This window comes from Pyrgilauda ruficollis, unplaced genomic scaffold, assembly GCF_017590135.1.
Source record: "Pyrgilauda ruficollis isolate IOZ18807 unplaced genomic scaffold, ASM1759013v1 scaffold2, whole genome shotgun sequence".
In the NCBI taxonomy this organism is placed as follows: Eukaryota; Metazoa; Chordata; class Aves; order Passeriformes; family Passeridae; genus Pyrgilauda; species Pyrgilauda ruficollis.
The window spans coordinates 19,617,400-19,761,578 of NW_024519206.1; the positions used below are offsets into that span (position 1 = coordinate 19,617,400).

The 144,179-nt window shown below is 39.2% G+C and overlaps 1 protein-coding gene across 2 annotated transcripts; it reads right to left on the reverse strand.

The window, feature by feature from the left end:
- Window positions 1-7,245: 7,245 nt before the first annotated feature.
- On the reverse strand, window positions 7,246-90,976 carry GADL1 (glutamate decarboxylase like 1). 2 transcript variants are annotated; one of them, XM_041466648.1, is made up of 15 exons: window positions 90,489-90,973; window positions 79,130-79,299; window positions 78,199-78,325; window positions 76,464-76,554; window positions 75,755-75,861; window positions 74,159-74,274; window positions 67,430-67,509; window positions 67,260-67,314; window positions 63,860-63,976; window positions 57,258-57,322; window positions 56,940-57,021; window positions 49,816-50,015; window positions 45,567-45,618; window positions 42,329-42,418; window positions 7,246-9,974 (listed from the first exon to the last, which is right to left on the reverse strand). In XM_041466648.1, exons 1-15 carry the CDS (start codon window positions 90,493-90,495, stop codon window positions 9,801-9,803), a joined length of 1,533 nt encoding a protein of 510 aa, XP_041322582.1. In that variant the 5' UTR covers window positions 90,496-90,973; the 3' UTR covers window positions 7,246-9,800. The 2 variants fall into 2 exon arrangements, with proteins under 2 accessions (XP_041322582.1, XP_041322583.1); XM_041466649.1 differs by having other exon boundaries at window positions 9,841-9,974; window positions 42,329-42,414; window positions 90,489-90,976.
- Window positions 90,977-144,179: the final 53,203 nt, after the last annotated feature.

The window sequence follows — 144,179 nt, forward strand, 5'->3', positions numbered from 1 at the left end:
GCCCATGGGAAGCAGTGAATTAATTCCTTGTTTTGCTTTGTCTGTGGGTGCAGCTTTCACTTTCCCTATTAAACTGCCCTGGCTTGATGCTAGCTGGATGCCAGGCACCCCTCAGAGCTGCTCTATCACTCCCTTTGTCAGCCGGACAGGGGAGAGAAAATGCAGTGAAAGGTTCATGAGTTAAGAACCAGGAGAGACCATTCATCAATTATCATCACAGGCGCAGGGGACTTGAATTGGGGAAATTAACTTAATTTATTACTAATAAAAATCAGAGCATCATAATGACAAGTAAACCAAATCTTAAGACACCTTCTGCCTACTCCTCCCTTCTTCACAGGATTTACCTCAGGATTTACACAGTAGCACAGAGACAGGGAATGGGGCTTACAGTCAGTTCACCACAGGATGTTCCTGTCACTGCTCAGGCAGAGGAGTCCTTCCCCTGCTGCAACCTGAGTCCTTCCCATGGGCTGCAGTTCTTCACAAACTGCTCCAGCATGAGTCCCATCCATGGTGTGCAGAATTGCATTTTTAAATGACTGCTTTAATTGTCTTCCAGTGGTAATTAAAATGAAATCATAGGTATTGTGAGCTGCATGTTGTGCTTTCATTAAGACAGTAATTATGGGGAAAGAGCTCTTAATTGGGAAGGGGAATAGCTTTTCTTTTTTAATGTCATATCTCCTACCATATTGTCTCATCAGGTGCAACACTCCAGGTCCAGAGCAACACTTTTGTCCTCCATTTCTAAAGAAACCTAACAAACTAAATGCTGAGGTTATGCTTTATGAAGAAAAACATTAAAAAAAAAATCAAAAAACACACAGAAAATAAAACCCACCAGGAAGAACTGGAAAAGAGAAAAGTATCTGGAAAGGTCAAACTGTTTTGCACTTGTTTGACTATATTATTCTTCTCTCTAGCTACAATCAGACAAGAAAAGATTAATTTTCGAAATTAATTTCTAAAGAAGGTGAAGAATGCTTAGCGTGTCTTATTGCTTCAGCCTGACTGATCTGGGCGAAATGCATTCTGACAATCTCATACCTAGCCACGCTTCTCTTTGACTACTCTGACTTCCTGCATAAAATGAGAGTACATGTCTGGCTCCAAGTCCAGATGCACATCCCAACCATGGAGTCAGCAAGCAGGCACATGGCCTCATAGCCCTTCCTGCACCTACCAGCCTCAGCTCCATCCACATCCAGCCTGGGGTTCAACCACTTCAGGAACAAATTCTCCAAGCTGCAACATGCCCCCAGATGTGCAGCTGCACGTCTTGCTCCCATGTTGCCCAAGGGGCAGAGCTGGCATTTTTCATTTGAAAGGGTGCAAGAGGAGCTGGAGAACCCATTCAGTCCCTTGTATCTCAGATAATTACAAAGGGTGGGAAGAATCAAACTATTTATAGACAAGTGGAAACCAATGAGAAAAGGAGACAACATGGATTTAGGCAGCATTTGAATATGGTTCCACAGTGACTCTATTTCCTAACCATTATTTTAAATAATAGCCTAGGTGATGGACAAAAATATCAGCTTATTAAATCTGCAAACTGCATCATGCTGGGAGAGGTTGCAACTGTGCTGCAGGACAGACAGACTGACAATTCTAATGGTTCTTGGCAGATTAAACAAATATTTTGAAAAAACATCATTCTCTTTAGTGGAAACACTTACTAAGGACTAATTAAATGTACAGATATCTAATGGGGAAAAACCACTTAGAGCAGTTGGCCAAAGAAGATCTAATGCCCAGGGAGGATCACAAACCTGGCAAGAATCAATCATGTCTTGCTGTTACAAAAGAAAGTGAACATCACACTGTGATGGATAAACAGCAGTGGTCGCTGAGAGATGTACAGAGTGATTCTGCCACTCTTTTAAAACCTGGTAAGGTTCCAGGGGACTCCTCTGTCTTGTTTTGGACATAATAATCAGAAGATTTTAAAACATGGCCTCTGAGGAAACATGAGAGCAATTACTGCAATGCAGGACCAGACAAGAAGACAATTAAGGGTTAATGAGATTAGAATCTTTGATGATGTAGAAAACACAAAGGGGGAAAATACTTGTTGGCCCTAATCATGGTGGTTATCAAGGATGTAAGAAAAAATCGGAAGCAACAATTACAAAAACCTCATGGGAAGAATGTACATTTTCCAGAATTTTTGGTCATGAATTATAGACTAGGAAAAGGTTGGACACTAGTTCTCTGATATCACTGATCTTGTTTCAGGATGGAGGTCATATTTTCTCAATGAGATCTTGAGATCTTTTCCTGCTGCAGATGTTCCAGGGCTGTGTTCAATCAATGCCTCCAAATGTTTGAGTTCAGAGTGGCCAAGAAGCTGGAAATTTTGTTCTGTGGGAAATTGCAAAATGTTCTGGAGCATGGGGGCAGGACATCCTCTTTTGCAACTCCCTATAGAACATTGATATTTCTCACGGAAAGGAAAATATAAAAAAAACCCTGACAATTGGATTGCTTAAGAATAAAGGTCTTGCGCTCCTCTGTACTGGTGCAGACTCATCTGGAGTGCATCTGTGGGTGCAGTTTTGGTCACCACAATGTAGAGAAGACATTAATCTATTAGAGAGTGTCCAAAGGAGAGCCACAAGGATGGTGAAGGGTTTTTAGGGGAAGCCTGGTGAGGAGTGACTGAGGTCACTTGGTCTGTTCAGACTAGAGAAGAGAAGACTGAGCAGAGGACTCATTGTGGTCTTCAGCATCCTCAAGAGAAAAGGGGAGGGGCAGCTACAGATCTCTTCACTGTCATGACCTGTGATGGACCTCAAGGAAACGGCATGAAGCTGGCTCAGGAGAGGTTTAGGTCGGATATCAGGAAAAAGTTTCTCACCCAGAGGGTGGTTGAGCACTGGAGCAGGCTCCCCAGGGAAGTGGTCACAGCACCAAGCCTGACAGAGTGCAAGCAGTTGGACAATGCTCTCAGGCACATGGTGTGACACTTGGGGTGTCCTGTGAAGGTCTAGGAGTCGGACTTGATGATCCTGATGGGTCCCTTCCAACTCAGCTTATTCTCTGATTCTATTATAAAATCAAGCCTAGAAACTGAGCATTCTGAAGCCGTAAAAATTCAAAGTGGTTTATACACTCCTGAACTCCTTTTTTTTTTACCTTGGTAAAAAGCAAGGTTAAGGTATTACTGCTTGGCTGAGGGGCTGAGAATCAGGGAAGTGAATTTTTCATGTTGCCATGAGTTCTCCATTGTTCATCTTGGTTGCCTCAAATGCACCAGTGTCATAATGGGTTACAAGCATTCTGGTCACTACTTAGGCAGGATAAAAACAAGTAATCACAGGTCTGCATATTTTTCCCCTAAGTCCATCAATATCCAATGTTTTTAAAGGAGACTACCAAAATCAAAGCAGCATTTTGTGACAAATCATTTTTGCCAAAAAAATCCCAAGATATTTCACTTCCATTCCCTCCTCTGCTGCATGTGAGAGGCCCAGGAGTGCTCTTTGGAAAAGACCTACTGGATGTGGTACAAGTGGGTTACCAGAGGATACACCAGTAGATGGAGCACATGACTCTGCAGAGCTATGCTTTGGCTCTGTAGCACCAATCAATATTTTCACTATTCACTGCTCACAGCTTGATGTACAACAGAGCTGGACCAGCCACTGAGCCTGCTGCCCAGCTCGAGTTTCCTTGCTGCTGTTCTCCAGATGAGAGGCTAGGTCTGCTTTGATAGCCACTGAATTTCTTGGCTGGGTTACTTTATTTACATGTCATTTAGGCTTAACTCATACACTGCTTTTTATGCCATCATTATACTTATCTTCATAATTTCCTGATTTGCAGGTGTTCAGTTTGTCCTACCTTAAACAAAAAAATGCTTGCTGCTTTTGCAAGTCCCCAAAGATTTTGCACTTTTTTTTACTGTCTCCTCTGCCACACATACTTAGAAATCACCTAGTTCTCCATGCACATTGAAGTCTAAAATTTCCAAGAAAACTTCATCAGCAAATTTTGTGAACATATGTCTGATCTTTCTGGAAAGGTTAGTGATGACAGTATGAAGTTAGATTGGCTCAGAATCAATACCAAACTATCATCCTGTCCCCATTACTCATCTTTCACTAGTAGTCCTATTCACTTTACATTTTCAGTCCTGCTTCCCATCTTATGTAGATTGTCTCAAATGATGAAACAGCAAATACTTGAAGAGTCCAGTCCAGAAAATCAACTTTTTTATTCCCATAAAGCTCTCTGGCTAGTCTAGCAGCACTCCCTCTGCCAAGCCCATATCAGAGTATGTGCCGTTTTTCACTCACTGCTGTCTCCTGTTAGTGACTTCTTCCACAATTTTTCTAAAGCTACAGTACAAGTTTGCACAAAAATAGAAGTTTTAAGTTCCTTGTGTATCATTCATCTGTAAAAGAGGACAAGTAACTTTTCTCTCTGTCACTCTTTGTCTTACTCAGTTTCTCAAGGCTAAACTAGTCTCCCATGTGAAGTCTTGATTTTGGTGTTACCATAGTTCCAGCAGAAGCTGTGGCTGCTCATCATCTGAGTATCTGGACAAATCCATTACTGGAAAAAGTAAGGCAAAGCATCCCATCAGGATAACTTGAGAATTACATTTGCTTCAAATTTCAATCTTAGCCCTTATGCTACTCTGACATTTTTCCTATAGCTCTAAATACTAAAAAAAACCCTCTAAAAATAACTTTACAGGCATGAGAGAGAGTACAGAACCAGAGAAAGAATAAAAATCCATATCAACTGGCATGAAAAGAAAGGATGGATAAAGCTGCCAGTGTCAGTGCCTGACAGATTTAAGGAGTCACTTCCCAGAATGACAAGCTGGCTGAGAGTTTCTTAGAAGAACAGTGTTGTGCACAGTCCTAAAGAAAAATGTTACTTTCCATGGGTCTGTGCTGTTTCATGGCAAGTGCTTTCATCATACTTTCCATTTTTAAATAGCTCCGTACAAGTTATAAGAAATAAATTACTTCATGAAATCAGAACATCTGTGTTTGACAGAATTATTGAGTCCATGTCTTTCTACTATTTGCCTTCATCCTTGATAAAATTAAAGATTTTACAAGTTTTCTTTCATGAATTTTAGAAATGTGATTTATTGTTCTTTAGTTACACATGAGCCACCAAGGCTGAAAGTGGTCCTCTCTCTTGGACTTTAAAAAGATTACCCCTTCAGTGTCACTTCTCTTACTAAGACTACTTTAAAACAAACTTTACATTGATACATACAAAAATCATCAATGTACGACAAAGCGTCCAGACTTCTGGAAGGGCTTCTTTAGGATATTGGATGGGCCATGGCATGCTGGGGCAGATTGCTGCAGTTCCAGGGCATGTACAAGTTCTTTGATGACTCCATGACTGGCACAGCTTCCCTGCTCTGCTCCTGCAGCACAGGCACACAGCAATTCACTTAGCAGAGGTTAATCATTGACACAGCCATTCTCTGAGCTTGCCTTGAAACCTTTGACATTCTCTTTTTTGTTCCTCTTGCAGAACTAATTTCCTTGTTTTGTTTTATTACTCAAAGTAATTTTTTTTGTTGATTATTGTGCAGTTATAGAATTAGAGTAATAACATCTAATTGTATATCTGAAGAAAAAACATGTAATTGTGGGAGACTAGATTCAATTTAAAGAAAGAAAACCCCTCCACCAGAGTTTCTTGTGGTGTACACAGTGCATTTGCCAGGCAGGGCGGCTTTGATTGCATCTAACCAGCAATTAGCGTGAGCAATTAAGACAAAATTAACCTGTGCAATTGTATTATTTCAGGATTTAACAGTAGCAATATTTAGCAGTTACTGCACTAGATGCAGTGCTCATAAGCTCAAATAATTACTAGCGTTTACCACTTACACCACAGAAAGGAGGACAGGAATGAGTGGGCTGCACCTGTAACATCTGATTTCCAGCAATTGATTTTCCACATGTTAGTCACTGAAAAGCCCTGAAAGTAGCCAGTGGGGAAGAGAGGCTGGGCAGATTTGGCACTGCAGAAAATGTGGGACTCAAATGTCACTTTTAGCTCACTTTTGGCTTGTCACAGAACTCCTGTGTGACCTAACAGAAGAGATCAAACTCAACATTTAGTAATTCTGAATTGTTCTCCTCTGCCTCCAACATTTCATATCAGTTTTGTAAACCCTATCACAACAGTTGGAGATTTAAAAATAAAAATCACTTGAGCATGAATCAGTGCTGTGGGCTATGTGTATGAGGAAGCCACATGCACACAACAGGTTTTTACAAACTCTTACTTGGCATTCTGGGAATGCAACTCTACCAGTTCTATTAGGCTTTTCTTAAAGAATATTTCTTGTTCTTTAAGGACAGGTCAAATGATATTTGAAAAGTATCTTAACGCATCACTGAAGGATACAAATGAAAGTATGCTTCAATTCAGTCTCACAAAAATAAAGATAAACCTGAATTTCTAGGCATGAACATAGAGCAGATAAACTGAGGTGTTCAGAGTGCCAAACTGGTGTTGAAATGAGAGATCCCAGTGGTAAGACTTAGGGTCCAATCCAGCAAGGGTTTCCAGTTAAATCAGTGGGATTTAGAAGAACTAAAATCATATGCAACCAGACTGTGATGATTGGCACTCATTTATCACAGAAAATCTAACAGAAATCCTGGGACTACTGGCTCTAGGTACAAAGATTTATGTGGGTGATTTTGCATGTGGACCCATAACAAAATGCCCAAAGTTTTCACAAGATGCAGCCACACAACCAAGAGTAAAATCTACCTCTGTTTCCCTTCTAAATATTTCTTTCCTTTTCTATTGAAAAAATTATTAGAGGTAGACACATACAGGCAACAAATAGATCAGCTTCTATACTGATTTATGCATGTACCTTACTACTTCCAGAACTTTGTTTAGCATCCTGAGTGACGGAGCTTGCCAGTAACTATAAGAGGGAGCTCATGGGCCAATCCCAACTAGCTAGAATAGCAAAAAACTAATAAAAATTAAATGTCTTTTTGCACAGACAATTTACTTTCTGCATTTGAAAGCAGGAGTAAGATAAATTGTGACATTGTTTTCACCCAAAACCTTTATTAAAGATGATGTGGGCACAGCACACAGATAAACCACATCCTGAAGCAGGGTTAAACTAGGTTTCACATTTTAAAGCTGAAGTGCTATTTATCCGGAGTGCTTAGAGGTACCTTCTGTGTTTGTATGTGCAGTTTTAGATTGACAAATGACAAAGACAGCCTGTATTTATATGGGTGTCATTTACTTCACTTTTTATTAAAATCACCAGCTACAAAATAGACATTTTGTACATACTACTCCAACATAAGCAATTACAAGAAAATTACATTAGTCCTGAAATGAAACCATCATATTGTGCACCTGGGACATGGTAAGAGGTCAGAAACAAATATATGGAGATTGGATAAGGTACTGACATCACACTGGATAGTTAACCTATAGCTTCAAAGAAATCAGTGCACATGTTGATCAGAGACTTATTTTCTGCAACTATGAAAAAAGTTCCAGTTTACTTTCATTTAAAAATACTACAGCCACTACTGCTACAGAAAAGAACTGTGTTACTTCTGCCTGACATGTGCCATAAATGTCACCGTGTCTGGAGAACATGAAGAGAAACAAGACAGTAACACTTTTTTGATAGTGGTGGTGTAACAAAACACCACAGACCAAATCCTTAGCTGATGAAAGGTGTTATAACTTCTCCACAAATCAAAAAATCAGGTACTCACCAAGAATCTGGACCATAAAAAAAACATCCTGACACTGTATTCTGTCTTTCCCTTCAAGGTCAAAGAAAGAGAAGGAGAAGGGGTAATGGTCCTGTCTAATTCAAGATGAAAGAGCAAAGTTGTCTCCTTCATGCAGCATTCCTTGTGCACTCTGCACTCCACCCAGAGTGACTGGGAGCCAAAAAAAAAAGCCTTATGGGCCTGAATTTAGGCTTTCCAAGATCAGGATAACTGGTATAGCCAGAAGCACACTCCGTCAACAAATGATGGAGTGATTTGTGGGTAATGAAGAGCAAAACCCAGGGTCCACGTTGTGATATTCATTTTATTATCAACTTGAGTTTTGCTTAAAAGTCCAGTGGATCACTCTGACAGCACAAGTATATCCACTTCCAGGACACTGCTAAGGGCACCTGTCAAGGGCTGCAGGTGACCCTTGCTTTTAACTGCTGCTCTGACTGTGTGACCCCCTTGGTTATCACGACCTTGTTAAGCTCTGCACACCATCATCCTGGAGACTGGAAGTAGGAATTTCATGCAATGTTGGATCCTAGTACAATGTAGGAAATGAAAACAGGGAAGCTTTGTGTTTATAAACAGCTTTCAGAAGGACAGAAAACATTATAGCAGGAAGGTTCATAGTGGTCAGTGCTACTTCAAATACAGAATAAGGAACAAACAGCAAAACATTAACGCTGAGCAGATGTTGATTACAAGGTGAAAGACATGGCTATTTCCACTGGTTTGCTGCAACAACTTCATCACAAGAAATACATTTCTATCCTTATAAAATGTATTATTTTTACGGAATAAAAAACAGATGAAAAGTATATTCTAATTCTTAACACAAAGACAAAGCGCACAACTTAATTGTGTAATTTAAGATTGACCAAAAATGTTCAAACTGTTCATATCCTAAAATCACAGGAAGACCTTCCCTGATCACCACTACAGTAACAGCAGAGTAAAATTACAGATTATACACTGATAACATAAAATCGCATAATCTCAAATCTGTAGGAAAATACAAACAATGACAAATAAGCAATTTTTCTACATTATTAATATAAAGTAATCATGCATAAAAATATGTATCTTTCAGGTAAATATATCATTTTTCTCTGTTAAAATTTTAAAGTGCATCTAAAAGCTTCTAAATAAATCTTTACACTTTAAAAATAGATTAAGGTGAACAGCAGTTCAGAAATGATAGGTAACTCCTGTTGACAAAGAAGTAAGAAGTTCTAAATGTTATTCCAATATTTTCAGCTCTCCTAAAGTGGTGATATTTTGGATGGGCAACACTGGCAAACACTGACTGGACCAAATGACTGTGTTTCTTAGAATCACAAAATCCTATGGGTTGCAAGGGACCTTAAAAGGTCATCTGGTTCAGCCTGCTCCTAGCAGGGTCAATATTGGTTACTCAGGGCTTTGTGCAGGAGCTTCCTCCTGGTGTGATGACTGCACTGAGTCTCATTTTACTGACTGCCTGTGCTCACAGTGGAAAACCTGGGAAAGGCACCTAGTTAGGTGGCCCTGAGGAAATAATTTCATGTCAGTTCACAATTTCCAGTCTTATCATGTTAATTACCAAACTAAAATATTGACAGAGTAGATAAGAGAATTAACTAGCATATTAAGGCTCACTGACAAATCCACTCGTAATAGCAACTTCAGAGGAATTTTGCCTGCATGCATAAGTGACCAGTTTGAGCTACACTGTGCACAGGCACCCAGTAAATAGCTGCCTTTCCTGGGGCATAGACACCATTCTCAGAAAGCCCTCCCTTCTTGAGGAAACACTTCCCAGAATGGCAGCAATTGTGCTGGAAGCACCAGCCTGCCCCCCAGCCCCTGTCAGCAAATGCTTTTCTGTGAAGGGGTGTTCTACCTGCAGAGTTCTCAACACCAATCTGCAAAATGACAGTTTCCAAACTATAAGTCAAGCTTTTTACTACCTTTCAGAAAATAGCACCAGGGTGCTGCTGCCACTCTCTCCATAAATATCACATGTGAGCAGCACCTGATGCTGTGGAGCTACAGCTACAAGTCCTTAGCAAGAAGCTCGATTTCATCCAGCAGGAAGTCCATGTCCTCTCGGCTAACTTGTGGGCTGATAACCACCTGGCGGAAGAAGTTGACTTTGCCCCAGTGAGGCTGGTACCCAAGCATCATGCTACCCTTCTTCATCATTCTCTCCTTAATTATAGGAGCAACCTGAAAAAAAGAAAAGTTGATGTCGCACTCAGAAATACAGCATGTTTGGGCAGGAAGTGTATTTTGTGACTTTCAGAGTTTTCTGAACTGAGTTTTGCACTCCTTGCCTGACTTCCGTGCAGCCTGCCCCAAGGAAAGCCAAGCCCAGACCTGCAGGTTTAAAGCACTGAGACTCTTGTGTTCTGTAGTTCCTGAAAGAACTGGAGCAAGATCTAAACCCTGGTGCTTGAGGCATTCATCAGTGACCTGAGAAAGGCTGGGTTAAGGTCCCTAGTCTTCCTGTTTTAGATCAAAGGTTTGAACTCAGGAAGAACATCAGCTGCAGCTGGTTAAAGGCAGGGTTTTTCTCCTTGTGCTAACCAGGCTAAGCATGACTTCTTGCCCTTGATGACCCTTCTCCACCACATCTGCAAAGCAGCTGTCCCTAGAGGACTTTCTGCATTGAACTCCTGTGAAACTCAAGTTGCCAAAAAACTCAGTGTGATGCAATATTAAAGGACAAGGCCTGATCCCGGCACGTAAGATTTCATCTCGTAGATTTATGATGTGAGTAGCTTTTGGCTACGCCACTCTTGTGTTGCATGGGATGAAATCTTACTGCAGAAAAAACCCCATGAGTGAGACTGGCAGAGTCAGGTCCTTATGGCAAAGCATTTGATCTCATCCCAGCAGGGCTCATGACTTTGGCCAATCAATCTTGTGCATAGCTTAAAGCATGTGAGTAATTTTGCATTGTCACGCTTGAAATAGGCCGTAAGCTTAAATGCATTGCTGGACTATTCCTTGGAAGACAGAAGTAAGTATTTTGACAGGAGTATTTTTTAAAAGAGTTTGCATTTTAACATATTAGTAATAACACCAAGGTATTTCAGAAGAGTGAGTTCCTCTCCTTCTCTTTGTGATGATTTGACTTTGAACTAACAAAATAGGTGTGTGACCTAACCTTGCTTTCTGCAATGGTTTATTTCAGCTCTAAAACTTTGTGTCTGATTTGCGATGATGCCAAACTTATCTAATAGCCTTATTTTTACATGACATATTTCAGTAGTCTTTTTTGCTTAGATAGAAACAGATAAAGCTCTCAACACTAACAGCCTAGCTTTACTGTGTTTCTTTAGTGGCCAAGTCCCCTGGCAATGGGTCACAGCAGCAGAGGAGCAGCTGCCATTTCCTCAGAACAATGTCCCAACAGCACAGACGTGAACTGCAGCTAGTTACTTCTAAATGTATTCATCTAGTTTGCTTGTGGGAGTAGCATGCAAATTAATAACAAGTTTAATTTAATTTATTTCTTAAAAAACAAAGTAAAATCCTCTCCACTTCAGACCAAACACATTCCAAAATGCTCCTACACCAGTTGTGTCCTGATGTTACCTGGACTCTGTGACATTGTGCCCCTGAGGTGGTGTGCTGGGCACCATGTACACACAGAAAAGAAAAATTTCCTCCACCTCTGTCCTCGACAGAGCCCCCAGGTGACTTCTGCTCATGGAATAAAGACACTACAAGTGCAAGGGGAGAAGTGAATTCTTCTTAATACACTTTCTCAAGCTCTTCTTTAAGATTCAAATCCCTATGGCAGCTTTTAGCCTTTATTGATGTTCCATCACAGTTATTTCATCTTTTGTATCACACTATTGATTCTTTTCATCCCAACACCTGGTGCTCCATAATCCATCATCCCAAAATGTGCAGTAGTACAAACAGAGGCCATGAAAGCAAAAACATTTACAGCTTCAATAATTTGAGGACTGTAAATATACTGCATTTCTGTAGGTCTTCTCTCATGGTAAGGAAAGGTAGAAAAACCTCATTTACATTATCTCATTTATTACCTCATTCATCCTTCATATTAATGAATCTGTCTTCTTAATTTGAAATGTGTTCATCCCTTTTTGAAAGCAAAACAAACTCTTCCTACATCAATAAAACAAAAAAAAAAAAAACCCCACCCTGATTTCTAAGCTTTTGATGGGATTGGTTTTGGAAAGACTTTCCATCACCTATTTTGCATGTACTTTTTGCTAAAGTGGTGCAGTCAGTGTAACAAAACTGTCAAGGATCCTATCCACAGAAAACAATAAGGAACAGAATTTATGTTCAAATGTTTAAGCACATGTCTCACAGAAGAACCATTAAATGATACCTGCATGCTGAGGCTGGGACTTGAGTGGCACAGGGTATGACTGCTAACAGAAGGGAAGGGCAACTACCACTTTGCAGCAGAAAAAATAGACCTGTAAGAAACTAATTGCCTAGTGAGGAGTTCAATGAGTTTAATTCTCACTGAAGTCAATGAGAAATGAGGATGCCCAAATATCAGTAAGAGCTGCACAGCCCCATTCAGGATAGGCTCCTTGGAAAGCAATTTAGTGAAAGTGAGATTGCTTCACCAGTCCAATTATTTTCCTACGGAACTTTGTTCAAATTGTAAATCTAATTCTTTATGTGGCTCATCCGTGGAGCAGCCTCAGAATTTTAAGTGTAATATACACTAAACCTGAAGGTCTCTTTTCTCCTTTGCTCCCTTCACCTTTTCCTTCTCACTGCTTGTCTCCCCTGCTAATCTACCCTGGGGATTATTGTTTCAAACACTCACTACAGCAGAATAAAAGCTATCAGACAGGTTCTTCTTCCACCTCAGAATGTGGGGAGGAGGTGCCATGTATGCAAGGCCATTCTACACCAGCTTCCCACAGTGCACTGTGCAGCCAGAGCCCAGGGAGCTTTTCCTGAGGATTGATGGGTGCATCACAGTCTGCCTGTGCAGAGCTACACAGCTGCTGTAACAGCTCATACTTCCCTCACTCCTGATAGCAGAGCTTTTAAAACAGGACAAAGATTGCAGAGTAGTTTAGCTCCTTCTCTACCTACTTGAGTGACAGGGTAATCACTTTTCCCACTCTCAGCCAGCACTCAGCCACACTACCAACAATAAAAAGTTTTAGCCCTAAACTTTAAGCTGTTTCTATCAAGAGTGCAGACCACCGCTGATCCTCATACATATTTACATGGAAGATGCCAATGCTTCTTCCCAGCACATACATACACAGAGCAGTATGATAAGTAGCTGGGATCAGCTTAGACACTACAGCTGAAGTATCTAGTGCACCACAGGGACCAGAAGAGCAACAAATGTCCTTCTCCATATCTCGAGTATCCTTGAGAGAAGTGATTCTGCACAGTCACACCACAGTGCAACATTTTCTTTGCCTTTAAACCACTGTGTCCTACTAATTGATCCATCAATGAAATTTAATCCAAATTTCTCCAACGCTTTAAGAATCTCCATCAGGCTTAGGTTATAACAGCATAGCAAACTTCAGCAACCACCATTACAGTCTGACTCAACAAAAGGATTGAGCACATTCTCAGCAGGAGAATCCCATACCCAGTGTCTCCAAGAGTTAGTTCCCAAATTTGGACAATAAAAATTTATTCAGAGGACTTGATGAAAGTCCTATTTGAGAAAATTTCTTCTTCCAAATAGCAAGGCCTCCAAAACCATTCTCACCTTGGTCAAGCTATGCAAACCTTGTTCTTAGGCCAAGAACAGCCTTCTAGCACATGGGTTTGTTGTGCAAAGGGAAACAGGCAGAGCAGCTCTGTTAAACAGGTAATCTTCTCACTCTGTTAGTCATGGCACAGTATTATGCTTTGAAATTCATTGACCATTATCTGCCTTTTGGTGAACATTATGGACATTTGTAAGAACTGGTTTGTAGATTTTATTCTAAAATAAACAAAACAAAAAATAAACAAAAAAGAAAAATCACAGTAAGGTAAAAAAGTGCTTAATTTGTTCAAAGCACATAATCTCATTGACTTCTAAAATACATACCCCACTATCCCCAGTTTGTAGTTCAAGTTGCACACTTGGTCCAAAATAGCAGATATCTTCTGATGGGAAAGAACAGAACAGAGTGATCTGGCTCCTTTGTTCATATGAGGTAAATACACCGAGCCCCCAGCCCCAGCTGCACTGGTGCTGCTGGGTATGGATAGCTAAATAAGTTGGCCTAAAGAGAAGCAGGATGCCCCAGAATATGCTATCTTTGTTGGGGTTTTGGTTTTTTTTGTTGGTTTTTTGTTTTGTTTTGGTTTGTTTTTTTTTTTGGGGGGGGTTTTTTTGTTTTTTTTTTTTTTTTAGCAAAGAAATCAGCACCTACTGGTTTTAATTAACCCCCTGCTTTTCTGCGCTAATGTTTCCCCTGGCAATTGCAATTAAAAGATATGCTGAAAGTGCAAGAAAGCTCAGGCTGGACAACTGCAGACTGGCTTGATAATAATGGAAGACCATGTCAACCTTGATTATAAATTTCTTTTTCTAGTACCCTCCTTTAATCTGTAAGTAACCTCATTTTAGACCTAATTGAGTAATTTCAAACTGTCCCATCACAAATTATATTCCCTGGCCCTGACACATCTGTTACCTGAATGCCACCAGGTACTGCCCTCATTCTCACAGACTCCAGCTGGATTTCTCTAGTCATGCCTGATGTTACATATCACAACAGCTTTTCCAAACTGTAGGCTAGAGGCTATAAGCTTTAAAAACAACATTGTGTTGTTTTGTTTTTTTTTTTTTAATTTAAACACTAAGGCAAAAGGAGTGAGTTGCAAAATTCCTAACAATGCTGGGTAAAAGTATTCTGCTAAGCAATGATTTTATGAAAATATATTGCTTCAGGGGAGGAAAAAAAAAAGTGAGTTTGAAAAATAGCCTAAGATATAATCAGCCAGAAAAATAAAGAAACCAGAAAAGACTAAACTTTTTCTAAACTTTGGAAACAAACATATTTTGAGTATTTGTTTCAAAATACTGTTTTCAATTAAAACTTAAATTCAATTGAAAATTGACCCATTTTTATCAAAGCCCGTAGAAAAGGACAGACAAAATTTAAACTATGTGAATTGCTTCATTTAGCTTGCCTGAAAACAACTTTCTGATCAACTAAAACCAAGAATTTCTTGCAGTTTCTCAATCCAATGGCCAAGCAAAAAAGAAATTCATTATTTGTACAACCATAAATATGTGGGATCAAAAAGTGCTGACACTGCTTAAATAAAACATCTGCAGAATTGTCCCTCAGAAAAGAGAAGAAAGTATGAGAAAACTCATGGGACTGCTTATTCTGTTGGCCAGACCTGTCTGGACATCCCCTGTGAATAGTTTTGAGTAGTGTGGATGAGTCTAAATGTGCTAACCCAGCAAGGACTACAAAGACAGAATGCCTACAAAAACTAGTGTTGATATTGGCAACTGCTATCAGAAACATTTTTCCAAATCTTTTGAACAGTTCCCAGGTGGTTGAGCATCTCTGCAACATGAAGCTGAAGGGCTATTCCAGTTGCTGCCAGCAGTAACTCCCGGTCATGGGACCCCATTCTGCTTCCCCTGATATTAATTTCCAGAATGCCATGGACTTCAATGGAAGCAGAATGCAATTATATAAATTTCCTGCTTAAGCCTCTGCTTCAGGTGGCAGTTCGCAAACAGCTTTCAGCTTTTTTCTACAGAAAGCCACATTTGCAGTAAATCAATAACCTTTCTAGGGATCCATAAAAGCAGGCTAGACAGCTTTGGAAGAACAGGAGCATATCAGCAGCTCAAACTATTTCTCTTCCTCAAATACAGCCTTGATTAAATTTTCCAAGGTACAGAATACCACATGAGGAACTGGCTGAAGATTCATAGCTAAAAGACAAAAAAGCTGCCCTTTTGACAAAATGGAAAGATCACATTCTCACGATTTCAAAGATATGGGAAACACATTTTGTGTCCTTGTCTAAATTGTTCCTTGCAATGGAAGACAAGTTTATACAGAACAGTCCCTCTCATCTGACCACAAAAATCTATTTTGTCTCCCCCAGAAGGGGCAAATTTTCATTTGGAAGTTCATGATTTTTACTTTAAAGGCAACTATTGGCTATTCAAAGTCTGACAAATTATTCTTTCTGCTACAAATGACCAGTTTGAATTCATGCATATTAAGAACAAAACAACTATTGTACAGCAAATGTCACCAAAAAAAAAAAAAGTCAATAAAACCCTAATTTATGAAGTATTTTGACACAATCTTAAATTTTTACATAATGATCTATAGTTCCAGGGGTTTTTCACAATACAGTTTCTTATCTTGCTTAAATGATAGAACAACGGTTTGAAGTACTGGATACAGATTCCACAAATAGGACTGGTCCCAGACTCCGCCAGAGGCTGTTTGGACAAATTACTACATCTCTTTTGGGTAACACACTTCTTTTTTCCTATATAACCATTCTTCATTCCAGTGAAGCCTTTATGTGGTCATACATCGGTGAGGGTTGGTCTCTTCTCTCAAGTAACAAGCAATAAGACAAGAGAAAATTGCTTCAAGCTTTACCAGAGGAGGTTTAGATGGGATATATTGGAAATTTCTTCACTGAAAGGGTTGTCAGGCACTGGAGGAGTCTGCCCAGGGAAGTGATTGAATCACTATCCCTGGGTGTATTTAAAAGCCATGTAGATGGTTTAGTGATGGACTTGGCAGTGCTGGGTTAATGGCTGGACTCAGTGACCTAAAAGGTCTTTTCCAACCTAAATGATTCCATGATTCTGTGATTCTATCTATTGCAATTGGCCAACCCACTACACCCCGATACAAGTGGGCAGAGCATTCACAAGGTATGGTATATGTATTTTATAATTTCTGTGTTAAGTGGGTCTCACAAAGACCTGCCACAACATGCCTGCTGCATTTCCCAGCGTGGCTGCAGAAGATAAGCTTGATATCAATTACCAGTCAGTATCATGTAAGAACAGTAGCTGACATTTTAATGTCCATCACTGGATGCAATACAAGTGAACAAAACACTTTTCTTGGTTGGCTGTAATCACAAAACTAGCCGAATACTATAAATATTTGGAAATAATAGTGCTTTCATCATATTTTAACTCCGAGAAAGTATATTCCCCACTGTTAAATATATTTTCTTGCCTTTTGCTTCAACATCAGTTGCTGGCTTTAAAACAGGCTTTTCCCCTCCTGGTGATAATTAAAAACAAACTCAGACCATTTTTCAGCTGTCACAGCAACCAGGACAATCGAAATACCAAATATTTGCACACCCAATCACAGCTTTGTTCCTGTAGCCAAGGCTCTCTGTAAAACCCAAACATGTTTTTCTTTTGTCTAGAATTTGTTCTGGGCCCACATCCCTAAACCACTAATAAATTATTGCCTTGCACTATTGCGCCAGTGTTCCCTTGTGCCACACCATGCAACAAAAGCAGAAATAAGTGCATTTGTCAAAATAGCACTAACCACTTCCACGTTCTTTGGGCAACAACATACCAAAGAAGAAGAACAGATGCTGCTGCATTTTTGTCCCAGAACCAACATTCTCTGTGCACTTTTGACTCACACTCAGGGCTGCACAGTATGTCTGCACAGTATGTCCACACTATCATATATTGCACATCATCTTCCCATCCACTGCTTTTTGCCAGAGGACTTGTTATAAATCCCACAAGTCCCTGAAAACTACCTGAATAATAGGAGATGGTGGGCTGGCTTCAGATTTTGATTGTCTTCAATGACTTCTTTAGGCTGGTCATTTATAAAGAGATTTATACATAAAGAGCCAAGAGAAAATAGCCTTCAGACAAAGTATTGGCCTCTGAAAAGGAGGAGCCAGGACAAACAGCCCCCAGAACAGAATCAGCACTTGAACAAGTTTGTGTGTGTTTTTACTTGCAGCTAGAAAGTACATTGGTGAGCAACATGGTTTTCCAGGTGCACAGTCCCATGTCTGCTTCTGTTTGAGCACATGTGGTTTTTGAAGACAATTCATATGGAATTCTTATTATTTTTCTGTCATTTCCGTGTTGCTTTACCAAGATCTTATGAACAAGCCATATAGAAAGTGCAGGCATTAAGAAAACACCAGAAGCTAGCACACAACACTATGATTCCAGTGTTCTGATCTGTTCAAAAGAGTTGAGCACTACTGGTTTTATGAAAATAATTATTTTAAGAGCTTTTGAAGCTTACACAAGGCTCTTTGTGCACCATTTTATTAAGTTCCCATTTTAGTGACTAGGATTTCCAGTCTTTCAACTCTGCCAAAGCTCCCCTTCTCCATCCAGGATGAAAGGGTAGCATGTCGTCTTGAAAGCAAGAGTAACAAAAAATCCTATAATTTTGTTTTACACACACAGGGCTGAGATTCCCTTCCACTCCATTGAGGGAATAAAGAAATCATAGTGCAATGTGAATGTGTGGGGCTGGGAGAAACAGTTTACAACAGGAGATGGTTGCATTACGTGGTGACACAATTTCAGAAACTGAACATGCTTTTTTAGTGTAGAAAAAGGAATGTCACTTCAGAAACTTGGAATTATTCCCCACTGTTAAGATTTTATTTACTATTTGCACAACTCAGCTTCTGGTATAAGATATCAGTACCTTCTGTATTTGCAGTACAGTAAGAACTACAGAGCAGCAATGCATATTCTTTAACTAGATCTAAAGACCTAAAATTAGGTAACTTTCATACCTTCTTTTTTTCTCCCTAAAGTCATCATACTGACTCTCAGAGGCTGCATACAATTCCTTGGGGAGCATGAGGGGATGGTGTCTGCCATGACCCAAAATGCTAACATCAAAGCAAGGTAGTTGTCTAAATCAACAATTAGGTAGTCACCTAATTTAACATAGCAAATGATCCCATTTGCCCCTCCACACAGTGAAATACAAGACCAGTAATTGTCAGTTATCAAAATTGTTTTTCTACCTGAGGCTCCATTTTGTGAAGCCTGATATGGCTGTGAAATAAAAGCCACCGAGCCCTATCAAAGTCAACACAACATTTTTCCCATGTACATCTTCCCCCCAGACAATGTTCACTCCAGCTCAGCCTTGCTCCTCTCCTCGTTCCCAGTGAGCTGTTTTATCTTTTTTTTTTTTTTTTTTAATCCCCAACTGAAACCCAACATATGCTACAAACTTCTGTGATTAATGCATGGACAACCAGGAAACTGAAAGAACAAAGCAGGATCTCTAGGGTGTCAAAATGTGCAATTCTATTGCAGTCTGAAAGGGTGAAAAATGAAAGGAAAATAATGATTTGCACCTATGAGTATTTGCAAACTAAAGACTCAGAGTATAGGTAATGATGATTAATAACAGTCTGAGGTAAGTAGAACTAGACTGCAGTCAATCCCCAGATAATTTAAGGTCAGTTGAAGGGGGAACAGCAGACTGGGCACAAAATTTAGAATCCATTTTCCAAGGATTTGTTACCTCAAAGGAATACACAAAATAAAAGATGTGCTAACCTTGGGCCTAAACCCTTAGAGATACAGATATAGCTCAGTATTCAGAGGCACAGATGAAATTTCCTAGTCCTGTACACTAAATTGCTCTGAGGACCTTATTTTTTCACCAGTCTGACCAGGTATTCCCTACTTGCCATGGTAAATGACACAATTTCCCTTAGTGCCACATCTACCTATAAATCACACACAATCAGAAAGAAAATAAAAGCAGGGTAAAGTACTTGCATGTTTTTTGTCAGGGTTCTGCACAAGCATAGATAATCTTACAGAGAAGGAGAGAGAGCAAGAACAATGTTTTGAGCTTTGAAAGCAATTATGATCTGCTACACAAAGCTTATCCAATAAAGTCTGATAGATTCCACTTCCTTTATTGAAGAAGTTCCGCAGAACTCAATAAATACAAATAGTGTTCCTATAAAAATTTATAAATTTTCTGATTGGTCATTGTGTCTGGAAAAGTTTCTCTATATTAATCCACATTCACTTACAGAATTCTGCCATTGAAGTCACAGGGAGTTTTATAGCTAAACTCACCTGTGATAGACTTAGACTAACCTATGTTTCCTTATTAATATCAACTATTAAACTATCTATTAAATTTGAAAGCAAGGTCTAAATATCTGCTGAATGGATATCAGTCTCAAGGATTTTTAACTGGTTTAGAGGAATGATTCTCAGTTATAATTTTTTTAGACTTGTAGATATTTCTAACCATACTGACCCCTTTGGAGAATAACAAGAAATCCCTCCCTTGTAGGCATAAAAAAGAAATATATTCCATCTCTTTCCTCTTGAAACTCTTACAGCTACAAAGGAATCTGTGCTTTAATATCTGAAGGACAAAATGAAATCCGAAGTCCTAGAAACAACTTTGTATCTCAAAAGGACCAGGATTTGTATGAAGGAGCAGGATTTCCTCCCACTCAACCCCAAAAATATTTTTTGACAGCACTCACATCACACAAGTACAAAGACTGCTTAACCACGCAGATGATGCAAGCTGTACACCTTTTCTGTGGCATTAATAGTAATTGATTTTTTGTAAACATTTCTGAAATTTCTTATGAAGCAACAGCCAGCTGCGTGTATATCACATTTGGGTTTTTTTTTTGTGAGTGTGTGTGCAGGTGCACATGGGCACCACTTGGAATTTGTGTACTTACTGGACTTGAGGACAGGGAACCATAGTGGTCTCATACCTATTGGGCTGAAAAAGGAGGAATGTTTCTGGGCCCTAAGGCCAGCCACCATCTGATATTGTACTGAATTGTCTCTGCTCTGAAGTCTTTTCTGTGGCTGAGCAAGGAAGGACAGTTTTATGTGAAGAAAGGACAGTTTAGGGCCCAGACCTTTTTTCTTCTATCTGCAAATTCAATGTTTACCTTCAATTCCTGAAAGAAGTGTTTGATTCAGGAGACAAGTGCAGCTGCTCTCTCCTCGTAGTGAAGTTGGTGATAGGAAACAGAAGAGTGCTAACGTAATAAGTAGATACTAATTTAAGTGGACACAAGCTTAAGATTTATTGACCTGAGAGCAAGAGGTCAATATTTATTCAGAGAACAATAAATCTTTATACTTTGTTCTAACAGACGTTAATCCAATGTATTATTAAATCCATCCTATTAAAGTTAATTAGACTGTGTGTCCTCTTGGGCCTTGTTGCCAATAGTCATTAGTATTGCATGGGTCATTATTACTGTGCTTTGATAATTAAATCATATAATATTCAATAAAATTAAATATATGGGGATAGAAATATTTATTTTTCTGTATCATGACTATATTGTTGTGCATTTCATTAGGTTCTCCTTCATTCTGCTTTAGACTTTTCTTACATTCTTCTACCACAATCAGCACAGCTAAGGAATCAAAGGTTCTGTTTGAACTATGCCATATTTTAAACTTTTTCATTTGTCTTAAAAGCCTGATGCTCTTAAAGCCACAACCATCTACTTGTCATGCTCTAGGCAGGTAAGAAGGAGAGACACAAATCAGTAAGTGGCTACTGCTGGGGAAAAGAAAAAGAGAAAAGGAAAAGGAGCCATACTCCGAAGTATAAGTGAAAAATTCCTTCTATTTTGGAGTTTTACAGTGCTTTCCATCCTCACATTTCAATGCACTTCTTAGATAAGAAGAAATACTATTATCTCCACTTTAATCTCTGAAAGGAACTGAGTCACACAGAAAGGAAAAAATGACTGAGATCTTAATCACAACTCTATGCCAAAGCTAGACATCACTCAGGTACACTAGTGAGCAGGACAGGGTATTTTTAGTGCAAATTGGCCTTGCAAATACTCTTGCAGAGTGCACATAAACTCATCCAGTTTGGGTCAAAGAGGTTTCCTTCCTGGAGGAACCTCAGCAGCAGGATGCAATGAAGAGAGCCCCCCTTGCAGTGCAGATGCCAGCTCTGCCAGCGGGTAACACCCCACAGCTCACACCCAGGGCTGCTGACTGCTGTGAGCTTCACCTTCAGTGAAGGCTTAGTGAGGGATCACAGAAAATCAAATCCTGCTCACTCCGTCTTCTTTATACCACACACATCACTAACACAGACTACTATTTCCCAAGTTCCACTCTGTATGTTGACTTAGATTGATCTTTGACAGTATTTTTCCTTCAGGACCCACGCTGTTTACAGACTGTAGCTGGTTATTTTTGTAAGAGCCTCGCACATAGGGGAGCTTGAGAGGAAGTGTTAGGTACATTGAACTTTACAACATGTTACCCAGAGACAGCCTTCAGCACTGAGGATAAAATGTGGAAGTAGGATTCTATTCCCATCATTTTGGCAGTGTAAAGGTTAGACATCTAGCCTATGCTAGCCATCTAGGCTTTGCCTTTAGTTAAGGGTGAAAAAGAGGCACTGCTAGGGAGTGATTCATCTCATCCTAGAATAAGACAGGCCATAAGACAGACAGGCTCAGTTTGGAAAGTCTTCTCTCCTCCTACATGGGCTTCAGCAAAAGAACTCTGCCTAAGTTTTGCTAAAGCAAGGTGAGATGAAGTCCATGCAGACAGTTTATCTTGAATCAAAGCTATATAAAACCCATGTTCCTCTGCTGTTTCCAGTCTAAGGTGGACTGCCCCAAAAGCTGCACTGGATGAAACACAGAGGGAGGATATCCAAAGTACAAAAAGATTCAAGGGGAACCAAGTGTGAAAAATGCATTATGCAATGCTTAGGTGAAGAACCAAAGGTGTGAACAGAGAGAGGTCAGGAGGTCTTTTCCAACCTAAGTGATTTTGCGCATTAAAATACAGGGAAAATGAGATTAACAGGGCAGATACAAACAGACATATGGTCAGCACCCTTACTTATCTCAATCCTGCATTTAATCACTGCAGACTATCCGTTATTCTTATTAAATCAATTTTTTTCTTCTGTGTGGGTGTGTGAGCATTAATAAACTCCAAGACGGACAAACCAGATAGCAGGACAGGAGGTCTGAATACCTGCAACCAAGGTGTCAGCAACTCTACTCAATTTCCAAAATCAGCTACTAGAGAGATGGGAATATACATATATTTTGAGACTTCAGTCCTTACCAGCTGAAGAGAATATGACTGTTTGCAGTGCCCATGTCTGTATGACATGATTTTATATGTGTTCTTGGGGATGCCAGTAAAGACACTGCCTTCTGTGCTGATCTCTGCAGCCAGCTGTGTGTATATCACATTTGGGTTTTGTGTGTGTGTGTGCGCATGTGGGCACCACTTGGAATTTGTGTACTTACTGGACTTGAGGACAGGGTACCACAGTGGTCTCACACCTATTGGGCCGAAAAAGGAGGAATGTTGCTGGGCCTCAAGGCCAGCCACCTTCTGATATTGTACTGAATTGCCTCTGCTCTGAAGTCTCTTCTGTGGCTGATAACCCAACCCAAACCATTCTATGATTCTGTGGTTTTCACTGAAATTGTAGGGATCTGTGCTTTGAATAATTTTCTGTATATAAGAAACAATTTGCATTTTATCCCAGGGGCATCCCATTGGTACCACAAATGCAAACTGATCATTAGAAAACTCTGGGGTGGAGCTTCATTTGGCATGAACTTGAAATGGCACTTCAGACTAGGATTAAATCCACATACGTTTCTATCTCATTATTTTAGCATATGTTAAATTCTCTAAGATCAAAAACTTGAACTGCACAGAATGAGGCAATGTGAGGTTTGCATTTCTGATGCTGTTTGAGCAAGAGCCATCTTTAACCAAGAACAGTTGTGAGAATACGTGCAAACACCATCCTAAGGGTGTGCCTCAACTCTCTTGACGCTATTTCCCTTCTATGTTTAGAGCCAGTTTTTATAAATTTAGCACATACGAATTCCTTTGGTGCACTGCTGCCAAGCTGGCCATGTGTACATGCAAAGATCAATTTTTCCTGAAAGCACAGATTATTTGCATGCATATGTTACATATATGTATACATGCAGCTGTGTAGAACCAATTTAGAATGAAAGTCAGGGTTGCAGTGGACACCTCCAAAAAACACAAAAAACCAGCCAAAGGAAAAGCTCCATCTTGTACATGGAACAGCTCTCCAACAGGCTACAGAGCAAATGACTCTCACATCTAGCATGGCTATAGGCTACTGCCCTCCTACGAGCTTCAAACTGTGGTTATTTTACTCCACTCAGATGATTCTCATTATAACTGGGATGAGTGCTGAGTGAAAAAGTCAGCGTATGAATCATTTCATCAATTCAGATGTCTGGAATTTTGCTTTTCCATGCATTTCCTCATTGCTACACAGATCACCAGTGTAAAACATGTTGTAGCTGCATCAAATTTCCTTTTGCTCTTTTAACCCTACAATTGCCTGTGAGCAGATATGCATTTGCTGCTATCCAGCTTCCTAACCACTGATGATCTCACAGAAGTCACAAAGAGTTACAAATATTTACACTGAGGTTAAATCCAAGGGGGATCTCTTTATCAGCTTCTGGGCTAAAGACTCTGCACTGAGTGCCTGTGTTCTGCTCAGGAGATAAAAGAAAAAAAAAAAAAAAGGAAAAAAAAAAAAAAAAAGGACTACCCAGATGTTTAGTGTAAGCCTAATTTAAGCCATGCCATTGCTCTGTGCACCATCAGATCTCATCCATCTTTCCATACATGGAGGTGGCTCCAGAGCGCTGTATCTTTTGCCAAAGCCATCATCCATGGCACATCCTCTGACACTGGAGCAGAATTAGGGTTCTTTCCACCAGCTTTTAACCTTGCCAGAGGAAGGATGTATGCATGTGAGTGGCTCTGAGCTCTAGTCACAAGACAGGCTTCTGCTTCCTTACAGATTTACACAGAGAACAAAAAAGAACTTTTCAGTGCTATTAACATTTACTGTTCATGTGACAACCTCCCTCTTTTAGTTGTTTATTTGAACTACATTTTTTTGGCCCATAATAGCTATAGTACAGTCAAGTGTGTGTTGTACATCATCATCTTACAGTTCTGTGTTTTGTACATTTCCCCCTTGTTATCTAAACACTGCACCACTGGTATTTTCTACCTACAGTCACTCTGCACTGTACTGTACTAGATTTCCCCTTGTCCCAGATCTGTCTAGGTCCACCTATCAGCCTCCATTCCTGAATATTATACCTTGCCTTTTCCATTAAAAGAATATTTTTGATGGATTCTCTTCAGTGGAATGCATTTTTTTCCAGCTACAGAGTCCAAAACATGTCTTGCAATCTTCCCTTGAAGCCAGCAGTAATCTGAAAGTACAGGACTAGAGCAGGTTTTATAATTTCAGGGTGGGCAGTACAGAAATGGTTTTTACTTGGTTGGTTTTTAATCTTATAAAAGACTGTAATCATGTTTTCAGAGTAATGCCCTCCTGCTTTTTCATTACTACCTTGTCTTAGCCAATGGTAATCAATCTGTACATTCAGAGACTTAAGTTTCAGTCCATAGCAATTATTTCAAGACTAGTATATTTGAATTCCTTTATTATGGAAACAACACTAATCCCAGCTTGAAGTTATGGAATATTTGATGAATGTTTTACGATCTGGCAGAGAGGAGCACTTCCTACACTTTTATCCAACAACTGATTTAAAAAAAAATCACAGTTAGAACAGGACATATGAATTTAGCGGCACTTCTACCTTAATCTCTAAGATGATTCTACTAAATTAATTTATCATTACTGGACAGCAAGAAAAGTTCAAAAGCTTGGCAGGAAAAACTGTCAGTCTCGTGCTTTCATTTTCCAATGTCAGTTGTGATTTTGGGAAGAGAGAACACAACTTGGGCTGCTTTTGATCACCATCTAGTGCATGAATTAAAGAACTGCACAGTTTTAAGGACTGACTTACTGATTTAAAGTTAAGCAGCAGCAGGATTAACAATTATTTTCATCATTTCTAGAAGACCTCAAATAGGCTTAGTGAACTTGAAAAAGCAGGAATTTTTAGATGCCCCTAGCTGCCTGATGAAAGTCAGTTGTTTCATGAAAATACTGTTTTCTTGTAGTCTTGACTATGATGGTCTAGGGATATAAAGAAAGCAAGACCTGCATGGTGAAATAGTGTCTTTTTCAGTCCAACTTACTTAGTGAGAAGGAGCAACATGGTTTCAAGCAAGGAATCCCTTCACCAAGCCTCTTCTATATGTTTAAATGCTACATTCATTTCACTGTTTTCTGATTTTTTTGTCAAGTCAGAAACATTATTTGCAAAATTCTTCACTTACAGAAATTTACTGTGTGCATTGTTACAACTAAAGCCCAACATTTATCCATGCAATGGGGAGGATTTCAAGGCTAGTAAATCAGTAGGATAACTAGACAGGAGGATTATCAGTGCCACTGTGGATAAAAGCCCCTGACATCTTTAGGTGTTGACCATTGCAAGTAACTCAGGACAACTTGGACTACACTTTTCAACAGCACTGGCCAACCAAGGTCAATTCTTGGATAAAAAACTTGCTTTTCAGAAGTCATACTGTGACTCCACCCACAGAAATTCAATATCTTCACCCTCAGAAACTTACTTAAAAAGACTGAAACAAAACAAAAAATATATCTTTACTAAAACAAGCTTATACCTTCAATATTAAATGTTAATACTGTGAATTTCCATCAAAGATTAGCAGGAGTTTCAGGAGACACTGGGAAGCAGACTGCCTGTAGACAGCAGAACATTTTTAAGGGAAAAAATGCTTCCTTTCCCCCATTTTCTTATGAGGCCAGGTGAAGGAGCAGTCAAAGATGCTTCAACACCATGACTTACCAGTAGCCTACAGACACTGTTATACAATATCTACCCATGCTAATAACCTCATACAGCAACAAGCCAGAAATAATGTCTATAAGTATCCCTTTACATCTGAAATTCAGACCATCAGCTGAACTCTCAGGGAAAACGCAAAAAAGAAACCCAAAAAAACCCACAAAACAAAACAAAAAAAATAGCACTCAACTACTGTTAAAAATGTATACTAACTCCTCAAATATTACTGTGTTCAGACTCCATATAAGGCACTCAAATGCCTAGGAAGAACTGTAAAATCCTTACAAGTTTCATATTTTATTAGACACTGATCTCTCAATGACAATTATTCAATACATCTTATTCAAGGTAACTTTTTGGTCCAAACCTTGCAAATCAAGATATAACTTTAAACAACAGATTGAAAGGGAGGAAAAAAATATAAAAGAGAAAAAAGGAAAAGCTAGTGCTGCCGGGAAAGTAGGAGATAAATCATGCTTGCTAGTTTATTCTTTAACAGCTCATGCCTTCAAAATAGAGCTTGCAGTATTACTGAGGAAATTATGTTTATTTAAGAAGTGGAAGAAATTTCTTGCCCCCCTCAAACAGAGGGTTTTTTGCACGGCTGAGCCAGAGAGACATTATCAGCAGCCTGGGCGCTCCCGAGCAGCTCCGGCGCATTGCCGTCGTTCTGGTGCCCCCCGATGGCCACGGGCTCCACTGCTGCCTGCGGCTGGAAATCCTCTTGGAACAGCCACGCTCCAGAGGTGACCCCCAACTGCACGTGTAGCCCTGCAGCCGAGCCCTGACACAGCTACGGACACAGCAGAATTCCCATCCTTGCGATCCAGAGCGGGGCATCCAGGGCAGGTCCTCACCACCATCCCTAAGCACTTCCAGCAGAGCACCTTGGCAGCTTCAGCAGTGAGTCCTGCACTCAACACAACCAACTCATAGCTACTGCTGATTGTGAAAAACAGCCTGATTCACAAGCACACAAATGCTACACACAGTTTGAGTTGACCTTTCAAGGTCATCTAGTCTGACAACCCTGCAGCAAGCAGGGAAACCTTCAACTACATCAAGGTTGTTCAAAGCCCCATCCGGCCTGACCCTGAATCTTTCCAGGGATGGGATAGCTGTAGAAATCTACATTATATTAATCAAACTGAGGCATCATTCAAGCAGCCAAGACACATGGATACACCCAGCACTGGCCTTGTCTCACCTTCCTTCCCCAGCAGTCACCACATCCAGTTACCACACATGGACCCATCACATCCACAGACTCTAATTTGTCACATTTTTATTTTCTGAAAAATCCCTTTGCCCAGGATTTTTCTCCTGGGAAACTGAGAAGCCTCAGAGAAAAAAGAAAATAATTTTATCTCATTTGATTTTCTGTATTTTGTTCCTTTGGAATGTGGTTGGAGATTGTTTATCCAACAGGTTACTGTTTCGTTAGTTTCTGGTGTGAATTATTTTGACTTATTGGCCAATCAGGGTCAAGCTGTGTCGGGATTCTAGAGAGAGCCACAAGTTTTCATTATTATCTTTTTAACATTCTTTAAGTATCTTTTTTGTATTCTTTAGCATAGTTTAGTATAGTATTCTTTAGTATAATATAGTATTATAAAATAACAAATTAACCTTCTGAGAACATAGAGTCAGATTCATCATTCCTACCTTCATCGGGGCATCCTGCAAATACAATACTAATTCATACAACAATCAGTTTTGCACACCCTGTCCCAACTCATCAGCAGACCCAGTATGATATATCTTTATTTCCAACCATACTGTGGCCCAAAGAAATTACTCACTGGTCTATAAATCAGCACTTCCCCCTGTGAACTCGTCACAACTTAACCATACTCAGTGAAGCCTAAAGAAAAGGATGGTCACAACCACAAAGACTGCTTTAAAAGACTTAATTTCCAAAAAACTTCAGGTGGAAAAGATAGATGAAGGCTTAAAGCTCTTTAAGAAGAGATTAGATGGCCAAAAGCTGCAATCCTTCAATCAAGAAAGAAGACAGCTTTATCTAAAAGCCCATCCCGATTTATTGGCAAAGGGAAGATAGCAAAGCAATATTTAACAAGCTGAAAGAGGGAAGCAGATCAGATAGCAATCAATACAAATGTCACATGAAGAAAATTTATCAGAAGGAAAAGAAAACCTTGACTGACAGGACTAAGGAAAGAAGAAGTTTAGTACGTACATTAGGGATGGCTGAAGCCCTATGCATGCTTAAATAATTAAAAATACAGGCAAGGCAGAAACATTCAATAAACTTTCTGCTGGGAGGGATTCCTACCACAAATCTGATGAACTTTCCAAGCCATCAGCAGCCATCAGAAAGTTAAAGATCTACTGAAGAGAAATTTTTAGGTCTATAGGCCTGGATGGCTAAGATTAAAAACAGCTCATTGAAACTGTGGATAATTTTTGAAGACACTGTGGAAACCAGAAAACAAGCACTAGTATTAGAAGTGGTAAGGAAATAGACCTAGTGAAATAAGGTTGCTTAAGTCAATGTGAACCTGAAGTTAAAATGAAAAGCTCATGCTGGATTTAATTTATAATGAGTTAAAGGTAAGAATACATAGAAATTCTAAAATTTATAGAAATAGATTCAAAATGTAGTCTTTTGTGTTCAGTTATATTTATATCTTTGCCAAGCACAATTTTTTTTGGGCCAGCCCACCTTCATTATTTTGCTGATATTCCAAGTTTTCTTGATGATTTATTTGCACTTAGAGCATTAATAGGAAAGCCTTACACAAGCCATTTAAATGAAAAATAGCAGGAACAATTCACACAGGAACAGCACAAAAAAACCAGAACCACACAACAGGAATGCAGTAGAACCAAGAAAAATTTGAAAAACTACATATCTCCCCACACAGAAAAAACAAAATGTCAATCAAACATTACTGCTAGTGAGGTTCCACAGAAATCAGGATTAACCTTGATGCTGATCCTCACTGTTGGTTTTCTGAAAGTCAACAAATTACAGCTGATACCATTTGCAAATGAGAGACTCACAAAGGGAGAAAAACAAGGAAGACAAGCCATTGCACAGACCTGGACTGCTCAAACTCACTCAAAAGATAAGTTATGCATGCAAAGAAAAAAACAGAAACAGCTCAAAATGGATGACTACCCTAAAAACAGTGACTCTGCAAAGACTGTAGCAGTCAACAATAAAACAAAATTCATATGAGCTTCCAGGTCACACATCAGAAACCAAAAATCCTTCCTGGTAAAAAACTGACTTCTCTGCAATTGCTTTCACTCTACACCCAAGCCAAAATCGGCTTTTAAAAGTTCTGTCAAGAGGCAGACTACAAAGTTTCATAATTAGGTCATTTATGTGAGTGCTTTAAAACAGTCAAGACTGCTCTTAAACAAAGATTCACAGATCATAGAACCACTGGTTTATCTGGGATGTCAGCTTGCTTTCCATATGCCAATGGGAAAAATAACCCAAACCACCCAAGATGTCTTGACAATTTATTTTGTGCTCAAATTAGTAATTTATACACACAAGAAAACTTTTCATTTCAGCATTCATCATCTACACATATATATAAACATATATATATATATATATATATGTATTACAGAGCCTCCCAAAGAAATACAGTAGAAGAAAGAAAGTAATATGATCCACAAATTTATAAACAAGTGCACAGGCATCAGGGAGACAATTTTATCTCCACTTACAGTAGTGGAAACACAGGTGCTGGCAAGCAATACATAGTTCAGATGTTTGTTGAGGTTTTTTACAAGAATGAAAAATGGGAAGGATGATAATGACAGCCACAGAAATAACTCAATGTCTAATGAAGACCTAAAGATATGAATTTATTTAGTTTATAAACAGAAGAATGAGAGGTGACTTGATGATAACTTATGAGCAAAAGGGTAGAACACATTAGAGAAGGCTATTTTAGTGTGGATAAGCATTTTTTCACCACCATTTTGCACAGGAAGGCTAATTAGCTATTGAAAGGAGGTACCAAAGAAAGTGTTTGTTTTATCATTCCTTGATGTTTTCCAGTCAAGAACAGATGCCTTTCTAGAAGATGTGCTTATACAAAAGTCACTGGTCTACCCAGAGTCTCCAAAATACAGAGCTGGCCAAGCAGACAATGACAGTAACCTAAAACAACATCTAAACCATTATTTTATTGAATATTTGTGACCTATAAATTATGACTGCAATTCTTTTTTAGACATGTTGCATTTGCCCAATTGCCCACATCCTTTGAAACTCCACTGACATGGGAGTTCCCCACTTATGCCTCATATAACAAATAGAATTAAATATTTTCCCAGATAGGCTAAGCCAATGGTGAAATTGTCACCCACGTTTCAGATTACAGTGGAAGTCTACCGTTACTGTGAGGCAAAATAAAGACTTATTCTGTTCAGCAGCTGCTCTTTTCTGGCTGATAAAGCAGAAAAAAGTATCTTATTTTCTATCAGACACATAGTAACTCATGTTGTAGCAGTCCATTAATTAAGGGTGAAACTCAAAAATTTTATTTTCCTTCTGTCTAACTCATGAGAAAATGACCAAAAAAAATCACTATGCTATTTATCTTATGATCAGTATTATTGCACTATGGTCAATTCACTGCTGTTATTTATTAAACATGTCAAACCCAAAAGAATGCTAGAAGACACTTGTTTCATTCAGAAATCGCAGCAGGTACCAGCTGGCAGGGCTGGTACCCCCACCAATACCACCAGAAAGATTTGTAACCAGAAGGAACTTTAATCAGTAGTGTAGAAATGGTTCATTTAAAAAATCACCACCAACAGACCACACTACTATTCACTGTTCATCCATCCACCTGCAACTTCTGATATTCAAGTACCTTTATATCTAAAGCACTCAGAGAAGGTCCTGTTACCACACCCTTGCAGAGAGAAAGGCACCAAGAAATGGTGCCTTCCATTCCACCTTGCAGTTCAACTAGTGCAAAAGCAAGACAAATCATGCATTAACAATTAAACAACTGCTAAGAATAATTTTTGCTTGGCCATGCTCTTTACTTTCCTTCTCAGTAAGATTCCTCCTATGCACAGGAGTAAGGGGAGGGGTAGATATTACTGTTATCCTACATGTACCCTTCAGAATTGAAATACCAATTATTAGCGAGGTTTATGAGTATATATAACCATCATAAAGGAATATATATAACCATCATGTATCAAGCCAGTGCTCTGGTGGGCAGTTCCCTCACCAGTCCCTGGTGCACCCTAAAATGCTCACCTAAAAATCACTTCAGCCATCCAACCCCATTCGGTTCAAACTCCCACTGTAAAACAGATCCTCTGAACCATGTACCAAAATCCTCCCGGGGCCAGGGAGCCACAGCTTGGGCAGCTGCAGCAAGGCAGCTCTAGGAGCAGCTCCTGGGCAGCTGCGGGAAGGCAGCTCTAGGAGCAGTTTACAGGCACAAGGTGAAAAAATACAGTGAAAACCTGATGGTCTTTGAGGAGCACCATTAAGCACCGTGAGAGGGACCTGACCTGGGCTGCACGGCTGCCTCGCTGCCCCAGCCCCGAGGGCTCCAGATCAGCCAGCACAGCCTGCAGCAGCCCAGTTCTGGCACAGGCACACATTGCAGCCCCAGCACACCAGCCAGGGCGTGCCCTGTAATACTCAGTCAAGAAAGAGTCAAGGGTCTCAATCTAGGCAAGATTCCTACAGTTTCATCCCAAGTTTTTTTCTTTGCCAGGGTGCTAGAAAAGTCAACCTTCCTTCTACCACATTTAAATAGGAAAAGAATTTACCCCTTGCGCAAACCGCAGAGTAGCAAGTCCAAAAAGCCCTTCTGTTACTGCTGTTTTTTCTGAGACAAAACTATACATCCTCACCATACCCACACAGTACCACCTGTGCAGCTTCAGGCTTGCAAATTATTGCTTTCCCATCACCAGGAGACCAGTTAGGATCCTTCAGAGAGCCCCTGAGGCTCCTCATATGAAAGGAGTAAATTCAGAGCTGGCAGACAGATAGATCAGCTTCACAGACCCAGAGAACATGTTCAGTGCTCCTGAGGGACCATTCTGCAGACACCAAGGACAAAGATGAGATAGCCATGAGTCAAGTGTACTGGAGATACTCTGAAATGCTAATGTCTCTCAAGGACTGTTTTTCTTATTTGCAGAAAATTAGGAGTTGGAAGGGGCTCAAAAAGGGGTTTATTGTTCCCCTGAACGTCAGATAAAATAATTTAAGTCAGTGCATTAAAATATTATTAAAATTTATTATTAAAAAATAGATGATAGGGCTTTTTTTCAGGTAAAAATAGCACAGAATTAAGCTTCTAGAGACCTCAGCACTCCAGTACTTAGACATTCCCAGAATGCTTCAATTACTGAGTTCCCCTGTGATATATACTGGGTTTCATCTTGATCCACAGGCTATTAAACATAATCTATGATAGTTTCAGAAAAGCAGTAGTTTGGAGTTCAACCTGTAATTTGAACTTTTTTTCTTCTATCATTGGTTATTAATGTGCATATGGCACTGAGAGAGCAGAATGAAGGGGTGCACAGATATTTAGGAGCACAGTGCTGCCTTAGGAGAGCAAAGTCCATAAAGTCAGGCAGAACAAAATGTGTTGAGTGTCTTCAAACTCTGCTTTCTTGCTAAAAGCAGTTCTCTTCACAGAGAGGCACAAAAGGCCATTTAAAATATTAGCCAATATGTTCTAACTCCAAAATGAAGCAAAGGAAGTGTAATTAGTACCATTTAAGCAGAGGAAAATACATGCTGATTGGGCAAACAAGTGCTATGTAGTCAGGAATCTGAATGTAGTTTTTCATTGTCAGGGTGATGAAACACCTGCCCAGGGAAGTTATGGAGTGTCTAATCCTTGGAGATATTAAAAAGTCACCTGGACATTGTCCTGGACAACCAATCTAGGTGTTAGGAGCTCAAAGACCTTCAATGCTCCCTTCAAATATCAACTGTTACGTGATTCCTTTTACAAGTTTTTTTTTACAATGAAGTTACTTGAGTAACACTGTATGTTATTCCATCCTCTCCCTTTCAATAATATTTTTCCTTTATATCATCCCAGGGGGTAAATACACACCCATATACATGTATGCATAGGAACACACACGCATTTATATTGAAACACTGCATATGGACAGTTCTAAAGAGTTTCACAGTGTTGCATTACAAAATATGAATTTGTTTTCATTTCTATAGCAGTAATGAACAAAAATGCAATACTGTTCTGTGGAGCAACATGACTCCATGTAAGAAGTACATATTTTTGTTATGCTATTGGGAAATAATGAAAGGTACAAACAAGGATGACACTGAAGTGCTCTTAATGCAAACAAACAAACAAAGAGACATGATAAATCCTTACATTCATTACAAATTCCCTTTTGTTTTCTATACTCAGAAAATAGTTTAATATTTGTCTTTTAAAAATGTCATAGTTGACATAATTTTCAGATTAGCTTTTTCAATTGTGCCCAAACACGGAGAAAACAAATTTTTGTTGCCAACTAGCTGCTTAATTTCTATGAATTGCGCCATTTTCACATAGTCCCCCCAAACATTCACCTTTCTGGAAAAGAAATGGGGTTGTTTTACCCTCTTGGTCTTTCCACAGTTTAAGAGACGCTTAACAATGGGTGCAAATCATCTGCTGCTCTTGGTAACAGGTTGTGTCTATTTGAAAGCAATACAAATTAAAAAGTACTGTCTTTGTTCACACAGAAGCTCTTATGCAGTGCTTAAGTGCCCTTTAGTAAATTGAGTCTGTGCAATAAAGCAGAGAATGCAGTTCCACTGAATCCCCATCACCTCTGTTGACCTATCAGTCACAAAATGAGACTTTTTAGAAGCTTCCTGTATACAAAGATTCATTATATGTGAAGCTTTTAACAATGCAAAGATTTGAAAACAGGTTCTTTTCAATATCTAAACTAAAAGCTAGAATGACGCTCAGGTCTAAGGAGGCAGCCAGCAAAAATTGTAAGATATTGGACAAGTGGAACCCACGTTTTCCCTGTAAGAAAGGATTACACCTACACAAAACATATACCACCACCACCACAGGTGATTTGCTGAAAGAACAGTCATGTCAACTGTTCCTTTTTTAACCTGAATTAAGTACCATGTTTAGCCTGTGGCCATATGGCTCCTAGTACTTGAGCCAGCTAAGGTATCATCACAGAGCATTACACACCGTGATGGAAACACACCTTGCTGTATCTCCTTGGAAGGTACTTTGAATCTGTGGGTGTCTTGTGATTTCATTTCCTAACCATATTTCCCTCCACTTTGTCTACTGCCCCCAGCTTCATTTCATGCCATTATGTCTATTACCACATGGAGAAATTATCGGACCCTCCATTATCTTTAAAAGGATTTCAAGCAAGAAACAACTAGTGTGAAACTTACTTCATCTCTGGAGATCTGAGCAATCTTGCTCTGCAGGTGGCTTGGGGAAGATGAAATCCTTGTTCAGCTTGAATGCAACATATGGAGCTGCGGCAGACTCCCACCCACCAGCTTTGATCATTTCAATAGGCTGAGCACCAGGGACCAATAGACCTCAGTCCCCAGTGTGCCTTGAACACGTACAGCTCAATGTTAAGTCCCTGACAAAATTTGCCCTTCACTCTCATCTAGAAAACCATTCAGCATCAAAGTCATTGGGGTTTCTTATCTTTTTTTTTTTTTTTTTCCCCAAGAATTGAGGTGTAGTTTTAGCATCTGTGCAGCAATGCTTTTAAAATAGAGTTGTTTTGCTGCCAGATGTATTATTTAGTGACGTTGATTGTTGCCTATTTGCATCAACAGACAAGTACCACTGGCCTAACATATGTAAAGATTTCTGCATGAATGGGACTGTCTTTCACTGGAGCCCAACTGATACTACACATCCCTGAAAAGTCAGTCTGCAATAAGGGACGAAGCAGAAAGCTAGAACAGAAATATGTCTGAAATGTGTCAGAAATATCACTGTCATGTCATGAATTACTACAGTATCACTTAGGACTATTATAGAAAGCACAGGCTGGAAGCAGTTGTCTCATCTAATTACATCTACTGTAGTTACAATACAGTTATAGAAATATACCTCAGTTCTAGCCCCATACACACACTTGACATCCCACGAGAGAGCAAGCGTGGGATCACATCACTGTCACACACTATAGGTGGCTGAAAGTTAGGCAAGTGTACAACCTCACCAATGTAAAATATAAACTGAAGTGCCCCTAACACCTGGGTGGAGTCCTAAGGTGAAATGGGCATTGTCAAGTACATTGACTCCTACTTCTCCTGATGAAGACATCACCAACCAATTCAGACCCTTAGACTAACACTATTACTTCAGTATTCATGCAAGAATAAATACAACAGAGAAAAAAACCCATAAATTCCAGTTATAAGCAGATACACACTCAGAAACCAAAATATTTTACTTTGAATTAACAATTTTTTTAAAGGCATGTTATTTTTGTATTCTTATAACCTAATTCTATGGAGAATACATTTAAAATAAAGTAATGTTAAATATCCTGTTTAATTAACAGCTACAGTCACTTTTGTACTTATGAGTTATATAAAACTGAAGAAGAAGACACATATTAAAAGGGAAAGTGTGCAAATCCCTCATTAACGAGGTACTGAAACATTGCTATAATTTTTCTCTGCTATTATATTATACTGTACTGTTTCGTCTCATTTATCAAAGCTTAGACCTTTCTTCTTAACAATAACAGTCATTTATATGCAGCCAAACTACAAAAATTTTATTCATCTGCTATATTATGCAGTTTTAGTTGCAAAATAAGAGATGTTGCTACTTTAAAAAATCAATGCCTATTTTATTATTAAACTTCTAAGGATCACCTTCTACTGAGGAATGGTCACACTACAACCTAAATCCTGATTATTATCTTGTTACTCATTCTGTGGCTTTAGTGCTTGTTGAGCCTCTTTCCCCTAAGGTCCTTGCCTGCCTCCACAGGCCTCCTGATCTCACCTCTCCTGGAACGCTGCATTTCTGCCCCTCTTGAACACAATGCTGAGAATGTGGCTAGGTCCATTCAATCAGAAGGAGATTTTGCAGCTCTTCTCTCCAGAAGCCTATGAAACAGAAAACTAAAACAGCACACAGCATGCTGAGGATTTAGTGTTAGGTTCTTTTTAGCTGTATTAGAAAGAATGCAGCCAATCAGGGATCGTGGCACCTCTTAGGTTCCCCTTCTGAATAATGAAGTCTTTCCCAAGGGTGCTTCTGACTGCAGGTTGCCTAAGTCATGATCTGGGAGCTCCTTTCTTGCTCTCCGTGTTAAAAATGGTGGGAAACCAGCCAGTTCCTCAAGCAGCTTGCCTGGGTAAGTGCCTTAAGTTTTACAGAGTGAATCTGAAGCTTTTGTTGACCTTGATTTCCCTGACGAATGAAATTTCTTCAAAGAGCCCCTTCAGAGGTCCCATCTGATCTGCTGAAATGACAATTCACCAATCCCCTGTCTAAAATAAAGATTGCCAAAGCAGTCTTTTCCACCTGCAGATTTTTGTTTCTTGAAGTCCACAATAGATTTGAAGGGTAATTTAAGAGAATCAAAGACCTTGAGGGACAGTACTAGTGAAGTCTAGACGGACAACACCCACACCCTTTCCTTCCTCACTAAGCTGGTCACCTTGTCATGGAAGCCAATGATTTGGCCAATCTAACTCCTGTATCTTTCTGTGTGGAAATCTTACCATTTGTTTTCCTGTTGTTTGCTGTGGCCCTCTACCAAAACTGGTGTCAAACTGAGCTAGATGCTAGAGGCAGTAGGCTACTCACTAGAATAAAAGTTACTTAGGTAAGGAAAGTTCACAGAACCCTGTCTCTGTCATTACCCTTCAAACACTCACATTAAAGTATTGTTTAATTGTTTCCTTGTTCAAGTGTAAAAAAAACCTCAAAGTGTGGTGCACAGGGATGCCAGCAAATAAAATAACATTTTGCACACAAATCCCAATCAGAAATACACTTGCAGTGTATTTCTGTATATAGGACCTTTCTTATGCATAAATCTGATTTCACTGCATTTAATACTGTGGTTATAACTTATGTGGTTTTTGTCTTGTTCTTCCAAAATGCAGAGGACAAACTTTGTCAATATAACCAACTGGAGATATTGTTTTCCCTTCCCATTCAAATCTTGTACCATTATCAACAGGTATTTTAAATACATAAATACAGCAGAATCTGGTCCTTGATTAGGTTTTGGGTTTTTTTTATTTATGCTACAAAGACCACAAGATTCAGGGGTTGCCAAGGCAACACCTCTTCAACCTTCTTACATTTATGCTTTGATATTAAATCTCTCATTACACAAATGTATCACACCATCATTCAAGATGACAGGCTATTTTACAAATATGCCTTCAGATAACAGATATATTCTTCTACTAAGTAGGAGAGAAAGACTGGAATAAGGTTACCTTTCACTAAGGTGAAGAGAGGAGGGGCAAAATGGCATTCCAAGCTATACAGGCTTTAGTAGGACATTACTACTTTAATACGACTTTGCATCCTGAGCCTTCTATTACAGCCAATAAATTTTGTATTACTTGGCCAAAAATCCTCAAAACAAAAAGAAGGAAACAAAACCAAAAAACACCAACTGCATTACAGAAGTAGAGTCTGAGACTGAGATTCTAGAATTCCAAGTTACTGAATCTAACAACTGTGTATAAAAGCTTTACTGAACCACTGGAAATCTAATACTCCAGCACATGCTTTTTAGAACTACAAAGCAGGCAAAGTTTAATAAATCACAAAAGGCTTACTAGGAAACTACTGCAGGTTTTGAACCTAGATTTTGAGGTCTAAAGTGGTACTTAGCAATAAACCACTAGCCTTCTTTACTGAGCAGTATTCATTACATAGTACTCTACCTACAGTCATGCTCCAGGATCATTTGGCAAGGCCAGGGTCCTGCAGGAGGAGGGGTCTGTTACAACAATTACTTCTGCGTTGTCTTTTAGCCTGCAAGACTAAAGTCTGAGTTTCACCAGACTACAAACTGGTCCAGAATGAGTAAGACATGGAATGCTGAATGGGTTAGCAGCAGGATGGCAACAGGACAGCTCCAAATGTATCCCTCCAAACTCTTCCTTGTGTCCTAGCATTCTCTGTGCTGCCAGGAGGCTTTCAGAGATGCTGTCACAAACAATCAGCTAATTCTACATCATCTGCATGTATTTCAGTATAAGGTGAGAAAGCTGACTTTTCTAAAGAGAAGATTGTTACAAGAATATGCATAGATATTTGTAGGCATGGAGAAAGCACGAAAATTTAAATGATATCTGCTTATGTGCTTTTACTTCTTCCCTCACTCCCATTTCTGCCTTGTAATTTCCAGTTCAGCTTTTCTCACCGTGACCCCGTGATACGCCGACCATTCTCAGCAGTAAACAAAATAAATCCTACGGTGTGTCACCAAAGGAAAAGGAGAGAAATTCCCACTGGGGGGCGCATACAGTACTGGCAAAGCCATCGCTCCTTCATCCCGGCAATTATGTCAGCTCCAGGTCAGAGAGAGCAGCCCCCAGACTGCAATGACAAAAAAACACCGCTGACAGATACTTCAGTTGACTCTACCAGCAACTCCTCAATTACCACAGAGGGCCCGTTTGCAGGGTTTCTACAAAAAGAAATCTCTCCTCACTTGTGAAGAATGGCGCTGGAAAACGCTTTACACGGGATCATTTATGGGCTACACCATCTGCATTCCCTCAGCGCGCTGCTCAGCGTTCAGGGCATGGGCTGTCTTGGACCATCTGACTGCATCCAAAGCCTTGCTGTACTGTTTATAGAGCTAGTTTCACTACACAGCCAACTGCTGCTGTAATCCCAAAAGATCAAAGCGGTGTCAGACTGTGGATGTGCACAGAATTCCCGATTTCACACACAACAGAGGAATGTACCATTCATGCTGTTCCTTACTTCCCCCATCACTGTGTTGTTCTCTCACTCCCTAAACTGTTCAGGTGATGAATCAAATGACCAGTTTCTGGCTGCTCCAAATCCTTCAGGCTTCTATCACCTTTCTGTTTTGAATGTAGGAGACTCCAAAGAGCGCAAAATTCACAGCTGAAGGCTCCAGAATTTAAAACAAACAGCTGACCCAAAAAAAAAATTAAGCTTCTGAGAGACACATTCTATGTAGGACAACAAGAAGGCTGACATCAGAATCAGGTATCACACTACAATCCAGTCAGTCCTGACACATTTCCATATAAAATGGGCCATGGAAACTGGAGAAGAGCCAGGACAGCAGAAAACCTCCAAGGTTATTTTGCATAGGACTATGTAAATTCTTCACAAAGCTGAGGACTTTAGATCTGAACAATTTGCTTATAAACTTCCACCAGCACTAAAACTCATATAACTAGCTTTAGAACACAGCATGTTATTCTGAACAATATTGCTGAACAAGTAGTTGAATAAAATCAATTACTCGCCCTAGGGATTTTTAAAACATATGTTTTCTTAATTATTGTCAGTTATGCAGGTCAACAAAAAGGAAGATTGATTTCTGGATAAACAGAATAACTGTGATATTAAAATGTGGTGTGAAAAGAGAAATTGTAAATGAAAGCATTTTGACGCTCATTTTAGTGATATTATGGGAATATTCAAGAACTGCTTGCAATCAAGAAACTGTCACAGCCCCATCTGTCAATCAACAGCACCATGTAACAACCTCTCCAGACTTAATGCTCTTATTATTTACACCTTGCTGATCAGGATGGATTCCTTCTTGTCCAGCAATATATTTGTATTGATTAATGTAATATAATGACCATGCTGGTTGCATCAGCAATGCTAAAACAAATTGATCTTAGATGAAAAAGTCAAGTCAGTCTTATGTTTTCTGACCTAGTGCTGTCAACTCATCTGCTCATTGATACATGTTGCACCCCAAACTGGCCCTCAGTATCCAAAAAGCAGAGTAACCCTAGACCTATCCCTGTAGAGAATCAGGAAGGTGAAATAACATGTTTTCACTGTGAAACAGGCTCACTTCCGTAGTGTCAAACTACTTCTCAGCAGTGGCAAAAATAATGCAACTAACAATAATCATTTGTTGTTTGCTCCAGGAGAGAAATTTGTGCCATTTCCTAGGGAGCTTTTGTCTGTTTTCCACTATATTTTTTTTTCAGGCTTTTATGGGGAAGAATAAAATACTTTATGTCTTAGAATTTGGGATTTCTTAGCTTTTTCTCAGAGGAGATGGAAGAATCAAGAAAATGTCACCTTGCCCATGAAACGAGTGGTTGAGATCTGCAGCAGTGGTCAGTTCTTGGAAGAAATTGCATGCAAGCTTCTTTCCCTCCAAGTTCTTTTCCAAAAACACTGGCTAGGAAATCTGTATTTCCAGAATCAATCTATCCATACTGGTACATAAAATATAGGCAGGTATCTATTCCCTACCCTGACTAGAAGCACCATAGAGTAACAGAGCAAAGAGCCAGTAAGTTACACTCCATAAGCCACTCAAATATACGTGCTGAAAGCCATTTGTTGTGCTTCATCCTTCCCTCCTGTGGTCCCATCTGTAGCCACATAAATCAAGCAGTGACAGTTGCAGCATTTTTTCTTCTATGCCTTCCAGTTGCTCGTTCCCAAATCCTCACTCCTCCATGAGTAGATAAGCTATTATAAAGCTCTGTATACATACATACATGCACATATATATATACATATATATTCACATATAAGCCTTCTACTCTGAGAGAGGACAGGAAGATCCAAACAAAAGGAACAAAACTTTGTGAAAGGATGGTAAATGACAAGCCCTTGCATTCATACTGTGGCTATGCATGGATCTGGACTACAAAAGTATACTTTCCAAAACAATACACACGGGGTTAAGGAAGGTATATCTCCTAAAGACACTCCAGCAAAAACTGAAAGCAATTCCTGCGAAAGCTGCTGAAATGAGGGCAGATGTTACAGGAAGCATGTATATAAAGTATGTATGCCTATTTACATAGTATGCAGATGTATACACATCATTCTTCTAGTTTAAACTTCTAGTAGCAAATTCTATGAAAAAATAAACACAGAACACCACAGCTCTTCCAGAGATGAGCGAACAATGAATTAAATTCAACTCCTCACAGAATAATTTATTCAGTAAAACATAATACCACAATGTCTAGCGGTTTCTTAATTAAGTCTTAACTAATGATTCTCCACTTGTAAATTCAAAATTTGACTGCTGCTTTTTTTTATAAGATGTTCACAATTTTCTATCAGCATGGCAAAGAGTTACTGAAACACTCATCTGTGAAGCTTTTCCCACAGCATTTTCCCATTGTATTCCTGTTACCACTTATGTTTAACATCAGAAATATATTCTTAAGCACTTCCTTGCTTGCATTATCATAGATTATCACAGATAATACAGGCCAAGTTCCAAGAAAAGCACTAAGTATATGAAACAGGTAATGAATAATCTGTCTAGACAAGAGATGCGCCAACACTGTTCCTCTTCTCTCTGTTCTGCCAGCTGCTAACAGCTTGGATAGCAAGCTGAATACTTGTTAATGCTTACATCTCTTATAGTAGGAAAAAAATTAATTAGATTTGTCAAAACCAATAAAAACTTAAAACTTGCCAACATCTATTTAAGGATAAAATCCCCAGTCTACTGACTGGTTCTAATGGTGAGCAAAGCCAAGGGCTATTTCTCATTCTTATCTGGCACACAGATTAATCAGCAAGCCCCAAGTAACACGTGACACTCACCTGGTGCAGCTTTTGCCAAAATTCAGGTCCATCCTCCATTTTTCTTAAGCTCGGTGGAATGTACCAAAAGCAGACGTTTGCATACTCTGGCTAAACAAGAGAACAAGTGATTGTTTATAAGATGCAATAGGGACACATATCACAGCTTTTAAAAGAGTTCTGCTTTATTTTTTGTGAGGGTGAAACCTTTGAGTTTATACCCTTTCCTTTACAGCTTCCTTCTCAAAGTCACCTTTTGTTTCCTTTTTTTTGAAACTATTTTTGAAAATAATTTTTCATATCATCCATTCCTCTTCCTGCTGCCAGGGGCTCTTTTTTAATTTCTTCTTCCTACAGCCACCTTTAACTCTGTTTTACTCAGTAAAAAAAACTTTGGCTAGAAAAAGTATAAGAGAAGGTAAGTTACAGAATTCATATTTGAAGCAACTTGAAAGAATACATTTTCTTTTTAGTGTTTGGGGGGTTTTAAATGGAAATTTCCAATTATGCCTTTTATACAAAACACAAAAACTCAATTTTAGTGGCCATTTAGCACTTTCACATCTCGTCATTTTTCTACTGAACAATGCCAATCTCCTCTCATATCATACAGCACACTATATAGTGCTGGAGTTAATGCTGAATTTCTCAATTTCCACATTTTATAAGAATCTCAAGACCTCTTGCAGGGTGTGCACCATATCCTGAATGTATCCTGTCTAATATCTAAGCAGGCCTTTTGAGCAAAGACTGAGACTTCACATGTCTGTTTCTCTCCAGGGAAATTTTGCCTTTAAACTCAGCAGAGTTAGCTGCAGGGCTCCCAGCAAAAGTGGCTGTTCTCCATGCATCATAAAATAAGGCATTTTGTGCTTATGAGGTTTCTGTATCATATATGACTGAGAAAATGTTCCCAGCAGGCCAGTCCAATATCTCTACATTTCCTGCTAATTTGGAACTTTTTCTTTTTTTGTTTACCAGTATAGAGAACAATAATATGAGGAAGAGATACACCTTGTGATGCCATCCCACACAATCCATAAATCACTAAGTCAATCTTGATCTCCACTATTTGCAGCACAGCATTCAGATGGCAACTAGATTATAATATGGATTCTGATCATTTGGATTGTGAACTCACACGCCCCACTCCTCTCCCACATACCATCCTCATCAGTACCAGAGGAAAGAAAAAAACACTGTTAAAAGGGAGCTTGGTAGCTGAATCACACCATCTCTTTGCCCCACTGTGGATGTGGCTGCTATTATAATCCCAGGCAGTCTCCTGAATGAGGAGATCCCACCAGCTGAGACGTTCTTCCATGAAAGGCCACTGAGAGCTGCTTATATCATTTTCTGCTTCATTCAAAGAATGCATTAAAGACAGTGAAATCATCAAGAGGAATATCATTGTCAGCAGGAAACTGAGCTGCAAACCTGCCGTGTGCTGCTGCTGAATGGAATAAAGATCAGTTCTTAAAGTCCCATTTCTTCCCCCAAAGAGCTTGCTTTGAGTACACATGTAAATACATATTCTGAAAAGGCAGTGCCTTCCCCATAAGAACAAGGACTAGCTCAGTGTTGCAGGGTTTATTGCAAAACTATTTAACTATTTAAAACTATTTAAAATCTGGCAGGAGCAGACAGATGGCATACATTACCATATTGCCATTGCCTCTATTGCCTTCTTGATTATCTCAGTTTCCTTTCACACATCAAATACATCAATGCCCTCTGAAAATACCATTCATCCTAGAGAACTACCCCCAGCTGTGCTTCACACTCTATTTCTGGGTGTCTTGTCACAGGTCTTACTCAAGCAGGTAAGCAATTTTACCACAGAAGAGTTCAAGATGACTCAAGCACAAGTGGCATTTCCAGGCCATAGAGCAATTCTCATTACAGGCTTTTCCTCACTGCATGAATCAGAGGATCATTTTCCTGAGATCCTTGTCTGAAGCCCATCTTCCCTTCAGAGAGGCCTTGCACAGCTGGGCTCTCTGCCTCATAGCATCTCTTCTTTGAATTCTCATTGCTTATCCCCTGCACTCCTGAAAACTTTCTTAACCCTTTCAACTTCTCAACTCACATAAATACTCATAGGACTCAAGAAGCTCAACTTCTTTCCCACAGTCCATACTACAACACTCCTTTCAAAACCACTTTAAATCCAGGTGCCCCATTTCTGCAGGAACTACACAGCAGCCTCTGCTCTTCTCAACTTCTTTCCCACAGTCCATACTACAACACTCCTTTCAAAACCACTTTAAATCCAGGTGCCCCATTCCTGCAGGGCATTCCTACACAGCAGCCTCTGCTCTCACCACGAGTTTTCACATCTCTAACAGATCTGGGCTTGCTGCTAAGGTCGACAATAACAAGTAATGGACAGCTTTTAACAGAGTTGCCACTTTACTGACCCCATCCTGTGCTGCTGGCCTAAAATTCTTCAACTGATCAGCAGTCTTCAAAGTTGAAGAGAAAAATTTACATTGTATGAATAGTATAAAATATTTTTCATATTTTGTACTTTGTCTAGCCTAACCTGGAATGCTCATGGTGGCATTTACTCTATTTCCCATCCTTCTCCATGTACTCTCTTCCTCCTGATCCCACACAGCTGCCTGTGTTTCATACAAGCACACTTTCAACAATGCAAAAGGTTTTTATAAAAATGACTGGTCTTTGCAACATCCTCCCATATCAGGCTCATTAACCAAAGAGCTGAGGACAGCTGGAAAAACAGTACTCAAGCTCTTTTCCCTTCACCCACTCTCCCCCAAGCAAGATCTCCAAACAGGAAATAAGCTGACAGGTTTAGTAAAACAAGTGAAACACACAACTTTTTGGGTAGTTTTTAGGAAGACAAGAGTTGAAGTAGAACTAGGGGAAAAAATATGGACTTTAACAATGAAAAGTCCATTTCTAGGATCAAACTATTTTTTCATCCAGCACACAATCTTATTTGTAGGTCTGGCAAGCACTGCTTTTTTACAGCCAGCCTCTTCACTGTCACAGAAAAGTGCCCCATCTACACCCCTGAGGCAATACAGGACCAGAAGCTTAGAAATGAGGTAGAATGATGGTAGAGAACATAATCCATGTTATGTGTGTCCAATCATATCTGTGAACCTCCAATACACACACTTACTAGATTAGATAATTTAAATACAAATTGGTAATTGACTGAAAAAACCAAAATCAAACAACTGAGGCTTCCTAACAATAGCAACAACAGTTCAGTTCTCATTTCACTTACCTCTAAAAGAAGCTGGAACCCCTCTCTTTTTTTAATTTCCTCCACTAGATATCTGTAATTTAAAAATTAGTGGTTTAAAGCATAGAACAATACACACAGACAACAGCAAAACAACAGGGTCTTAAACACGTAGTCCTTTTTCAGGTTGTTTTTTTTTTTTGTTTTTATTCATACTTAGCAAACAGAGTTAAACCTCATTTCTACCTGCTGTGAAAATGCAATAGCTATCAGTTTCTGGAAACAAAAGAAGGCTACAGCTAGCTAAGGAGCACTAAGGAGATGCCAAATTCTGTCCTCGGGCACAGATTTTCAGCAGAGCCACATGTCACAAATTGATCCTATTTGCATCAAGTTGTGAACTTTCCCACTGCAAATTAATACCTCCATCCCTTGTTCTCAAGTGCCAATGCTGGGCTGCCATGTTATTTCATGGTCACTCTGACACATCTGGCATTGTACTACTACCAGGATATCCTAGCTTAGCCCAGAATTTAAATATTTGAACATACCTCAAACTCAGCAATTTTCCCAGTCCTGCCCACATTCTACATGGTACAACAGAACAACTTCCCATTCAGTGGGCCACTGCTGATGTACAGCAATCCCTGGACCTCCTATGCTTACAGGGTATTAAAATGGGAATTTCTTTTCTTTCTCACCTGCCACATGTGAACAACACAGAAGCCTTCAATGGAGAGGTAAGTTTGAATCAAAGTTTTGGATACAAAGAGCTCCAATTTACAGATTTTTTTAAAAACATGACCACAACTTTGCCATGGCACATATCACACAAGAATTCTGAAGCCAAGAGGACGTAGATGGGAATTCTCTCTTCTCCCCTCGCTCAAAGCCTTACAAAGAAAAATTTCAACAAATTCACTTCAAATTCACACTGCTTTTCCATGCCAACAAAATTTTGTCTTTCACATGAAAATATTGCTGTCTAACATTAATAAACCTGACGCAGTTAAACTACTGAATGTGCACAAATCTGTTCTTCTCTTGCATTCACTATTTGGCATTTTCCTCTCTGAAGCTGCATTACTGATCGTCACACTAGTAATTCTTTTCGGTGAGAAACATTGTGAGAATAACCTCCTTTGGTCCTACCCACACACCTGACACTTGCCCCCAGCAGGGACACCCCTAGCACAGCTGTCCCTGCACTGCCTTCTCCTCAGCAGACACACTGCAGAAAGGCTGGCTGGGCAAGCAATAAGCAATACCCTAGATGGCATGCATTTTTGCAAACAGCGCCTGGGGAGTTGTCACGCTGTTTATCATGGCCAAGTGCTGTGCCTGTGACTCATTGCCTCCCAGCACACAGCCCAGCACAGGCAGCGCTGCGGTGGAGGGCCAGTGCCCACGGCACACAGCCCAGGGGTTGTGCTGTGCACTGGCAGGGGTTTCCTCTCCCTGGAACAAGTCATGGTTCTGGTCGTTTCGGCCATCAACATTCAGATCCTCCTGTGTGCACTTGTTTGTTATCTGGCTGTTAATATCCACACTACTGCTTAGGCTGAGAGACATGATTATCTGTAAGGTAATTATCTTATGTCAAACAAGCTTGCTGCTTCTGTCCTGTTTATTACAGGATATTTGTCTGTGCCATAAAACCAATATTCAGCAACATCAGCAGGCTATTCATATCACAGTGGCCTTCAATTAATATTTTCTTTTAATAAATTATGAAAGCAAACCCTATGCATAATCACTTTCCTTTTTGTTTTTAAGGTCTTGAATTGTTAGAGCAATTTTGCAATACTTAATATCTTTCCCCCTTACCTCAAGTGCCTTTATTTTATATTCCCTAGGTATAAAATCTGACATAGGCTACCTGGTATCAGTCAGGTTCACAACACTTTTAATCATGTTCTTAACTATGCTGCCAATAACCTAAGAAGGCAGCTGTTAGAAAATCCATTGCCCATGATTTATCTTGCCAGGATCATTTGATGGCAGTGGAGCAATTTACTTTGTGTATCTCTCCACAGCTGACAGTGAAGTTTTATTATCATGTCACAATTGTAGTATGTTAGAGGGGCTTGAGTCTTAGTGAAGACCAAAGTACACAGAGAAATGTCATTTGCTGTGATTAAGCCTTGCAGAAAATGAGGGGTGGAGATCTGCCATGGAAGTAGACATATGTCAGCTAACAGTGGGTGTCAAAAGAGGAAACAGGCAGAAAAATTCCAAAGAAGATGAAGCATAAAATGCAGAGGTGCTTATGTAGTAACTATAGTTGCATTGTAAATGCAGTTTACATCTCTTTTCTTTTTAGTGTACTTTAGAAAGCAACATCCCCTACATCAAAGATAACTGGGGGGAAGAAAATATGCAAAAAAAATCTGAAGCAATCAGCAGGATGCTTTACATATTTAAAAAGCAGGCCTTTCCAAATAGACAGCATCACAATGTTCCCGGGATATTTAATACCCTGAAAGCATGATTCATCTTTAGAACAAGAAGATACTACTGGAACAGCCAATGGGCAAAGTTTGCTGCATCAGAAATACATGCCTGCAATTACCCTAAAACCTTTGCAGCTCTGCTTGACTACAAAAAGCAATCTTGCCCTTGCCTTTAAATTCTATAGTCAGCAGACTAATTCCAGAATTAATCCAGGTCTTTTTTCAGGAACACTGAAATACTACCCTTGCAATTGAAGTAACATCTAATGCAACAAAAGAGGAGAAAGGCTGCACGTCTGAGTAGCTGGTAAACCTGGTACAGGGCCCATGTCCATGCAAACTCAAGCTGGCAATGCCACCATTGTGAAGAACCTATTTCATCAGATAATGTCTAAAAATTAAATTTCTTCCTAATGGAAAAACAAACCAAAACCAGGAGAGACAAGCCAGTCACTCCTTAGAAGTGTTACCATCTGAATCCCAATGTAGAACAGAAATATCGATCCCAGCAAGGTCATTAATCACTACACAGTCAGTCAAATGACCTTGGCCAGTGACCTTGATAAGGCTGAATTCTCCTACTGATAGTGGAAAGAATTACTTACTCTGAGCAGACAAAGAACAGTACAATGCTTTGCAACAAAAACAAGGTGCAATTTAACCAGAACATATTAAAAAAGACATAACCAGCCAGAAAACTAACTGGCTTTAAAGAAACCAAACAGAGAAAAAGTCACAACTTTTTTTGGTCCCACTGGTTTTGGTTCTTTCTTTTTATTCCTTTCAAATCCACTCTAGGTTTAGACCAGGGGTATTTTTATATTTTTATTTTCTCTTTAAGTAACTTCATTAGTGTCAGACTATTCCTTTAATTTTATTGAAGTAAACATTCAATTCTTTTCTTCTTGTTATTTCCTATAAAAAGTAAAATGTCAATACCAATTATTTGACTTAAAGCAGTGTGTAGCTAGCTTGGTGTAGTTTTCATTGTGCTTTGTCTTGTATAAATTCTGAACAAACATTTTACTTAAAGTGAACTTTTTTTAATGGGTCATTATCTTATTTCAAAATTATTTCTTCTAAGAGAAGAGAAAACCACCTGTGTATGGAAGTCTCTTCCCAGAAATTAAGACATCACAATCACTTTATAAACATCTGCTACCAAAAATTTTGCTGAATTCACTTGTGAAACTCAGTTCTGCAAGACCAAAAACTTAATGAAATTGAAGAGGACAGGTGTGGGGAAGATCACAAGAAAAAGCTGTTTCAGTCCCTAATAGAACATACTGTAAGCCTTAAGAACTTCAGCAAACTTGAGAAAAACCACTCAGTATGTCAGAACAATATTGCTTACACACTAGTTCCTAATATTAACACAGTGTCCTCATATGAGTTTTCCATGATCAGTTTTTTGCATTTCCTCTTTCACAAGGAATGACATGAACAGCAAACTTTGGCTCCTGCCAGACACAGCTTGGATTCTGGCACATAGAACTTCTTTTACAGCAACACCAGAATACACAGTTGAACTAAAAAGAACGTGTTTTAGTAACTCTCTCCGATGTGTGTAGTTCTGGTAACATAAATGCTCCACAATACAGACAGCCTAATTTTGACTTCCATGTTTGCCAACATTTATGCTTATTGCTAAAAGCAATAACTACTATTAAATATTGTAGCAAATGTAATAACATTAATTATTATCGTTATTAGTTCCACCTATTATACACAAACAAAAGGATAGAGGCAAAATGTAACAATGGGGTCTGTTCCAGGATATGGAATATGAGCAGTGCCAATATTTCAGTCTAGACATACTTAAAACTGTAAGGTGGTACCTCGTCAAAGCCAGCGCCCTGTTCACTCTCTCCTCAAGGCCCGTAGTTCCCAACGCTTTCCACATCAGCCAGAATTTGAATGCATCCGGACGCCTGCTGCACTGAATGGACTTGTCACCAGTGTCGTAGCTGACATCGTAGAACTTGTCCTGCTGGAACAGGTAAGCAGCCTCGGCAGAGTAGCACTTCTTCAGGAGGCCCTGCAAGGAAACACGATAGAGGCTTTGATTGGTGATAAGCATTTTCAACCTCCTCACAAGCCAAAGTCTTTGTCTGTATCAAATGCTTGTTAAAATAGATCTGGATATGCAGGACACTATCCAAAGTTTATGGTGGATAAGAATCCTGGATTAGCCTAAAATCAGTGAATTCATACTGACAACCAACATTTATTTATTATTATTTTCTTCATAATGTCATGGAAAATCAGCAGGTGGAAGTAGAATTTTGACTCAGATCTCAAGAAATCATGGGAGTGGGTACCACAGAAACAGGTGCCCTAAAATATATATGGATGTGAAAAAGAGAGAAGGAGACACCTATGTCCACTGCTCCAGTCTTTAGATTACAGAATCACAGAGTATTTTAGGTTGGAAGGGACCCACAAGGATCACTGAGTCCAATCCAAGTGAATGGCTCATACAGGGACTGAGCCCACAGTCTTGGCATTATAAGCACCATGATCAAAAACAACCCCTGAGGAACTTCACATGTTCAAAAATGGAACTTCCTACATGTCCACAAATGGCTCAATCCATTCCTGCTTTGTTTAGTTGCAGATAGGGAAGATTTTAGCACAAAGAAATAAATGTTTAGCCCTTACCACCAAACAGTCACTGTGGATTTAGCATAGGCTGGCTGTTTGAGCAGAAAAACCACAAGGAGATTAGTACAACCCATTATTTTTTTTTTCTCTTTCACATTTCAGACAAATGTAACATTTGAAAATAAACCTAAGAAGATATACTTTCATATATGCTAAACATGATTTCTAAATGAAACTATTTTTATTCAGCAATCTCCAGCCTACAGCTTCTGAGGGACAACCTGGGCAGAGATGAGCAGCACAAAACAGAAAAAGATTAATGAGTGATGCGGCAGGTTCCAGCAGAGAACAAGGCTGGGAAACAGAAAGCACAGAGGCTGTTACAGATTTAAAGGTGCAGAGGAAGAGAAGAAACATAGCACTGGCCTTTGGTTGAAGAATGAAATATCAAAATATCCTCAGTAAAACTATGAAGTAGAGAGAAGGACTGGTAGAAAGCAGGTCACCAGAACAGCGATGAGGGTGGCCCTATGAGAGGCCCAGGAGACAGAAAATGTGGATCTGTCAGTGCTAAGAAGAGCACAACTCATTTTCCAACTCAATCTCACTCTTCAATTTGAGCAAACAAAAAAAGCATTTCTCATTTTGCCCTGTTCTCTGCAGCTGCTGCAAGTTTGATTTTAAAATGGCACAGTGTCTGATATCACTCTTAATCAAAGTGTCCTATTCCCACAACAGAGGTACAACTCTTGATCTACATTCCAATATCCTACTTATGACTTTGGGACTGGCATAAAATGGAGTAAAAAGGTCAAGACAAAAAAAAATTAATGAACTGGCATACACAGAATAACTCTGCCTCTCTCCTAGACTTTTCAATTCCCTCCAAAAAAGCAAATCAAATAAAAAACCCCACCTACACACGTAATAATAGAGCACTAAAGGACAACACCACCAAGGTTTCTCCATAACTTCTGTACGGGTTTAAAAATCCCATTGTAATATTTAATAAAAGTACAGCAAATTTGGTCTGAACTCTTTAGTCACAGGAGCAGCACATTTGGCCTGGTGAAAAGACAGTTTTTATGACAGCTTGGGGGAAAAGTGTCGGGTGTCTGCTCTCCCTTTGCAGAGTGATAATGTGCAGCTGCAGCACAGGGTAGCCACAGCTGGAAAGCCAATGGTGGATGCAGTGTTTTGCAACATCTAAGATTCTAACACCTACTTTCCAATTTTCTCAAATAACGAAAGGCAAGAAGATAACATTAGAAACGACAGAAGAGTCAAGCACTGAGTCATCCATACTTTTGCGATTTTTCTACAGCTTTTTTTAACTCTGGCTAGCAGCTGCACAACAAGAAACAGGAGTCATTCTGTCAAGACATTGTGCTCCATTCATTTAGACCTTCATACCTTCACTTTCAGGAGAATAACAAGTTTACTAGACATAGTGTTTAAAAAAAGAAAAAACAAGCAAAAAGGCAGCAACATGCACAAATTTAAACTAATTGCTTTGTCTCTTACTGACTTAAAATGTTGAATGATGTATCTGCAGTGTGTGTACAGCAGGGTTGATCAATGAGGCACTACCTTCTGCCTTATCAGAACGCAATGCAGGCTGCACAATAGAGGATGTCACAGAATAGTAGTTCCCCTCATGCCTGTCATCTGATAAATAGTAACCACTGCTTATCAGAAGAAACCTAAACGCAGTTGGCAATATTACAAAAGACTGAGAAGTTCACTTAAGATGACAGGACATTTGCAGAGTTACATAGTTTAAAAAAAAATGCTCTAGAAGGAAAATCAACAAATATTTTGATGGCCCTGAGTCAGCTTGTATTGTTGGTAATGTAGTTCATTATTAAAAAAAAAAAACGCAGGTACTGTCTTCATCTCCTGGTGCATCTGAAGCTGACAATACGTGTGGCTTTATGATCCTTTTCCACCTGCTTATCTTACTAAGAATGCAACATGCTCAGGAAATCCTGCTGAAGATACTGATACTATCAATCTCCAGAGCAAGTACAGTGACATCCTCCTGCATATCACTAGAGCAGAGAGGAAAAGAAACAAAAATCATCCTTTGTGAGAAAGAGATAAATATCCAAGAAGAAAGGTGGAGGAGAAAGAGAAGGGAAAAGAAAGGGAATAGAAGACAAAAAAGTCATCTCAATTTTTCTTGTAAAATGATGGAAAAGTAGAAGGAAAAAGAAAGGAAAGAAATATGCCTTAAATGTGCTTTCTAACTCAGCATTCTCAGTCCCAACAAGATCCCAACAGTTTTCCACACAGTAACTGAGCTGCTACATCTGCTCAGAAGAATTGCAAAAGTTTCATTAGAACTGCCCCATTGGACAACCTTGAGTTCCTTTCTTCAGCATCTTTTATCTTTCTACCCTTTTTAATGCAAGCTCTCAGCCTTATCGTCAGTCTGTTAAAGTTCAGGAAATGGAAATACTATTTTCATAGAGGCCCCAGTCCACTATGAAGTTTCAAAGAGCTTCTGATTTTGATGAAGTCTATGTAGAATTTTTGTGTTCTAATTAATAGAAAATTGATGAAAAAATATCGATACTGAATGCAAGAGCTCCTGTTTCATAATTCAATATATTTTTCTCATTGAAGAGACGTACCTACAGCAAGTCTTCTGATCTCTTTCCATTTCCATTGCTAGTTAAGAGTGAATTTCAATTTCATTAATAAAATATCTTTTTCCCCAAGACAAGCCTCTCCCTGATTTGCCTTTTCTGAGGCAATAAGGACAATCTTTTGACTAGCATACTTGAAAATTGTCAAAAGCAGTTTAGTATTAAAGGACATTACAGCAATGTGTTTCAAGGGGTGAAAAGGAGCTCTCAGTTGTATTAAACCCAAGCAAAAGCATTGAGAATAGAGCATTTCCTGCAGCTGCTCTGGAGGGGAACCAGGGAAGTAGATATCTCTATGATATTGCTAATGATGAGGAAGAGATTACATGTGGATGGCTGCCATCATCACCTGCACTAAAATATATCCTGCACTAAAATGAGATTTCATTAGCTACATTGAGACTTCATTCCTAACTAATAAGTAAAAATTCTGCTTATTACCTAGAACTGATTCTAAATTACCTAAACTAGTGCTTCACTCTCATGAATCAGAGAACTTCGGTACTGGTGATAAACAGTAGTTCTCTGTTTATGTGTGTAGATAATATTCACACAGATATGGATGACAGCAAGGACAAAGTGAAGTAGCTCCGTGGTTTTTAAGGGAGTATGTACAACCCAACACCAATTCCTAGCATTTTGAGAACATATAAGACCAAAACTGGCTTCACCAATGTTTTGAGATTATTGGTCCATCTAGCTTTGCATTTAAACAGTCACTACAATTCATAATTCAGCAATAGCAGTGTTTTCTAAGACTATCTTGGAGAGGTGATGTAAGTTACTCAGGGCATGGCAGTGAAAAAGGAATTGCTGAGCACTTCTTGAGTACTTTAAGAACTGAAGAACTACAGCCATTGATCTGAGCTTTTACAAAGGATTAGCCAATCTTTCTTTCCCTTTGGTGAAATTGCTTCTCTCTTCTAATCAAGTCAAACACTTATATCTCTTTTCTGTGTCTACCTTCCTTGGAAATATTCCAATTTTGCTTCACTAAGGCTGGAAGATACTCTTTTATCAGCATTTCACTGCAGTTAATCTTTTTTATTTTTCAGGGTTTTTTTAAAAAATCTGTACAAGAAAATATTTAATTACAATGTTTCATTCTAACAAGCCAGTTCCAGTGTATTAAATATACTAATACTGCTAAACCCTATTGAAGAAATATGGCAAAAGAAAAACCCAAAGAAAAAAAAAACAAAACACTATTACCTATGTTAATGGGAAATTATAGTGTTACCAGAACAACTGAAATGTGATGGCATCTTCTAAAGATTATCTTTCATACAGAAAGTACAAAAGAAAACAAGAAAAACTGAAGGGGATTAATTTGCTCACTTATAATCAACTAAGACTAATTCTGAAGTATTCTAAATTTCCAAATGGACCTCAAAGCAAATGGGAAGATGGGCTAACAAAACTTCCTTAATCAGTCTTTCAAAGGGAGACAGGGTAATCCATAAATGGGACTTAACGTTCATAATTAACATTTTGCTGTTTTGATTTCTTGGATAATTCAGAACTTCAGAATCTACATGAGGTTCCTTGAACATTCACTCACAGAGCAGTGTGTGCCAGACTCTTCCAGCACACATCTCAGCATCCAGCTCCCACTGATGCATCCTAACCACAGTGTGAAGGAGTTATGTTCACATACAAACGTGTACTTCATCTTAGCCATAGGTATTTATGTGCTTTAGAAGAAGTGGAACAAGCTTCCAAGTGAGAAACTGATACATGTACTTTTCCCTTCTCTTACTGGTGCAAAAATAGCATTTTCAATGGGAAACTGGATTCAGCTGCCTCTTCTGGTATGGAGAGGATCAAAGTGAAGCAACACTTCTCTGTCAAAGTGTCTCAAATATGCATTTGATCTTTTTTTCTTAAGGATTTATATTCCAGCTAGTTAATAAGAAAGTACTCAAATCTGTATGTGTGTCTGTTTGCATATAAAGACTTCACTGGCACATACACAGAATGAGTAAGAGCCGATTTTCCAGGAATTAAACACAGAGTAAAACAACCTTTCTTCCCAATGCAGACAAATCTTCTGCATTCCAGAACATGTCTCACTGTACAACAGGATCTGATGCTGTGATCAGATCTGAAAACTTCTGTTTTCACCCCTCAAAGACCTAAGATTCAGCTTTACAAGTATTTCTAACACAATATTGCCTAGCTGTGGTTTAACAGGGGAATGGGATCACTCTACCAGACCTTACACTGCACAGAAGGGAACCACAAAAAGGCTGCCAGAGCCCTGAAGTTGGAACAGTGTCCATAAAGCAACTTGAAAGGCTAGAGCAGCTAGAACAGTTCAACCCCCTACATTTCCTTCCTTTGTCTTCCTGAGAAATTTCCACTATTCAGTCCAAGTAGCCTAATCATTGCCTGGGGCGATATCTATGTACTGGGCCTAATTAGTTAAAAATACAGCACTGAAATCTTCCCAAGCCTGCAATTAAGACACTGCATTAATCTTAGTCAATATCTTTATTCTGTTTGTTTTTCAGCTCGGAATGAAGATAAAGTGAAGCATGGTAACCCTGAAATCTAACCCTCTTCAATCCCACAGCCTCTAATCCAAGGAAATGAGGTGGCACACTTCTTCTTGCTGTCCTGCCAGGTCTCACCCCCGACTTAGAGCAATCAGCTCCAAGAGAGTGCTGATTAGCAGCTATGCTCTTTGGTCCTCATCAGTTCTTACCAGCAGAAGTTCGTAACAAATTACATGGATAGGTAACCCCATCAGCTGAATAGAAAATATCAGTTGTTTTGACAGAGATTTATAAAAGCAATTTACGAACCACGGCCACAAAATAGTGATGCAAACCTTAGGGGCTCAATATCATTGTGAGGTTCAGTCTGTTACAACCTACAGAGTATAAGGTAAAACTCACCCATAATGGTGGCCAGTTGGCATCATTTTTAGCAGGTCTGATTTTTAAATGAATGTTGAGATAATGAACCTCTTACTGTTTGTTTGGGGTTTTTTAAAATAAAAGAATGCCACAAAGATGCAAGAAGGGATTTTTGCTACACTGCAGAGTCATCTTGAGATCAGAGCTCTGTTGTTTTCTTGCTAGACCTTTAAATTAGTCATGGCTTTTGGGAAGTCTAAATCACCCTGCTGATGAGGAAGAACTGATAAGAGTGTGGACAGAAGGCTCAGCACCTTTACCTGCATGTGCTTTGACTGCCACCCCTCTGCCACTCTGGTGCTCCCTCCCGTACAAGGGGACGTGCAGCTGAGCTCTGCCTGCCTTAACCAGACGCAGCACTGCTGCAGTCCCGATGGATGGCAGCTATTCTGAGGGCTTTGATGAGCTCAGTGTCTCAGTGTGCCAGGCCCAGGTGACAAAATACTCCATTCTGAATGCAAATTATGTGCAGAAGCTAACTAGCAAGGGCACCAGCTGCAAAATTTGACCACTTGTGAGTACAGTGACTTGGATCGTTTTCACCCTTCTCTTTTATTCACCCTTTATTAATTAAGTGGTGAAAGTCAAAATAATATAATTCAGCCTTTGTACTGCAGTATAGTAAAACTGACTTTCAGCTGTTTCCTAACTATTTCCACTTTCATATTACAGCAACGACAGCTTATTAGAATACAAAAAAAAAAAAAAAAAAAAAAAGAAAAAAAAAAAAAAAAAAAAAAAAAGGAAAAAAGAAAAATAAAATGAAAAGAGGTCAGGAGGGCTTACAGAATTGTCTTTCACCAGAAGAGCACAGCACTGGATTCCTGCCAACAGCATTTTATGGGGATTCCAGGCAACAGAATCAGCCCTGCAAAAATCATAAATGGAAAAAGGGAGGTGAAAATTGCATCTATAATCATGGGTACTTAAGAATCAAAAAAGACCAAACACAATCCAAGCAGACAAATGAGATTTCCCATACACCCACACCCACCACAGGTTCAGAAATCTCTCCAACTATTTTTAAAAATGCAGCACTTACGGAAGCCAACAGGCCACATAAGTTCCACCTCAATCCCTAGTAAGTGGATTAAATTGATTTACCTGTGGATACCATGAAGAAGTCTGCGATGCTTCCTTGATATCAAAGCTGAGCCACCCCAAGAAGCCTGTTGGAACATTTATAGAGCCAAGAAAATATTACTGGTATATAGTTATTTTGATAATATTTCAACTAATAATTTCTAGAGGTGTCTTATCTCATTTAAAACTTTGTTTACTACACAGTCAGTGGGCTAAATTTTGCCTTTAGTTACATCTCCTGAAATAAAGATGGAGACAAATCCTAAATGCCTGGGGTTATGCCTGAAATAAAGGAGGTCATGGTCTGTGCCAGAACATGAGCCACAAACCAGAGTGGCCCTTCTGTGTAAGCAAAGGCAATGAACTGAAATGTCCTTGCATAGCCAGACTCACTCCTGACAAGAGAAAAAGTGTTGCTTCCTTTCCCCCAGCCTTAAAATATCAGTGACAGCAGAAAGCCCCACTTTGCACATCTTCCTCCTGCTAGCCAATTCCTTCCTGAGAATCTCACAGGGGAAACAGTGGGCAGTGATAATCTCAGGCAATTGCAAAGGCTAGGCTCAGATTTTGCAGAGATATGAAAAGCAAAGTCTGCCAGTGGGCAATAGCAGCATTTCTGTCACCAGCAACCCAAACAAGCCTAAAATTACTTAAGACTCCCTCAGCTCATCTAAGAACTGTGTGCTCTAAGAGTCACTTAGAACTTCTCTGTAGTGAGGAGCTCTCCACTGATACTCCTTTCTTACTTACATCTAATCAAGACACCCACCTTTGGCAGATGTGTCTCTCCAGGGACTATAGAAGGAACCCAGACAACAGGTTTTTTATTACATATGTTTAATTTCTGGACAATTTGAATTAGGGAATGTGATACTTTTTCATGAGTTCTGCAAGGATCATCGGCTGCTGTGACCCTTCAGCTCCCACACAATAGCATTTATCCACAACAGAAGGGTGAGGAGATCATGCAAACACTAAACATGTCACACAGAGAATTTGAGAAGTTACTGCTACATAAATAAATATACAAAACGACTTTTAATATTCATGAAGGCAGAATGCACTTAAGCAAACTACCTGTGAAGCAAGAAAAGCTCTTCAGAGACACACAAAAGACATCAGTCCACAAAACATTTGGACTCAGTTTATTTAAAAAAAAAATTGTAAAGAAAAAGAAAATCGCTGATGTAAAGATTCCTGACCTAAGCATAGAAAATACATGCTTGTTTGGTTTTTGTTCTTTTTTTCTTTCCTTGAGATAAAAATATGTGATAGCTGATACATTAATTTATCATGGGTATTTGCTTCACAGGCCGTACATTAGGAACGAGATCAGCCATCTCTGGAAGACAGGATGGCAAAGGTTCACAAGGGAGATGAAAGTTATTAACTTGTCTTAAAAAGTCATCCTCATTAATGCCACACATTAACAAATCACATCATATTTCACATTGTCATGCTCACAACATCCTTCCTGACACAAGGGCTGCTGCACAGACTACAGGTGGGACCCAAGGTAGGAAATTATTTTGTCTCAAACTTCATGCAATCCTGCAGCATTGTGACTTGCAATTTTTTTCTCCAGCTAGTCCAAATTTGCCATGCTACAGGATGACAATCAAACTGAACTTCCTACTCAGAGACAAATCCTACTCCTCTCATTCTATGATTCTATAAAGTCAAAACAGGCCCTAAGTTATTCCCTGATTTTCAGAAATTATAGACAACCCATTAAAATACAATAAATTTTTACAAAATTTGCATCCAAAACTTCTGTGTTTGAAAAAGTTGACATTCTCACACTGTTTGTGAAACACAGGACTAGCAAGGCACTTGAGAGGTTATCTCAATGGTGTGCCACCCCCAAAGGCAAGATCAGCCCCACTTCTCTCATTTCTCTCGACCACATATTTTTTAATCAATGAATCAATTACACCTGTAGTTAGAATTGAAGTGAAAAATAAAATGCAGAGAGAGACCAGCAATTGCTGCCTCCACAGCATTATTTGCCCTACTTTTTGCCTTTTTAAAAAAAAATACTACTGGAGATCTAGATGAGAGAAATTATATTACTCTCCTTGAGCCACAGTAATACAAGATGAATTTATGATACATGTTTCTTTACCCAAAGAGGAAGTGCTTAAGGATCCAGAGCTGGAAAAAAACCCAAACAAACAAACAAAAAAAAAACAAACAACAACCAACAGCAACAATAACAACAAACAAAAATACCTAAAAATCCCAAAATCAATCCAAAAACCCCACAAAAACCCACAAAACACCATAAGTGAGAAGGCATTCAAGGAGACTGAGAATCACTGGCTTTGTCTGGTTTTAAAGGCCTCTCTAATGATGGAGGTTGCACAATTCACCCACTTAATTTGTGTGTAACAGGAATAACACCTTTTTAATTTAAAGTGTCAGTCCTAAACAATGTTACCATTTATCACACCCCCAATGGTCAGGGGAACAGATTAGTCCTTTTCTTTTGGAAGCACCTTTTGAAGCTTCTGTAGACTATTATGTTCTGTTTATTTGTCTTTTCTAGTTCAAATAATATCAGTGCTTTCCATCTTTCCTCATTGGTCATAATTTCTAAATATGATTCTGTTTATCTACATTGTTTCCCATTTTCTAATCTTTTTCCTGTAGGGCCTTCTTGAACTGCATCTTTTTATTTGGACAAAATTTAGATAAAGCAGATAGCGTGTGAAGCAGAAAGAAAGAATTCTTTTATGTACCTCCTTTATTCAATTCTGAAAAGTATTTAACTCTATTTGAAAATATCACTGATTTGTGAACTAGAAAAATATCTGGGCTTTACAGTAAAGATCTGCTATCTAGTCAACACTCCCCAGCCTGTCTTTGTGCACTTGATTACTGCAGCTTAGAATTCTATCTTTATTGAACTGTAGCTTAGTTTTTCCACTCTTTCTCCAAATTGTCAAAATCCCTTTGATTTCTAATCCTGTCTTCCCACTGCCTTTGTCAGAAGTCTTATGTCATTTTCAAATTTGTCAGCACATTTTTTTTCATCCAAGTGGTTGAACAAAAATACCAGATAATTTCTACCCTAAGACAGACCTTTGAGGAATCCTGCTCAAATGTTTTTCCCCCTTCAAAGAACCACTGGTAACTGCTCTGTGGGAATGGTTTTCCAGCCAGGTTTTCACTCACTACCAGAACAGCAGCTTGGCAGGTTTCTCTGGCTTTTTGATGAGATATTGCAAAGACACAGCGAAGTTGACTCCTTCTCCTCCATCCACAGGACTACAGAAGGAGGGCAGATTGATCAAACTAGAATGACGCATTTTGTTTAAGACTAATCCAGCTGAGAGCAGGACAGGGTAGGTCAAAACAGGACTCTTATCAACCTGTGTCCCACACAATGTAATTGGCAACAAGGTACAAGAAAATTGCTGTTTCATATGCAACAAATCATTTACAGCTGAATGATGGAATCACAGTGTGCACTGCCTGATTAAGCTAATTACCTAAGCATGGGCTAATAGGTCAAACCTAATTTTCTCTACAGGCCTAATAATAGGAGGGGGGAAAAAATCGTCAAAGTCAGAACCACCAGGGAAAAAATACACATAGCATTTAAAGGTACATGAAGACAATACATGACACACATAAATACTGGAGGGCATATTGATGATACAAAACAAGTTATTAAGAAGGCATCAGAGATGGAGGTTAAAATACAATAAGCAACTAGAATGCTGCAATGTGAACAAAATAAGCTTGGTATAGCCTCTGCTCTTAGGCTTGACTGAACAGCTTGACTGCTAGGGCAGTTTGGACCTACTGGTATTATCTTCTTAAAACACTTTCCTTAACTCACTTTTCCACTCTGGTTTGTCTTCATGTCAGAGCTTATCTACTATTTCTGACTTTATTGAAATTATATTTACCTGAAGCTTAGTGAATTTCCATTGACATTCTCCCTTTTGCCCTTCCTAAGAATCACAAGCTTTATCATTTCATATTTAATGAAAAGAGTCTCCCTAAGGCAAACACATCAACTTTGGGGATCAGAAAATATTCTGAAATAAGATAAATCAGTGTAAATCTGGAAAAAACACCACTGACATTCATATAAGATATGCTCAGTAACAGCTTGTGAGAGCACTTACAGTAGATAATCCTGATGCCTATTAATGATACATGAAAAGTCCTACATTAGACAGCATTAGACAGCACTTAACCTGGGTTTTACTCTTTGTTTTAATTGTACTGTACTTTTTTTTTCTTTAAAGTTACAGCAGGCCTAAACAGCAGTACACACTTGTTAGACTGCATGATGTGTAAATCATTCAACAGGAAGCCAGGCCTTTCAGCAGAGTAGATTCTCAAAGATTTCAAAAATTTCAAAAATATTACATTATATCCTATAGTGGTAAGAGGTATGCCTGCTAAAAAAAAAAAAAAAAAAAAAAAAAAAAAGTAAAAGGAAAAATCCAACTCTTCTCTCTGTTTCTTATAGTCTTTCTGAATGGTAGAGACTCAGTCTCACTGTATCTGCTCAGATACAATTTCAGTAAATCTCTTTCTAGTGGTGCTGTGAGGGGAAAAATGTAACACTAAGAATCACAGTGTAGTTATGATATTTTATGAAAAATCCTTTGCTAGGATTTTTCTCCTATTCTAGCTGAGAAGCTTCAGAAAAGAAATGTAAACAATTAACTATCTGATGGCTGTGGAATGCAACAGGTGCATCTGTGATTGGTGCAGGTTGGTTGTTTCTAATTAATGGCCAATCACAGTCAGCTGGCTCGGACTCTCTGAGAGTCAGGAGTTTTTGTTATCATTCCTCTCCTGTTCTTTCTAGCCTGATAGGCCTTTTCTCTCTATTCTTTCAGTATAGTTTTAGTATATCATTTTAATATAATATATATCATAATATAATAAATCAGCCTTCTGAAACATGGAGTCAAGATTCTTATCTCTTCACTCGTCCCAGGAGCCCCCATCGGTTCAACCATATCACAGTCTGCTCATTTTACCATAGCACACTTGTATGCACATGTGTGCCTGATATCACCTCTGTGGAAAGCTTTCAGTCTTTCCCTATATCCTGTCCTCTTATAAGTACAGCTAGAACCTTTTAACAAAAAATAGAGAAGAAGCCATCCACCCAACCCTTTATATAGTGTGAAAGATAAAGTGCTGACAGAACTGAGAACCATTGAGAGGCTCATAACATGAATCACGTATTAAAAGAACAATTGATATTCCAGACTGTAAACCTAATTTATTACTGGACATTTGTCCTTCTACTGGGAAACAATTAACATCTGACACCTACAGTCATTTCAAAACAGAAAATAAAAGATAATCCTGGGCATTTTTACCTTAGTTTAACATGAGGCAAAATCAGAAGAATAAAGTTAGTTCTTTTCAAAACACTAACAAGTCACTAAGGTTCAGAACAGGACCCAGGCTTATCCCACCATATTTTAGTTCAGCTACAGGGAGACTGCTCACTGTTCTCCTACAGCCACTGGAGATGGCTTCAGCCACATCTGTTTGACTCACCTAAGGGCCAACACAGATTCCAACCACATCCCTCTTTCCAACAGCTATACACAGACACACAAGAGAGCTGTGTAACAGGAGTGTTGCACTCCTGCTGAAAATCTGATGAGTTCTTCTCAGCAGCACACAGCCGTGAGGAGGCTTGGCAGACATTTTAAATATCAGGCCTAAATTCTGCATTTTTGTCTCCAATAATATAAGAAAACTCTTTTGACTCACACATACAGTGACTTTATTTATTAATGTCTGTGAGACATTTATTTGAAACATGCATCACTACCTACGTGATTTTTCTTTAGATACTCAACATTATACAAACATTTCAGAAATTTAGAGCAGGTCTGGAAATCTCCACAAATATTGCTCTAGATTCTCTTATTGCTCCATGACTTTTAATCTATCCATTCTGGATTTGTAGCATTGCAATTATAAAGAGAATGCAATTTTAGAAAATATGAAGTGGCCTATCTTTAAAAAAATACATTTACAGCTAAGTCTTTCAAGTCATAAAAAGGCACAGTGATTATTCAAAAAAGATTCACTACAGTATTTTAATATCCAAACCTAAAATTACAAAGAATTAAAAAAAAAAAAAGAGATAAATTTCTGAACAGTTTAGGAAAATGTAAGGACATATACAGGAAATTCAAATCTGTCAATATGCAACAGAATAATTTATGACTGGTTGAGTCAGAAAGCATACCTTTATTTTAACCTGTAGGAACCTCACACCACAATTCTAATGTGTCTATTCCCCAACAGAATGTGCGGAAAAACAAAACTTATGTTTGTATATCACTCTTGAAGCATTTTTAGGAGGTAGCAAGAAGAAGAAATTGATTCTAAAATAATTTTAAAATATAACCTGACAATAACAAAATGGATTTGGCTGCTTGTCAGAGCCAAGTTATTTGCTGTTTTGCAGCATATTTAACAGAGTCAAATCAGAACATATTTCTGGTCCTTATGTAAGGAAAAAGAAATGTTATTAGAGCTCAGCTTCTAAAAAAGAAATATCAACAGTTAAATAGCAATTATAAAAAAAGCAGTGCTAAACAAAACCATGCAGTATAGAAACTCACATCAACATGAAGCCAGAGGCCATGCTTTTCACAGATATCAGCAATTTTATCCAGAGGATCAAATGCTCCCAGCACAGTTGTGCCTGCTGTAGCACAGACAAGAAATGGTGCTGACCCCTGCAATAGGATTCAAAACAAAAAAAAAAAAAGTTATCATTTGCACTGCTCATCTCTTCCTTGTATACTAAAGTATAAAAAATATCTAGGAGTGTAGGACAAAAAGTGACAATCCATATTTTAGTTTCCCAGCAGAAGGTACTGCATTTAATAGTGCTGGATTTCTTTCCTTATTTTTCATTAAAAAAAAAAAAAAAAAAAGGCATTTTCTATTTCTACTTAACACCATCCCAGAGCAGACTTCTGCAGCATCAGACTGTTTTGACAGATGCTAGTTTTGTCAAAATCAAAACATACCAGATATATGACATCTCTCTTTATACACTGATTTTCAGTTCTCAGTCTTTCACATCTCACTACCATATATGCTGTCATTCTGACTGATAAAATAAAGCAATTAACTCAGCCAGCAGACTACCCATGCAAGGAAAGGGTTCATCCCTTTAGGGTTTCCACCTGCACTGTCTCTACAACAGCCCTGTTCTCTGCCTGGTGAAGAGGAAACTTCACCTAGGGAACGTGATTTGCCTTCAGCCACGTTGGTGCACACCATGACAGGGACAGTCACCGCTGTCTGATCCCACGCCTGACCTGCAGCTCAGTGCTATTCCCTTGCTCCCCCTCCTGTCTGGGAAAGAAGAAGGGCTGTAGAGGGTAACTGAATGTTAGGAGAGAGACTGCTGGAAATCTCAGATAGAGTTAAGGGCAGTCAGGTGGGATAAGGAAAGCTTTTGTCAGGTTGGGTCTCAGACAGCCACTGACAGCCATCCATCTTTGCTTCCCTTCAGCTAGCAGCATTCCAGCTCACACACCCTTGAAGATCTGTGTTCGGTCTGCTTAGGAGCAGAAACTGCAACCAAAAAAAAAAAAAGGGTGGAGTCTGTAGCAACTCCATGCAATTGAGGGTATCTGCCCAAGCAATGACTGTGCAGTCTCGCTGCTGCTAAGTGCCTGCTGAAAGAGCTGCTCTGCACAGATCAGCACCTGGCCTACAGAATAACACACCTACTGCAGAGGCACTAAAGGTGTTACTAAATTGTGCAAGCTGGGATCACTGAAGTTCATTTGCAGTGAATTAGATCTCTCAGATGATGAAAGTGTGTAACTCAATGGAGCTTTAGTGAAATCAGACATCAGCTGAAAAATCAAACTCCACACAAGTCTTCCATGTATCTTCACTCAGCTGAAATCTGATTTTTTTTTAAGGTGTTGCTACTTTAAGCATCTACAGAGACAGTCAGGCTTATATCACATTTACACTCTGACAGTTTTGTCCTTCTTTACAGTGTAGAGGACTGTTAGAATGGTGCATAATTATGATTTATTTGTATTTTAGATTTTCTTTACAAATGGCTGAAGCAGTGAAAAGTAACATTGGAATGAACTTAAATTAATCCCATACATTCACAAAGACTTACCAGCCTTTAATTCACTTCTTGGTCATTTACTCTGAGTACAAGCTACCACAATAGTTAATCAAACTTACAAATCGGCCTGAATCTTGAGTACAGAACACTTGCAAGTGAGGCAAAGATGTATCCAATGCATCTATTTTCTATTAGTATTCCCAGCAATTTTGCCCCATAGCTACATCAAAGTCAAAGGTTCTCAAGCAGCCAATTGCTAGCACAACTGAATACAGGGACAAGTCTCAGATATCTACAAATTCCAGTAATTGCTACCATTATACTTTTCCCACAGAGAAGGGAATTACATTTTTATTACTCTTGACAATATAGTTAAACTTATCTTCCTGCCTAAGTTCTCTAAAAAGAGAACTCTTGCCTTTCATATTCAGTGATCATTTTGTGCTTCAATCACTAGCAAATACATCCTCTGTTGTCTAGAGTCATCAGAATATTTACTGTAATTTACTGAAGCATCCTTCTGTAAAATTTGTAACAGACACAGTTGGACAGACACACTGAAGCTCTGATTAAATGAAAACCTTCCAGTACACCTGTAACTTCCTTTAAAATGCAAGTGAAATCGTGTTTTCCTGCAAGTAGAGCATTTTAATATAGAACACTTGTTTTTAAATTGCATGGTACCATACTGAGGTTGACCTTTTTAAAAAAATCACAAATGCCAGATGATTTCTTTCAATTGACCATTACATGTATTGTTGCAAGAGCAAACGAGAACACTGTTTTTGCAAAAGCAGAGAAACGATTCTCCTGCAAGCCTACTTCCCATTGCTTTAGTTTATTTCACATTTTACAGCTTGCTCAAATGAGTAAAGTATAGATTGTCCTTCTCAGAAAATGCAAAGTAAAGAGGCAAAAAAGAGTTTGCTAGGTCATTAGGGCCCCCATGTATCAACAGGTATGCTATCCAGCATGAAACTCAAATAAGAGATGGTTGTTTGGCAAAAAACGTATCCAAATCAGAACTTACTGTAGTAAGTGTCAGTGCAGGACAGGACGGGACTGCCTTGGCTTTTCTATCAGCCACAAAGGCAGATTTCCCAAGATAGAATTCCATGGAAGGTATCATCCATGCCATGAACATTGCACTAGCTGCTTTGTATTCACCCATCATGGACTAAGGGCTGAGCACTGAATTCTACTGCTCTGATGCACAAACTGGAAGTGAGAGATAGGGTGAGCTAACCAAGCCAAAAGAGGATCCTCTTGGAAGTTACATTCAGTCCTTCAAGCTCTCTAAAATAAATTATGTTGACTATATATAAGGACTGTCTTTCAGATTGCGGGAATGTACGTCAATGTTGTCCAAATACACATCAGTGCCTTTCCAAATTTTTGCCTTTGACTTTCTACTTGGCAAAGTCCCTAGGGGAAAAGAGGCACATCTCTGCACTCTCACTCAAATTTAGCATTTGAAGCTTGTAAGACAGTTTTAGGGACTAAGCCACATATTAGAGTTCTTGCTCACTGCAGAGGCAATAGAGCAATAGCTGCTGTAATTAACTGAAAAACCGTTTTAGGAAAACATACTGCATCCATTTGAAAAAGGATCATGGGCAAAGGAAATCCTATAAGAAATGTGCTAAATACTTCAGAGCAGCATTGTACTCAGGACTTTCACTAGCAGTAAACACCCTGTGGAATTTTCCTCACTTCTAAGAGTGTAGAACCCATAAGCCTCGGCTTGTTCCACAAGCTTGTGGCAAAGAGATTGCACCTGGAAGAAAGACATTGTTACATTAACAGCCCTACTTTTAAGATTTTGGTCACTCTTAGTTTTCCTTCCTTTCACTCAGATACAAGCACACAGTCTGCATACATTCCTCTCTCCTTCACACTCTCTCTCCCCCTCTCACCTCTTTCCTGGCCCGCTGGACTTGTTTCTCCAGTTCCTCAGGTATCATCTTACCTCTAAGGGACACAGATTTAAAACTTTTTCAGTTACATTCAAATAGGTTAGTTATGTACAGCACTACTGCATTTTAAAAAGGCTGAGAGAGCAGAGTCATGGCTTTTGCTTTCCTACCTTTCATCTGTTTTGATGAAGTACACGTTCTCTGTACCAATTCCCAGGAAGGAGGCTGCCTTCTTCATGGAGTAATGGCACTGTAAGTGAGAGAGGCACAAAAAAAAAGTACACACACAATTAAACAAGAGAAACAAATTCCTTAACATAGGGAACAGTGGCAAGTACCGCAGTACTTAACAGCCATGACAACAGCATATTCTAACAAAAAAGCAAACTGACAAGGTACATATCACAAAGCCCATCTTCTACTTAACACACAGAAAACTGGGGAAAATAAGACAAAAAAAGTTGTGCACCATGTTTAAAATGCAGGCTTAACAAAAAAATTAAAAGCTCTATTTCATACAATTTTTCTTAGAGCTCATTCTGCATTAGAATGAAAAGTAGAAGCTTTGAAGTGTCATCAGAGAAGAATTATTAATTGTTTCAAAACGTTTAAATAGAACTGAGTCAAAACTATCAATGAGTGTAAGAGTTAGGAAATGCATGAGGAAAAGGGTCTAAAGGCTGTTTAACTCAATAGCTTGGAAAAAATTAATTAGGTCTGAAAGTCCAAAAGCACCACTCCTTGGAAACTGGACCCTTTGTTAGGATGTAATATTTGAAGCTTCTATTACTTTATGCTTGTAACAATTCTGTATGCTTTCTCTAATCCTCAGCTGATGGCCACTGCCAGAGACAGGATACTCTGCTAAACTGACCCATGGCCTAATACAGCAACCCATGTTCACAGGATCAAGGAGCTCAAGTCCCAAGATCTACCAAAGCTTCAGATGTGGTTAAATGGGGATTTGCAAGGCTTTCAATGTCCTGTCTCTGCAGAAGGGTCTGGAAATCATGGTGGTGTGAAGATAGTGCACGTGAATATAAACCTTAGAAACTACTGTGAAAGCAAGCAGACCTTAGACAGGACTTCATACTTTACTATGGATTTTGCAAAAGGTTCCAGTGTGGACCAGTCTGCATTTTTCCAGAAAATTAAGTTACTATTTTAGCAAAGAATTTTAGCTAGGTCTCATGACAGGGACATATCTGAATGAGTACACAGACACATGCAGCCCACTTCTCACTTTGCTCTGAATAAAGGGCATCTATTTCATAGGCGTCTATGAAACCTGTGGAGTGTAAAAGAGTATTTTAGAAATGGGTGTTTATTTAATCAAAATGTGGTAAAATTACTAAGGTGAGAATGCTATTGAAGTCCACAGACCACTTTTTATAAACTTTTTTCTTTTCAACAAATAGTAATGGTTTATCTAACCATATTTCCAACGTTCACCTTTATAAGGACCTGCTCTACTGTGGTACTGTTATTCCAGCACAATAGAACAAAGAACACTTTGTCTTATTCCAGAACAAGAGCACACTGATCTCTGCTTAATTTGTCCCCAAGATTAGCCTGGGAATTCAAGATACAGCAACCTTCTTAACCCAAAGGTATTCAGACATCAAAAATACCCACTTATAGCAGTGGAGTCACTTTTGAGAGTACAAAACATCCCACAGGACTAGACAGTTCTTCTCAGAACCAAGATCATCCAACCCTTGGATTATCACTGCCCTTCTCAGAAAAATAAAATTGTCTCTTTTACACATTATTACTGAAGGGTTAAAATAACGCATACTCCAGGAAACACAAAGATGTCTAGAATTGCTACTTTTCATACAGGAGGTGAAGCCAGGTGGTTAATTAATTCCATTTTCTTCCTGAGAGTTCACACAAATGCAGTTACTGCAGAACATAATTATGAAAAATGTACAACATTTTAATGTGTGGGCATGAATATATTAAGGGTATTAAAGCCTGTCACGCTTATTTTGATGAGATGGATGATCTCAGAGGGCTCTTTTTCTTTTTGACAAAGAGGTTTCCCCCACCATCACCCACTTTCTAAACAAAGGCATACAATGACATGATGCTACTGAGTAGTTTTAAGAAAGCTTAATTTGTAACATGGCACATCCGCAAGGCCTTTAGGGCTCAGTCATTTAGACTGCTACAAGAATAATAACATACATAGGTGGATAATTAGTCTTACATTACATCAACAAAGGTAATAATGACTGTAAGAGGCTGTGTGCTGTTCAGCAGAAGTTTGGAGATGTTTTTGACTGATGAGTGATTCACTTAAAATACAAGTTGTCTCCATCACTGATTTCTAGCCATTACTTTCAAATGAAAGGTATGAATCACCAGGAATAATCAGATCCTTCCAAACTGAGTAACGCATGTAAATTCAGTAAATTAGTAAGCAGACAATCAGTAAATTATATATTTTATTATAAACAATGGTATGAGAGACTGGAAGAAAGATAAAAGAGGCTTGAGTACCTGAGAGATTATACGAAAAAGCAGAGGAAAAGAGAATAATAGAGGGAATATGAAAACAAACAGGCTGCAAGAGAAATTTTTTTTCCTCCAGAAGAACCTCTGTGCTTCTTGGAAAATTCTGTCTTTCACTAGGACAGAAAAAGAACAAGACTCTAACACTACATAGACTTGGAATATGCTTTCTTTGATGAAAAAAGAGGTCGTTCAGATATATTGATTGAAAACGTAAGAATTTCTTCCCCCCTCTTCATTACTAGAAGCCATTATGCTAAACTGCATTGCATCATTTTAAGAAAAATATACCTAAGAGCATTTAGCAGCTACAGTCACAAGAACACCACATAATTCACTTTTCATAGTTCCCTTTCCAAAAAAAAAAAACAAAAAAAACCCAAAAAAAAAGACAAAGAAATATCCAGATTAAAAGTATTATTTTAAATACTGTGAGTTCAGGTTACTCTTGCCATGTCTTTCACAGTTTAGTTTGTTTGGACAAATCATTGAATCAGTAGCCATTTGTAGTAAGAAATTACCATCTTAGAGGACAAGATCAAACTGGAACATTGGTGCATTTAAGATGTGCTGCTGCACTATTTTACCTGTATCTAGACATAGTTCTCATTTCCTAATAATGTTTGCAAAGACAAGGTACTTTCTACCTGTGCTCATTAAAACAGAAGATAAATTTATGTTTTCTTGATTTTAAAAAGTTTCCTAGAAACATGATTGCATAAAGCAATTACCTTATTATGAGATTGTTTTATTACCCATTTTTGTCTGTTGTAATTTCAACAGGGGACAACATGATAAGTTAATGTCGTGTTCTCTCGCTTTATTACTTTCATGATCAAGTTGCACTGGGGAGGAATTTAGTTTCATTTCATCTAAAAAAAATGCTCACATCAGCATGTACATTTCAACTGTTTACACATCCTCTTTCTACCCTTACTTACCTCAAACTTATCAGATTTCTACCCTTCAGCTCAATGTAGCACATACTTGTGCCAGAATAAAGTCTAGATGGGACTCAGATAGCAAAAGGGAATAAAAAGGTGGGTTGATATAACTAGAACAGCATTTGTCTCCTACAGAATCACAAATCATGCCTCCAGAAAGTGGGATATAACAATTACTCTTCTGCTGCTACTGTCTCAAGGGGAATCACATCGTTATGGTCCAGGAAAAGTATTACAGAATAGCAGCATAAACAGTGTTCACTGCCTATCACCACAGCTTTGAATATCTAAGCATTTGCTTACAGGAAAAAGGTGCCTTTTTATTCCTGAAGGCCAAGCAGAATATGTGAGGACCTTGGGTGGGCCATGCATTAAATATACATCTTTATATTATCCAAGATCATACAAAAAATACATAGCCCCAGATCACATAACTCATTGAAAGTCTGTGCATTCCCCTGCTTTGCAGCAAGGCAACTCTTTCAACTTGACAAGTGCCAAACTGAAACTTAGACTTAGCAAATTAAGGTCAAAAATAATTTTATTTCAGCCAAGCCCTAAAATGGCACAAGGGCCTTGAATGAACAGTCATGTCTTTCAACTCCTTATCAATACTCGATTCATTATAGCCTCATGGCTTCTCATGCCAATGGTCTTGCCTGATTCATGATGAAGATAAACCCAGGTTGTTAATTTCTCCAAGTTTTGTTTTACTTTTCATTTGTTTGTTTTGTTGGGAGGGTTGACAATTTGCTTCTCCAGGTACCTCTTCAGTTAAAACAAAACCAACAACAAAAATACAACAAAAACAAAGGATGTTTGGATGAGGGGATTGAGTGTACCCTCAGGAAGCTCACCGATGACACCAAGCTGAGTGGGAAATTGATCTACTGGAGGGTAGGAAGGATTTGCAGAGGAATCCAAACAGGCTGGGTTGATGGGCAAGGCCAAGGGTGTGACACCCAACAAGACAAAGTGCCCCGTCCTGCACTTGGGTCACAACAACCCCAGGCAGCACTGCAGGCATGGGGAAGAACTGCTGGAAAGGGGCCCAGTGGACAAGGACCTGGGGGTGCTGGTTGACAGCCAGCTGAACACAAGCCAGTGTGTGCTCAAGTGGCCAAGAAGGCCAATGGCATCCTGGTCTATATCAGCAGTAGTGTGGCCAGCAGGACCAGGGCAGTGATTGTCCCCCTGTGCTCATCACTGGTGAGGCCACACCTCAAATCCTGCGCTCAGTTTTGGGCCCTTCCCTACAAGAAAGACACTGAGGGGTTCGAGCATGTCCAGAGAAAGGCAACAGAGCTGGGGAAGGATCTAGACAGCGAGTCCTATGAGGAGTGGGTGAGGGAGTTAGGGGTGTTTAGCCTTGGAAAAGGCTGAGCAGAGGGGACCGACCTTATTGCTTTCTACAACTGCCTGAAAGGAGGGGGTAGCCAGGGAGGAGTCAGGCTCTTCTCCCAGGAAACCACTGACAGGATGAGAGGACACAGCCTCAAGCTGTGCCAGGGGAGGTTCAAGTCTGACAATAAGAATTTTGTCACAGGAAAGGTTAAGCACTGGAAGTTTGCCCAGGGAGGTGCTGGAGTCACCATCCCTGGAGGTGTTCAAGAAACAACCAGACATGGCATTTAGTGCCATGGTCTTGTTGACAAGTGGTGGTCAGTCAGGTGTTGAACCTGATGATCTTAAGAGGTCTTGCCCAATCTAAATGATTCCTTGGTTCTGTGATTCAAAGGTGCAAAATGTTAAATAAAATTCAAAATAAAAACAATAATAAAAGAACTAGAATTGTATTACACCAGCGCTTCCGTACTTATCTCAAGTGTGGACTACTAATTACAAATATTCTCAATATGGCATATCCAAACAAAAGTTTCCAAAAGATCATCTAGCTTGGACCCAGTACAGGTGGATCTAAAATAATTATAAATGAATATGTCCATTTCCTCCCTCATAACACTGAATAAACACTAGTGATCTTAGAAAACAGTCACACTATCTAGCTATTAAAAGCATCAGTTTCACAGTAAATGATTATTGAGTACTAAAGACTACGTAGTTCTTTGAAGCAAACAAAGTATTAGAGATCAAAAGCATGGCCTTACAAATAATTTACCAAACTATTTTTCCTGGTCAGCTTTATGTTTTATGGCTTTAGTCTTCCTGGTGAAGCAAGAACATAAAAATAAATTTATTCTGGCAGACAATTAAAATTTCTTTTGACATGAAATTAAATGTTTGCTTATTTCAGAGTAAGAAAATACATTATAGTTAAACCATGCAATGAAATAAAACGTTACTTCATGATGAAAGTTTCATGGGCTTCACTTCAAAAGCATTTATGGAACTTGCTTCAAACTCATTTTTTCCTCAACTATTTTGAAGATGCAACATGAGGGATTAAATATGAACTGGCATGTATTTTCATACACACGCTTTTCAGAAAAAAAAAAAAGAAAGCAAACAAGAAAATATATTTTTGGAGGGAAAAAACAACCAAACCACCTTTATTCAGAACATGTGGGCTCAGTTCCAAAAGACATGTTATCTTGGAAAACTTACACAATGCCTTCATCCCTCAGGCTTCTTCAAAATAAGCCTCTCATCTATTTACACTGCAAACTGTTTGGAGCATAAATGTCTGAGCTAAAATTATCCTAGTAAGTCCATATTTTCTAATACAACAAGGTTATGTGCAGGCAGAATTCTGTAGTCAGAATTAATAACAACTCTACACTAATCAAATGATAAACTCTCAAAACTGAAGAGATAGGGAAGAGAAAAAAGCCTCCAAAAACTACCTTCAGAATAAATGTATGAATGTAACTCAATTTCCCACAGGCATTTTGGATTGATACTATTCAAAAATTTTAAAAAGTGGCAGGTATTTTCAATTATTTAAAGAAAAAATGTCTAAAGGTCCAGAATTTTTTTTTTTTTTTCTGAGAGGCATATGGTGGGTTTGACTCTGTACCACAACCAATCTGTATATTCAGACACAGGGCAAAATGGGAGATGCTGAGAGCCATCTCACAGGCCCACAAGTACTCAGTTTAGTACAAATTAAACATGCAGAAAAAAACCTTTGACATCCAAAACCTACCTACAGTTCCTGCTAGACTTTGTGCTGTGGGAAATCAAATGCTGCAGACCTCCACAATACAGTACATGCATTCTGCTTCAGGTTTGCCCCATGTACAACCTATTCTTGTGTCAGCAGTTTTCAAAGCAGCAACATCTGTGTTTGTTTTCTGAAAGCAAGAAAGCTTCTGCAGGGAAATTTACCATCAGACTTCTCCACTTCACTCCAATATTCCACATCATACACTGATGTCAGAATTATTCTACCAGTGCCCCATCAGGCATGCAAATTATATAATTTTGCAGCTACTGGAAAAATAAAGTTCAAAAAGCTTTTCTTGGTATTCGTTTTACCTCTTCTGAAGCGAACAGAACTAGTCTTGGCAGACCTGAGAGCCCCTTCTCCTTTATCTCAGGGCAAAATCTGTACCTTGCTAAGTTCATAGCATACATGTTAGAAACAGAGCCACCTGCAAAAAGAGACATACAAATATTGGATTAGCCACAGTATGAGTACCTCTCCTGCATCTGAGTGCTTGACCTAGGAAGGGAGAAATAAACCCCACAGGCATCCTAGTGATGAATCCATCACAGTTTATTTCCTCCCCCGAAGGGTACGTCCATAAAATGAACCTTGGGCATGCAGCAGGCATGGAAGCAGAGCCTGTTTGGATACTCTTTGGGGATATTTTCCTCTTTGAGGAATAAGAGCTGTGTCCAAGCAGTCCTCCCTGACAGAGAAAGCCCTGCCCCAGCACCTTCCCCTTTACAGTGAAGCAGAGCAAGCTCAGCTGCCTGCACCAAGCTCAGAGCCTTGGAGATCCCTTGGGCAACCAGGCCTCAGAGGACCAAGGGAAAAAAACATCTTTGGGGGAAAAAAAAAAAAAACAAAAAAAACAAAAAACCACAGTGAGTGGGAACTGAAAGATCTGCAAGGTAAGATCTGTACAAGTTTTGTTCACTTGGGACTGGTTCTATTGACCTAGAAGAACAAAACCAAAGCAGTAAGAAAAACTCTTACATACAACTAGAACCAAAACAAGGACAATTAATTTATCTTCTCTCAGTAGACCAATAAGTATTAAGCCAGAAATTCTTCTGTAAAAGTAAGGCTGCTACCAAAAATACACATCAAATTTGATGTGAAAAAAAATCCATACCAGTAATATATTAAACAATAGGGATTTTTAGTTTATTTATTTTTCAACTACTAATGTGCAGGCTAGAATTACTGACTTAGTTTCAGTTTGGGAGGGGGAGTTTAAACTCATGTACTCATTTAATCTCTCTTCTCACCCCCAAAATAGACATAAAAGCTTCACATCTATCCCAATTATTGGTTACCTGAATACTCTGTGAAATATCACCATTATGCTTCATTATTTCAGTGTTGTGGGCTGAAACACTGCCTTACAGAACATTTGAAAAACATGCTTTATCAAGCAGCTTAAGAAATATCTGTTTGGCCTGCCTTATCATAATGTTTAATAAAATTATAAAAATTCAAAGGAGTTAAGAATATGTAAATTCTTGCTCCCACAGTTCATAGGCAGGGTACACAGACCTATGCCCCCAGGCACCATGGATTGGCATCTAGCACATAAATCAGCTCCCTGTCTGTCAGCTAAGTTGACTCCTTCCAATGAGGCTGTTGGTATTGTTAATAAGATCAGGAAGGGCATCAGCTACAAACAATTAATTACAAATAATTCAATATAATTATATTTAATGTAGAAGTGTTTTCATTCATTCACTGGTCAGAATCACCAAATTATTACTAGAAACACATAAGATAAGCCTAGAAACAAAAATGAAATAAAATAGTTTTGTGTATCACTACACTTTTGCATGCATTTTTAAATATGCCATTTACATTTACTCAAATGTTCATAGAATTAATGGTAGTAGGCTGTTTATAATGACTCAGCTTGAAGTCTGAACTGTTCCTACCTGGATTAAATATACCATCCCCTTCTTCCCAGCCTATGAATTCAATCATTTTCTTGATCACTGCTTCTTCCACCAACAGAAACACAGGAGACACTTCATATGTGTACCTACAGAGAAATAACAGCATGGTAATTGGTATTAAAACTACATAACTCATGGCACAGGGCATTGCTAAAACTATATAAAGACTTCTTGCACCTTTCTCTAATCTATCAGCAGCTGATCACCACCAGCAGTAGGACTGTAAACTAAAAACATGATGGATCTGATACAGTAGAGCAATTTCTCAGTTTCTGGTAGCATCTCATTGTCACTTCCACTCTCAAAGTAATACCCCAGAGTTTTTATCAATGTAGGTCACATGCTTAAATTTCAGCTTTCCATTTGCAAGTAAAGAGTAGACAGGTAACCATTTGCATTCAGCTGTGTGCAGAATGCCTCAAAGGAATGAACAACTAAGTTAAGTCTAATTAATTTATTTTTATGTATTAAGATAAAAGTCTCGATTTATAAGCATTGAAACAAAATCTCTCCTCATAAAACCCAACTTCAGCCAATCTAATTCAGAGGGTTTCCTCTCCCAAAGTTTTGCACAATTCCTGCCTCTTCTGTAACACTGAAAACAGAAATCAGAAGCAAGGAAGCAAAAAAGCTGTTATTCCAAGAAGCATACTAATTCATCATCAAGAGGACAAAGAACCACACTTACACACTGGGATTCAGTGCTTCTGTAATGAAACGAGCCACTAATGAGTAATAATCTATTCCAGCATACAGCTGATTGAAAAATCTTGGATGATCTGGAAATACAGATGAAAAACAAGTGACAGGATATACCACAAAAGGGAATACATCACACTCCCTCTCAGTTGAATGCTGATCATTGCAAAGCACAATTGATTCCATTCTCTCAGTATTCTCTGGATTTGCTGTCCTTTCCTAAAGTTAGACATTCCTTTGAAAGTAAATTTAATAGGCACTTTCAAACTTCAATACATGTCTTGAGAAATGCAAGTGCTGCACAGAATAATTGTGAGTTGTTAACAAGTTTTATAAAGCAAAAAATAAAAGGGATTGACAACTGAGTATACATAATCTCTTTAAACAGTGGTTTTTAGAGGCCACAGTCAAAATTTTGCTCAGCCAAATTTTGCTAAGCCATTGAATACAGGATCCCAAGCAGCTGTGCCTTTTCTCCCACCAGAGTTTCAACACAGAGAGAGAGAGAGAGAGGCAGTCTAACAGCTTGGAAAATTTTGCTGCACACTTAAAATGAATGAGAAGTTAAGAGAATTTATTTACCCTCCTTTAAACACTGAGATATAACTAATTTTGACAAAATTCTATACTACTGCTGACTATAAAAACAACTCTGTTCAACAGTGGGGTCACCACCTAAATTTTAATGCATAGCACAGCATTTTTACATGCAAAACCAGGTAAACAGTATGGCTCCATTTATATTATAACTAGGGCGTCAATAAATGTCTATTCTCAAATTAAAGACTATTTGCACAGCACATTTTTATATACAACGTCCTTTCTAAGGTGACATATTATAATCTAAGGGCAATTTGCAAAAGTAAGATAAACACATCTTTCACTAACTCAGTAATTATATCTGCATATTATTAGTACACTACCCCTGCAGATCAGTATCACAACTTTTCTGTGGTTTTCAAAAGCATAAGTTCCCTCTCAAAATTATTTTACAGTTTTCCTCTGTAGCAACAGTGATTGTAGCAGGGAATGCAGCCCAGAAATGCACAACAAACTATATCAAATGTCTTTCTTACTTAACAAAATACAGCCTAAGCCGTTCAACATCTGAAATCCTGAGCTACTGATTCACAGTGCTATTTCCTGAACAGATGTTGCTCATCCCCTTTCACCAAGATTGAATTACCCTGCACACGCTGCAGAAAGGTTAGCTATAGAGAACTAATCCTGCAGAGCTGTGTGTACTGTCTCTGAAACACTGCAGGCTCTCTTCTCATGGTGTCTGGAACAGGAATTACTGCCTATCAGTAAATTAACAACCTACAAGACTATTTCTCAAATAGAACAATAAATGGAGGGTAATCATCACTAAGAACATATGAGGACAATGATGGTGACTCCAAATCTCATCACTCAGACAGCAGGAAATCACACAAAAAGGTTCTTCTCTTGCCTTCGAAAATGACAGAAGACTAGACTTCAAAATGACAGAATCTACTACTAATGCAAATGGCATTATGTTAATTACTTTTGATTAGTTTGCCATTATGACATGTATTAGTCAAGCTGATGGTGACTAGAATTCAAACAAGTGTTTGCACCCTTGTATAGGCAGGAGGGAAACAAACATTCACACTCCCAGTTCCCTGAAAGGTGACAGAGGTTTGTAAACATCCCATCTAAGTTAGCATGCAGAGCAACAGTGCTTAAAAGCCCATTCCTACTGGTTTTGACGCTGTATTTTATAACATCACGGCAGAGCTGCAGGATCTTCTGATGACATTCTCCGGTGTCCCTCATTTCCAGGTCAAGAATCTGCTTAAGCTTTTCAGGGGCTTGCCATTCACAGACCTAGTGATGGGGAGCAGGGCAGACACCATCAGTGAACAGCTTAGCCAGGAGCAAGAGGTTATAGAGCACAAAGTAATCACCCCGTTCAGCTCTGCTTTCACAAAACTTCCCATGGCAGGGAAACCAGTGCCACCAGAAAATATATCCAGTAAGCTGGCCTCATGGGATGTTGGTTTTGTCATGTCTCAGGCAACACTCAGGCATAAACATTAGAGTGGGAAATGCTGAAAGGCAGAAAAGAAAGAAGCCTGAAGCTCAAATTCTGTCGTTAGCTAAGGATTTGCAATCACAGCATTTCAGATGCTGTTCTGCCAAGGGGTGGGAGCAAGCAGTGCATGCCCAAAGGCAAGCATGGTTTATTTTCAGGACCTCTTCCCATACAGCCTCTTAAGCAGGTTCTGCAGAACCCACAGCAATCTTAGAATGCTGTCCTCTCACGGTGGTACCACACCCACTTTCCTCCTTCTCCAACACCAGTGTCTCTGATGAGAAAACAAATAACTCAACCCCACTCCAAACATGAAAAACACTACAGCCATTTGTGATCTCAAAGAAAATGACCTTTGTATTCTGAGATTTTTAAAAAATCAACATTTTCTGGCAGATATGTATGCTAATTATGTTATTGAAAGGTTTTATAATACATTCTGTATTAATTTGTAAGGCTGTATTTTATTTTGCAGCCAAGTACAGACTATAAACAATGTTGAGGCTACTTAGAGTGCAATAAAATAGAGCTTATAAAAATTGATTTATTGTTCATTACCTTCACTACAAAGTTTCAACAACACACTCTGGCTTTACCTTTTCTGTTACATCATCCGCTTTCTGGACAACTTCTTCCATTATAATCTTACAGGCCTCTTCCACAAATTTCTCTCCTGCTTTTGAGTCCATGATTGGACCATTTAGGATGATCCCATCCACCAAAACAGCATTCTTCTTCTGGAGCATCTCCTGCTTGCAAACACTAACTGTAAGAGAAATAACTCATCATTAAAGCAAGGATAAATAAATAATAAATTTAAAAAATATTCCTTCACTGCTGGAGATTTAGTCAACTTAAGAAAAACCTCACATGGACTTTTTACCCGTAAAAAAATCCTAGATTTTGGTGGAAGAATCTTTACAGACAAAAAAACCCCACATTACTTCAAACATAGACTATTATTCTGCAGGCAATAATAGCCTACTTGTATTGTATTCTACTGCTTTCTCTAACATACAAAAGCATGCAAGGGACATTCCAAACACAGAGGAAAATACAGTTCTGGCTTAGAACATGTTACAGCTGTACAAATAGAAATACACAGGAAAGTAATGGACATTTTTCTTAACTGAAAATGTTTCCCTCCACAAGCCATCCCTCTGCTCCCACTTTTTAATGAAATTACTTTTAGCTTTGTTTCCTGTATCTTTATGCTGCTCCTTCCCACCAGCCACTCCTCTTGCTCAGTCTTCTGCATTCTTTGCAGAGTGCTTCACTGACCCACACTCCCTGAAAAAAAAACCTTTTGATGTCACATACCTGTACTTCTTTCTGCTCTTACCCCATTAAGTGCCCTCAGTCACTAATTACAATAATCTGCTGGGCAGATTATCTTGTTTATTCCTTTCTCCAGTGATGATCTCTTTCCCTTGCCTCACCTATACCCAGGAGATGTACTCTCCTCCATGAACACATTTTTACTTTCACCTTTGCATTACCCCTGAGTGCTCATCCAAGATGCTTGTAAGACACTGGCCAACAGTGGCAACTACGTATCTCTTTCATGTATTGATTTCATACGGCAAGATCAGGACTCCAGTTTTCACCAGCATGAGGATGAAGATGAAATTGAGACATTTGGAGATATGGAGGGAATAGATATTTGAAACAGTATCATGCTGAAAGGAGAAGCGGTAACTACTGTAACCAAATTATCTGGGTGACAGGCAGTATCTGTTCACGGATCCTGCTGTAGAATAGCTGAGGTCTGTACAGCCAGGCAGCACTGCCACCACGGGTTGTCTTCATTTACCGTGAGGATGGGGCAAGGCTGAGGTGTCTGGAGAAATGGGTGTATGTTCTATGCCCAAAACAGCTTTATCTTATTGCTTTACTTTTGGCTCCACTTACAAAGTGGAGAAGACAGGTGGCTCTTTCACAGATCTAAACAACTGAATTTCCAGAGGACTGCCAGGCACTGCAGTCTGACATAACATTCATCATGCTTATCATAATTACAGCTCCTCATGCACAGGAGGACTTAGAAGAACAACAATGCTGCTTAGAAATGTGCATTACTTCAAGGTCCATTGATTGAAAGAAACCCTGCTAATCCCATGAGCTTTTATTTTCTGGTGACTCAGAGAAGCTATTCAGTCCACTTCGATTTATCAGGAGAGATATGACAAACAAGACAAAATTCTAACATGAGATGGGAGCTCACACTTCTCATAATGCCGCCAACAAAAATAACACAACCCCCCCTCCCCCTACAGCTTTCTGAAATTACTTTTATTTTTAATCCAAATGGGCAGCATACTAAATTTTTCTGAACAGAGTGGCCTTCAGCCCATTGTTATAGGAAAGACATAAATGTTCCTACTGGACAGATGGAGAACAAGCAGGCAAACAGTATTAAATCTTCAACAGGCAAAGAGGGAAAACCACAGACATCAAAAACGTCAATTCTCATCATGCTTTCCAGCACACCACAGCAGAGGCACTGTAAAGAAACTGCAGCTTGAAAAAGTCTTAGATGTTTATCTCTGGAAACACAAGCTAGTAGGTCAGCTTTATAAGATTTAAAACCCTGGGTATTACCAGGAAATGGAAGGCATCAGGGCTTTGGGCAGAGAGAACAGAGACTAATTTTGTGTTGAGACTTAGTTATTTGATGTATAAATACTTACTGCCGTAAGTACTATTCAGAGTTTAACATAAATACAAAAAAGAATTTCAACCCTAACATCACCTGGAGAGTCTATGATCTCTATGTATGCCAAAGGTGTTTTGTTTCTACGAAAAAGAGGACAGGCTCTAAAAAAAACCCCTATAATGTGGGAGACTAATATCTCTTGCAGAGCACAGATATTGATACTTCCTTTGGTTACAAGCAGAATAGATGGCGGAGCAAGAGAACTCACTAACTCTTTAACTCCTTTTTTGTTTGTTTGGGATATTTTTGTTGCTGTTTCGTGGACTGGTTTGGGGTTCTTTCATTCTCCTTCAAACTCAATGATGGAAGCAGAGTTGTAAAAAAGATTTCTATTGGTAACTCAGTCCTATTCCTGTCACTCTTGCACAGACATAAGATACTAGTATTTCCATTACTTTATAATGATCTTTTTTACAGGGATTCTGCAACAGCAGAACTTTGCATTACTTTTTCTACCAGGTCTTTAGGGAGCTGAGTCATAGGTCTAACAGCATCCTGTTTGAAGCAGGTCTGTTCACCTCTACACACAGGTTTACAGTCTCCCTAGGATGCTTTGTGGATCCTGAGAAAGAAGATATGATCTGGAAAATGGGTGACAGTCTACCCTTAATCCCCACATTTGTTTCAGAACTTGAGCACAGCCTACAAAAGAAAGGCAAAGCAGAGAGGTTAGAAGGAAGAGATGGAAGACAGACTTCATTTCAACAGAATTTCACCTGTGTAAACCTCCAGCAAAGAGTTTGTAACTCTGCCCATATTTTATTTCATGGAATAATACTCTGTGCAATTATTTACCACTTCCTCAATAATTTTTCTGGTTATCACTAATAATTTCAATCTGAATTTGTTGCAAATACTGCCCTGGAATATACCATAAGACCATTACCTGAAATTAGCAGAAACAATTACTTCACAATCAGGTGTTAAATCAAGCCCCAACACATTTTTCTGAGGTAATCTTCAGATATCAGAAACCACTACTGGATACATACACTCTTCTTATCCCTCATGATCTTTCTGCAATTGATGATACCTGATCTTCTACTTCTAGTTATCTGACTTCTGAAGTTCTTATTAGATGACCAATTCTTCCCTATCAAAAAATTAATGTGTGTCCTCTTGGTTGCAGTAAAACCCTGAAGAGGAAAACTAAGCAGAAGACAAACATCTGAAATTCCATAATATTTTTTTCTTTTTTATCACATTTTTAAAAGAGGCCAATGATCAATTTATTATGCTTTAGACAGGTGAACCTCCAGAAAGATTCCAGGTTCACTTTCTATGTCACAATTAAATAGGTGCCCTTAACACATTCTCAGAGCTCAACATCCAAGCTAAGAAACACACACTATGCTGATGATACATATTGTGTCTTAAAAATAAAAAAAAAAATCATTCATCAAATGCTCACATTATTTTCCAAAAATTTTGGGCCTTTTATATATCTGTCTCAGACACATCTGATTGCACTAAAGGAACATCACTTCCTTTGATGTGGGAAAGCCCGCTTCATCGAAACAGCATCTTGTCACATACACCTCTTTTGTTTTCAAATATGATAGGGAAAGCATCTAGAGATGTGACTGTTATAAATATGTTCTTTCCTATTTGAGAATACAGAAACATTCTCTGAAGCAGACTCAGAAAACAGACTTTCAGAAAATACATCAAATACAATTCCAGCCAAATGGCTCCAGGCTTGAAACATAACTAAAAATTTAGCAAATAGAAGTGCTTTAACACAGAGATTAAGAATTACTGACTGTTTAAGATATTTTTCCGCAAAAGAGAAGACTCAATTCTGCTCCAGTTGAAGGCAATTGGGCATTCAGCCACTGGCTTCAGCAGCAGCAAAATCAAGCACATAATTCTCATATTTCATCCTGAAAGAAATATTCTATTATAGAAGCCTAAGTATTTCCAACCAGCATTTCATTTTTATGATCAATATTATTTTCCCAGTAGCAAGCATAAATTAGAGTTGGAATAATGTACAGAAAAAAAATAAACATTTTTTCAGATGTTTCTATATCTTTATATAAGTACTAAATATATTTCAAAAGCTTCATCTGTTTCCATATTTGACTGCTAAATCCTTGTACTACAAAAAGAAACTGAAGCATCATACTTGGCCCATTCTGACAATATTTGGGAGAGTAGCATGAAATGATCAAAAAGATTTACTGCTCACAAGGTGAACGAGGAAACAGAAGGGGTTCTTGTGAAAGAGTAGCTTGTGCTTGAATGCCAGAGCCAAATCCTGTTCAGTTCATACTGTATTAGCCCCACTGACTATTTGAGGGAATGTAAAAAGCTGGCTTTGACTAAAGGCCTACTTCTATTTTGCAACAAATGCAGTAGTAATTGGCAGCATTAATCAGAAAAAAAAATAATTAATTTCTCATTTTGTATCATCTAGTCGTGGGTCTTCTTTTAGTGTGTCCAGCAAAGGAAAATAAGTGCCTTCAGTGTCAAGACTCCACTCCACCATGTTTAATGAATTACTGTGGTGCCAGATCATGTATCAAAGCATTAAAACATACTTGTCCCACACTATGCAGCTATTTGAGTCCCTCAGTATAAACAATCTTTAAAGCCACTTCTGTTTCTTTAATCACTGCTTTCTGTACACATTAATAAAGCAAAGCCACTACAGTCTTAGGGCAAAAATATATTGTTTCTTCATGAACTGATTTCCCAGGCCTGTCGCCAAGTAAAGGAGATGCAGTTCTCCTAAAATCCAGTATATAAAATTACTTATTGTCCTAGAAAAACTATCCATATGAAAAAAAGGAGTAGGCATGTGTATGGTAAGGCTTATGCAATTCCCCCTATGTTACATATTCTTGTTTTGCAGATTTATGGACCAGGCCTGCGGATAGAGAACAAGTTGGGTGCTTCCCCTCAGAAGGTCAGCAACAGACACCCCCACACAGGAATCTTCTGACTGTGAAAAGGCAAATGTGACCTTTATAGAGAAAAGGACCCAAGGAAAACAAAAGTGCTTGTGTCTGGGCTCCAAAACCCCTGAATAGACTCATTGAGCTCACTGCCAGAACTGAACAGTAACAGCGCTACAAATGGGTCCTATTCTCCATCCCACACCTGAATTTCCCCTTCCTAAGGGAAGGGTTGGGAGAATGAAATGAGGAGAGGAGACCTAGAGATGAATATCTGACAGGGAATGCGAGGACCACACTAGGACAGAGGTCCTGCTTTCAGAGGTATTTCCTGAGTTCTGGGGAGGGACCCTTTCTAGTTGAATGCTCACAACAGGTCATGTTGTGTGATCCTAGGCAGGATCTGCTTAAAAAAAATAAAATTAAAAAAAGGCAAATAGAAGTTTAAATATAAGATTCAGACATTTTAATGCAGCCAATCCTTGGGAACTGATGTCAATTTTTCATAACAACTCTGCAATGTCCTAACCAATAAGTGCAGGAATGATTCATGCTGTAACATTTCCAACTAGGAAGAAAGGCTGAGGAGAATTGGAATCCACCTTGCTGCAAAACTGAGAAATGGCAAATGCCAACTATGAAATAGAAATCCCAACTCCCCAACCCCAGTGAGATTCTTTCTCACACATTCTAACACTTAACACCTGCTAACAGTGTAGGAAATATCTGAGAAACAAAACTCTTTTCATTTTAATTAAAATTATTTCAATTTAATTAAAAGTTCATTTTAATTAAAAGTTGGGTACTGATGATGAACATCTAATGGACATTCCTTTTTGAGTGGAAAAGTGATTGAATCTGCAGCATTCGATCAAACCACTGTGTATGTATAGAAAAGTTAACTGCAGGAGGCTGAGTTCAAACAGAAATTATGAATACAGGTGTGACCCACATAGAACATATAGAATCCCTGAGACTTTTATGGTCCAGTGGAAAAAAAAAAGATTAAATGAAACACAAATAGTTTTTTTATCCAAATGGAAGTTTTACAACTTGTTTTAAAAGGGTTCCTGACAGACAGTAATTTCATGCAAGAACTATATTTTTAATCATAATATAAAATCAACTTTCAGCTCCAGTCTTTCAAAAATCAACTAAGAAGGCAGTAATTTACTAAAACTCAGTTTTATGGGATTCAGTGCAAGTTAAAATGTAGAAATAGATGAAAAGTCCTAATTTCATTTTAGGAAGTTTTACCTGCACATTCAAGTTCCAGTCAAAACAAGTCTTTTCCTCACACTTTTTCATATCATAAACACTTCCATATTTTCTGTTTCCTACAAAGGATTTTCAATTGCTGTTCAATAACTCATACCCACAACATAACTCTGAGATATGCCCTTATTTACTAACATGGGGAAGTTAGTGCATAGCTAATCAGGATGTAACTTTCCAGACCACTAGGTTCTCTGAACTAGTTGCTGCATAGATAATCATAATTTATTAGCCTATCAGTTCAATGCAAAAGTAGTTTAAAGTAGCTCAATGCACTCTCAAAATGGAGCAAGCTGTCTCACCCAGGCTGTTATAATGCTGCTGGTCACATCAGCAGAGATGGGTCACACAGATGAGGGACCCAGCAGGGCTCTGGACACACCATTTCAAGTGTGCCTGCTGTAGGTTTACTGCCTGATTTTGGGAAAAGACTCCTGAGCTGCAAGAGGCCAGGCTGCTGCATGGCACTGGCAGGTGCCAGCACAAGACCTAGCAGTCCTTTTCTAAAGCATTAGTCTGGATGGTGCCTGGTGGAAGCCCAGATTTGATCCTACTGTGCACGCTAGGGTTCAGCAATGGCAAGAGCCAAACAGAGCCACCACGCTGACTGCACTCAGGTCTTCCATTTCTCCTCTATCAGAGGCAGAAAACAGATACCTTATTTTGTTTGGGGTTTGTTTGGACCATGCCAAAACTTAAATCAGTCATTTGACCTCAGCATTAGCACTGCAACCAAATACCAGGTACATCCAGCATTTGTCACTTACTCTTTCCCCTCCAGGCTGGTGCCAGAGCTTTTTAACATGATCTATTGGCCCCAAAGAGGGCTCAATAATCCCTGAACAATGGAGTAGGGCTGCTTGCAAAAAATTAGTTTAAGCAGCTCAATGAGACCCTGCAAGCTGCCTTGCAGTGTAACCAGCAGAAGGATGCCAAGCCACTTAAAGACAAGCTTTCCTTGCTGAAACCCAGACATTTGCCAATGGACAAGACCATATTTATAAGGCTTTTCAGCATACATAAGATGAGATGTGACAAAGGGCAGAGATGGCTAAGCTTTAGAGACACAAGCATTTCCAAATTACCTAGATTTAACCAACTACTTCGTAGAGTCATTGCTACTTTGCTGGCAAAAAAACGTGGTCACTGAGAACCACCTTTCTCGTGACATTCATGGGAGTGAATAGCTTCTGGTCCAGTGGCTTTTAATTTGAAAGACAATTCTATTTGCTGACACTTGATAAGTTTTTCATTAAAAAAATAAAGATCACATATATTCAAGAAATGGTAACAGAGAGGGACATTCATACATTTGAATCAGGTCAAAGACACCTTTTATTACCCTTGATGAGGCCTGACAATAATTATCAACAGAAATAACCATTAGTGATGCGCTACAAGGCAACAACAATTTGCCTTTTCAATTTATTATTCCCTCATCGTATATGTATAAAGCCCTGTAATGCTAAAATAAGAATACTTGTGTGCACAGATGGGAGAACAAAAGGGGGGAAGTGGCCCAAAATTAGCCACGTCCTGATGAGTATCCTGGACTTATCAATGCTTTACCAATGATTACCTCCTAGAACCTCTACAGTTTGTGACACAAGACAAAGCAAAAAAGGCCATAAGAAATCTAACTTCTGATTTCTGCAAAGCTTGAAGAGGTAGTTTCTGTAAACATCTGGGATGAGCATAAAAAACTATCTCAAATTGGACCACAGAGTGGGAGGAAGTCAGAAATACAGACATGTACTTCAGTGTGTCCATTTTTTTCTGTCTTGAAAATGTAATAAATGCTTATGCAAATATAAATGATCTTTAAAGAAGCAGGCAGCTTAAAATAGTCAAGAGCAGGGAAATTAAGGCAAACAAAATCTAAACTGTTTAATGGGCAATAATAGCTGAATCAGTATGCAACAAGATCTCATAATGTATTAAAAAGTGACAATTCTTGGTTGTATAAGTGACAGTTTAAAAGATGCCTTAATCAAGAAAGAAAAGTTATTCATTGAACTTCTCAAATGTCAAATTAAGCTTCTTCACTAAATGTTCATTAACTGCCAAGAAAATTCTTATAAATTTTAAAGCACCATGAATGCACTCACACAGAATGGCTTTACTTGATGCAAGCTACATTTCTTGCAAAATGATGTCTCCCTTCCTTTGATGAAGTACTATTAGAAAAGATCCAAGTACCTCTTTTATCAGATCAGATTTTAAGACACAGGAGAGATCCCATCCCCCTGCTCTGACCAAAATACTAACCTGAGTGTCACATTACCAGTGCCTTAAAGTCTCCCTAACTCCCAGGGTGTTTTATCACGCCTCACATTACAGCTGCTTGAGATGGCAACATGGCAACACCTTACACAAAATGTTTGCCAGCTCATCTCCCCAGTCTGCTGGTGGCATAAAACCACGTAACTGTCCATTCATACCAAATACACACTGAGCCATCAACAATTCAGAAGTTTAAAAGCAGCATATTGCACAAATGCTGGCTGCTGCCTTCCTTTTGTGATTTCCAGCTCTGATTCTGTTGATGGGCTAGCAGCCTGCTTGAAACTCTGCTTAGCACACTCAGACTCGCCCCACAAGAAAACAGCTCACCTATTTATATTTTTTTTTCTCCAAATACAGAATTTGCCAAGCTTTCTCCATGCCAAATCAACCTTGGAAAACTACCCTGATGTCAAATGACTGAAGTGTATATACAGTGAAGATCCCTTTCTGCAGCTAGGAGTAGGAATTTACAACTTGGTCCCCTCTCATTAATGGGATCTTGCTGTCTTTTGTGTGAATGAAAGCATAGCCAAAAAAAAAAAAAAAAAAAAAAAAAAAATCCTCTTACCCATCCACAGTCATTAAGGGCTTCCCTTGTGGACAGTGGTGATGTCTGAGAGAAATGAGGCTCAACTAGCAATCAGCAAGATGAAATTCAAATGGTCACTTTCAGATACATTGAGGTGGTTTAAAAAGAAAAGGGGGAAAAAAAACCAAAAAGGAAAAGAACCCAGAGTGTCACCCCTCAGACTGCTCCCACTGTGCTTCTGTCCACCACAGCAGCTTCTGCAAGTGTTACTCTCTGCACATTTAAGTCTCCACTCCACTTCGCCAGCTGCTCCAGCTGTGCAAAGCAAACACAATGCTAGTGCTGCAACAGGCAGCACTTCAGCCTCTCTCCCAGATGCTTTCCAATAGGACATTAAAAGATAAGAGCCCATAATATCGGTACTGAAAGGAGAACTGCATTGATCAGCCCAGAAGGTCTAGTTTTAACAAAGGACTTACATTTGCTTATGAAAAAAAAAAATCTTTCAGCAGGCAGCAAAGTTTTACAACCTCAAGAACCACAGAACCAAATTTCTACAGTAATTTGAGCTTCTAGAGAAAGCTACAATGTAGCCTAACCTCATTCACCATCCCACTTAGGAGAAGCTCATGCACCAGGTAGAACCTGGCAGAAAACACAGCAAATCACCAAAGACCAAGGAAAGAGAGGTCTGTGAGAGTAAAGGATTCCTCATGAGAGGGAAAGTGCAAAGAAATAACAGATGCTACTCATTAATAAGGTAGAGAGACTGGGAAACCTGCAGCAACAAGGGTGGAGATCACATTACCATTAGACACATTCTGTTTTACCAGCACAAGCTAATGGTTTTGGAAGGAAATTAGGAAGGAAATTAGGACTTTTGGTAGCATACAACAGGCAAAATTTGAACAAGAACACTACTACCCAGCTAAACCACCAGGATCTCAGTCTTAGTGACTGCTGGCAGCATATCTTAGGGGTTGTTTTGGCACAGGATATAAATATAAGCTGCATCTGAAGCAAATGACTTTGGGGGCTACTGTCACTCACACAGTACAGCCCCTGCTACTCACGTAGTACAGCTGTCCTTACAGTACAGCCCAAAACTACTACGGGCACCAGAATATATTTACTACACACCAGAACTGTCATGTAACTCTACAATGTTCCTTCAATTTACATCAAATAAAGGAAAAAGGGATCCATTGTTTTTAAAATATTAAGTTTATGCAGTTTTCTTTCAAAAATATTATTTTGTTCAGAGATTTTTTTAATTAATATAGTGCTAATAATTTGGATGACCCATGAATGCAAGAGACTTCTCAGCCTGGGAATAAAAGCTTTTTCACTGTTTCATTCATGTTTAGGGTAAAATATAAAATAAACTTATTAGGTCTCAAGTCTATTTTGATGATTTTCATAAGAAAGTCACAAGTTGAGACAAGTTAAGAAATTCTTATCAAGAATATTGATCTTGTGGGAGAGGGGGAGAGCCATCTGCAAACACTTTTACTATTTTCTGACTTAGCAATCAGCTTCCATTCACAACACCAAGGACTTCCTCCTTTCTTAACCTTGCAAATTTAATCTCTGCATTTTCTAAGCTCCTCCAGCAGTGTCATTATTGTATTAGCCATAGTTCATCCACAGCCCCAACTTTTATAAACATAGGGCCAATGTTCACTTTTCATTAATGATGCAAGGCCTTCCTCTTCATGCAGGCAAAGAGCTTGATAACACCTTTATAAAACAGGACTAACTTCTCCCTCACTGAGACCTTTTGTTCCAAAAAATCCCTCTATTGCTATATATCACTATGGTATTCTGGTGTCTGATGAAAAAGAAAAAATTAAAGGCACCCCTCTTTAAAGATAACTTATTTCAACAAGAAGCACTGTTCTGCAAGGTTTTTATGACAACTGTTGCAAAGTCTGGACCTTATTAAGCCATCCTGGCTACACCCTGCTGCGCTGTAACAAAAGGAGCTTACAGGCGGATCCCCGGCAGGCAGCCCAACACCTGCGCTGCGAACCGAGCCTGCCCTTTCCTCCTGCCCCAGGCCCGTCTCCTCGCCAAGCCCGGGGTTACCCGCGATGGGGAGGCTGCAGGAGCCCCCGCAGGACGGGCAAAGTGTTAAACGCCCCGGGCGGTGCACAGAGCGCTCCGCTTCCCTCCTCCCAGCCTGTCCCGAGCCCCTCCGCCCACAGCCCGGCGACAGGAGGGGCACGGGCCGTGTCCCCAGTGTTTACCCTCCATCCCGGCGTGGCGCTGGCGCCGGAGAGGAGCAGGTGCCGCTCCCGCTGTGCCCTGGCCGCTGCCGCAGCCTCCGGGCTGCCGGGGCCGCTATAAATACCCTCGGCACGGCCGGGCCGCCCCTCCCGCGGGGCAGGGCGGGCGGGCACGGCCGGCCACGGGCACGGCTGCCGGCCACGGCCCCGGGGCTGCCTTCCTTGCCAAGTCGAGGTGTTGTGGCAGTCGCTGCTTGTGATAATTACGGGCTTGTTTGGCCGCCTCTAAAGCCTGAGCCGGTGCACTAAAGGCCGAGCCGGGGCTGCGTGGCTCCCCTGCCGGCAGGCAGCCCCGAGCAGGCCGCGCACAGCCCGCTGCCGGCAGCCCGGCCGGGCACCGCCGCCCGCCGAGGAGAAGTTTCACACAGAAGACTCTGAGTTGGAAGGGATCCACAAGGATCGTCAAGTCCAACTCTTAGCGCTGCACAGGACATTCCCAAGAGTCACACCATGTGCCCAGGAGTGCTGTCCAAATGCTTCTTGAACTCTCTCAGGTTTGTGCTGTGACCACTTCCCTGGGGAACCTATTCAGTACCTGACCAGCCTCTGGGTGAGGAACCTTTCTCTAATATCCCACCTGAGCCTCCCCTATAAATACCCTCGGCACGGCCGGGCCGCCCCTCCCGCGGGGCAGGGCGGGCGGGCACGGCCGGCCACGGGCACGGCTGCCGGCCACGGCCCCGGGGCTGCCTTCCTTGCCAAGTCGAGGTGTTGTGGCAGTCGCTGCTTGTGATAATTACGGGCTTGTTTGGCCGCCTCTAAAGCCTGAGCCGGTGCACTAAAGGCCGAGCCGGGGCTGCGTGGCTCCCCTGCCGGCAGGCAGCCCCGAGCAGGCCGCGCACAGCCCGCTGCCGGCAGCCCGGCCGGGCACCGCCGCCCGCCGAGGAGAAGTTTCACACAGAAGACTCTGAGTTGGAAGGGATCCACAAGGATCGTCAAGTCCAACTCTTAGCGCTGCACAGGACATTCCCAAGAGTCACACCATGTGCCCAGGAGTGCTGTCCAAATGCTTCTTGAACTCTCTCAGGTTTGTGCTGTGACCACTTCCCTGGGGAACCTATTCAGTACCTGACCAGCCTCTGGGTGAGGAACCTTTCTCTAATATCCCACCTGAGCCTCCCCTGAGAACTTCAGGCCATTCCCTCGGGTTCTGTCGCTGGTCACCACAGAGAAGAGATCAGTGCCTTCTCCTCTGCTTCCCCCCACGAGTAAGCTGTGGGCTGTAGTGAGGTCCCCTCTCATTCTACTTCTCCAAACACAACAGACCAAGTTTTAAGGGCTCTGGATGAGCTGTGTTCAATGAGCTGTTCCAGTTCATTCCAGGACACGTGCACTGTACAGCGCAACACAGGCCCTCTTAATCCTCATCCCTTTATTTCCTCCTAATTACTGCCTCTCAAAATAAATTTCCTCCTAATTACTACCTTTTCAAAGAAAAAGGTAAACAAGCTTTGGTTCTGAGCACTGTTGTAGCAGGAAGGTCTGAAAGTGTCCAAAAATTAATGACCAATGTCCCCAAAATGTTATGCCTCCCCTTAAAATTGCATCATGATTAATATTTGACAGAGATACTTGGAAGTAGTGAAATTTTCACATGTGAATTGAACACCTATTCACAGTAGTATCCTAATTTTTCTTATTTGCTGGGAAACAAGTGTAGCCCTTTTGTAGCTTAACAGCAGTTTCAACCAAGCCATTAATAACTTGTACAATTGGAGAAGATAATTTTGTAGCCCAATAGAGATCCTACACTGCAAGAGGTAAGTATTTGAACTCATTTTGATAGATAAAAGGGATTGGTAACACTAAATTAAGAGTTTGTAGTTGCCTGGGAACAATCAATTGTGGTCTGATTGTATTCATCATGGGTAAAAGAAAGACAGCCCCAATCAAAACTATGCATTTCTGCAGCTTCAAAGAGCTAATTTCCCCAAACTGAGAATAACAGTAGGGACAGCTGACAAGGAAAAACATATTTAGTGTGAACGTCAAAAGAGGGGCTCTCATAAAGCATCTGTTAAATGGCCAAAAGACTGACTTTGCAATCACAGAGAGCAGTAACTTTACCATAAAACCTCAAAGGTGGCAGTAAGAAAGCAAATGGAAAACAAAGAGAAATTATATAAATTTACTTGCTGTAAATTGCAAGTTACAATATCAGAAATGAATAATTTAATAGGGAAGAAAAAAATATCCATGGTTGTGATAGCTAAAGACAAATAGGAAATTTAGAGTATGTCAGGAACAAAAGAAAACCTAGTGATGATACTGGCCCATGTAGTGAATGTAGTTCATAAGTGGTTTTGTGCTGATGTGTAAAATGTAAACATGTTCTGTAACTACTTCTGTGCTACAAAAGAAACAAGTAGATCTATCTCAAGGGGATTATTATTGAAGAACTGCTCCAACCTGCTGGTAATTAAGAAAGATCAGAATCATGATTTGTGAAATTCCAAAGGGGTGTTACTCTTATACCAGTAGTCAAAAAATGAGCAAATGCAATGAGAAGAAAATGCAGGCCAACACTGGCACCCTAAATAATAAAGGGAGAATAATTTCATTTCAAAATATTTCAAAGTAATTAATAGAAAGAATTCCAGTCTTTTTTATGAAGACCAGGTCTAATCAAAGTTCTCTAAATTCATTCTTCAGTGAGATTGCTTGTTGGTTACATGCATACTGATGGTTCAGATTTTAAGTCTGAAAGAAAACATGATACCCCATGATACCATTAAAGCAGATGTTAAATTGACTAGGCCTTGCCTAGTCAATTTAACTGATGACAAAAAGCAACAAAATGTACAGGAACCTTCTTTGAATGGGTATTTTTCTCTGAAAATTACCCCAAAAGAAGAAAAATGGCAAAAGTACCAAGCAACCGAATGAAGTAGTCTGAATTAAGTGGCAAAGTGGATCTTGTCAAACAAAATACATCTACTATAGCTAAATCCCTGTAATAAGCCTGGAAGCTTATTCAGGTGTTGTGCACTGAGTGGGTGATGGCACTCCCTTGAAGCGATTTAGGGGCTGTAGTCACCAGCTCATCCTAAACACTGACTGTGATGTTGCTAAAAGGAAGGATTGACCTGCATCAAGGGAGTAGGAAATAGGGAATATAGCTTTCTCTCTGGATGTATCACTGATTATACCAATCTTGCATACTATGTTCCTGCCCATGTTTTGAAAAAAAAAGTTGAAAAATAGTAGAGGGGGCAGATTAAGAGCTGAAAATGTGATTTGAGAGCTGAAGAAAAATGCTGCTAAGTGAGATGTAAAGAGCACAATCTGTTTATCGTATCAAAAAGATTGACTTGATTACAGCATATAAGTACCTTGATGCAGAAAAAGAAATACTGGATTCTGAAGGGCTCTTTAATCTAGTGGAGAATGGCATAACAAGAAGCTGTGGTACAAACTGAAGTCAGGCAAATTCAAATGTAGCACAAAATTTTTCTTTTTAAGGTGACAACACATCACTGGAGCAGCTTATAAAGGCACCAAGAAATTTTTAACAGTTTTATGTCCCTCAAGTAGGACAAGATGCCTTTCTGGAAGACAGGTTTTAGCCAAATGCAGGCTACTGCTACTGCTCTCACTGCTTGTACATATGTGAAATTTAATGACACAGGATACAGAGGAGATCAGACCATATGACTAAATGGTCCTCTGTGTCTTATTTAATTTTTTCTTCTTATGCTAAGTAATTATAAGAAGGGTTGGCTACTGGTGAGCATCTGCTCAAGATGATATTCTTTGTCAACTGACTGCAATCAGTCTGAAAAAAATTACTACCCCGGGTGTGTAGGATTCTAAATGATTGCAGCACATAAGACATTCTTGGCAAGCAGCATATGAAATACCAAGACAATCAACATTAGTCACCTATTTCCATTTGTCAGTGCACTAAGCTGACAAGATTTCAATTCATTTGTGTCAAAAACGAGCTCAGAAGAGCTTAAGGAGAAGCTGAAGGAAAGGGCAGCAGTATGAATCCATTAAAAAGACTGGCCATCAGACTTAGGTAATGTGGTAATTAAACACAAACTTTGAAATGCTGGCAGGCAAACCAGACAACTAATTCGATATGCAACATTGCACTGGTAAATATACATTTTCAGTTTTAAATATTTATGGATTTCTTGCCCAGTTTGTGCATAAATGAATCGAGTTACCTCACCTGAAGATATGATCCCCCATAATGAGCTGTGGTATGCAGTGAAGACTAAAAGGTTTGACATGACAAGTAATGCCTACCTCTCTGAAAGCAGCCAGGACCACACAACTGAATTGTGTTGCACATAAACTATTGAGAACTGCATTAAAATATTAATGAACTAATGTTCTTCTTAAATTGTTGTATTTGCCAGGATGTGAACTTGCGTCTTCTCTCTGCTGCTTACCAAGCTGATATGGCAAAGTTACAACGTACACTTGCTGATGTTACAAAGCTGAAAGCTCTCAGCGGCCTTTCTGATCTCGTTACCCATCCCCCTGCCTGAAGTTTATTCTCTGAGCACAAAACCTTTCTAACAAGTCAGGAACCTCCTCTAAACTATGCAGAACCCAAATTCTGTAAACAAATAGTTAACACAGAAGAATCAGAATAACAATTCATTCTTTACAGAAGAAAGAAAGAATTGTGTTGAAGAGGGAAAGACAATTTTGGAGATCAGATGTAATTTTGTTTTTTCAAATCCACTACTCCAAAATTCAGAACAAGGGTGCTTTCCAAGCAAAAAACTTAATTTTATCCAAAAGAGGCTCAATGATTTTGTATGCAAATAATACTGGTATGCAAATTCTAATACCATATGATTGGTCCTGACTTTTAGAAATTCCTTAGAAAAATACCAGGGCCCTTAGATGGTCTTAAAGATGGAAGCTTTTAAAATTACCATATACTCCACAAATCTAACCTGAAAGGTGCATAAATTAGGGTCTCAGCTCTTCCTCCGTCTTTTCCCCAGAAGATGATGTGGGCTTCATTTTTAGAATGAAAAAGAATTCACAACTACCAATGGAGAAGAAAAAAAGCTGCAGGATCCCCGAGCTTGTGAAAATCAGATCCAGATCCGAGGGCATTAATAATTGACATGTCATGGGTACCTCCATTGGTGTCAACATCACCTGTGGAACTCAAACATTAGTAGCCTGATGCAGGTAACTGAGACAGGGAAGAAAAAGCATTAAGGAGCTGAAGGGCATTCATTACCTTTTTGATGCCTAGAGGAATAATGTTGCTGTGCTAGTGGAGGCCAACCAAAGGTGAAGACTGATCATTCTACGCAGTAAAGTGAAGAAGTAGTAGGTTCTCGAGTTGCAGCATCTGATGCCTTCAAAGGAATAATATGGCATTAGATGGCTGGCAAAAGACGTAGTTCAGAACATCGCAGCAACAAAACTGCAGCTGCCAAGGTTTGGACCCTCAAGGAAACAGCAAAGATGAAGAAAACCAGCAGGAATTTGGGAGTACTGAATTTAAGCTGCAGTACAGGACTCTTTCTGGAGATGATATTTTGCAAATCAGAGATGAACATATGTCATTCCCTTGACACAAAAATAGGCCACATGTTCTTTTGGACAGCACATCTGCAGCTGCCCAGAGGTCACCTATATAATAAAGACTGGGTGGAGGAACCATAGGGAGCAGTTCACAAACAGCAAAACCTCCTGGATCATTATGAGGCAGGGCAAGGACATGACAAATGCCAGGACTCAGTGGTGTCCCTGCTGGTGGTGCCCGGGGCAGGATGAACAGGAAACTGCAGCCTAAAAGAGTCAAGAGGCACTGGAAGGATTTCTCAGCATTCCACTGAAGGCCTAGGCTGGACATCCAGCTCGGGCCTGTGGCAACCTCAGGCTGCTAGTTTTATCCAACTTGCTGCTCAAATGGAAACTTACCCCATTTGAGTAAAACTCCTAAAAAACTTTACTTACTGAATAAGTAAAACTCCACCTCTTGGCAAGTCTTTCGTGGTTTCATAGACCCAGCTTAGATACCCATGTTGTGCATTTAAATCTGTTAAATCACATCTGTATTTTCTTGAAAAAAAAAGAGTAGGGTAATCCAAATAGGTCTGTTTATAACCTTTCAAGGCTGACTGCTGTTCATTCAAGTCAATAATGAGAATTACAGATCTGTTATTATTCCCATGTTTAATAAAAGCAGCCATGCAACATATATTATTAAACAGCAGACTGCCTACAGTGCCTGATCTCAAAATTGAAATACTGTTTTTGGATAACTGGTATGTCTTGTACATTGTCCTTTAATCAATCTTGGCAAACCAGGTCGTGTCATAACCCTTCTCTAATGTTGATTTTGGTGGGAGGTAAAAGAATTTAAAATCTCTTAGGAGGAGGAACCTCTCAAGATTTGGGAATCAGCATACAGTTTCACATCTTCATGGTGAAATAATGCTTAACAAATCTCATTACTCAGGTTTATGGAGTTGCTTGCCCCTTCTGTAATACAGAAGGATTAAATCGCTCCTGCAAATTAAAAATAGGATAAGCAACAGACTAGAGCAAGGCTTCTGTTTGCCATTTGAATCAGACAAAGAGGGAACCAGCACAATAAGGAAATCACAGTCAAAAATTGCAAAAAAGTGAGGTTATAAAAATAAGACACTAATTTTATCCGAAGATCTTATCGATTACAAAGAAAATGTCTAGACAAGCTTCATTCCTATGATTTACAATATTATCAAAATCTTTTCATAGCTATATAACCCATTTTTGCCTATTTCACTGTGTTTCACTAGACAGCAAAGCGTAGGGGAAAATAGCTTAAAAAAGCAAGGTAGTTTCACCCTCATTATGTGTCTGTATTTGATTTATTTTAATAAACAAAAATATACAGACATGCACATAGCTTTTGTCATTCTGTTTTTAATGCAAGAATCTTAACCTATTTTAAGCCAAGGGGATCACAGAGAGGGATAGAAAAAATTAGAGAAACAGTAGATATCACTCTACTGTGGTCACTGCAGCTAGTGTGGGTGTGTATGAGCTATCTCTAAATTAGCAGGGTTTGTTGCTAAAGTAGACCAAAAGTAACAATTCTCAGGGCAAGCTGCAGACTCTTGCTCAAGGCTGGGTATTTGGCTCGTGGCCCCCTTGGAGCCACACACTGCTGCAGCTGCAGTGCTGCCTTGCACAGGAAGGTAGCAAAGGATCCTACAGGCTGGCTGAACAGATCTAAGATCAGTCCTTGGGTCATCTTGGAAATTAGGAGACAAAAGCCATATATGAATATTAGAAAAGTTGAAGATTAAATTAGTAAATAGACAGGGTTTCTCTCCTCAGTCAGCTACATCATAATTAGATTCTCCCACAATGTCTCTTTTCCTAATTTTTTTATAGATACTGTTGAATCAGGCCTCACTAGGTATTCCTGAGACAATAAACTCTGAAGGGCATGGAAGTAGAGATGATGAAGCATCATGGAGAATAGACAACTCTCCATTTTGATGTTTTGAAGGGTCAAGAATCTTAAGAAAACCCTATATACCTAGTTTTTTCACATAAAGTAACTTACATGTTTATTCCACACCTAAAAAATTTAATCCTTTGTGGTTTTCCAAAAAAAAAAATGAAGCTGGAAAATTTTGAGAAGGCTGAGTACATGCCACCCTGAAATACCTTTGCAGCAAAGGCTGTACTTTTCACATTAGCAAGCCATAAAATAAAAGGCATGAGTGCTGTTTCTAGAATCAAGATTTATGTCCTTTGTAACATGCAGCCCCCAGAACGTGACAGGAGTCCAAGAAATGCACTCAGACAGGTCTAGCTCTCCATCCAGTGCAGCTCATTTTGTGGAACCATTTGGAAGCAGATAGACACACCAGACTATAAGTGAAAGACACATCCATTTTCTCCATAGCATGTAACCATGCTAAGGAGGGTTAATGCTTCAGCTCCCATCTCTGTAATCTCCAGGAAAGAATGTGACGTTTCTATCAATTCAAGACAGATTTTACATGAATTCTCTCCTGTTGCAAAACAACAGTCACAGACCACATAACATTTAAAAAGGATGCAAAGCAGCAGGCGATTTCAGAACCACACTGAGCAATGTTATTTAGCAAAAAACTAGCCTGTGGGTTCTGCAAATGAAATTACTCCCAACTCCCACTTCCATGGAAAATGTAGAATTCTGTGTACTAACAATGTACTCCAAGCTGCATGAAACTGCATTTGAGGACCAAAAAAAAAAGCTTCTTTGATCCATCTTCAAACCTGATTTGACCTCTGACAATTTCACTGCAATGAGCACAATTTCTTCTCTTCATGTGAGCACCTGTTATGGATAAAGAAGTCTGAGGTAAAATGAAATTGCTGCATGCAGGGATTATAACAGTTGATGTCATGGCTGGAATGCAAAGACTAGGAACAGACAAGAAGCAAACAGCTGTCACCATCCCACACCCAGAACAAAGAGGTTTTTTAATGGTGGCATGATTTAGATAATGTAAATACTGCATGTAGATTAGAGAGACGGTTTCAGTTAAGTGGCTTACTGCTTTTCTGTCTTCCAGGAGAAATGGAGCAGCAATAGGGAAAGGCATAACTTCAGCGTAGTATTAGCTATGTGCAACCAGAAGGCACTTTTGGCTCTCTCATGCTAGCACAGGCAGAAGTATTTCAATGGTTCCTTTTTGTCTAGTACACACTTTGTTAAAAAGCACAGCTACACCAAACGCTGTGATTGTGACAACTAAAAGTGGTTCTAAGTCCCCCATGGAGAAAGAGAAGTGACCACTTATTTCCAGTGGACACATGTTCAGCTGTGATTCAAGTCTGTCCTGTTGCATCTGGTTTTCACACAGCTTTCACAACACTGAGCTGTATCCCTGGTGCAAATAGGTAGCATATACAACAAGCTGACCTTGCAATATAAAGCTTAAGACAAGGAAAGAGATGACTGGAAGCTGGACACTGTACAGTGCATATCAGTAATATTTGCAAATTTTTTTTTTGGTTGTTATTTTTACAGCAGATTTTTACTAGCAAAGGAAAAGGTTAGTTGGTGACAAAGCATCTTTTCTGAGATCAAAGAAGATAAACAAGAAATAAAAGCACCTCTCAGGCCAAGAATTATGCTAAGCAGCTCACTCCTCTTAGCATTCTAAGCTCTTATATAACTTTAAAAGTCCCCTTTGTTAGAGTAAAGAAAACAGCAAAAACAGCCTTTCATGCAGCCAATACAGGGGACAGAAGAGTCAAAGCAACACCAATGTGTTGCTGAAAGTTAACTACTATACTCCTGAGCAGTCAAGGATCTCCCATCTGCTGCATCCCTGCACATGGAGCACATCTCACACTTTGAGCTTGGGAATGAGCCAGTGAATTTACATTATGACAAAATGGGGCAAAAAGGAAGTGGAAATTCCAGCCCATTACTAGGAGAAAAGCCGAATTCTTGTTGCCAAAACACTATAATCCCTCTTTCTGCTTCTCAAGGACTCAGAAGACCACTTCTTCCAAAGAAAACACCATGAGAGTGTCAGATGCTTCTGCTGATGGAGCTGAGGCAAACCTTGAACAGGTTTACCTGAGGAAGGTGTTGATACAAGATGTGGCACTTAATGAGTATAGCACAATTTTATTCCTGTACTGTATCCTTCTGGCATGGATACCTTTGGAGACCTTTTGTTATATGACCATTATATAAATAAAAAAGAAACTGGAGTTTTTAGGCAGAAATGGCAGTGTAAACGTGAGAAAATAGAAAAATATTGAATAAAAGGTTGTTTTCACTGTTTTCAGCTCCATTTTCAATTTGGCAAAGACACAGCTGAAGGGCTGAACTGGAGCCTGTGTGCTGGCATTTCTTTCACCATCAAATGCTTTTAAAGCACTCTTAGATATTAGGATTTTGTGAATTGGCCTCCTGAAAACAGAAATTCATACAGTGGTTTTGAGAAATTTTAGGGAGAAAAATAGAAAAAATTTAGCTGAAAAGCAACAACTGCAAGTTGAGGGAAGTGTTTTAAAATCCTGGATCTTTTAATCATGTAGAATCCTTCATGAGATGTGCTGGTATTAGGCTGCTCAGGCAGGAAAGAGGAATCATTATTCCCAATACTATTTTTTAAAATTTAATCTTTTAGAACTGATTTTCTCCTGAGACATCATCCATTCAGACTTTAGTTGCATTCTTTGCCAAGACATCTTTTCTCTTGGGGTCTCTCTGGATTGCACAGGTAAAGAAATGCCAGTGACTGTTCACTCAACCAGTTGTACTAAAAATAGTACAGATGACAACACTGCACAGTCTTCTGTACTTGACAAAATGGAAGAATACAAAGACTTACTCTACAAGCACATCAGAAGGAATAGAGACAAATTAGTCACAAAATACAAGGCTTGTCATCAGTGAAATGGAAAGAAAGCAAAAATAGTATTTAGAATCTTTTTAGAAAAGTCCCTGGTAATATTTTACAACTAAACTGAACTGTAGGGAATATCTGACAAATATATAAACCAAGATGGCAAATATATAAATCAATATATATAAGCCAAATACTATTAAGAATTAAATAAAGAGAAAATGCATAATTTTAACATATTATTTCAGTATCTACTTACATAAAGCAGTACAGAGAAATATATAACACATTTAGAGAGAAAGACACCATTAAATTCTATACTTCACAACCAACTATAGCACATTAAACCCATTGCATTCCCTTCTGCATAACAACCATCCTCAAACATTTAATGCCAAGAGCAACTTAAAATCAAAATATGTGATTTTACATCCTCTGTGTTGTATCCTGCACATAAGCAACCCATTCTGGAAGGTTTGTCTAAATAGACTTCTGGTATCAGTGCAGCAGTTCAGACACAGAAAAAAACAGCACAACCACTGAAACAGATACTCTTACCACTGGTATTTAAAAGTGTTAAATCACTAGATTAGACTAGCACATTTTAAAATAATTTCTTTTAAAATGGAGCTACATATATTGACACAGATAATTCTTCTTAATCATGTAGATATTTGATTTCACTTCAAAGGTCAATCCCTATGGTTTAAAACTTCTCAATAAATAGTATAGCTCCCTAATATAAATTGGCTTACTGTAGCAAAATTAGATATCTCAGATTACTCCCATTTTTACAAGATGACTCTTTAAGGCCATTTGCTTTTTATTACAGTGTTCAGGCATCATGAGATAACACTGTTAATATTTTTGACCCTTCTCTGTAAATGCATGAATATACTCTTTAATCCTAGCCTCTTGTAACTCAGTTCATTTACAGGGGCAGAGTGACAATGAGAGCTTTTGTTCTGTTCTGGATGTCTTGGTTTCTTTACAGATGTCAAACAAACTCCTGAGTATTCTTAGTACTGGAATGGATGTAGCAACTGTGCCATTAGAGTTTTCAAGGAAAACCTCTGTTGACAGCAAAGAGGACTTTTTGCTTGATAATCCCAGCCCTGAGAATCTTGCACACTTTATCGTTCTCATTTTCTCAGAGGCTAATTTTAAGAATGGGTTTAATGAAAAAAAATATCCCAAAGAGTACTCTCTTTTCCTTTCCAAAGCATATATAAGTTTGTTGGAAGAAATACCTAAATGTCTGACCCAGTCCAGAATCATTGGGGGAAACCCGTGTTTATAATTTTGTTACTCTGAGGCTTTTTTCAGTATTCTAATTCTCACAACAATAAAAATTAGACACTAATTTGTTTCATAATTAGGCAAGCTATCAAAAATTGAGAGAGTTAATTAGTATTTCTCCCTTACCAGTCCAAGAAAAAATTCTAATAAAAATGTTGCAGCAAAATGATAAATAACAGAACTCCATTCAGGGAATTTCCAGATTCTAGTCAGCACTAAAAGGAATAGGGAACTTTTGGTATATTGAGGCATTATAAACCAAATCTTTCCCACCTGTTGGGAACTATGCATGAGACTTTTCATAGGTTTCCAACTCAGAGTTGAGTTTGTCTGTTTGGGAACTACCTGGTGATTTGTGTACTGCAGTGCCATTTTCTGTCTAAGGACAGCATAACTATTAATGCCTCTTTCACAGTCTCCTCTTCTCTGAGTCCTACTCCAGAGTGCAATATAGAACCACTCGGTGTAAAGAATGTGCTGAAGCTTTTCACTTGATTTCTTGTTTACAATGTCAACACTTCTGCTTTCTTCTCTTTTGTTTAAAGGCTAGAAGCATATGGCCCTTTGTGGCCCTGAAACCCCAAAGGGTAATTTTAACAGACATTGTCTATGATAGAGACTCTAAAAGTTAACCTAGTTTGACAGCAGCCCCACCTGAAGGAGTTTAATTTATAAAAAATTTATAGGAAAGGACAGATTATTCATCTGATCCATGCTACTGTAGACAACAAGAGAGAAAAATAAGACAGACGCATAGAGTGACAACATGGGGAAACAAGCCTACAAGACTCCTGTGCTAGTCTCTAATGAGCTCCTTCTCCCTTACCCTGCAGAAAGATCTAACAGAAAAACAAGCAAACATTAAAAAAAAAAAAAAAAAAAAAAAAAGTAAGCTTATTTTCAGAATATAATTTTTACAAGGTTTGACACAATCTCTCTAACAGTGGGTTAACGGTCAACATAAGATGCATCTGAAAGTCTGTGTCCAGTTTCTTGTGTGTCTCACTATCACTGTATCCAGGATCATCAATACTAACACAGAATCTAATTTTACTGGCCTCAGAAGATAGAGGCCAGTAAAAACCAGAATGGACATGGAGGATGAACAATTGTCCAAATCAAGATGCATCTTGCTCAGGCACCAGGGGTTAAGCTGGTGCCCGGGAATGAAGCCAAAAAATCCTTCCAAATTAGATTGGAAAGAAAGGCTTGGAAGGTTTTGGTCTCTATCAATAACATGATGGATTGTTTACTTTGTAGGACCTTCTAGACATCTTTAAAGGACAAATTCTCCTGGTACTTTAGAGTCTGAACACACTGGTATTGCCCCAATCTCTTCTGCTTTTTTCCTGTCATGTGGTGTGCTTTTGTGTTTCTGCCTTTTATATTATGGCCTTTTGTTATAACGAGTTTGGGGGGAAGTTCTGTGGCTCCCAGGATGTACACAGAGTAGCATTTCTGTTTACTTACTTGTATTAAACATTTATCACAGGGCTGCCTGCTACTGCAAAGGACTATATTTGATGGCTGAGGTGATTCCTTCAAGATTCTTCTTCCTTCAAGGTGGTCTTTACAGATTATGCATTAGGCAACTTACTGTGCAGCTCAAAGGGAGCATACTCCAAACCCACCCTGCCCAGCCAGCAAAAGGAAAGCTAGACAGTCTCCAGAGCCATCAGCACAAAATAAACTCAATACTGCTGTTAAAATAAACAGCAAAAGCAAAGATTTCTCGGTCTGACTGCAGCTGCTGCTGCTTCCACCATCTCCTTTCTTACCCCAGGGAATCAAACTTCGCACTGCAGATATTTCTACAAAATGTCCTCCTGCCCAGCTGCCTGGTATGTTAATACCAGGCTCAAAATAACACTTCGTCTCCATCTACCTTTTTCTTTGGGTGATTGTAACCCTTTGGGTGCAGATTTTAATCCCTTCCCTCCTGAAATTTGCTATCTTATTTTAGACATTTTTTCACCTCAAGCTGTCATTGTCACATGCACAATTCCAGAGCCAGTGCTGAGGGCAAACAGCATAATCAATGTGCAACCTAGATCCTGCCCTCAACCTGTTCAGGAATTACAAGGAGAAATGCTGTCCCCATATGAGTCAAAAAATGAATTACTACTAACTCTAACAGAGTCCGATTTTTCAGCCGTGGTTACTGAGGCTCCAAGTAAAGCACTTTGTACTGAAAACTTCCCCTGTGGCTGCCACCAGAGGACCTGAATCAATTAGCAAGGTATTTGTAGGAAAATACAAAGGCAAAAGTGGATGCACATTCATACACACCCTCCTGCATCCGTTCTCCTTCTCCAAACCATCAATATACCTGACCCACTTTCTAACTCCCTGTTGTTGCAGATGTTGCTGATGCAAAGCCTGCTTCAGCTTATTGGGAAGATACATTCATCAGAGAAATAATGCAGTGCAGCAGTGTCTTCTTTTGTCAGGAGCAGCTGGAATTATTGCTTATTTGGTGTCACCCCAAGGCATTCATAATTAGGAGCAGAAGATGTGTGTGCCAAGATAAGCTGTAAAAGACACATTTTATGCCAAAAGCAGGTTGGGAATGTCTTTGAAAGTATGGCAAATAGTTTCATTTATACCTTAATGAAGGCAGTTTTCTTGGATTTCATTTTTGCCATTTGCATAGGAGAATTTTATCTGCTGAAATAAAGATTCAAGTAGCATGCATCTATGATGGCAAAGTACCAAAGTCCATTATTTCAGTCTGCAACAAATTCATAATTTACGATAAAGAAAAAAAAATCTCCATAACTGCTCACAATTCTTAGTATTTAGATATGAATCTAAGGATTTAATTTGACAATGAAAGAGCATTATTTTACATGATTTTCAACTAATTTAAAATTCATTTCAGCATGAGGTGTGTTAGTTTCAACCCTGCTCAAAAAGTTTAAAACAAAATCCCATCACGTCCCAACACACCTGATAGTTGGCAATACCAAAGGACACGTGTTTCCACTAAGATGATAGACTGTGGATGGAAATGGCAGAGGCATGGGTACACATTTCTTTTTGCCAGGTTTGCCACTGCAGTAGTAACTGCTGGCAGAGTAGCAGTCAGTAAGGGAATTATAAGATCTTAAACCTCTGCAGCTGTTTTCTTAGTAGCCAACTTAGCCTTAACTGCAAACACACAGTTCTATCAGCCTCACCAAATGGGTGATAAACTGTTATCCCCTGTCACATTTCCTTGCTTGGCCATGGTCTGAGTAGAGGTATCTGTGACAAAAGGCTGCATCCAGCTCAGCCTCACCACCAGGACTGTGCTGTGTGGTTTCCCAGTGGGACACCTTCCTGTCCTCTTCTCTCCTGAGGACAGGCTGAATAAGCCAATTCATCAGTCGCTGAACAAGCCTGTCGGAGTCTCCCCACTGTCAGAAGGAATTATTGCTACTTATTACTAAACGAGTCCTGCCAAACCTCTGTGCAGGACTATCCACACGCATCTGACAACACCAGCCATTCCTGTGAGCAACTCAGTTGGGAATATTGTGTTACAAAAGTCTTCAGTGTGACACATTGCAGACTACTGACCACCAACCTTTTTAGTCCAAGCCTCACTCTAGTGACCCCTTTTGCCACCAGTCACAGCCAGGAGCTCTTTGGCATAGTGTCTTGGTAGAGGGCTCTGTAGAACACTGGGTGAGCATCTCTGCATCATCTGCATGTGAGAGCCGACCAGTCATACCCCAGCGGTCCAAGTGTTGAGTTTCATTACTTAATACACAAACATCCCCCATGACCTCAAGTGCCTCTGTACAGTACTCAGATAAATCCCTCTGCCAAGATCAAGTTGCAGGGGCCAGAGACAATCGCATACTACACAATGCCATAAAAAGCTCTTTTCTCATATCTCTTCCAGGATAAATAAAACTTAACCTCCAAATGACAAAATATTTAAAAAAATTTTTACATAAAACAAACAAAAATCCTGTATATTTCATATATATTATCAATTTCATTCTTTATCAGAAAGCCTTTTAACTGGAGTTTTCCAGAAAAAAAATATGACCTGGGATTCCCAGATGACTTTATATTTTAACCCAACTGAGTGGATGACCATTATTCTTCTAAAAGCAGAAAAATAAATTAACAGTCACAGCACAGAGGAAGAAAACACTGATATATTTTGACACTTATGACTTGCAGATTAGAGACCTATGAAAACAGTACTGTACTGTCAAGATTTTAAAAAAATGAACTGGATGAAAATCACCTACAGAATTCTAATTAGACCTATGCTTCTCTGTGCATCCCTGACATGCTACATGTTGAACTTCTGCTTCTTCCGTCTGCTACTGAAAGTCAAAGAGTGGAAGATGGAAGAGTGGAAGCATTTGTTGCTGGGCTGTGCTGACCATTAAACAAATAAATGAGGTGACCGGAAATGTATTTGTTGGGTCACCTTATAACTGAGATGAGATCCATGCATTTTTAGGGATGAAAGGGAAAGCATGTACCAAAGCACAGGATTATGACCACATGATCAGGATTGTACAGGACAGAGTACCTCGAGACAAAAGCCTGAAAGGACTTGGCTCAGAGCAGCAATGTGCAAATGCAGAGTTTCCATGGGAATAAACTATTTTGGCCCAAAAAGAAGCTACTTGGAATTCAAAGTGGGGCAACCCTTCTAAGGCAAAAGCACCACAGTTTTTTCCCCTTGAAGGAACAGATGTTTTCCAACCTTACTCCACTTCCACATGCATAGTCACAGAATATGTAACCATTTCAAAGACAATGGACTTTGTAAGTGGACTAAGTATTCACACTTTCACAAAGTTTCCTTACTATTGCTGGAAATTGTTAGGCTTTGATAGCAAAGGTTATTTTCCTTGTTGGTCAGCCTTGTTGCTAATTGGCCTCATTATGGCACTACCATCACAGTGATTATCATTTCAATGTGTTGCAGTGGAACATAAAACATTCAAGAAGTTCAATCATAATAACTAAATACTCTAATACATAGACAGAATAAATACTTTACTGTTGAAGCTGGCCTGGCGCTGGACACATTGCCCAGAGAAGCTGTGGGTGCCCCGTGCCTGGAAATGTTCCAGGCCAGGTTGGATGGGACATTGACCAAACTGGTCTAGTGGGCAGTGTCCCTGACAATGGCAAGGGGTTGGAACAAGATGATCCCTGAGGTCCTTTCCAACTCAGTGTAGTGGTTTCTAGCCATGTGAAAATGATCTAAGCTACACTACCTGGCCCCCTTGTGCTTTAGAGGCACTGCCCCAACACAATCTTTACAGTACTGTGCAGCAGAGGCCCATCTTAAGGCCAAATTGCTGAACTAATTGCCACCTGGAAAGCCCTCTGCATTTGTTGGTGTTGAATCCAATGACAGTCAGAGAGGGGAGCTGACCTCAGATGCATCTTAGGCTTTGCACTACTCTTACAGGTGTGCTTATCTACCAGACGAAGGGCTCTGGTCTCACTGAGTCTCCTCAGTGAGACTGAAGCAATTTTAATCATTGACATATGGCCAAGAGGGGCTATTTAAAAAAAAAAAAAAGTTCTCTGAAATAGAATAGGTATATATTTAGGTGTGATAAAACTAGAACATTTTTCCAACAATAGAAATCACTTGACACTGCTCACAGAATCTGTAAAACTTTCACTGAAAATGTTCAGATCATCAAAGTTAAGTCACCAAATTTTTTTTTTCTTTTTTTTAGGAGGAAGAGAAATAAAAATAGCTGTTGTATTTTAGAATCATTAATGATCTCATGGAAATTTTTTCCACAATGTTTACTCCAACAAGGACAATTTCAGCTTCAGCAGTCTATGCCCAAGTGCAGTGGATGTGAATATATAGTGGTTTTAAAAATAATAATAAGACATTATATAATAGCATATAACATAACATATAATAAGACAACAGTATCTCACTGTCTTGTTTCGATTCATCTTCAGGAAATGTTCTCCATATGGATGTTTTCGTAATGTTACAACTGAATCAAGGGCCTGCAAGACATTTTGAATTGTTTCAACATCATCAAGTAGATAAAATGCTGTTGAAGTGGGCAAAGTGTAAAGTTACATGAGATATTAAATTAAGAACAAGAGAAAAGGAGGATGCTGAGTACTTGGAAAAGGAAATGGAAAAAAGAACATCGAGACCAAAATTTCTCCGAGATCTCATTCTCTGCAGTATCAGTGACCTGTGCAGATCACAACTAGGTCAGAGTCTCTGCAAAACTAGAGGACAAAAGATGAGAGTTCTCACAGGTTGCTGAGCTAAAGGCAAGTCTCAGGAAAGAAGAACATACCCTACAAAGGCTAAAGGCCAAAATAATAAAGCAGAGGGACAGTTTTGAATGTCTCTGCCAAGAATCTAAAAGAGCAAATTCCAAGTCCCAGAAATATTATACAGCAATCCCTAAACAGAGATACCAGTTTAGAGCATATAAGGACTGGGTATGTGCACACAGATGGAGAGGCCAAGATCGTGAAGTTCAGAATCAAATTTCCAGAATTCAGTGTTTAGGGTATCAGTGCTCAGGTATAATAGGAAAGAGACATGATCATGAATCAAAGAGCCTGGATTTAATTTCCAGCAGCTAACTGGAGGAACTCAGGGCCTCTGCACTACAGTCTGGACCTGAAAAAAAAAATATTTTTTGAACTCTCATACATCAGAGAAGTCTGTACAAGAACAGTTTTCAGGATGGAAATATAAACTATATTCTCTACAACAGAGGTAATTAGCAGGGATCTGTACAAAGGAGACTAAGGAAAGACCCTGGCAAAAGGCTCCTGAATACCGGATCTCATGAGAGGGCGTAGCTGTGTTCCACGTAGTGGTGTGGCCTTGCCTCTCTACCAACCCACAGGTGCCACAACAGGCACACTGCAGGTCACACTGGTCATGCACATCCTCCATCAGCAGCCTCCACAAGGCAGGAGAAAGCACAGTTTCTAGTGGATGGCTAAGGCAAAGGACAGTCAGGTGAGAAAAATGAGATGCATTGCCATGGCAGGAGCAGGCAGGAGCCTTTGAGCAGTTCTGAGATGTGACAGGTCTGTGATTTTCTTAATGTAAAATAAAAAGAGCATGTTATTCTTTTAGGAGGAAAAAAGCTTGGGGCCCTTAATCACAGTGAAAATCATCCTAATAACATCCTAAAAATAATCCTAATAACAACCCACAATAACTGAAAGGTCAAAGAAGGATTGCTGCTAGGTTTAGCTAAGGAAATTCACTTGTCGTTTTAATTAATCATATGCAACTGGCTTAAAAACTGTTCTTTGGGCTCTTTTCAGCATGTCTCACAACACATTCACTGAGCCTTGCTATCCTAGACTGCAGGAGAGGAACTTGTGATTGTCACTGAAGAGCTAAAGATGCAAACACCAACATAATGAGTCTGCCTGAGCTGCCTAAACTTGGCTGTACCCCTCAAGTATGTGCAGCTATGGATATTGTGGGGGCTGGTTCTCAGTTTCTCAGACCACTTGCGAAGCAGGAGATAGTCTCAATGAAGCATACAAAGAGGAGAAACCAGGACAAGAGGCTTCCTTGATGGAAAATATCTGATCAGATTTCTCCAGTATCAAAAGCATACAAACAGATCTTTCCGTATTCATCTTGTCAATAATTTACAATTAAATTAGCATATACTTAAAATCTCCTACACACCGATGGACTGGAAAACTTCCATGAAGCATTACACAATCAAGAGGACAAGTGGATGTCAGATTCAAGAGACCAGGGATCAAAAGCAGGAAGCTGCAGCCAGTACAGACAGAAGGGTCTAATAAGAGACTCACACTAACACTGACTGAAGCTTCAGCTCGCAGCAGAGAGCAGCACGAAGCCACCACTGAATGGAACTTGCTTTCTGATGTTCAGCTAAGAACAGAGACAGCTGACAGGGCTGAAATGGGCTTTGTCACAGTTAAGGGACCAACTTTATTCTCCCACTGGTGCTATAAATATTCCCTTGATTTAACTGTTTTCCAGCAGTTAGTGCACAGACATGTCAAGAGAGAGATAATTCTTTTTTTTTTTAGCAGGATTTCAAAATTGCAGTCTCAGTGGCTTGCTTTTAGGGGGGCACATAAGTGCCAATCTAGATTGGAAAATCATGTTTCTAAATGGCCTCCTTTGAAGCCCCATACTAGAAAATAGCACATCTTGACAAGCAGAAGAGAATTATGGTATTTACCAATGTGCAAAAACTCACAGTTGCTAGAAATATGTATACCAACATTTTTGCTTTACATTATATGGATGGAAAGTGAAAAATGCTAGGCAGTGCTCAGTTAGCCTTCTGCACTGTGAAATTCACTGTGGTCTGTTCTGTTTTCTTGTGCATAGCAGGGTAACAGCTCCCCAGGCAGAGCACGGGGGATGTTCAGTGCTGCCTCTGACATTCTCACCCACCTTGTACATTTGAGTGTGCGTTGTACTGACCCTGCTACAGCTATTCAAGATTACGGTAAAGGTCGTGTAGACTTTTATAGTGACAAATTCAAAAATAAATCTGATGTAAGAACCATGTGAAGAGAAAGAAGTCAAATGTGAAACTTTCTGGCCTGCAACAAAGTGGGTTCCAATATCCAAAGCACTGAGCATGAGCTGGAGCTGTCTGAAAAAGTGCTGCTGGATATTTCAACAACTTCACTAGAACACCAAAACTTGCATCCCATTAAAAAAAACACCTGTCTCAATGCAATCCAACATGTTTTCAAGCACTGCACTGTTACAATCTGGAATCCTACTAATTAAGCCTTGCAGGTGAAAAAAATAATCCCCTGCAGAAATCATTCAGATCTTCTAAACTTTCTTCTAACTACTTTTCTTTGTGTAACTTGTAGAGCTGGCACCAAACATATATTACTGTGGTTTTCTTGGCACGAGGCTGCAATGGCAGAAGGCCATGTTGTTCAAGTGAAATAGATACTAAGTACCAGATGCACAGGAGGGCTGGGGCATATACATTTCACTTCTCTCTGTATTTACCTCCCGACCCTGAAGCCTGGATATGTAAAACTGCTGCCTGTCTCCTTCCCCTCTTGGCATATAAACCCTGAATTCCCTCAGGAGACTCAAGCGTAAATGTGAGTGTTCCCTGAGTCTCTGGAAAACTTCTGGCCATGCACACAGACACTTAACATCACTTGGCAGTGGAGTGCCAAGCCCTGCTGGGCTCCACCAGTTGTTGTTCCATCTGAGGGGTGATCCAGCTGGTGGACTATCAGCATGTCTAAAGGAAAGGGGTTATTGCTGCCTTTGGAGGCACAGCTAGCAGACAAACCACTGCTCCCCCTTCTCTACCGCAACCGAGTTATAGATTCAGCAAGTGAAAACATACATTTACAGCCATCCTCTGCCGGATGGGATTCAACTGGCCCCTCGAAAAACTTCTCTTACCACAAGTGCTTGCCTGTTTTATGGGGTAGAAGTCCTTACAATCTCTCTGGCTGCGTTATCTTCAATTTGCATGAAAAATTAAAAGGTCGTTGAGTGAAGGAAATTAAGTTAACTCTGTCACCTAGTGGTCAGGATTCTCTCAATGGAGTTTGCAGCCCCAGGTCAACAGGAGAAATTACAAATTTTGCAATCAAAAGTTACAATAAACAGACAACACTGGTGAAGGGATGATGTCCCAGAAATTCACATGGGGGAATCATTAAATACAAAGCATACCCCTAACATCTTTCATTATTAAAAAACAAAACAAAACAAAACCCCTCAAAAACACAACCAAAAAAAACCCCAAAACAAAACAAATTAGGGAGTGTCAAACAAGTACCATCCCTTATCCTCGGATAAGGGCAGTTTCAGTGAGAAAGATGGGTTACATTCCACTCATCAGAGCAGAACAAAGTGCCCCAGTGTCTCCGTGTGCTGGTTATTGCCTCTGAGCTGTTTTGCTGCTGTCTCATTCTTCAAACATAAAGGATCAACACAAATCTAGGCTTAAGAAAAAATGCATCCTGCAAGCTGAAGGGTGGCTGAAACACAGCAAATCTCACTCTCACAATGTACAAATTTGTATTCTAGCACTTGTACCCAGGGACACTGGGAGCCTCTGAGCTTGGTTAGTTGCCATCCAGTAACCATTTTACAGGTGCAAGGGACACCTGGAGAGTCACTGTGTTGTTCTGTTTAGACAATCATCTTCTGCTTGTTTTCTTCCACACAGAGAAATCTCTGAGTCATCAGCATCATTACTGCCTCCTTTTTGCTTACCTAGCCTCATTAAGAGGATTAGACACATCAGCAAGGGGCAGCAATTTAACCAGTACATACTTTACAAACAAAGCTGCACCAATTTCTTCCACCTCCTCTGATATTTTTTTGCCACATGGAGAAACACTGTGGCCTGATTTTCCCTATACAGGACTTCTATTCTTGAAAAGGCAGTGCTTTTTATTTGATGTCTCAAATAAAAAAAGGCCCACGTATTTTAATTCTTCCCATCAGTCTAGCATCTCTATCTATATTAAATTGAAGATGCCTATCATTCTATTGTCCAAGCAATTACCCATACACAGCAGAGAACATTAAATGCTCCTTAAATCCCATTACAGCCAGAGGAAGATGAGTCACTGGATGGCAACTAAAATAACCATGGCATTCAAGTTGTTTTCAGTGTCTGTTGCACAAAGGGTATGGAAAAAGTCAGGATGAGTGACATCAAGAGTCTACTGGTAAAATCTGCCTCTTTTCAAAATGAGATAACAGTGGTTGAGATTAATGTCTTAAAGATCACAACGTATATATATGCTCACACCGAAGTACACTGCAAATATCTGAAATACAAGGAAAGCCACTTTGCAAAGCTGTCAGAGAGTCCAGAGCAGTGTTAGGGGACATGAGTCAAGTCTCGTACAGCTGAAGGATAGATTTGGCCAGGGAGCATTAAAGGTGAGGCCTATTCTGCCTCAACATTAAAAATGATGTAACAGTTACAAGCAATGACAGCCCTTCCCTTCCCTCCAGTAGGGAATTCAGTCAAATTCTCTTTCTTACTCTGCTAGGGCAGTGTTTGGTGCTGACCAGGAAGGAGGAGTATCACCTACTGCCCTTAAAAGCACTGTTCCATTTCAGAGGAAAATTATTTTCTTGCCAGCTTGCTGTATGAGCAGGCACCCTGCCTGTCCTGCCAATCTACCTATAAGCAGCTTGTAAGCCTGGTGTGATACCAATGTTTATAGTCGAGGATAGGAGCAGAGAATCTGTGGGTTCTGACTAAGCTGATACTTGCTTCTCTGAAGTGAATGCTGAAGTCCTTATTCCTCTCATCTCAATAGGATTTCTGCCAGTGAGGTATCAAGGCATAGGGATGCAGTTCTCAGTGTTTCTGCTGTTCTCAGCTGCATCTTAATATTCTACGGCTATTGTTAGAGAAAAACTAATGAATAGGACTTGGCACAAAGTAACAGAGCAAGTTTTAGATCTTCTGTTTATTGCATTTCATTTAGTGAACTTCCTTGCATGGGATTAAAGATTTGGCTTTCTACAGCAGCAGCAAATATTTTGATTTCTAATAAAAAAAAATCATGTTGATTATTCGGGCCAATGGATCCACAGCAACCGTGACATTACTTATGACAAGTGATGGGAACAGTGGATATTTTTCGCTAGAGATAGTAAATTGGAAGACAGCTGAAAAATGGAACCAGCACTGGAAGAGATTAATGAGGAACTAAATGATTTACAAGTACCATGTCCTCATTTGACTGGGAATTAAATAAATTAACCAAAAAAAAAAAAAATCAATGCATTAATGAAGTTGAAGGGCAACTCCACAAATATATTACAAATGGACTTGGAGACAAAGAGGGGGGAAAGAGAGGAGGGAAAAAGCAAGCAAAGGAAAAAATGACAGCCTACATTAAAATGTGCTTAGCAACCCAATGGAAATGGGAACAATTCAAGCAGAAGACCTTAGTGTTGTTTCCTGAGGGTGACAGACAGGGAAGGAGAAGCTGGTATAAGATAGTAGATACGTCTGTTAATAAGAGGAAACTTTGTATGTGGGGAAATCTTAAAAGACAACTGAGTCATGCTACCAAAATGATAGAAGAAGTTTAATTTTAAATATAATAAATTGGATGGATATAGTGTTCTAAGTGCCAGAGGTAGAGGGAAATTTAGCCTATATTAAGGAACACACTTTCAAGGATCTTTCAGGATACATTCCTCTGGCAACAAAAAAATGCAAAAGCCATGTAACTTGTCCTACTTCAGCAGACTTCCATAGTCACAAGATGAAAAATATTGATTCTGCACCAAAAATAAATTGTATATGAAAAGGAATACTTCTTGGGAACCTGAAAAACATTACCACATAGCAGGATTGTTACAAAGGAAAGAGCTGTTTTTCAATAATTATCATCACCAGTTCCATTACTTGGCCACTGAATGAAATCTTATCCTTGACAAACCAGAAAAGGGGCTACAGCTCAACAGAGAATGACCAGTTATTTATACATTAATGGTCATCCCTCCAGCCTGTTGTTTCAGCAACACAATTTTCACTGACTCTTGAGCTGAGGGCTGTTCATACTTAGCCAGCTTAAGCATTTTAACAGGCCTACTTATTGGTTTGTTTCCAGCATTCAGGTCCCTGGAAACTGGGAAAGGACTCACAGAAAATTTTTACAGGCCAGGTTACCCCTGCAATTCATTAAGGTGATCCAGTTATATCTTGGTAATAAAAACATCTATAAGATTTTACTCCCACTCCTTTGGTGGGAGTTTGCAACTGCAACAGCCATGTTTGCATAATACAGTCTATACTGTTTCACCTGCTTAGAACTTCCTGTTCTAATGCTTAACAGTGCACATAATAATTAATATGTACATTACTAAAAGCATATTCTTCTGAAGCTTTGCTCAGTTATGAATAAAACAGAAAGAAAATCCAATTTTTCTGGTTCATATTCCAAACCAAGGAATGGGAAAAATATTTTAACACTAATGTATTTGTTTTCAATTTGAATATCATCTTTAGCATAGACCATATCCAAATATTTGCTTAACCAGAGAGGGACAGTGAAAATTGCTCTGTATGGCTTCAGGCCCTTTTGTAAAGGAAGCTATCTGGCTTGTATCATCTGCTGCAATAAATGTTTCTATATTATGCACACTAAAAATATTATGTCAGAAAGAGTCACCACCATCTTAGAGGTGGCTAACAAGTGCTGTTTCAAGATGTGAGAACCACTGTTGTAATTTGGGTTGAACCTAGATTTAACACTTCCTCATACAAAGTCCAAGCAAGACTCACTGGATTTTGGGCTATTAATGGAGAATGGGATGATACCTTCCCTTTCTTTATTGTTGTAAGCGCCCTTCTGAATGAAATCTCTTATTAATGGTAGGGCTTGATGATCTTGGAGGTTTTTCCCAATTGTAATGATTCTCTGATTCTGTGATTATAATCTTGAAAATACTCATGTTTAGAAAATATTAGAACTATTCTTGTCCACATTTCCATCTCATCTTTTTAGGCTTTTTCGTTGTTGTTGTTGTTGCAGCCAACAGAATTTGCTGAATTAATCTCAAATTAAAATATTGTTCTGACCAACAAAATACGACCTATTTATCATTGAAGGAAGGAAAGTAGGAAGCAGACAGTGTGCAATTTTGCTCTGGGTAAAGATATTTTATAGGTTGTGTATGTGTTAAAAAAGGTTAAGGACGGGGACCATAAGATGAGCTGTCCTTTTAGTGTGACATATAGCAAATTTTAACAGCATCCTTAGAACTACTGGAGAATGAAATTCATCTCTGTGTAGAAAATTGCACTTAAGCCATCAAAACAAGGCTATAAGTGAGAGATAATGGTCGTATATACCTTTTCCTGGCTCATAAATGGAGCTGAATTTCCTCCCAAGAGTTTAGGATAAATATGAATACTCTTCTGAAAAACTGCAGAAATGCCACAGGTAAGCACAAAAAGTTTGTTTTCATGAAGGCTTTTAGTGAAACAGAGAGGTGTTGTGAATTCCTGCACTCTTCCAGAAGTGCCCTTAGTGTACATGATGCTTCCTGGTAAGTGTGCTCATGCTGTGCCACTTCAGTGCTTGGTAGGCACAGCCATAAAAGCCATGTGGATTTTTTAGTGTTTACTCTTGAGGATTTTCCTTTCTATTCCATTTCACTGCTTAGGTGGTACAGAATGGAAACACATTCATCAAAAGTATCATGTGTTACTGGTGTTATTTCAAAAAAAGGGCAGTTAAAGAGAGATTCCTCATTTGGTTAAAAAGTTATGCTAATTTTGCTGGACATATAAACACAATCAATGCTTTCAGTGAGGCTTTCTAAAAAGATTCATAGATCCTCTAAAAGCGAGATCCAGTTTTTGATCTAATCAGCATGCAAGCACATTTTTTCCAAGGATTTGAATATCAAAATAATAGTGTCATGGAGCAGCCCAAAAGAATATTTTCCCAACATGACATAGAGTGCCCATTAAAATCCAGTTTTGCAAGGCAATGAGTAATCTGATGAGAGCCTAAGTTGTCTCCATGCTTTGCATAAAGGTTCTCAGACTGCAGCAGAAGGATCAAATTGAAGGAAAAACAATACAAAGATGATAAGAAGAGAAGAAGAAATACATTACCCTTCTATTCTGCCTTAAAGATATTTGCTATCAATGTTGATAATGTTGCAGTGAAATTAAATCTATTCTATGATACTGTATTCTCAAAACAAACACGTTTCTCAAAACAAACACATATTTATTTATCCTCTTCATAGAAACTGTCATGCCTATCTGGAAGAATCAGAGCTGCAAAAGGAGTAACTTCCAAAGCACAGGGAATGCTCTTCCCATGTCTCCCTGAAAGAACACAATAATCTGAACTCTTGGTCTCAGCAGGCAGGCAGTGAAGGAGCACTAAAGCCACTGTTCCTGTGGTAAGGAAATTACTGATCTCTGTGTGCAGGGGCAGCAGTGCCTCCTCCTCGATGAAGGAGCTCCACCTGCCAGGACACACCAGGCAGAGAGCAAACGCCTCCGACACAAACACCACCAGGTGGGCACTTACTGCATGGGAGGCATCCCTGGGACTGCTGGGGAGAGGAAACACCGGCAAGAGAACATGAGTGCATGTGAAAAGGAGGAAGGAGGAGGACGAGGAGAAAGGACAAGATCATCTATCAGGTCAGAGGTATAAAAGGAGAGGTGTTTGTAGCTTCACTTGGAATACTTTTGTGATTCTCTCCACCAAAACCAGCAGGACCAAAATGTTTCCTGGTGTAACAAATTGGAAGCTGTGTGAGAAACCTCAACATGAAATTGCTCTGATGGACTAGTGAGCTGTACAAGAAGGAAAATCATGTTCTGAATGAGTGAAAAGCTGCAGTTGCCCTGCCATCAATATGCTAAATGAGCCATCCTTACCCTCCACTGGCCCTGGGACAAATGACAGACATGCTGGCAGATTCAGAGGAGTGCCAGCCACACAAAACATACACCTGTGACTCCTTATCCTGTGGGGGACTTGGGACTAATCTCTGCACTACTGGGTGACACTGCTGAAACTTCATAAACCATTCCACCTCAGGACAACAATTTTTTAAAACAAAAACAGAGATCAAAAGAAGGAGACCCCGAGGACAAATTATTTGAAGTATTTCAGCACCCCACTCTAATTCATACTCTAATGAAGATCACACAAAATATTTGATGGAGCAACCAGAAGTGCCAAAGCGTAAAACATTCACCTTGCTATTAAATTTTAAAGCTTTAATTATAAAAATGTCTTACCAAATCTAACTGACACCTTTACCTTTATGGTAATGAGAACAAAAGCAATGGAACTTGAGAGAATGAACTACTCTTTCATTTCTTTGGATAAAGGCAAAGGCATAAATCTTATAATTAAGACAGAGTTTGAACTGCCAGTGTTTGAGCCAGACAAACTAGATCTGTCTTGCACGTAAGCAGGGGCTTATAACCTTGGCATGATAGTCAGGACACACATTCATTAATGTCTGTCTAGAGCTATAATATGAGTATTCCTTTACACATCTGTGCCTTTCATTCTCCATTCACAGGCTTTAAACTAGCTTTTTTTGGCTTGCCACCTGCCTTCTCATCTATTCAGGAAACCAGCTCACTTTGTGGACTCAATGCCAACTTCACGCCGAGGGCTGGCACATGGTCTGTGGACTATTTGAAGCAGGAAGGGAGCTCAGATCATACAGAGTCCTTGTAATATTTCTCCAAACACAAACAACATCAATCCCTTGTAACTACACTTTAGAGAACACTAAGAAATGTTCCATGTAGGTGGAGCTCAGGAATGCAGTAGCAGCTGATGGCAGGTGTGTTCCACGGTCCTTCCTGCTGGAATCCTCTCTCTGACAGGGGCCAGAACTGGATGTTTAAGGAAGAAAAGAACAGAGATAACATGTAGAGAAACCATCCAAAAGTGGATGGAAACCAGGAGCATTATACAGCTTCCTGAACTATTGATCACATATTTTTATTTTTTAGTCCATGCATTTGTCCTGTCACTTCTGAAACCTGCAGACTTGTCAGGTACAGAATGACACTTTGCCCGGGCAGACCTAATTTTTACCTAACTTTTGTTGTATAGATCTTGAATGTCTGGTCTGGGGCCATTTTCTACAGTTTCTCTATCAGCTGGGAGAAGCAGGGTTTTCAGAGGGAAATTCCACTCATCATTAGATTAGTTATTGCAGATGCTGGGGATGAGTTACTGCATGGAGATGTTTTTTCCTCCATTAACTTAGAAGAGAGCCTGATGAAAGCCTCACTTCTGACAGCTATAACTAGGTGACACAGATTGCATTGCCCAAAGCATGCTTCTGGAATGCAGAGACACCTTTGCTCTAAATGGGTGATCTAAGGAACTCAGAAAATAGAGTTTAAAGGAATCTTGAACGGGTCCCTTTAACCATTCAAAAACCCTCTCAACATCTCAACTGAGTGATGCCATTGCTCTTTAGGATGGAGCTAGTTACTTGAATGACCTACTCACAGTATGTGTTTTCTTAATAAAGTCCTTGGCTCTGACACAATGAAAACTGAAATTAGTACAATATTTGACAACATACTTGACCTTTCCAAGAGAATGCACTACATAACAATAACAAAAACAACAATAAAATGTTTCAGAAAAGCTGAATCTGATTATGCAGTGAACTGCTAAACAGGAATCTGAACAGAATCTTTAAAGGGGGGAGATAATTAGGCAAATGTTCAAGATACAGTTCCTCATAAGAATGTCAAATGTCACAATTATCCATTTACTTGATAAAACAAGTGCTCTGTTGATTAAATTTTATTGCTCTCACTGCTTCCTGCTTTAAAGATTAAAACATCAGAATCAATTTTAAGATACCATTTTTTGGGGAAGGGAAAGAAGATGACTGTGTCAGCAGAGGTCCTCAGACAAATTCTGAGCCACTCCTGAGGGCCTGTAACACCAGCTGCCTATCACAATCAAAAAACCCTGAGTTCTGTGGCCTGTGCTTGTGGGAGGGACAGGGAGGGACCGCAGTTTTGGTTTCCTCAGACCTTCTTTTGGGAAATTAATCTACTCACCAACATCAACCATTCAATGTAGCAGTCCTCACCAGCCATAAAAGCTGGCCACTGCAGGAAGCCAGGTGAAGAACATGGCACTTACACTCTGCTTTTCTGGTTCACCAGCAATCACCTGGCTTTAGGCAAACATGAAAAAGTCACAACCATTTGTGTTCCAGTCTGGCTCACCATGGTATTTCCATCCCACTGTAATTTTATGCATCAGCACAAACCTGGAGTGACACAGGAGTTATTCCAGACCTGGCTATTTTAAGTTTCACAGAGATGAGCTGTTACAGTAGGTCTGTTTACACGAGAAGAGGGACATTGTGATTTACAGCTCATGACAGAATTTGGAAAGGCCAGCTGCTTTCACTCTGTATTACACTATCGCTGGCTCTAGCATAAACCTGACCACCAGTTTTGGAAATCCCTCTGTTTCTAGACGAGGCTGTTTTCACATCTTTCTAATCATGTGTAGCAGCAACAGCTACTGCCTCTGCCACCAAATCCAGATGCACCAACTCCAGGCTTCTCTCCTGCTTGTTCAGCATTGTCACTGAGCTATGCCCTGCATGGTGTGGAGTGGTGCTGTCATACTATGTTGTCTCTGAGCTTCTTGGCTCAAGCTTTCAGAAGCAATTTTAAGCTTGCTCCATCTCTACACTGGAAAAGAAGAATAGGAACAGTGCAGCAATAGCAGCTGAGAAGTAGCAGCTGCAATCATAATATCTGTGAGGATGCCTGGAGAGATAAAGCAAATATAAGGGGAGGGAGAAAGTAGGAGCTCCTTCAATGGAATCATCTTTTGATACACACAGATGCACAGGAGCTGAATGATGCTCAGCCTGACATGTTGGTATTAGAAGGTATCTGCCAAAGGACAGTGAATACCATTACCTCTGCTGTGCTAGGTTTTGACCTTAGCAGCACAATTATAAACTCCCAAAGACTTAGGCCAGTTTTCAGAAATAGAAACCCAAAGTTAGAGCTACATTTAGACACTGGCATCAACTGGTGAGTGGCAGCTCTTGCAGGCTCAGAACTTTTCACAGTTAAGCCACCCATGTTTCAACATAAACTTAGCTGCTCAGGTAGATGTTTCTATTCCTAAAATCCTTGTGTGGTGAATCTACTTTCACCATACCCCAAATCCCAGCCCTGCCTGCTCATTAGCTTGACTCAGTAACCTGCCAACTAGCCTTGTGTTCACAATTCTATCAGAGCCTGCTATCTCCTCTCACTGTGATTTCAACTGCTGAGCAGATTAACATTCAGAGGACACAAACAATAAACATTTTGCTTCATTAGTTCTAACGAATAAATAAAATGGAATCTAGAAGTCCTCCCAGCCTCTTCCTCATTCTTTATTGGTTTTGATATTCCTAAACCACAGTGTCTCAGCCATGGCATATTTCTCTTACATTCCGCTTACTTCACCGTGAAATGACTCAATTCAGCCAAGAAGATTTGAAATACACACTAAAGGCAGTGTAAAGCAGCACCCTTACCAAGTGTGAAAAAAGAAATATAGTTCATAAACAGAGTAGAAAGCATATTTAAAACAACTTCTAATGAACTCCAGAGGCAGCAGAGCTTGAACCAGACAACATATCCCTGACATCAGCATAGGCTTTCAAAAAAATCACATTGTCCACAGGTCATATATTTCACTGCATCTCTGAAGAAATGCTAAATCAATAAAATAGCTAAAGGTTGACGATGAATCAGACAGTGTTCTATAAAAAGCCAAGCATTATTGCTGTGGGGCAACTTAAGAGCTGAAGAAATATTTGCAAGGAAAAGGCCATCCCTCCCACTGGAGCCCATACATATTCAAGTTGTTTGACACATTCCAGCGGACAGCAGTGAGCAGTACCAGGAGCTGGAGTCGTGTTGGCCTGCTTGCTCTGCTACAGCGGCTGTTCTTGATGGTGTGGGGTTTCTTACACACTGTCAGTTTGAGTGTTGCCCCTCCCTGAGCCTGGGTTTTAGCACCCTTATGAAAACTCAAGCTTGCATTGCCAACACATTCACCAATTAATGTGTGTGTTACCTCGGCACACATATATCCAGATTGCACATTCCATACTCAGCCTTCAAAGGCCACAAAATTACCCACACCTGGTAATTGTGAAATCAGAGCTGGGAACTTTTTAACAATTCACAGTACATCATTGGTTTAGTTGTTTCTGTATATGCCACAGGATACAAGCCATCTTCTTGCTGAGGGGAATATACAGAGGAGAATAAAATATTAGGTGAAAGCAATTTTGATATTCTACTGCAAACCCAGAAACTAAGCTTATTGGTGTTATAAACTACTTTTGGTTTTTGTTTTCATCATGTGCTGACATCCATCTTACGGAGTGGAGTCCTTAGAACATCAGATACTCATCTCACTCAGTTTTCATAGAAGTAAAAATAAAGGTGTGTGTCTATTTCCAGAACTCATGCAGAACACTTTGATCTTTTTAGACTATCAAATTTAAAAGAGGGAAAAGCAGTCTAAAAGCCAAATCAGTGTTGATGGGGAGGCTAAGAACGACTGGAACTACAATTATCTTAATTTCATGCAAAAGCTGGGTCTAGAACTTTTATCTCTCAGTGTAAACATTCTAAAAAGTGCTCTCTTTTCAGTCATGGGAGCATAGGATTTCTGCAGTAGTTTCAGAAAATAATAATCCATTCCAGAAGTATATAGTACATATATCATGTCTTGGTGACACAGTTCTCTATTCTGCTTTCCTTTTGCTAAAAATAAAGATTTTCACAACCATACATGTTTCAATATGCATTTAATATTTACATACAGGCTGTTTTTGACAAAACAGGGCTTTTGGGTAAGCTTCAGTAAGCACTGTGTTCAGCTCCATTACCTACAGTATCACAGCACTCTGCAGCTATATCCTCCCACTGTTACCACCAACACTGACACAAAAAAGGGGTCTTATTCTCCTCACAGTCACCCTCCTGAAAGCGTCACAGTTGGAAAAGGCCAATCTCACCCATATTTCATTACTCACCTCAAAGAATTTGAAAGTGCAGGGCAATGTCAGGGAGAATTTAGGCTTTATGCATGCTTTACTCGTAAATGTTGTTCAAGTTTGGCCCTGCATCTATACCTCTCTTCCTCTACACGCTTCCATGCTAGATTCACTTCACATAGGCACTTAGCAATGGCAAAGACAACATTTCAAGCAGACGACTTTGTGGGTGACCAAATGCTCACCAGCTAAACACATATCAAAATTGTTTTCCTTATTTTTTAGGAAGGCAGCCCAGAAAGACTTATGGATTCCAAAATGTTTACCATAATGTGTATTTCAACATTGTGCTTGCTGGCAGATGGTGATTAAAAACTTATTTTCAGCTACCAGTTCTGTGAAATACTTACTTACAATATATCAGTTTGTTCTTTCTCCTGTGACAGACCCACTGGATCCTCACCATGTATGGGTTACAAATATTTTCCATTTCTTTATACCTTTCTGGTGTTAGACTCTGAGATACTGGGCAGTGAGAAGCAATGTCAGACAGTATATGCCTAATTAGTCTCCTTGTAAATTCATCAGGCATTTCCATTCATCATTGCTGTGATTTTTATCCTCTTGAAATTATCTGCTTGATTCCAATTGCTTTCTATCATTTTCCTGAGCAGAGCATTTTTCTTGTAATAATTTTAAACGTGTTTCTGCAAAACAGTTGTCCTTTTAGCCCTAATATTAAAAAAATCCTCTGCTGCACAGTATTTTTGTCATTATGCTGTATCCCTTTTGTACAACACTGATTTCTTTTTCATATTCAAACCTGACACAAATGGCATAAGTGGGTGTGATGATGAGCAAAATTCAGTCCATGTATCTTCAAGCACAGAAAGATTAAACCAAAAATTAATTAGGCCTAAGTAAGTAAAGCTGTACTGCAGGAATGACAAAGCAGAGCATCTCAAATGTTGAATATGTTTCTTACAAGTGAACATTTACAGATGCAGAGGGTACAGATACAGATCTTTTCCACACATTCTGATTCCCAGAATGTCATTAACAACACCAACTCACTAAGTTTAACAAAGATAGATGTTCTTGTAAAATTCTCATCAAATGCAACATTTATATCCTTCACCCATACGAGTCTTTAGTATTAACACAATACCTATTCCCTCAAAATAATTGCAGATTAGTTTGCATTGTTCAGCGTTTATCAGGCTCTAAAATGAGCAGAGAACATACCTAGAGTGAGACATTTACCCCTCCAAATTTCTGTGGAGTGCATCTCACAGTGGAGTGGGTTTTATTGTGGTAGAAGGAGAAATCTATGGGGAGCACCTTAAATATTGTATTTTAGATGAGCAATATATATGTGCACAAGCTCCTAGCATGAGGGTGAATCTTGCCACTGATTTCCAAAGCTGTTAGACAAACCCTAAAAAGTGCATTGAACATATTCCCATTTCTTTCTCATGAGTGCAAATAATGCTGGGCACAGCATGACTCCCCCTGCTCGGGTGTTAAATGGAGGCTGGAAAAAGCAGATGGCTTTTTGTTACTGGGATGCTGAGGGTACCACCGGGAAAAGACAGTTAAGGATCTAACTAAATCAACATTTCTGCAGTAAAAAAAATGAGCCAGTGGTAGAATGTGTGCAACTTTTATAGCTTTATTTGTGTTTTTTAGGCTTGGGATATGGTATTGTAGTGGTATCACCTCTCTGGCTGAAGTGTGTCAAATCTTAAGTGTACAGGTTCTGAAAGAAACAGACTATTTAAAAAGATATATGAATGGTGAAATCTTTAAACAGTTGATGACTATGCCTACAAGACCTTTTCAGATGATTTATTATGGCATGTATCTCCATCTTTTTCTCCCCATACTATTCAAAATGTTAAAACTGTCTCTGATTATGATTTGTGTCTGAGCTAAGAATACAGACTCTGATCAGCTACAGCTGCTTTTTCATACTTCTCAGTAGGTGCAAACTGAGATGTTTCCACTGTATTTCTCAGGTTGAGGTGTGCTCTTTTCACCTCCACAAGAACACTGACTTTGCAGCTGGTGACTTGGAAACCTGCCCTGGTATCAGGATCAAGGAAAACAGTTCACAATTGCCAACCACCAAGGACTGTCAAACTTTGGACCCTACTCCAGGAATGAACTGCCCAAGCTCACACACTGCTCTACTGGACAGGCCACTGAAGGCTTGGCTACCACTGGACTGACTCTCCCATTAGCTCCCTCTGATGTGAGCATGAAGTGCTCCAGCACGTTCAGTCAAGCAAGGTCAGAAAAAAGGAAATTAATGTCTCATTACATTTGATCAGGTGTCAGCAAGGTTCATTTTCAATAGAGGTTGTGTCAGTAGGGCTCAGGTTATTGAACTCTTCCAGCCACTCCTCTTGTCTGATTAATTTTGCTTATTATTTGATAGCTTTCAGGTGTGGTGAAGTTTGCTGAAATCCTCTGGCCACTGTGGAGTAGAATAATGCACTGTAATTTTGCCATTTCATTTTAAATCTCAGCTGAAAACCAGCTGTTCCCCAAGTCTACAATTTGCTGTGGCTGACTACTCCTTCTACTGTTATTTATCCAGGTAACTATATCATTTAATTCTGTGAAGCACATTGGAATACAGTTTACCTGGGGAACACTACTAAGTAGAGAATGAAGTGGGACTCTTAAATCAGATTTCACTGATGGCTTTGAAGAGGTTCTAAAAATTCTCACCTGGTGCTTCCCAATACAGTCATTCTCTTTACATCTATTCCATAATATGACATGAAAGGAATTTCCAACTTCAGTCCTTCTACTTTCTGACTCCAGCAGCTCCTGAAAATCTTTCAGATCAAAGAACCAATGGCAGTTTGTCATCTTTGCAATGATGCATTTTTAAAAGGTATAGCTGGTGCAAGAAGTTACACGTACCTTTTCTGCATCAGTGCATTTTCCTAATTAAGTAAGATTCCCTGTTTCTCCAGGCTTGACTGGTCAGATAATGGACTGCAGTGAGGTATGTCCTGAGCTGAATGCTGCAACAGGGACAAAATTAATGCTGGGAGAAAAATGACATGAGAAGTAAAATTAAGCGGAATGATTGCAGTGCAACTATATAATTCACTTCTAAATTGTTAGAAAAATTACAAAAGTGTTAATCTTTTAGCAATTAATGCGCAAAATTAATCCTCAGTTTTTATAGTCCATTAGAATCTAATAGAAAAGTGGAAAAAATCTTATGAAGAACCTTTCTTTAAGCAAGCTACAGAACTTGGTTGAAAATTATATCCTTACTACACAACACCACAGGATTTTTTATTCTTAGGGTATAAAAAAGGGATACACTTTATAATGTCATTCTGTTGTTGCAAGGCTTTCATATCTAGGGATTTCTAGCCAACCCATTCCTGGCTTGTGGAGATAGGATCTTTATTTGGACCCTGCCTGATGGTAACATACAACTAATTCTGTCACTGTCTGCAGTGTTTTCCTTTCTATCCTTCAGATACCTGGTCAATTCAAATTGAAAATGAGCCCAGGACTGTCACTTACTGCATGCATTTACAGTAACAAGGCAAGTGGTGTGTTCATTGCAACTTGTTCTTTAGTTAATTTTCAGCAGAGATAAAAAAAAAAAAAAAAAAAAGATGTGAAAAACCATCTTTCTTTGACTTTTACTTCGGCAGTGTGGGTTCATGATGAGTAAATTGACAAAGTAGGGGAAAAGAGATGGGCAAAGAGATGCAGAGTAACCAGTGGCCATAGAATCCACAAGTGTGCTACAGAAAGGCAGGCTGCCCAAAAATCCTGGTCAGCTTTCAAGCTGGACTTCAAAGTGCTGTTTCAATTTCAATGCTGTACATGCACATGATAGCAGACCTTCTGATCAACCATGAGGATCAGTAGCTTCTCAGATATGTAGCTAGACACAGATTTAAAGACCTTATAAGGAGCAAAAAGTCTTACTTAAATATTCTTTGTGGGAAGGAAAAATGCAAATGAATGAGTCACGGCTTCAATTAACATCAAGTGCACTCTAATGGCCAGCTTCATTCTCTCTGACTCATCATGTAAAGCTACATGTACCCCTGCGGAATGTATAACTAGGGGTTTACTTGTGCAGTCACTCAGCTTGCAGAGTTCCTCTGCTGGTTCAGGACATGAAAGTACTCTAAACCCATGACTGCCATGACACACCAAGATTCAGGGTTTATACTTACACAGGGCAGCACTGCATCCCCAAAAATCCTGTCCAGAAAGATGTGGTCATGATGGATAACTGACAAAGGTAGTCTTACTTCGAGAAAATAAGACTCTTTGTCAAAGAGTCATAGTCATAGAGCAGTGGAATGCTATAAATAGAAAGAGAACATAATCTACATAGAGAAAGGTTCTCATTTTAAAAAAACAGTGTAGAATTAATTAATACATCTCTGATCCTGTTATCCACTTATGGTAAGGTTTTGATATTGAGGCAAGGACTGTACTCTGACACTGTTGACCGTATTCTGACACATATTAGACTATTTCCTCTTAGCAATAAACCAATTATTTTGGATTGATGATTAATGAACTTAAAAATATTAAAAGCCATAAGATTTCCATTTACTAGTTATTGCAGCAAGACCAACGATTGTGTGCAGTTGAAATTGAACAAATCTTTCAAAAGAAAATGTTGAATTCTGATTTTCTACATTAGAAATTTTCAAGAACCCAACACTATTCTACATAAATGATTTCCAGTGATTAATTATCCTCCTCGTTAGAAAGGCATACTTTATTTCTCTGAATCCCAGTATCCACAATCATGAATAAGTACTACAAAATTATCTTTTTTTGGATCATTCCAGGACCAAAAATAAAGCTAGAAAAACAATTGATATCTGGTATGGACAAAGAGATCTCCACACAGCTGATAACTTGCACTTATACCTAATGTCTAAACTGGAGATAGGAAATCAGCTACTACGATCTTTTTCTTTCAGGAAGGAAAATATTCTTCTGCTCTAAGGAGCAAAACATAGTGACTGAAAAACTCAGGTCTGATTTTATTTTTAACCAACAATTACTCACAAAATGGGACAAAGCTGAGCACAACACTTGAGTACCAAGGAAGGGCTAACAAGTAAAAATGTCCAGATCCATCACAAGGAGAAGGCCTGATTCAAGTGATGGGGACAGATGGGAGTGGATTTTGAGTACGTTGCTTTCGAGGAATGCTCTTATCAGCCAAAACACAACACTAAGAAACAATGTACATGTGTATATTACATCACATTGCAACAGTTTGCAGAGCTATTCAACCAAATTATCTGCCAATTTTAATCCCCAGCTTAGACTGCAGCAAAGATATGCAAGCTTCCACCAGTTGATGCCATAGCCCATCTTCTAGAAACAAACAGAAATGAAAATGTTTTCAGGTACTGCATTAACACTGAAAATTACCATCCTACCTTTCACCAGTCTTAAAATTCTTGAGCGTTATTTGTGTTTCTGGTTTTAAAACCTGAAAAAAAACAAAAGAACTTTCCTTAGAAGTAAAAGCCATCCATGGAGAAAGATCAAATCTGGGAAAGAGAATGCTCAATGGGGAGCCAAAAATTTCCCTGTTCATCCTTGGCTGATGCTATAGTAATAGGGAATATTGAATGTGTTGGAAAACTGCAAGGTTCACTTCCCCTTTGCTGAACTTCTTCTCACTCAATGGCCAGCTAAAGGGATACTGTCATTCCTTCATTAACACTGCTGACAATCAGCCTCTGCTTTGCATGAAAAAGGCACAGGGTTGTGCTAAGGGGGAAAAAAAAGCCATTTGGATCAGGTTTCCAAATCAAGAAAATCATAAAAATCACTGATTTTATCCCAGGCAGACATAGTATTAATAAACTCCAACACTCACATTTATTCATCCAGTTTCCTCATGGACGTCTCAAGGATTCACGTGATAGGAAATCAGCAAGTAGTCACAATGAAATCTACTTTTAAACCAAGTATTACTCCTCCTCAGCTCCTTCCCACTTATCAGCATTTTTAACCTGCTAAGATACTCTGAATTCAGAGCAATCTGGTTTTAAAACAAGATTAATTCCTTTATTTCACATTAGAAAAAAACAAGTTGTCAAGCACAATCAAAATAGTCTTCATTTTCCAGGAACAATAAAGTCAAGCTACCTAGGTTTGCATTGTTTTACTTGTGTGGGATTCAGAGGGGCTGTCTTCCACCTTTGGCATGGAAATTCCAATGCATCCTAAATTTTATTAACACATGAGACAGCAAGACATTGTTTGTGGCTAAATTCTGCTAAGATCTCTGCTGCTAGGCAACCTGCCTTAAGCACAGTGTGAATAAGGTCAGTCAAGTTTCTAGGTCAGCAGGATGTATTTTCTGTGAGCAGAATTTGGTGGCAGACTTGATCTCACTCTTGAATCCAAGTTATCCCTTACTCTGCATCCCTCCCTGTCTTGTATTTGGTCAGCTCTTTATCAGCTTTGAAATAGAGCAAGGATGAGGCACCTCCTCACACAGACTGGTGCTCTGACTAACACAGGCATCTTGGGGGAGGCCGGTTCTTGCAATGCACTTTAGCCTGGAAACCTGCTGAATGTTGTGCCATGCTGAAAACACACCTTGCAGACCCTGGGCAGATGCTGGGACAGGGAATTAGTAAAATATGCTACGTGCAAATAGAATGGCTGCAACTGCTATGAGATTACACCTCTCACACCAGGTCACATATGAGCACAGGCTGGAGCCACTCCAAGCCAACAAAAAGCCTCTCTGCTTTTTCTCCAGCTCCCCAAAACCTCCAAGTCTGCAGGAATCCATAACTCAGTGCAAGGAATACGTGCAGTGCCACTGCCACGGCAGAGACACACTGGCAACAGAGAAATTAAGGCTTCAGTGCTAAAGGCTCAAAGGGTCAGGGTCAAAGGACTTCATATTATGGGCCCAGATTCACCACTGCTAACTTCAGGTCCTCCACTGAGGCATCCCATCCCTAGGTTTCCTCTGTACCTGCCTTCAGGGAGCAGCTCAGATGGTGTCTGCAGGTAAGTTAGGTGTTTTAGCCCACATGCTTCAGCTGAGTGTCTCTGATGAAATGGGGTGAACAAGGAGCATGGATCCCTTTCATGATAACTGATCAGCTGCAAGGGTTTCAGTAACAACTCACTACAGCCTCATTCAGTGGTGACATGATGTCCCCTGACTCGACTAGCAACAGTTGTAGGTCTGAATTGTTGGACAGCTAAGAACCATGTCCTGCACTGTATTAGGAAAAAAAAAAAACCCAAAAACTAAACAGTTTCCAGTTTATATGTCATATTTTCCAAAACACATTTGTCCTGAAGATATGGATGGTTAAGAAAAATGGATTACCTGCCAAAATCACCCAAATACTTCTTCATTTTGACAGTGGAACTAGTCAAATATTAAGTAATGAATACACAGCATATGAACATATATATGGTTGAATAGTAATTTTTGCTGCTGTGTGGCAAAATTCATCAAGGAGATTTTGATCTAGCTTTAAAAAAGTGCAAGCAGTGAACTGTTTCTATGCATTTTAAATAGTCTGAATGCATAAAAGAGTGAGGTTTTTTTCCCCAATATTTCTTACATGAAAGACAGGTGAGGAGAGGAACACACATGTAATACATATGGTGGGGGGGGTTTGCCTCATGTCATATTATGCTATGAATAATATGTCTGAAGTTTTATTCAGTTTTTGTCACTTTAAACAGATTTGTCATATTCATGTTTAAAATAAGTTTGGCAATTAAATCTTCAAATAAAAGCAAAACATTAGCTATCCTCACCATAAAGCTGCACCTGGTAGACTTGCATATGAGAAGTGCTTCCTGAAAGCCAATGGACCAAATGGAGATGGCAATGAAAGTGTTTTGCAAAACAAGAACAAAAAGTAACGTGCTTAAAATCCCCTTGTTCTGATGGCCAAAACAGTCACTGTTACAGTGGGGGTACCTGAAATCTTCATGAAGTCAAACAAAACACTTTGAGCCAAAGACTATATGCTGTCTAAATTACATCATTCCAAGGCAGAGGGGTTTTTTACTACCAGATGGTTGTTGCTCCAGTTGTGGTAGCCTAGATATGTGCTGACATCTAGTGGGCCTTTACAGAATAAATACAGCCCAAATGCTTATTAATTAGCAATAAAGAATAATAATCTCAGATTCAAAAACGTATTTTCTCATTTTTCTTCCTCCCCTCCCCCCCACAGCGCATGGAATAGTGTTCTAGATAACTGAATTTTAGTGATTATTATGTTTTTTGATATTTGTTCAAGCTGATGTTTTCTAAAGCACTGTTTCCATTGACACCATGCTGTGTCCTTTGGGAAAATCCACCTGGAGGCATTTCTTGACTGACAATCGCCGTGTGTTTAGCAGAGACTTTAAAATTGAAAATGAAATAGATGGGAGTGCAGTTCTGCCTGTCTGGAGCCACAGTAGGATCTGTATTACACCTGATTTGATCAGAGACTCCTTAAGCTATTCCTACTAAATTCAGATCAAAATTTGTCTTTAAGCAGTTGTTTACCTATTATTGTAAGTAAATGGCTACAAATAGCCTTTAAATTATCATTTAGTTTACTACTATCTTGAAAACACCTTACTGTATTGTAGACATCAATGAATATTTATGAGATAACAGTCAAAACTCTACTTAGAAACCCAGTTTCCATAGTATTTACTCCATCTTTATTTAGCACATATTTCTGTTCATTTGCAAAACCATGCATGCAATGCACTCCTCACTCAGGATAACTAAACTAAGGAGAAACTACTAGAACCTTAACTGCTGATTTCAAAGTAAACTGAAAGAGGAAACATGACCAGAAAATCAACTGCCTTTAGGAAGAGCTGATTTGGGATACCAAAACTCCTGCTTAGGTTTCAGTTGATTTTAGAGTCCCCACCAATGAGAAAGGCTTTTATTACTTGAGAAATAAGACAGCTGGAGGTTTTACAGTGATGGATGTGGTGAGAGAACCCCAATCATATTCACTCCCTAAAAAGAAGGTCTATACCACCTCCAAGGGGTCCCTGAGGCTGTCTTTTAACCAGCTTTGATTTCCAGGACACAGTCTTTTAGGCTAAAGGAACAGGCTGTTGCAGAAGACCCCAGGTCACAGAAAGGGAGAGGAATGATATGCTGAACCAGCACTGAAGAGATTTATTCTGAAGGAAGAAAATGGAAAACACCCTCATAGCTGGCATATATGTGCTGTCACTGTTTCCCACAATCACTGGGGCCCCTGACATGTATCCACCAGTGTCCCTAATAACCCAGCATGGTCAGCTCCTCATGAACAGGTCATTACTTACCACTTGCATGACATTCATTTTGGGGGTATTACAATTCAAGTGGCTGCTCAGCTGGTACCCTATAAAGAGTCTTGCCACATAATGCTATTTTTCATTTTTTGCCTCAGTGTAAGACCTGCTCATGATTTATCGGCTGTAGCAAAGCACAAAGCCATAATTTTCTTTTATTGAACTCGCTCTGGGTAGCCATCACTCTGCAGAAATGCAGATGGTCATCTTATTCTTAGCAATGGGATGAATGCCACAACTCTGCTGACAAAGACAGCAAAGCAGCCATTTATAATAGTAAGAGAAGCATTCAATTTAATATCTGTGTTAGCTGCACATAGTTAGGCTTTTTGGACACAGTTGTTATAGGATCCTGCTCTGCTAATACTTCAGGACTTTACAGCATTTAGGCAAATTTGCATAGCATGTGTACTGGCATCCAGGTGCAACTTCTGTGCTTATGGCAAATGAAACTGAGCTATACCCTACTATATATATAGCTGGCCTCCAATTGAACTCTAATCATAATCTTTATGATGTGTATTTGAGATAGTGCAGCTTTGTAATTTGTCCACCTCTTCTTTTACTTCAATTTTCAGGGGAATCCACACAGCGCAGATGAAATTCTGGTTCTGGATCAGAACCGATGAGCTTGAGTGAATTAGATGTATTTAACTATTTCATTGTCAATGGAATTAAGGAGATGACTTGCAGCTTCCCTTTCGTTTCAGAAAAATGTGGATTTAGGGAATTTCTGGTGCCAGCATGATACACAAAACACAGTTTCTCTGTTCTAGGGTGAGAAGAGTAGCAGTGAATTATTCACAGCAACTAGTGGAGTGCCCAGAGACTTGCCCTGTGATAACCAGTGAGTTTGTGGAGAACAAAAATATGGTGTTGAATATTAAACAGAAAGGGGCAGGTGTTTTCTAATAAGCACCCTGCTGGATCCTGCCAAAGGGTCCCCATACAGACCTTAGCAGCTGAATCTGGAATGTGCTTCATTTCATCACAGAACTGGCTATTGCCACAGCAACGACTCTTGACTAATAATTCAAAGAAACAAAACAGAGATGTAAGTCAAATACAGAAATTAGAGTATCGTTTAGAATAAAGGGAGATTTACCTAGCATTTTCAGTGAATGGATTCAGAGCAAAAATTCATCCAACATCTGCTAATGCCACATTTTAGTATTACCTCTTCAATCAGAGTAAATTATACAGCTTAAGTGTTCATATCACCAATTAATCTCTTCTGAATCCGATCAGCATATTAGTTGCTTGAAATAGGCTTAATATAGCCATAATTGTACAAAACATGAATACCATTTTTCATAATAATTAGGTAGTCACTTTGCCCTTTTTCTCAATTTGTCTAAACGTTCATATTTACATTAGAAGTTAGCAGTTAATTTTATCTATACAACCCTTCTCAATTACTCCATTGGTCTGTCAATAGAACCTTCAGCTTAAGGCACCAAACCTGTGCAAAGTACAAGCATTCAACATTCGCTGTATCAATTTCCTAAGGGGTCCATTTGAGAGGATTGGAACTCTGCTCCAACAAGCACATGCCAAGGAAGCATATAAGACATTTCCCACTTTGGAAAAGGCTCAGTGGGAGGAATCAAGCACACTAAGCACCAGATCCTTTCCTCCTAAGCTGAGAGCAGGCCGGGAGCTTGCTGTGAGAGAGACCTGGAGCCTTGCAGAGCAACTGCCTTGTGCCAAAACTACCCAAGCATTACAGCGCTCTTCCATAGCACAATCTCAGTGCCTCGTTTGCTACAAAGACCCCAAAAGTGACTAGGAGATAATTACTCTGACCTCTGCTTGTTGGACATTGATAAAGAGTTGATAGCAGCACCACAAACTGTGCTCATGTTTCATTTCTTGATGTGCTGTAAACCTTTGACTTGCTGCCAAAATTTAAGGTTGCCTTATGAGATAAACCCAGCTAAAAAGTTCAGTTTCTATGCATCTTCCTTGCCCTTCTGCTACAGTCAGGGGCATGATGTAGTTAGCTAAGAAAAGAAACACAAAAGCTTAAGGACTATGAATAATGATCTTGAATAAGTTCTTGCATTTGCAAAACAGAGATAATACTATTTACCCTCATATTAAATTTATAAAATACTTCTCCCCTGCTGGAGTCTCTAAATCCCTTATTAGACCACCAAGAATTCTCTTATACATTTCCTGCTGGTTTTAATCGCCCACTCTCAATTTCAAGGATATTTTCCTAAAAAAAGAAACAACAAAACCAAACAAACAAAAATCATGCATTTCAGAAATAAACACAGCAGCAGTCAGGAAGAGCATGAGACTTGGCTTGCAATAATAACTTAAAAGATACTCTAAATGCTTTATTAATCCATGGTGTTGACAGCTTGGAATGCCAAATTATCTGTGTTGCACTGAGCCATGAAACTATCCCATGAGATGCTAAAGTCCACCTTGAGACAGCATTGAAGCCAAAGCTTTGATCCTCAAGGCTGACTTGAGCAAATCATTATTTTTAAACTCTTTAATCCCTTATGCATCCATAGCACATAATTTTAGTAATGCATTTGACTTAAAGTTCTTATTATTTCAGAATTCAGTCCAACTTCTACTGCAAATAAAGTCAGAGCTCCCAGGGGTTGCAGAGAGAAGAATTACTCCTGCTCTACTGCAATTCTCCATTGAACTGATGAGACAACAAAAACTGTATGTCACCAGGCACCGTCATTTTACATTCTTTAGGTGTTTTTTTTACTCCTTCACTGTATTTCAGTGCAGCATTTTCTGCAGAGGAGGAGCAAAAAAATTAAAAATCCAGAGGTCTTTGATTTCAGTTCTTGCTCCCACACAGTATCATGAGATGACTGCTAGAAAAGAACCACAAATATCTCACTTAGTAGCAGACAGCACGTTCCATCAGCTCAGCAAGACCAAGCTAAGGTTTGGGACCTTACCAACACTGCTAAATAAAGTTCAAGCTGTGTGGCATTGCCTCATCACTCTCCATAATGTTTGGCCAAGAGTTCCCCTTTGGTCCCCTGTGGTTGCCCCATAGTCTGATTTCATAAACACTATTTAATTGTGTATTATTCTCAGTTCAGAGCATTTTAAATAATGCTATGGCAGTGTCACAACTCATCAAAACAACACTTTATCAGTACAAAATGCAGGCTATAGGTTGCATTATCTGTGGTTTAACAGAAGCCTTGAAGGTGCAAAACATCTTAGGATATCATTAGGGAGAGGGGAAAACAAAACTGGTCCTGACAACACAAAACAGTGCCAGACTGCAAAGCAAGCATTAGCAGCCCCAAGGGTTCATTCCCTGTCCCCAGTCTCTCCTGCAGTAGAGACACAGCCCTGGATCCCTACACACTCCAGCTGCCCTGGTCCATTCTGTAGGCTCTACCCTGTCCAGGGCTGCCTCAGGCTGCCCCTCCCTTAGGCATACGTCTTGTGCAGCCAAATGCAAGTTCAGTTTCTGCCTGTAATGCAATGATAATAACATTTACTCAATTTCTCTCCATAAAGTTCACCTTATCAATGCCAATATACCATTCATTGTATTGAAAAAATATATCTTCTTTGTGAATACATATCTTCAATAAAGAGAGCAAACAGAGAGATGTTTTATATCACTGCAATTGCAAGCTGTACCTGTGATTTAGGCAGTCATTTCCCAAGTGCTGTAAAACACACCCACTTCTGAAACTGCCCTATCTATTAACTGTCAGCTCAAAATCAAAGGCCAAAACGAGCTCCTGCTGGCAAAAATAATTAGTGCCCGAATATTGCCGCAGCATTCTGCTCTGTCTGCAGTTCCTGGAAGGACAGGTTGGAGAGGGAACACGGGGTGCTCAGCCACAGGGTAACCCCTCAAACATGGAAAGTATCACCGGCAAAGCTGAGAGGAGCTGTCTGTGCATGATCAGAAATCCTGCACACAGAAAGCCTGCTTGGCTGATCTATGTGTCTGTTAATTTTCATGGTGGTGGTGCTGTAACTCAGACATCATTCCAGTTGAAGGAAGCTTATTTTGTACGATATGCAGTGTCCTGACATAAAGCCTGTCACTGCTGTCTCAAGCTTACACTGGTACCAGGAGTCAGTGAATCTCAGTGAACTTGACCATGTCTTTGGAAAACAAATTTCTTGCTTCTCAGAAAAACATCACGAGCTTTGCCTGCTCTGCTCTTTTCAACTCGCTAAGTCTTCAAAAATCTCCTTGCTGGTAAAAATGAGTTGAAATGTGGATGATCTGGTTCTGTTTACCAGAAGTATATATTGCACATATGTGTCAGTGAACCAGTTTTCTAGATAGCATTTTTAAAAATCACTATCAGCTAAATGTTTCAGAATTTTGCTCTTTCTTTCAGGAGACGAAAGAGACAGATTTAGGTAGGGAAAAAAAAATTTTAAATAGCCAAAATTTACTAGCTTAAAGCATCATTATTATTCAGGGAACACTGTTTTCATTTAGTATTGCACACATGGCAAGGGCAAGAAATCCACTTAGATCGAGCAAGGGAAAGCATGCTTTCACCTGCCATCCTGAAAAAAAGATGAATGCTTGTCCTCCGGGTTATGTCCCGCAGACACCATCCCCTCAAAACAAACTTGTTTATATCAGCTGCACAAAATTACTGTTCTTCTATTGCCACCACCACAGAGTGGTGAAAAAATGACCCTCAATAGAGGGTCAACCAAGCATGCACTAAGCTCTCAGTGAGCAGGTCAGTGTGCTTGCTTTTAGGTGTTTTAGATGCTGTACATCTCCCTGTTTACTTGAGAAGGACCTCATTTTTACCATAAGAGACACTTCAGTATAATTAAATGCTTTTCATGGACTGCCTCTCAGTTGCTCCTTCTGTCACTAACTTCTCCTGTGGAAAATGCAGAAATCAGTGCTAACAAAAATTCTGACATCATTTCAATACATTGCAGACCTCCCTGCTTAGACATGTGCAGCTTAGCAGCACCTTTCAGTCTAGCTTTGCAACAGCAGATTAAAAATATGACCTCTGAGTCCCATTTGGTTGGCTAACAGACTGAGGGCTAAGAGTGAGACAAAAATCAGAGCTCTCCAGAAGTTTGACATGCTGAATTTCCATATTGGTGGTACTGAAAAGATAGAAATAGGAAGGTAAAGAAAGTGTAGTGACACTTTCCTTTCACAGCTAAAATGAGCCATAAAATAATTGTTAATGAAGAAATTCTCTTCCTATGAATACAGAATTAGCAACTGTAATTCTTATGAGAAAATCAATTAAGATCGGCATAATGGTAGTAATATATAAGTTTATATGACAAAAGAATTCTATTCAGCAGTTCATTAATATTAAAAAGCGTCATTAATATTACTTTAGAAAACGTTCTTGACATGATTGTAGGTATACATTTTTATGTTTTCTACGTAGCTATAAGTCCTTAGCACTGCAGAATTTGAGCACCTTACAACTTCCAAAGGCAGTCTATTGTTTTTTACTTACTTTTCTTCAAGGATGGGGGAGTGTAAAGATCATGAAAAACAGTCCAAATGCTCTACATTCTGTCTATTGCTTTGCATATTCACTGTAAACACAGTCCTAGTCTTTCTAGCATAATAATGTCAATCAAAAGCTTTGTTATTTCACAAAAAGAAATCCACAACCAACAACTGTTGAAGCCAACTGAGAGAAATAAATGTGGCTCTAGATTCTATTTCCACCTATAAACTCTGCCACTAACACAGCAAGGAGCAAGCTGAACATGACTCAGAAATGCTCGTGCTATTCGTACAAGGAGGTGCTCACCAGTTAACACACAGCAGAAACTTCATGCTCTGCATTCTATGCAGCAAGGGGATGCTGCAACCTGCCATTCCAAACAGTCCTTGGAACTGCAGGCAGCTGTGGGATTTGGGGAAAACAGTGAGGTTGTATAAGCCAGTTTATTAGCAAAGACAAAGAGTCGGTGCAATTATCTTAAAGTCAGACAAACTATGGGCTCACACCTTTGTGAGGCCCAACTGCAGCCACAAACTGAATGGAGAGAACTGAAGGCTGGTGAGACATTTCTTCTGCTGCTGGAAACATGTCAATGACTATCCAAGAGGCCTGAAGGCCTATCCAAGAGGACTGAATATCAACCAGAACAGGAAGACTAAGCTGGAAAGAAGTGGCAAAATTTCGTAATGAAAAAGTGTGAACATGGGCAGCAGGGAAAGAGATTTACAAAATTTCTCTTCTTTTCTCTATCATCTCCATCATCTCTACTTCCCTCACAGTTTTGCTTATTTGAAATACCCTCTCCCTCCAGTCATTGTCCTTCATCATTCTCTTAAAAATGCTTCAATCCTTTAAAGTCCGCAGCTCTAACCTAAGAAATTAAATGTATGCATCTTGAAGATGAAAGAACAAGTGAGAAGCCAGGGATGGAATAATTTAAATAATGGGAAAAATTCTGGCCATGAAAGAAAAAGGTGGGTGAGCTTATCCCACTCTTAAAAATTCATGCACTTTTCCAACATCCTCTTTAATTCAGATTGCCTTTTATGTCTGCTCTGTCCATATGATAAACTAAAGCATTACTCTAAAAAATGTTGTCATCACTCCCATGAACCCTCTCAAATCTACAGTAGCTTCTGCATTATTTGTAGGATGCCGCTTAGAAAACACATGTGCTACATCATGTTGCTTGGGGGGTCTGAAAGATGGGGTGAATAGGGACATTCTTCACATTAATACTTACTTAGCTGAAGCTAAGAAATGTACATGCAGAAATGCAAAAAAAAAAAAAATTGAAACACTGACTTTTCATTTAAGTCATTACAGGAAGGGATGTGGGACTGTAGATTTTTCTCTGCTGACTTGGATACATAGATACATAAATCACACTGCTCTTTCAGAACCACCCCATAAAAAAAATCAGACTTAGACTCACATGTGCATCAATGTGCCTTATTCAGAGTCAATAAGTTATTTAGTAATAGCACATTCTGAGGTGTGTGAACTCTACAATAGCCAATACACAGAAAAAGGGTAATAATATCCTTTTAAGCAGTCCACAAGCTCTTTAACAACCTCCACTCTTGTTCTGTGTCCAGAAGGCTCATGAGAGCAGCTGCACACAAAAGGAGCTAGCCTTCACCTGCTCTGTGTAATTAATAAATGCAGTTACTGGTTATTACTATAATTATCCACATAGGCAAAAAACTGTTCTGTTTGTGCAAGTCCTTATCAGGATTATATACAAAAAGACAGTTATATCATGCTAATATAGCAGAATATAGCTAGTATGATTATTAATACATGCTAAACTTATTTGATTTAATGCTATTATAAAATTACATTATTTATATAATTGTATGATAAGCATATATTATATTGCAACTATGCTTATAAATAGAATATCACCCAGTTCCAGACATCAGTGTTTCCTTTCGAGCTGCTCATGTTTGCTTGGAAAAGATGTTCCTGAGGCTGCTTTAAACTGCAGTCTCAAGTTTTTGCCTCTTGCTCTTTGGACTCCTCAGAGACCCTTGAATCTCAAGCAGACCACAGGATTCCATACTCTGAGAAGATTTACCACTTACAGTTAAAAGGCACCTCAAGATAAACTGGACTCTCTGCTTAATTATAGTGCAGTATGGAATAATTCTGCACACCGTGCAAGTACAGACAAGCATAGTGGATTATATTGTCATCGTTTAACTACAGGAAAAAAATTATATAATGGAGGATGGTCAAGTCTCTAGTTCTTTTTTAGATGGATGGAATCAAAGTAAGGCATTTTTTGACACACAGGTTAACACATCCTGCAGGACACTGTGTAGGTATTCAGTAGCTTGCACTAGCAAAGCATTGATATAACATGAGTAAATGTGATCAGACTGCATTTAGGTGAGTAGATAGAGAAGAAAAGTTGGGATTTCAATGGCGTTTGTGGCATCTTGGAACTCCAGTCTGTGAACTGTGTATTTGAACTTGAACTTGCAAAGCTTTATTAGTGCACTTATCATCTCAAAGCAAGGGATGACCCATAACAAATAACATTCAGAAGACATTTATACACCCACTTGCAACATGCACAGATAAAACTGAAATAAATATAATACCATTTTTAAGATTCTAATACACACATCTCAAAATTGAGTTCTGTAGAAAGGAGACATATGGGTAAGAGCATAATTTCTTTCAAATGACATAAATTCTTATATTGGAATCAAAACACGGCATGCTATCTATGATAGATACTAAATTAATTCTATTTTTTATATGCACAAATATTTCATAACTTTGCTAATTTAAAAGGTTTCTACCTTTTCAAGTTTCCCGGTTATTAAAGTAAATCAATTACTTATGAAATGTTATCCATTGCCAAGTCTGTTCACACAGGACCTAGGACTGTGTTCTTTATTTTCTTAAGCATCAGCCATTTTTATGGGGGCCTGGATGGCCTAAAAATAGCAATGACTGGGGCCAGATCTGAGTTAGAGAACCTCACAGGCTGGGATGTCTCTGTGGTGCATCCTGGCAGTAAGTCTGAGTCTGAAGTAGAGATGGGGACCACAAATACTTTGTCCTCTCTTTTCCTATAGAGGTAGTTGGTGCAGCATAGATTCTAGTCCTGAGCTGGTACAGATGTTTGACCAGCAGAGTAAAACATGCTGCCCCAACAGCTATTGCACACCTCTTCCAAGGAAGAATTGGCTAGCCTCATGGAAATACCTCACAACCTCCACAAATCCAACACACCACAAACTCAGCAGCACTATACTGCAGGTTTTGGACTGGAAGCATCAAAATACATGAGGAATTTGAAGCATGTGAACATGTATAGTTCTCTTCTGGGTGAAATATTAGAAAGATACTTAGAGTGTATCAAAAATTCCCAAATATTCTCATGAACATGCTGAAACTTTGGCATAGAGACACTAACATAAGAGAGTTATTAAAATTCCAGCTATATTCTACTTTCAGTTGTTTTGTTTATAGTTTTCTCAAAACTCATAGTCTTATTAGCATTTCATTTTTGTTAGTAATTTGACTGACACCATATCAGTCACTACCAGACACCAAAACATTACAGTCTCTATTCCTAGAGACTGGCAGGAGCCATCCTTTCACTGGCTTTAATATGAACGTGTCAGGTTATTCTGTGCAACAGCAAATACACAAAGCACTTTTTTTTCATTAGACCTGTTCACCAAAGATGCATTTGGAATCACAGAAAAAACTGCAGCTGTTTCAGAAGCAGAAGATACATTGCCATGGTAGGAATCACAATACAGACAATGCTGAAAGAAGAGAAAAAGAAGCCGGTAGGGTTAAAATTAAAAGTTCAGTGCAAACACTGCTTAGCAGTGTGAATACAATTGTCTGTCAGAAAAGGAGCATAATTTCCAACACTGTCAGTCATTTACCACAGAAAACTACAAAGTTGCATTTTGAACTGGTCAGAGCCCAGGAGACTTCACATGAAATGAAAAGCAGAATGAAGAAATGCCAAGGAGGCAGCGAACTGTTTAAAGATCTTTCTGTTCAAGGAAAGAAAAAGAAAGGCGGATTGAGAGATATTTAAAGGTAAAAGTAAGAAAAAAAATTGGAAAATAAATATAATTTTAAATAATTTTTTATGTGCAAACATTCCAAGTGGCCTTGTACACATAGTAATCTCATAAGTGCTGTCAAATAATGCTCACCAGTCAAAGTACTTTCCCACGTTTTATTGCAATTCCTTAAATTTTATAGAGGCAGTTAAAAAGGATGTGAAGCAAAGGCAGCATTCTCTTAGCCTTTTATGACAGACCTCACAAATTGCTTTATTCTAAGGAAATAGCTATACCTATTTCCCACTGTATACAACAATGGTGCTTAGGAAATAGTTACTTGAGTAAAATCAATTGTAAACCAGTATTCTTTTTATTTTATATCTGAACTCCAAAGAAACTGCCAGCATTAAATCCTCAACATTTCTTGGCCATGTAGAAGATTAGTAATGGGTAGGAGTATCATGCTGTTTTACTTCTAGAATTACTGCAAAAGACTTAGTAAGACTAGGAAACAAAAATAAATTCTAAGGGGAAAAATAAAGCTATTTAATCCAGAAATATAATGAGAGATAGAGCTTGGGGTTTAGAGAAATGATTAAAGATTTAGTCCTTCTTTATATTTAGCTAGTCATTAGAAAGAAAAATGCTTCTGGAATATTTTTACAGAACATAAAATCAAAGCACAGGTGAACAGCAAATCCAAACAAAAGGAGGAAGTGTTTGCTATTCAGATCTGCATCTCTGTGAGGAAGAGGCACTCACTATTCCAGGATGTGTGTGTCAGATGAATGTTAATCTGCCTTGTTAAGATACCTGGCCAGGTTTTCTTACATGTGACCCAAATAATACGACTCTAATTTGTAGATGCAGCACTGTGCACAGGCATTCAGTCAAGGATTTCTAGAAGGTCAAACAAAAAGATGCCAGCTTCTGCAGGACCTCAGCAAGAAGGGGATGCCTAACTCATCCAGGTGCCTTGGCAGACCCAGACCGAGGCAACCCTCAATTTGATGTTTCAGTTGTACATGGCAACAAAATATTTGAAAGGGTACATTTGAAAAAAAATAAATAGCCCTTTAAAGTTTTGCCTTTATTTCTTCTACAATCATTCAACAGCTATCCAATTTGCTGTAAAAAAATGCATCTGCACTCATGAATTTTTTTTTTTTTTTTTTTTTTTTTTTTAGAATATGGATTTTTTTATTTTGATAGAACTTTTCATCTCAGAAACAGAGTAAATTTCTCATTTCTAGCAGTGATATTAATTCCAGGACTCAGGAATGGAAAGAACAGCTGCAGCATGCTGGATCTCTGCCACATCATCAACTCTGCCACTGGTCAGTACCACTCTCCCTAGAGCTGAGTGTAAGAAAATAAACACTTACCCACAATACTGCCCCATCTTCCTGCAGTTTATTGAAGCAGATGTAAGAATTTTCTTTAGGCAGCCTCGCTTAAATTTTCTTTCATGCATCTGTCAACTACTCTATAAAACCTTAACATTTTTCAGCATCTTGTGTTGATAGCTTTCTTGGCTGAATTATCCATTATATTCAGAAATGCTTCTTTTTGCTGTGAAACGAACACCTTCTAATTTCATTTCAGGTCTCTGTGTTTTGCACTGGAAAGGATAATGAACTCTACTCACCTTCTTTATGTCAAGCTTCAGGGACTTTTAGCTTGTTGTCCCCTAGCCAGCTTTTCTCCAGACTAAACAGTGTTAGCATACTTAACTTCATATTATGGAAATTTTTCAATACCCATGATTATCTTTGTTATTCATCTCACTAACTTTTTAAGCTATTTTACATTTTATTTGAGACGGGGGAACCAGAATTGTTTAAAGCATTCACGATCCAAGCCTAATGCGGATTTATACAGTGGTATAATAGCATTTCCTTAAAATTGTGAAGACAGCCTGCTTTCATCATATCAAAATATAGAGATAAAGCATCAGAACTTAGAATTCAGTATCTGTAAATAGATTTAGACAATATTCTTAAATATCCTTGCTGTCCTTAGGGCAATCTTATTTTCATATATATCCAAGAGAAACAACAAATCACTCCAATCCAATACCTAACAGAGACTGACCTGCATAACTTCCTGTTTTTTTCATGAGGCAAGAATCCCAGTCCTTCTGCTAAGATCCATATTGTAGTTGCTACTAATTTTTTCAAATTATTAAGTGATGAGATAAAACAATGATCAGCACATTAGAAGAACCATAAAATCAGGCAGAAGACAGTAATAACTCAACTTGTTCTTCACCCAGCCGGTGCTGAGGTCCAATGTGGGACTGGCATGGAACAACTGCTTCTCCTGTCAAGCAAAGTCAGTCAAGCTGATCAAAGACTATAAGGTCCATGAGTAAATTTCCCTTGCAAAGCTCTGCACCCAACAGGTGGGGAAAAAAAAAAAAAAAAGAAAAAAAAAAGTTTTATTTCTCATTTTAGTTCTTTCAGGTATTTGCATTTGTATAACAGAAACAAATGTTACAGGACTGTTCTAGCCTGGGCTCTGCAGCAGCTCCTGGCAAATGGCAGAGCAGGTAATGCTCCACGCTGAGGTGCTCTGGCTGTGACATTCCTCATGACAAC

Coding starts and splice junctions, on each gene's coding strand:
- GADL1 (XM_041466648.1), bottom strand. Junction 75,862..76,463: donor GAAGCACTGAATCCCAGTGT/GTAAGTGTGGTT, acceptor ATTTCTCTGTAG/GTACACATATGAAGTGTCTC. Junction 42,419..45,566: donor GGTTCCAGCTTCTTTTAGAG/GTAAGTGAAATG, acceptor TCTCTTGTTTAG/CCAGAGTATGCAAACGTCTG.